Here is a 140,818-nt window from a genome sequence, read left to right on the forward strand (position 1 = left end):
GGTTCACTCCTTTCACTAGAGACCAGGGGCCTATCCCTCTCTCGCCTGTTCATAACCACTACTATGAACTTTCAGTGCTAGTAATACGAGTAGCAGCAACGAACTGGACGTAGGGACATTCTGCCCGACCCAGTATAAACCTCGTGTCCTCTAAGCACACCATCCGAGTCAGACACGCAATATTAGAAATTTACTTGTCTGTGGTGACTCGAAACATCGACAGTTGACATGCCAGGTAGGGGCCTTTTGTGAGTCTCGACATCCACACCAGGCCTCGAATGGCTAGTCACAACGTCAGCTGGGTCTTGGGCGCGCATGTGCGCTTTGGGAACCTGGACTTCATCATCATGATGAAGGGAGAGTTGGTGCGGACTCCCATCATCGTCCAACATCTCCACTTTGTTGGCCTCGACACGATCACCGAGGTGCTTGAGGAACTACAGCTGCACGCACCGGAGGCCCACGCCCCCGGGACCGACCAGCTCCTCGACTTCGACTATGGGAGGTTAGAGTGCCAGCTCGGTGCCTTCCTGGGACCCCAACCATCTTGGGAGAAGCTGCGTCACCTCACCTTCTTGTTCGCTAATGTCATGACATAGCTCATTGGAGGAGAGCCGCTCTCCCCAGAATACCTCATCCAAAACAGGCCGCTCTCCCCAGAACACCTCATCCAAAACACCCCGATAGCGCTCATGTCCGGTCTCCGCAACGCCACAGAAACCGTTGGCCACCTTATGGCGCAACGCATGCCTCCATCCCCTACGAACGATGAGTTCATTGGGATGACCGAATAAGTTGCGGAGACTTTCCACGACCTCCTCGTAGGAGAATCGGAGTCACACTCCAGCTCTGACTCTAATAGGGGGTGCCATCACCCCTCTCGTGAGTGTTTCAAGGTAGGTACCCCCAAGGAACACATCAAAAGCATCCACGAAGAAGAGGCTTCCCTGACAAATGACCTTGACGACGAGGCCGAGAGGGATGCTAGGGCCCCGCCCCGCTTGCGGGTGGAGCAGTTGAAGGCCCGACACCAATAGCTTGAAGAAGCGCGATTCCAGTTTGAGCAGGAATGCGCGGAGCTCGAGCGAGAGATCAAGCGCCATGGAGACGATGGGCATACACGTGCCATTGCCCCTGACATGAACTAGGGGATCTTCGAGGATGATCAAGCGCTCCCACACTTCATCCGGGCAAGCCAGAACATCGCTGCTGCTGTGGCCTTGCTCCAGGGGCTCTCGGGGCCCACGACGCTCGAGGATCGTCAGGCCCATCGCGAGATTCACACGCTACTCGGGCATGCAGTGGCATAGCAGGCCGAGAGCTCGCTATCCCAATGATGTGAGCTCGACGCTAGCCAGTGCATGTCCTTAGAGCGACCCTACAAGGATGTGTTAGTCCACTAGGAGCCACAAGGCGGCAGGCCACGTGGCGCGATCCTGGTACATGAGCGTCTCGGCCGCTACCATGACGTATAGGACACCCTCAACGCCCATAGGCGTACCCATGGCAATGCGAGGGAGGGAGATAGCCATGGCTACCACCCAAGTCATGGTGGACGCTATGACAGTGGCAAGGACTAAAGCCTGAGCCCTGACTTGCCAGGACCTCAGGCCTTCGGCCGATACATCCTCAATGCCGTCTTTCCACTACGATACCGACCACCAACCAACATCCCAAAATACTCTGGAGAAATGAACCTCGGACTATGGCTTGAGGATTATCAGCTTGCTTGCTAAGCTGGTGGAGTGAATAATGACAATTTCATTTTCCGCAACCTTCCATTGTTCCTAGCTAATTCGGCACGAACATGGTTAGATCACTTTTCGCCCAACAGAATCCAAAGTTGGGCAGACCTAAAAGAGATCTTCGTGGGAAACTTCTAGGGCACATCCAAGCATCCTCGAAACCCATGGGATCTCAAAAACTATCGATAGAAGGCCAGAGAAACCCTTGGTGGGTACATTCAGCGCTTCTTCCAGTAGTGCAATGAGCTGCCTGACGTTGCCGACGCTGATGTCATAGGAGCTTTTCTATCCGAGACCACCTGCGAGTCCCTGGTCCATAAGCTAGGACATAAGGGCCTGTGAACCACCAAGGAGCACCTCGACATCGCCACCAGCCATGCCTCGAGCGAGGAGGCGGTCAGAGCGATCTTCGATCACCTCAAAGGCAAGGCAAAGCGGGACAAGGATGTCGATGAACGCGTCTCCAATCATCCTAGCAAGAAGAAAGAAAAAGTAGTGGCATGAGGGCTCGCTCATGGCTGCCGCCGACCGCAAGGGGGTTGAAAGCCCGTAGAGGGTAGCCCGAACCACTTCGAGAAGCTGCTCGAAGGGCCATGCCCAAACCATGCTTTCCCCATCAAAATGCCTATACAAGGACTACATTCTCATGAAACGGTTCTTGTTCAGAGGCTCCAACAAGGGGGAGAACAGGGGGACCCCAACCCGACTATAGAAGACGGTGAGGAGAAGGACGTTGACTTTTCAACACTAGATGGCTGCCTCATGATCTTTGGAGGGTCGGCGGCTTATGACTCCAAGTGTCGCTAGAAGCTTGCGTGCCATGAGGTCTATACGGCCGAGCCAGCTGAGACTACCTTCCTTCGATGGTCGGAGTCCACCATAACCTTCGATCGGACTGACCACCCGGAATGCATCCCGTAGCCAAAACAATATCTACTCATGGTCGACCCAATCATTAGCATGAAGCGACTTACCAAGGTACTGATGGATGGAGGTAGTGGCCTTAACATTATGTATGCAGAAACACTCGATGCCATGGGCATTGACCGACCGCGCATCCAGCCGACCAGGGCACCTTTCCATGACATCATGCCTAGAAAGCAGGCCATGCCACTTGGGCAAATCGATCTGCCCATCACCTTCGGGGATCTATCCAATTATAGGATGGAGACCCTTACCTTCGAGGTGGTTGGATTCCATGGAACCTACCACACCATCCTAGGACGTCCATGCTATGTGAAGATCATGGTCGTCCCCAACTATACCTATCTAAAGCTGAAGATGCTAGGACCGTGTGGGGTCATCACCATTGGCACCTCCTTCCAGCGTGCCTACGAGTGCGAGGTCGAGTGCTGCGAACACACCATGGCAATCGTTGCCTCCAAGGAGCTTGCGGCCGTCATTAAGGAGGTCACCGAAGAAGCACCAGACCCCAAGCGGTCGGCTAGGTCTTTCGAGCCAGTGGAGGGCGCCAAGGAGGTCCTCATAGACCCTAGCGGCTCCAAGAGTAAAGTGGTGCGCATTGGCACCACGCTTTCCTCCAAATAGGAAAGCGCGCTCATCGACTTCCTCCACGCCAATAGAGACATCTTTGCATGGAAACCCTCATACATGCCAGGCATTCTGGGAGAAGTCACCGAGCAAGCCTTAAAGATTAGGCCGGGCTCCAAGCCGGTGAAGCAGCACCTGCATCGCTTCGATGAAGGGAAGCGCAGGGCCATCGGCGAGGAGATTGCGAAGTTTTTGGCGGCCGGATTCATCAGGGAAGTATACCACCCTGAGTGGTTAGCCAATCCCGTTCTTTTATGAAAGAAGAGTGGGAAATAGAGAATGTATGTTGACTACACAGGTCTCAACAAAGTGTGTCCAAAGGATCTATTTCCTTTTCCATGCATAGACCAATTAGTCGACACGACCTCAGGGTGCGAAACCCTTTGCTTCCATAATGCGTACTCCGGGTACCATCAGATCATGATGAAAGAGTCCGACTAGCTTGTGACATCTTTCATCACCCATTCGGATCGTTCTGCTACATCACAATGTCATTCGGTCTAAAAAACATAGGGGCTATGTACCAGTGTTGTATGCTCAAGTGTTTCGGGGACCCCATCGGACGAACCGTTGAGGCCTACATGGATGACATCATGGTCAAGTCTAAATGGGCTGACCAGGTTGTAGCCGATCTTGAGCAGACCTTTGCAAAACTCTAAGCAAATGGCATTAAGCTCAACCCCAAGAAGTGTGTTTTTGGGGTCCCAAGGGGTATGCTACTGGGTTTTATCGTCTCCGAGCATGGCATCGAAGCCAACCCGGAGAAGATCTCAGTCGTCACAAGGATGGGCCTGATTCAGAATATAAAGGGGGTACAGCGTGTTATAGGATGCCTCGTCGTGCTTGGCCACTTTATCTCATGCCTCGGTGAACGAGGTCTCCCCCTCTATTGGATCCTAAAGAAGACTGACCGTTTTGAATGGATGCCCGAGGCCTAGGAGGCACTTGACGCGGTCAAGCAGCTTCTGACAAAGACCCCGATCCTAGTCCCCGATCGACGGGGAACCGCTTCTACTCTATATTGCGGCCACCATGCAAGTGGTCAGTGCCGCCCTAGTGGTAGAGCAAGAAGAATACGGACACGCCCTCAAAGTGCAGCGTCCCATGTACTTCATTAGCGATGTCTTGTCCGACTCTAAGACCCACTATCCCTAGATCCAAAAGCTCATGTACACCATCCTTATCACCAAGAGCAAGTTGTGTCACTACTTAGAGTCATATCCAGTGATGGTCGTGACGTCCTTCCCTCTCGGCAAGGTCATCCAAAACCAGGATGCCATGGGAAGAATCACAAAGTGGGCACTCGAGCTGATGGGTCAAGGCATTTCATAAGCCCCTCGAACGGCCATCAAGTCCCAAGTGCTGGCTGATTTCATTACAGAGTGGACCGAGGTCCAAATGCCACCAGCCGTCGTCGACCAAGAGTATTGGACGATATACTTCGACAGATCACTGATGAAGAAAGGCACCGGTGCAGGACTAGTCTTTGTTTTGCCCCTCAGGGTATGCATGAGGTACATGGTTCGCATCCATTTCCCCTCCTCCAATAATGTGCCGAGTATGAGGCGCTCATCAACGGCCTACGCATTGCCATTGAGTTAGGTATCTGATGCCTAGATGTCCGAGGCGACTCCTAGCTGGTCATCAACCAAGTCATGAAGGAGTCAAGCTGCCGCAACATCAAGATGGCTACATATTGCTGAGAAGTCCGCCAACTGGAGGACAAGTTTGACGGTCTTGAGCTCAATCACATCTTGAGGTCTCTCAATAAGGCAGCAGACGCACTGGCAAACACAACATTCGGCCAAGAGCCAGTGCCAATGGGTGTCTTCATTAGTGATCAGCACAAGCCCTTAGTCCACTATGAGGAGCTAGAACGAGCCGGTGATGAGCCGCCCACCTTGGCCTCCGGGGCTGACCAGCCAGTGGCTCCATCTGACCCCGAAGCCATGGAGCTTGAGGAGGATCTAGTGATAGAGCCCTACCCTCTAGCCAATTGGAGGATGCCCTACCTCGACTACCTCCTCCATGAGGTGCTATCGATGAACAAAATGGGGGCTCGGTGGCTCACACGTCGCGCCAAGTCATTTGCCGTTATCGATGGCGAACTCTATAGGCGAAGCCACACTAGGATCCTACAATGCTGCATCCCCATTGAACAAGGGAAGTAGTTGTTGAGCAATATCCACGGTAGGGTCTGCGATCACCATGCCGTGCCTAGAACCCTGGTCAGAAACACGTTTCGACAAGGCTTCTACTGGCCGACCATAGTAGCCGATGCCAAATAGATCATGCGCACCTATGAAGGGTGTCAATACTACATTCAGCAGACCCACCTGCTGTCCCAAGCACTCTAGAGGATTCCCATCATGTGGTTGTTCATGGTCTAGGGGCTTGATCTAGTTGAACCTCTCAAGAGGACGCCCAGGGGCTATACGCACTTGCTTGTCACTGTAGATAAGTTTATGAAGTGGGTCGAGGCTCGACCGATCTCCGTGATCAAGTCCGAGCAAGCCATGTTGTTCTTCCTTGACATCATCCATCGCTTTGGAGTCCTAAACTCTATTATCATGGGATAATGACACACAGTTCACTGAAAAGAAGTTCCTTCGATTCTACGATAAATACCACATCCACATCAATTGGGCCACCATGGCGCACCCCTGCATGAACGAGCAGGTCGAGCATGCGAATGGCATACAAGGCCTTAAGCCTAGGATCTTCAACCGGTTGAACAAGTTTAGCGGACGATGGGTAGTGGAACTTCCCACGGTGCTCTAGAGCCTAAGGACAACCCCCTACCAGGCCACCGGCTACACACCATTCTTCATGGTCTATGGTTCTGAGGCTATCCTCTTGATCGACCTTTGACTATGGAGTGCCAAGGGTCATGGTGTACGACGAACAGGGAGCCGAGGCATCCCTCAAAGATGCCATGGACTAGCTAGATGAAGCGCGTGACGTCGCCCTCCTTCGCTCAGCCAAATACTAGCAAGCATTACGCCGATACCACAGCCATCGAGTGTGGGGTCGAGCCTTCAACATCGGGGACCTAGTGCTCCGCCTCATCTAGAGCAATAAGAACCGCCACAAGCTCTCTCCGCCATAGGAGGGACCGTACGTCGTCGTAGAGGTGCTCCGACTAGGGCCTACAGGCTCAAGACCATCGACGACATCGTCTTCATTAATGCCTGGAACATCAAGCAGCTATGCCGCTTTTACCCTTAATATACACACACTTTCTCTTATCAGTTTTGCTATCAAACTCCCTGATCTTTAGTGACACCCGCCCCCAGCAACGGTTGGGGGTCGGGCCTCACTTAGGGGCTGATAAGAGCATATCTATCTGGTAGACATTCTCTACGCCTGACCCTTTCAAATGTTAAGACCTAGAAGCGAGGTTTGTGGAAAACAAACGCTGAGTAAAACTGGTTGGACTATGAGAAACCTATGCCGCAGTGGCTATGGCGTCTTTGCTCACCAGCGTGATTAGAGTTTTTTCTGCACCCCAGGCTTTTTGGCCTTAACTACGGAAAGAGTCAGTACATGTCTAAGAGTATATCCACCTAGCAAACTTTCTCCGTTCCCGACCCTCTCTCACATTGAGACCTGGAAGCTAGGGTTGTGGAAACGAACGCTGAGTAAAACTGGTCGGACTACGAGAAACCTATGCCCCAACGGCTATGGCACCTTTGCTCACCAACGTGATCAGAGTATGTCCACCCGCACCCTAGGCTTTACGGCCTTAACGATGGAAGGGTCAAAACGCACTAACCTTTTTATACAAAAAGGGGAGAAGGGCTAAAAATCTGTTAGGCCATAACGAAATTTAAGAGCTTGTCTACTTATTACAAGTTTGCCGCCTGGCGTATCTGCCTAACTAATTTCTTAGGGGGATGATCTCATCCTCTATCTCTGTAGGTAAGTCCTATGTTAACGGGTCACATAAGTCGATCGGACAATTTGGCCGCTGCCGAGAGATGGGTAAGGAGCAGTAGGATGCCCCATGTGGGTTATTCTGACTTCATCACAAACGATAGACCCAGATTCCACTTGAACATACCCGGTCAGAGCTTCCCAAACCTGTCGCTTGTGCCATCGAGGTAAGTCCTACGCCAGCGGGTCACCCTTAATTTATGCACATTTTCTCTCATTAACTTCGCTATCGAGCCCCTGACCCCAGCAATGGCAAGGGGTCGGGCCTCACTCGGGGGCCGGCAAGAGTGTCTATTCGATAGACATTCTCTATGCCTGACCCCTTCTCATGTTAAAAAACTAGAAGCAAGGTGTGCTGAAACAAACTCTAAGTAAAACTGGTCGGACCGTAAGAAACCTACACCCCAGCGGCTACGACACTTTTGCTCACCAGCATGATAATAGTTTTTGTCCCCACACCCCAAGCTTTAGCCTCCGCCTTCCCAAGAAGGGTATGGAGGGGCCCACCTACGAAATCTCCATCAAGGAGAGGCCAGCAGGTCATCCAAGTCAATCAGATGGCTTAGGCCACTATCGAGAGACGGGTAAGGAGTAGGGGGATGCCCTATGTAGGTTACGCCAACTCCGTCATGTATGACGGACCCAGACCCCAAACGGACATATCTAGTAAGAGCTCCCCAAACCCATCACTCGAGCCATCGAGGTAACTTTACCAACCCCCACTTTACTTTTTCAATGTGTGAGCATTCATTGATCCATTCTAATGTATGCATTCATACATTCATTCATACATTCATCCATACATTCATCCCTTACATCCAAGCATCGCATATGCAATTATTGCATCACAACGCTTCGCGTTGCATCACAAAGTGCAATTATTCTCTCCCCCTTTTTTGTTTTGTTTGTTGACCAATGATAGGAAACAGCACACTAGAAACACTAGAAAGATGGAGAGAATCAATCTGATGGATGTCACACAAGGAAAACAAAACCTGACACTAGAAACCAAGAACAAGACCTAGATAGGACGAACAGATGACACGCAAGGGATGACTGTTCAACAAAGCAAACTAAAATTAAAATTATTGCAATAGCACAAAGGGGTTGTAGGCCAAGGAATATGTGGCAGTGTATGTTTTTTTGGCTTTTTTTGGACTTTAGGTAATGCAAAAATAGATTCAATCTAAAGGAGAAAACAAAGGTATACCTAACGGGCAACAAGGTCTCTAATACCACTTGATGTAGACTAGGCCTGATCTTCTGAAAGGTATGATAGCGTCAATTGGTGGAGACTCGATGTTCATGATCTAGGCTTCAAACCAAGACTGATTTGGACCCCCACAACCATTACACCACTACTACGTTGGTTATCAACCACGCGAACGCGATTGACCTCGCCGAGAAGGCTTTCCTAAAAGCGAATCGAGAACACAAGCAAGAACGGAATAAATACAATCTGAAATTGCAAATAAATATGAGGCTTACGATAACGAGAACGAGTTCAAGTCTTTATTTGAAAGGACTAATCGCCACTGGTGAACAAGATCAAGAACTAGGGCTCTGGTTCACCGCAAGCAGCCTTGGCGGCACAGTTACAGCAAAACGATGTCTGTTTCACGAGAAAATCAAGAACTAAACAAAACACAAACCCTAAGGAGAGCGATAGCTTCTAATTATAGAGTCTTGGGCATCACCCCCCTAGATGTGCCCTCTAATGGGGCCAAACACGATACACGGACCAACGGACCAAAAGACGGTGTCGCAGCACCCTGGCAGATTCTGGACGCTGACTTATTTCAATAATTCCTATTGATTCCGAAGAGCTTTTCATGTGAGAATACTTGGATTGGCTTTCTTATCAAATTAGCTTTCCATCCATATGTGGATCATCAAAAATAGAGTCCGGATGCGTCCTGGGTAACCAGTTTAAGGCAGACTGGTCCTGGAACCCGAGATGGGCTCGAACTTGATTTGGGCCTCCACCTTGGTGACTGAAACCGGATGAGCTTCAGACCTCCTTCTCAGTTAGGACACCCTCGCTGATCTCCTCATCCTCTATCTCCAAGCATGGTCGTATGCATGGAGCTCATGTCCTTATCGTCCTCCCTTTCTTGATGAAAAGCCGTCCTTAGCGTTGATTTTGTTTGAAGTCAATCCTGCACAACATGATCACAAACAAGGTTTCCAAAATAATGGGAATGGACAATATTGTGAGAAATAATATGACCACATGTCCAGGTTTATAGCATGTCTTATCCTATAGACATGTAGTCTGCTCGATTGAAATACACACAATCTTTGTCAATACTATCCTACAAAAGATTAGAACTAACAAGAAACATATGCTCCCTTTCTTTGGATTTCACTTGTGTTCGAAAAGCAAAACTAGAGGAATATGGCATAACAATAGTGTTGATTTTACTGTCCTCTAGTTGATCATTACTTTGCACAACAAAAGGAGAATTTAGATTTGTACAAATGTAAACTCGTTGTATCAAATATTGCCCTTGGTTGTTATATTTACCAAAAACATGATATGTATGTCTAGAGAACCGTGGCAAATTACTATATGCATAAAGTTTCTCCTCTAAAGAACTAAGATTACACGGAACATCAAATTCAATGTAACCCAAAGTATTTAAAGAAGACAACAATTTCAGCTCATCAACTTCACTAGCATTATGAATAACAAGTCTATTTTCAACACAAGTGTTCAATTTCAGCACACATATAGCATGATCATTCTTCAATGATTGCATGGGTATAACATAAATATCATCATGCAAGTCATCTTCGTCACAAGCAACATCAAGCAAATCATCTTGTGACAAAGGTAAATCAAGCGAAGACTCCACTAAAATTTACTCTATCATAGCATGATTGGTGAAAAATTTAGCACATCAAGAGAACTCTCACCTTCCATGAGTTTAGCATCATGGGCATTACCTTTGCTCTCATGTTCCGCAGGAGTAATAGTTGATGGTTCTAAATTTTCACAAGAGGCTGTGAGCATCTCATTTTCTATCACGTCATCATTGCTCTTTTGTACATTGTCCTGCAAAAGGTTAGGCATAGTAGGAAGAATAACAAGATATTGATCTAGTTGATGCACCTCATCATTTGAATTAATTACAAGAGATGGATTAACAAAATTTTCTCTCATAAGATCTTTCATATCATTCCATGTGTGAGGTTTATTTGAAAAACTTAAAGACTCCCACCAAGTTGATGCAAATTGTCTCAAAACACTTGTTGCATTTTTAATTTTCCTCCGTTCACACATATAACTTTGTGCAAAAATATTATCTATTTTAGTTTCCCACTCAATGTACTCATCAGCACCAATACCATCATAAGTAGGCGGGGAAGAAAGAATAGATTGACCTGCGGGAGGAGGTGTGGCAGCAATAGTGCATGGCTCATGCATCATTGATGTCTCATATCGGTACGTGTTGTAACCTGTCATTGTTAGCATCAAACAAGAAAATACACAAGTATGTATTTTCCTATCAGCTACTATAGGATATGGTTAAGGAGTAAAGTCACACACTCGCAAGCGTCTTACCACGGTCTTACAAGTGTTCTTACCAAAGCAACAGGCGGTGCAATCGGTCGGTGACTGTGATACCGTTGTAGCTTGAGTGTAACAGTTGCAAGACGAACTTGTACTTGGTTAGAAGAAAGTGGAGCTTGGACAGGCATAATATAGTAGCAAGGAATAGCAATAATTTAATTCAAAAATTGCAAGATTGAAAAGTAGTCCCAAGCTAGTCTATGTCGCCAGCCTAGACTCGTCCTGGACCTAGTTCAACAAGCAACAATATCTCAGCACAAGGACTAAACAGGATGCAAGCACTTCTAAAATTTTTTCACCTTCCTTTTTTTCCTTTCCTTTTTCTTTTGGTGCAGCTTTTTTTGCACCTCTTTGCCATTTGCGTTACCTTGTTTTTATCTTTTTTTATAATAACAGAATGTGCCACAAGACAAGTGCTCATAGATCTTCTACCTTCAATGCACCAAGCAGCAAATCTTCTTTTTTTTAGATGCACAAAACCTCAGCGCTAATCAGTCTAAAACACACATGCATGGCTGACACAAGCTATGGCAAAATCTAGACTTTCCTTTATTGTGGAAAACGAGACTGAGAAGAACACAGGAACAAGCTATCCCAAATATCTAGACTCTCCTTTTCTAAATCAATATCGGCCAAAGAAACAATGGAGATGGAACGTGATCATGCACAAGGATTATAGATTCTGTCTCTCACGTAGAAGGAAATTCTCTCCCCTTTTTATTGTTTTGTTTGTTGACCAACAATAGGAAACAACACACTAGAAAGATGGAGAGAATCAATCTGATGGACGTCACACAAAGAAGAACAAAACCTGACACTAGAAACCAAGAACAAGACCTAGATAGGACGAACAGATGGCAGGCAAGGGACGACTGTTCAACAAAGCAAACTAAAATTAAAATTATTTCAACGGCACAAAGGGGTTGTAGGACAAGGAATATGTAGCGGTGTATTTTTTTGGCTTTTTTTGGACTTTAGGTAATGCAAAAATAGATTCAATCTAAAGGAGAAAACAAAGGTATACCTAACGGGCAACAAGGTCTCTGATATCACTTGATGTAGACTAGGCCCGATCTTCCAAAAGGTATGATAGCGTCGATTGGTGGAGACTCGACGTTCATGATCTAGGCTTCGAAGCAAGACTAGTTCGGACCCCCGCAACTGTTACACCACTGCTCCGTTGGATATCAACCGTGCGAACGCGATTGACCTTGCCGAGAAGGTTTTCCTACAAGCGAATCAAGAACACAAGCAAGAACAGGATAAACGCAATCTGAAATTGCAAATATATATGAGGCTTATGATAACGAGAAGGAGTTCAAGTCTTTATTTGAAAGGACTAATCACCATAGGCGAACAAGATCAAGAACTGGGGCCCTGGTTCACAGCAAGCAGCCTTGGCGGCGCAGTTGTAGTAAAATGATATTTGTTTCATGAGGAAATCAAGAACTAAACAAAACCCAAACCCTAAGGAGAGTGATGGCTGCTAATTATAGAGTCTTGGGCATCACCCCCCTAGACGCACCCTCTAATGGGCCCAAACACGATACACGGTCCAACGGACCAAAAGACGGTGTCGTAGCACCCTAGCAGATTCTAGATGTTGACTTGTTTTGATGATTCCTGTTGATTCTGAAGAGATTTTGATGTGAGACCACTTGGATTGGTTTCCTTATCAAATTATCTTTCCATCCATATATGGATCATCAAAAATGGAGTTCGTATGCATCCTAGGTGACCAGTTTAAGACAAACTGGTCCTAGAACCCAAGATGGGCTCGAACTTGATTTGGGCCTCCACCTTGGTGACTCAAACTGGATGAGCTTCAGACCTCCTTCTCGGTTAGGACACCCTCACTGATCTTCTCGTCCTCTATCTCCAAGCATGGTCGTATGCATGGAGCTCATGTCCGTATCAGATCCCTTCCTCACGTTAAAAAACCTCATGGCAAGGCTTGCGAAAACGAACGACTGAATAAGGCCGGTTGGACTAGAAGAAACCTACGCCCCAGCGGCTACGGCACTCTCACTTACCAACGTGATCAGAGTTTACCTCCTACACCTCGAACTCTATGGTCTTAACAAAAAGAAGGGTCACATTAACCTATTTTCACACATAAAAAGGAAGAAAAAACAAATTCGTTCGCACCGAAACAAAAGAATAGATTTGATCAAACAGAATGACAAGTTTATTTAAACAATATAGAAGGGTTGGAACTTGTCTGCTTGTTACAAGAATGACCGCCCGACCTATCTAACTAACTAGCCCCTTTGAGGGAGAACTATGTCTTCTATCTTGTCTGCCAGGTCCTACGAAAGGGGAGCCACCATCATCTCCATCTCCTCTAGCTTGTGGACATCATAGCTCGGCATGTAGCCGTGGCTCATTGCCTCTAGATCAATGATGTCCCCATAATGAGAATGAGCAATCATGAAGGATTGATTGACCCCAGCATGAAGGGCACTCCTCTCGAGCTGGCGCACCCAACTATGATCTCAATGGCATGAGCCACGAGCGAGCTGGTCCCCTCCGACTACACCACCTAAAGGTCGTCGCATACCACTCCGAGGGTGGCACTTAGGATACCAAGCTCATCACTCTCCGCCTAAAGATTACTTCTCACCTTAGTAGAAATGCTCCTGGCCTTTAGCTTCTAGGTCATCGCGCTTTCGAGCTTGGCCTGGAGTGAGCCAACCTTCTGCTGCGCGCCGTCGCGCTCTTGGCAGGCCTGGTCATGCTCTCGGAAAGCCTGGTCATGCTCCTCGCGAACTGCGCCATGTTCCAAGTAGAGCCTCTCCGTGGTTTGGAGGAGTTCATCCCACTCCTTGTGTAGATGAGTGACCACTATGGCCTCCAGGTTCGCCCTGTTCTCTAGGGTCGTGAGCTTCTCCTCGGCCCCCAGCTTCAGTTCCCTTTCCTTCTCGACCTCAACCAGAAGGTCAAGGTTCCGCTAGCGGGTCTTGGTGTCCTTCTAGAGCAACTCATCCTGCTCCTTTCTGACCCTAGTGGCTTCCTCGTCGTCCTTCCGTAACCTCATTGATAGGGCCTCAAATGCCTTTTCGGCCTCGTTAGCATCCCAACGGGCCTTGGCCACCCACTACCGAAGATTGTCCACCTCCTCGGCAAGGGGAGTCAGCTCGACCACCCTCTACCGGGCGACAACAAGCTAAGCTGTTACCTCCCCACATAGCCGCATCTCCTCGATGAGGCAGACCAAGGCCTCCTTCTGCTGATGAAGGAACTAAGATTTCCCCTGGCTACGAGTTATGAGGGACTGCAGGAAGACAATGGTCAGGATACAGAAAGCATATCAAGGAGAATAAGGGCAAAAAGCAGGACCAAACAATACCCTGCCAAAGGGAACGACTACGTCGCACAATGCGCCCATGGCGTGGTTTAGGGCCTCAGGCATGGACGTGATCCCTATGTTGAGGCTCTCTCACTCCATGCTCTCGGCGGTGTCATCAAGGGTGAAAAGCGTCGATGCCGGATCCTACGGATTCATCCACTAGAGCAGGGGCTCACCCTATGTAGGTGAGCCACTGCCCACTGACGTTAGGGCCCGAGACGACTCTCCGCTAGCTCCAAGCGCCATCGACCCCTCTTGCTGTGAAGTCCCCGTTGGGATGCCCCCCAGCGATGGAGGGGTCAGCAGTGCAGACGCCGACCCCTCTCCCAACACCGTGACTCCCAGGGACTCCTCGGCCGCATCCCCCTCTGTTCGGCATGGTGTCGTCACTTGGGCCGCTGATGGCACAGGTCATGCCAGTGCCTCAGGCGTCGGTGCGGTTGCGCCTAGCTATGACCCATCTATCATGGCCGCCACCACCTCCACCTACGTCAACGGGGTCGTGACTAGCTGTGCCATGCTCACCGCAGTCAGTGCCACAAGCGCGGTTGGCAGCCCCATCTATCTCGCCATCGGTAGTGGTATCGTGGCCATCACCGGCTGCTCTACGACCTCCGAAGGCACCCCTTGAGCCCTCGCGTCCACCCGTCCCACCGAGGGCATGGGCGCCACCGTAGGCAGTGCCTGACCTACTGGTGATGCGGTCACACTGGCGCCGCTCTCGCCCAAAATGGGCGCGACACCAGCTGACGGTTGTCGCCTCAATTGGAGAGTGATGCTCTTCTTCAACGCCAGCACCAAAGGATTACGCTGCTTACTGACGCAGCAAGGGACAAAAAGCATGAGTCATGATGAAATCCAACCAAGATAGAAAAATAGAGAAACTGATAACTCACCTCATCGTCGTCGGGTGGTAGATGCATTTGGGGGTGAAACCCCTGACCTTTGCTCTGCCTCGTCGAAACGAGGCTATTTTGAGCCCGCCCCTCCTCCTAGGCAGAGGGGCTCTCTCCCCTTAGCTCTTGGGGCGCGATGGTGGAGCCGCCTGCCTCCGCTGGCACCTTAGGCGCGATGGTAGAACTGCCCACCCCTATTGACTCCTAGGGCAGGCCAATGGTATGGCCCACCTCCGCCGGCTCCTAGGACTTACCCTCCCCTTCGTGGAACGGGAAGGGTCTCGACGCCTGCAAGGATGAATCGATACATGTCAACGCATCCTTGTTCTCTAGGTTGTCTCACTCGATATCGTTGGATATCTCCTTGTCATCATCATCACTATCAGTGTCCTCCCCTCGTTCCTGCCCCTGTAGCTTCTGCTGCTTCTTCCTCTTCTTGTCCTCCTTCGCCTTCCTCAGCCGCTCACCCTCGGTGCGATTCGCCATCCTCACGACCGAATCCCTCGATAATGGCGTCGGGTGATCCATGATGATGAGGTCCCTCGGCTAGTCCTGCCCCTCTCAAAGTTAGTGTCAAGGGGATAGGAAATCAATTGAAGAGAAGACAAGAGAAGGGGAAACTTATGAAGACGACGTGGCCTGGCTCCAGCTGCATCAGAGGTTGCCTCGGCACTAGGTAAACAAAGTCAAGAATGGCACCCATGTCGTCCCATGAAGGCTCCATCGCCTCCTTGATGCATCGCATGATCTCAGAGTTAGGGAGCATTCCCTCGATGAGCATCGTCCCATCGAATGATGCCTCGGGCGCCATCGCATACGGCGGGAGCACGTGTGTCATCAACGGTGCCACCCTCCTTGCATGGTAGGCCTTGATGACTTCTAACCCCTTTAGGATGTTCTCCTTCAGGATATGGATGGTGGCTATGTGGTCTCAGATCTTCTTCTTGTCCTTCTCTAAGATGCCCCACTTCCTCCATGGCTCCAGGGGCTCTTCGATTAGGTGCCTGGTGAACTCCGGCAGAGGGGTAGTGGCGTCATTCTTGAGGTAGAACCACTACGAGTGCTACCCCTTGTTGGACATTGAGAGCCACATGGATGGGTACTCACCGACCTGGGTGTTCCAAACTTGGATGCCGGCGCACCCCATCGGCACATGCAGCTCTTGCCTGCTGCTTTTCTCCCTCTTCTTCTGAAGGGTGACGGCGAAGAAGTACCTCCACAAGTTGAAGTAGGGGCTAATCCCCAAGAACCCCTCGCACAGGGCGACAAACATCGCCATATGCTGGATCCCATTGGGATTGAGATGTTGTAGCTCGATCTTATAGAAATGCAGCAGCCCCCAAAGAAATCTGAGGGTGGGGGTCGTGAACCCATGCTCGTGGAAGTGGGTGAACAACACCACATAGCCATCGGGCGACGACGGCAAGTCCTCCTCGCCTGGCAGCAGCGACTCCTCGGTTGAGGTCCGTGTGTGGAGAAGACCACGATGGATGAGGCTCTCCATGCGTTGGAAGGTGATGTCGGAATAGCACCACGGATCCATTGGAGGTGGGGCGGATGGATGCGGCCTCAACGACAGTGGAGATACGGAGGTAGGAAACCTAAGCGATTGGCGGTAGAGGTCGTGGCTGCGGAGGCAAGAATGCAAGGTATGAAACCCGGGGGGGCTAACCTTTTAGTTTTATAGGGGCAACGGGTGCGAGGAAACCAATCGCTAGCCTAGATCTCTGCACCTACCACGATCTGCCATCACGTCTCACCGCGGCACGTGCGCACGCAACCTCTGTCCATTCCCATAGAAAACTCACCGAACATTTCACCTCTCTAGATGGGCCACGACCCATCACAGGTAAGAGGAATACAGAGCTAAAATGCTACTATGGCCCGTCTAGGCCTAGGAGTTAGAAGGTTGGCCCACTGACGGGTTTGATAACCATTTCAAGCGCCTTTTAAAGAGAGGGGTGAAAAGGGATGCCCTGCTAGCGGCCAGAACCTAGGCGCACGAGCGCCGCGGGCATCCTAGGCCACATTCGAGTCTTGGCTGGATACGATCCATGGTTTTTTCTCGAAGAAAGGCACAGAGCCCTCGGGGCTGGTTGAACGGACCCGAAAACTATATGGATTGGCCGCTGAGAATCTGGAGTCAGTCACCAAGCTGACCCAAGCGGGATTCCCACGAATAGGATGCCTAGGCCCCACTCGGACTAACCCATTAACAGCTCACTAAGCACCATGATTCGTCCATAGAGGAAAATCATGGCATGGCTCATCCCCTTCGTTTTTATCAGGAAAAACGCTTGTGGGAAGACAATCGTAAAGACAAGCCGATCCTCAACTAGACCCCTACTATGAGCGGGGGGCTCGAGGAAAGTTAGGCTCACAAGGAGACTGGATGCATGGTCGTAGAACGATAGACCCCCATAGGGGTCCAAATCAAGAAAGACCCTTTCCAAACCCACAAAATCTCACGACCATACCCCCGAAGGGTTCGACCTCGACGAAAGGGAATCACCGACCTCAGGTCACGCCGTGGTGAAAGGTCAAGATGGCGGACTAGAGGCGGGGTGAATAGTTCTTTCTAAATTAAATCACGCTGGCTAACCGAAACAAATACGGAATTAAAACAATCAGTCTAGCCAAGACTACACCCTTCTATCAAAGTTCACAAGCACCTTATAAAGATTCTAATTAGCCAATAAAGGTGCCGGGCTCGCTAGAGCTCACCTATCCAATTCTAGGAGCAAGGTCACACAAACCTATACCACTAGTATTTTGCACACCGAGGAGCTCCTACACAATTCTAGTAAGCAAAAGTGCAAAGCTCCTAAGCTCACTAGCAATGCTCAATAACAAGGCAACCAATGCCAAATTAGATAGCATAAATACTTAGCTATACAAACTAGGCAATGTGACTAAGAAGGTTATACAAACCAAATTAGCCACGTAAGGGAGCTACTTCTATGCTACACAAGCAAGAAGGTAACTAGTGAGCTACACAAGCTAACTAATTACAAGAGCAACTACACAAGCACAACGTATATGAAAGTAATTACAAGCTTGTGTAAGGGGATTGCAAACCAACGGGAAGAACAATGTTGACACGGTGATTTTTTTCTCGAGGTTCACGTGCTTGCCAACACGCTACGTCCCCATTGAGACAAGCTCCAAGGTTGCCATCGGTCCTCTTGCTAGTGGTGACCCGCAAGTCACACTCTCCCACATGGAGTGCTTACCACAAGCTCTAGCACTTGACCCGGCCGTACCACTTGTCGCTCTTCGTGTCTCGCTCTACTAAAGTTGCTCTTCACGGCTCCCGCTGGGCGAGCACAATGCCCCTTACAAAGCTCTTCTTCGGAGCACCGCACAAACTTCTTACAGGCTTCAACAGAGACCACCACCAAGCCATCTAGGAGGTGGCAACCTCTAAGAGTAACAAGCACCACCGGCTTACGACTAGATCACCTAGTGCCACTCGTTGCAACCTCATGATATAATCGCACTAGAATCACTCACACACTCGATTGGATGAACACTATCAAGCTCAAGTGAGTTGGAGGGCTCCCAAGCACTACCACACAAGCCACCAAGGCTCCAGTGTGCTCAACCATTGGCCAAAGGCTAACCAACACTTCTATTTATAGCCTCCATGAAAATAGAGCCATTGTACCCCTTCATTGGGCATTGCTCGGGGTGACCGGACGAACCGGTCGTATCGACCGGACGCACCCGGTCTAGCGTCCGGTCAACGGATGCATGCCACGCATCGCCTCTGTTCAACCTCAGTCACTTGATCTCAATGGTCGGCTACCACGCACCAACGGTCAAGTGATGATCGGACGTAGCACAGTGTCAAGACCGGACGCACCTCTGCTGAGTTCGGTCATTTCTAGAGAGGTACCGAGAGAGCCAAACGACGACCAGATGCATCAGTTCGATCATGATCGGATGCAAGAGGGGCAGCATCCGGTCGAGTCCAGAGAGCTCCTAGAGCTGCTCAACTATGAGCAGACACGTCTAGTAGGTCACGATCAGACGCAGCATCAGTGTTCAGTCCTTCTCCTCTTCTCTGCGTCGCCACATCAGCGGGACCGAACGCACCCACTACGTGTCCAGTCATGAAGTGACCCAACATCAGATCGAAGACCGACACCTGTGCCTTCACTGCTGCCACTGATCGAACATGCCGGTCTAGTTGAGGCCAGCGTTCGGTCACTCACAGTGACCTCCTTTCGCCTCCGTTTCTTCACCGAGTTGATCCACATCAACTCCAACTTCTTCTTCTTTGTAAATGTGCCAACACCACCAAGTGTACACCACCATGTGTATGTGTGTTAGCATTTTCACGATCATTTTTCAAAGGATTAGCCACTCAACTTGCCACGCCACTCGATCCTAGCGACGATGCAAAGTTAGATCGCTCGAGTGGCACTAGATGACCGATATGTAAACAAGTTTGTCCCTCTTGATAGTATGGCCATCTATCCTAAACTCGATCATAAACTTCTCTATTCACCTATGACCAGTGAAATGAAATGCCCTAGGTTATACCTTTGCCTTGCGCATTCCATTCCATCTTCTCTAATGTCGATGCAACAAATGCACCAACACTATCAACAATGATATGATCCACTTCATATCATCATATGATCATATTGGTTCATCGATCTTGACTTCACTTGTTTTTCACCATTGCCTTCATCCATCGACGCCAAGTCTTGCTCAAGCTTCACCGCCACGCGGTCCATCATTCCAAAGCCTCCAACTTGCCCTTCACGCTTGCAACCGGTCTATCAAGCCAAGTCATGTCTTGATCTTCTCCACCTTGATCACATGACTCGCCAAAGGGCCTCTAGTCCAACTGGTTAGAGCGTCTCGGTGGCACTTCTCAGGTCCTGGGTTTGACTCCCTGTGGGAGCGAATTTTAGGCTGGGGTTTAAAAAATCCCATCGTCTGTCCCACGCCAAAGCATAGGTCTAAGGACCGGCCCATTCTCATAGAGAGATGGTGCCACTGTGTAAGGGTGGGGTAGGGGTTTAGGGATTTTTTGGGCCTGCATGAGAAGCTCTTCTTCTTAATGCAATGCCTGGGGGTGGTCATACCCTCGCAGGTCGAGTTTTTTATCACATGACTCAATGTCATGTCTCATGTGCAATGAGCTCCTTCATCATCACATGTGTGAGCTTTGCAACATCTTTGAGCCATTTCCACCTGCATGGCATATGTTGCTCACACACATGTACCTGTGGACTAATCACCTGTGTATCTCATATAAACATAATTAGTCCACCTAGATTGTTACTCAATTACCAAAACCAAACAAGGACCTTTCACATTGGGGAAAAAGAAGGCCCTCAGAGTCCTCCCATTCGGAAAAACCTCTGAAGTAGTTTCTACTCCTCCGCAGGCTCGGAGGCTACTATCGAGAACCAATACTAGGGTACCCGAAGAGGAGGAGCTAATGACCATTAATATTGATTCATCCAAGCAGTCAAGAGCATGACTATAGCTCCAATGGACCGCCAGGCACGCAAACTCCACCTCGCCCGACCCTAAGGCCACGGCCTCCACCTCGCCTGGCCTATGGAGGCAGGCTCTGCCTCGCTCGACCTCGGGGCCGCGGCCTCCGCCTCGCCCAACCTCGGGGCCACGGGCTCCGCCTTGCCCAACCTCTAGAGACGGGCTCTGCCTTGCCCGACCTATAGAGGCAGGCCCATGCCTGACCCCAGGGTCGCAAACTCCGCCTCGCCCGACCCCTAGGCCGCGGGCTCCACCTCGCCCGACCTCTAGGGGTCGGCCCTGCCTCGCTCGACCTCTAGGGGCAGGCTCCGCCTCGCCCAACCCCGAGGCCACGAGTTTCGCCTCGCCCAACCTCTGGGGGCAGGCTCCGCCTCGCCCGAACCCTCGGGTATGGGCTCCACCTTGCTCGACGGGGTCCCATACCGCCGCCAACCACTCCGTGTCCAAGCGTATGGACCTGGGTCAAAACTCTAACGCCAAGGAAAAGACCGGCACGCCCCGATGTAACCCGTGGCCACGACGGGCCATACCTGAGGATTCACGTCAAGAACAACGTCGGGCGTACCGATACTGTTCTGCCTAACCGTTGTACGAACACTAACATGCACGTCAGTTCACCACAACATCCACCAGGACGGAGTGGAGCACCATGACCGGTAGACGACGCCTATGCATGGCGCCCGTGACGGACAAGACCGCGCCGTGGCGCCATCCCTATTGACATCTATAGTGTCGGCGGGACCCGCATGAAGAAGAAGGACCCGGCGATCCTGAAGGCCTTCGGTTCTCTCGTTCTCCTCTTTTCCTCCGCTGTAACCCGTGCTTTCCCCTGGCCTATAAAAGGGAAAGCATGACGCTCCATTAAAGGGCATCGGATTGATTCAAGTCAGGTCCGAACAAACCCATCGAACCCCGAATACACGGCTGAGCAGCAACTAAGCTCTCTCAGCACCCGTTCACTCCTTTCACCAGAGACCAGGGACCCGTCCCTCTCTCGCCCGTTTATAACCCCTACTACGAACTTTCAGTGCTAGTAATATGAGCAGCAGCAACGAACTAGACGTAGGGACATTCTGCTCGAACCAGTATAAACCTCGTGTTCTCTAAGCACACCATCTGAGCCAGACGCGTAACATTAGAAATTTACTTGTTGGTGGTGACTCGAAACACCGACAACAGTTATTGCAGATTTGTAGCCCGGCCTTGGCCCTTGTGTGACTAAGGCCTTGTTTAATTTCACGGTGTAAAGTTTTGTGGTGTCACATCGGGTGTCACATGGGGATGTCGCATGGGGTATTCGGATACTAATAAAAAAATAAATTACAGAATTCGTCAGTAAACCGTGAGACGAATTTATTAAGCCTAATTAATCCGTCATTAGCACATGGGTTGTTGTTGCACTTTATTGTCAAATCATAGACTAATTAGGTTTAAAAGATTCGTCTCGCAAAGTAGTCGTAATATGTGCAATTAGTTATTTTTTATTTTATATTTAATACTTTATGCATGTGTCCAAATATTCAATGGGATAGGGTGTAAACTTTTGGGGAGAAACTAGAAGAGAAACTCCTGCAATGTCCTACGACTACGAGAACACATATTGCCCTGTTCGCTTGGCTGATAAGTCATGACTGAAAGTACTGTTAACTGATTTGTTGTGAGAGAAAAATATTGTTTGTTGACTGAAAAAGTACGCACTTATATTGTCACGGTGGATCAGTCATCCAGGCGTCACCATTTTAGATTTTCTTTCCCCACTCGGTAACTTTCAGGGAGAGAAGAAAAAAAAAAGCATCAATGCGTGTTCACACCATTGTGTTTTTTAAGAACATAGTAGCATTTATGCACGCGTACTCGCTCTCGCACGCACAGTAGACCGCTCGGACACATGTGTCGTGCTGGCGTTGGTTGCATTGGTGGCCACAGCGCTTTCCGGTGGGCTTGGCGACCACCGCCCACGAGGGCCGCGAGCGACGTAGCTAGGCTCCGGCCGGATACGATACGAGCCAACAAAAGCTCCAACCACCGGCACATGCGCAGCGTACGCGAGCCGTGTCGACGGGCGGGGTCGACGACGACGACGCGCGACGTGGCAACGCCCGCCCGCGCCCGCTTGTTTACTGTGTCCAGTCAGCACTCAAGCCGCCATGCATGTCGCGAGCACTCACGTGCTTGGTGGTGTGTGAAAAACTGAAAAGACGATCGATCGGTCGATCAGCTGCATGTGAGCTGGTCGTCCGTCCTAGTGCAAATGCGCAAGGCAACCAGTTGTGCCAAACGCGAGCGAGCCCCCCTGGCCCCTTCTGCCCCATGCCGCATGGCAGCTGCAAATCAAATAAAAGCAGCCGTGCGTGGAGGATCGGAGGCCGTCGGCGTCGTCCGCCGTAATCACGGACATGCCATGAGGTCCTGGGGTTGGGTTGGGTTCGTTGGTCCATCAGTTGGTGCGTGCTTCGTACAGTATGGTCGTATGGAGCACGAGCTAATCACGGAATTTGATTGGAAAAATGCAGTCAACGAACTAGGAGAACAGCAACACGACCGCATATCTAGCGTTTAGCAGCGTGCCGGACCGGATAGGTTTGCTCGCGGTTCCCCCTGGGCCTGTCTTCCGGCCCGGATAGGGCGTCCCCAACAAGGGACTCGGAGCTAGCTAGGAGTCCTACGTGGAGGAGAGAGGGCGCAGGAAATCTCGTCGCTAGCGAGTATCATCTCGCTAGGCTCGCACGCACCCAGTAAACTGCAGTGCTTCTGACCGCATGGTCCACCTCCATGACTATCCATAGCTAGTATTTTTTGTCCATTCTTTATTTGTACACTACGCCACGTGAGCTGGCGATTTGTCCTGCTCATTGAGGACGGCCTTATGTAGCACAGTAGCAGATGAGAACGGAATAAGCACGCATGTAGTTTGAAGCATGATTAGAGAGACACACACAGCCCTAGTGTCGCCGGGCGGCGGCGCTAGCTGGTCCATGTCCAAGCAGAGCGAGTGTCGGTGCCCGGGGCCGAGACACACAGCACAAGCAAAGCGAGCACGCCACGAACCGATGGGGGAGGAGCTGAGGACACGAGCCAGCGTATTACGAGACCGTCCATGACCATGAGCGCACGACGTCGCGCGCCCCCGCCTGCGCGTCCGTCCACCCGCATGCACGATGGGCGGCGCGTGGTCCTCCCGCTCGCGCATCATTACGCGATTGACCCCGCCCGGCGCCTGGCCGGTGGCCGCGACAGGGGGAATGTTCTCCTTTTCCTCCCCTGTCACACGCGACGCATGGTCTAGAGCGGCCGGGTCGGTGCGCGGCCCGTACCTCCCCCGCCAGCACCGGCCAGCAGGCACCCGCGCGCCGGGATGGATTGGCAAGGCCGCCGCTCGCTGCGCGCCCCACGCATGCATAACCAACCATCCAGCGGCGGTTGATCGTACGGACGGCCGTTGGGGTTTGGATCCACCCGACCGCTATCTTTCTCAATCCAATCCGCGAGGAGGATGAGGAGAAATTAACGGGGAAGAAAGAAAGTGGTGCGCGCGCCATCATGCATGGAGATGACCGAGAGGCCGGTGCGTAGCCGCATGTTACGGAGCCCAAAACCAACCGGACAGGGGAACATGGCCGTGCCTTCCGGAGGATCGCCCGGACCTCTTTTCAGATACATCATCAGTGGAGCTCCTTTTCCCGTCCTGGGTAGTGAGGGAGGGGAGGGTCAACCTCCACTCCACCCACCAACGGCCGTCTTGTGCCGCAGCCCGATCAACAGGTCATTATGAAACACGACAAGCTTTCTTTGTAAACTTAGCGTCGCGTCTGTGATCGAACTCATATCCTTTCACTTTCGTTTCGAATAAAAAAAAAGCAGACGAAAAGCTGAGTGCAAGTTTTTTTAATACTAAATCAACCCCAGGACATCAAGGGGGAGTACCAGATATTTTGTATGCCGGTCCGTCGGCCCGATAGTGACACTAGCGACTAGCGCGTATGATCCTAGCTACTCTATACAGTAGTACTCCAGATAGGATCCGCGTAAGATAGGCTACCTCCAATTCACCTAGGTGGTGTTTAGTTCCCAAAATTTTGTAAAATTTTTTAAGATGCCTCGTCACATCGAATCTTTGACGCATGCATGAAGTATTAAATATAAATAAAAAATAAAACTAATTACACAGTTTAGACGAAATTCACGAGACGAATCTTTTAAGCCTAATTAAACTATGATTGGACACTAATTATCAAATAACAACGAAAATACGATACCATTTTCCAAAAAATTTCGTCAACTAACCGAGACCTACTTATGGCCCGTCAGGGAATCGAGGGATGTCAATTAGTACTCCTACTTGTTACGACGAGCAGTATTGCCGTCCCGTCGCGATTCAGATAAGGAATAGTATTGCCCTGTTCACATGGCTTAAAAGTCGTACTTTTTTAAACTAACGAATAGTATTTTTCTACCACAATAAATTAGCCAACAATATTTTCAGTTATGGCTTAGGCTGTGTTTAGTTCGCGAAATGAAATTTTTTTAATGTCACATCGGATGTTTCGGGGTGTCGGAAGGGATTTTCGGATACTAATAAAAAAACTAATTATATAGCTCGCATGGAAACTGCGAGACAAATTTATTAAGCCTAATTAATCTATCATTAGTGCATGTTAGTTACTGCAGCACTTATGGCTAATCATGGACTAATTAATCTTAAAACATTAGTCTCGCGATTTCCAACCAAACTGTGCAATTAGTTTTTTTTTACATTTAATACTTTATGCATATGGCGTAAGATTCGATGTGATGGCTACTGTAGTACTTTTTGGGAAAATTTTTTAAAACTAAAAAAAGGCCTAAACCAGGCCTTATTAGCCAAGCGCACAGAGGGCAGACGGTGGCAGTGGGTGCTCTGCCCTCTCCTCTGCTGTCTACGCCAATCTCTACCACCATCATTGCCTTCTCGACAAAACAACAACAGGGGCGTACTGCCACGGACGTGGACACCTTCAGTACCTCACATGCGGAGCACACGCCGCCCGGCCGGCCGCTGCCTCGATTCCGGGCCGGGCGGTCATGCATCTCGACGACAAATCGGTCGAGGTCCGGCCGGCGGTCCACGAACGTACGTAAAAGCCATTGCTAGTAGTGTACTATAAAACATTTCTGGGCTCTCTTTCCACTCTTGTTTAATTTCTTTTTTTTATTTCCTATACTGCACTATAAACAAGGTAATAAATAGTGTATAGCGGGTTGGTAGCGGATTGTGGATAGCGGGCGATATTGCGGACGATAAGTTCCAATAGCGGCACCCGATAGTCCCATATAATTTTAAGTGCATATATCATGAATACTAAGTACAAATAATTTTAAGTGCATATATCATGAATAATTTTAAGTTACATACCCGATGCGTGAGTATTTGAATTTAGGGTGTGAGTCATAGTGGGTTGGACTAATTATTGTTATTTGCTTCCATGCTATTGTGGCATGCTACCTGTAGTTGCGGCCGCAATATCGGCCCGCTATTCATAATTGCGGCCACAAAGTTTTAAGATTCAAAGTTCAGAGCGCTACCTCATAGCGGTAGCGGTAATGTTGCGGGTGAAATTGTGGCCGCCGCCGCTATTTATTACCGACTATAAAACATTCTTTTTATAGTGGCAGAGCCGCCCGGCCCCTGATTTGAGCGGAAAGCTTGGTGCATGTGCGCCGATCGACCACGAGCTAGGCCCTGGGGATTGCTGATTGTGAGTTGCCGGAATTGGTGGGGTTGGCCTCATCCAGTCCATACTCCTGTATCCATGTTCATACTATAACGTGCTTGTTAGTGTAGTAGTAGTTAAATACCCTTATTAAAGACGATTGATACTAAATGTGCATATAGGGACGGATGGATGGCCGACAGAAGCCCCTCGATCGACCGGGAACATGGACATGGTGGCTACCAGAAGACTTCTGGTCAAGTTTGAACATGGCCATGGTAAATCTATAGCAATCAATAAGATTAACATTTTAAAAAAACAAAGTTGAGATCAATAACATTATAAGATATAGGCTGCCACAAGTGCCACCAGAATCTAATCCATGGTTTTAATTAAATGCGTGTTGAAAATACATAGAGGTGTCATGTCAGAAAAAATCAGATAGATATGAAAAACATAAACATCAATTAATTGATAAGTCTATTGTGTTCGAAAATAAATAAAAAGAAAAAAAACGTGTAATTGGATATAAGTAATCTTTATTAGTTAGAAATATTAAAATTAACTATTTTCTTTATCTTTTAAGATTAAGATTCTATACTCGGCGGTGCATCATACCACGGATTGATGGATTAGTGTACTTGTAACTGGTGTACTTGGCAAAGGCGTGTATGGCTGCTCCCAAGTCCTAATTGAGGTTAGGTCTTTGGCTTGCACGCACGTGGGATGTCCCACGTACAATAATAATACTATAGTGGTATAGCCATACAGTAGGATCCAAGTGAGCACCTACTATACGTAGCCACATTGGGTACCAACTTGGGCCGGGCCTATGTACATTGCTCATCTGATACGCACACTGTTGCCTGCTGCCGTACAACCCAAGAAGCGGCGGTTGTATATAGTACTGTAGCTTGGATTCAAAGCGTCGGCCGTGCCGTGCATAAGCAAGCAAGTGTAGCAGTAGGTACAGGAATAGGATGATGCGGCAACATAGTGTACGTACGTGTGGGGTATCTGTGCTCTAGCGCTGTACAGGTTCATAGGTCGTTCGTTTTAAAAAAAAATATATATATATAGTACAAATTATGTACTACTCTCCACGTTATGTAAGCCAGCTAGCTAGGTGTGTAGCGCATACACAAAGCACGTCCAAATTAAACAAAGAACATTAGCTTAATATATAATCTTACTACTGGGCTAAATATATATGCACCTAGCTAGCAGCTGGCTTCATATGTGCACACACGTTACATGTACCCTCAAAGTACCAGCTGGTCCTAATAGCTAGCTAGCATGTGAAATCAAAACAAAGCCGGGCGTTTTGTTGTGGTTCTGGGATTGAATTATTACGCGTGGTTTGAATGAAAAAGCTAGCTAATGAAGGTGGCGAAGGAATCCCGTACTGTGAGAAGCTGCCGAATTAGCGACGCAAACATCCGCATAAAACGAAAGGGTGATGGCGGCACTAACATGGCGCGCATGTGCTTTGCGGCGACATCCCACACCGAATGAGAGGGTATATACGGTCCCGGCCGGCGATCGATTTCAATAACAATCGCGGTGCCGACACTGTCAATCTCATGACGGAACGGATCGAAACACAGAGAATTACTGCCGCGGCGCCGTCATTTTCTAGGCTTCTTCCCAGTGTGCAGGGTCAGGGTGGATGCATGGTCGTCAGTCGTCACCCTGCTGTTTTCAGTTTCACTGCAAGCACACGCGTGCCTCCTCCGGTAGTAGTAGTACTATCGTTGGGCCATTGCAAAGATCGATCGATGGAACACTGTGGTAAGGCTATCTCCAACAAAAACATCTAAAATATAAGACTTATTTAATTTTTGATAGCGTTATAGGTAAAGGATTCAATACATATTCGGCATCTTCTCCAATAACAAGATTCATAAGAGAATTCTTTCTGCAAATGGATTTCCAGAAGAGATGATGCCCATATTTTGGTTGTGCCTCTCAGACAAGCAAAATAGGTCTCCCGTATAGATACTCTGTTAAAGGCTAATTTTAAATATCTAACTACCCATTTTAGATTTGAATGTTCATATAGACAGTCTAAATGCTTCAGCGCGTGTTTAGTTGAACCCCAAATTCCCAAAAAAGTGCTACAGTACCCATTACATCGAATCTTGCGATATGTGTATGGAGCATTAAATGTAGACGAAAAAAACTAATTGCATAGTTTGATTGGAAATTGCGAGACGAATGTTTTGAGCCTAATTAGTCCATGATTGAACACTAATTGCTAAATAAAAACGAAAATGCTACGATAGTCCAAAATCCAAACTTCAATTAACTGAACACGCGCTGATCCGGGAATTTGACTGCTCACCACCACATCTGGGAATTTGAACAGGTACAGAGACAGCTGCGTGCAAGGGCGTGCAGCCGATCCGGGAAGCTTCTGGTGCCAGATTTAGGCCTTGTTTAAACGGTGGATGTAAAGTTCGTGGGTGTCACGTCTAGTATCATATGAGGTGTCGTATGAGTGTTTGGGTAATAATAAAAAAATAAATTACAGAATCCGTCAGTAATCTACGAGATGAATTTATTAAGCCTAGCTAATTAATCTGTCACTACCACATGTATACTGTAGCACCATGTTATCAAATTATAGACTAATTAGTCTTAAAAGATTTGTTTCGTAAATTAATCGTAAACTGGAATGCAGGCTGTAGCAACTATAGTAGACTAGCTAGCGCGACTGTGCTGCACGAGGGCTGGGCCACTGGGACCAGCTTTTGCCTCTAGGAGTAGTAGTGCTCTACAGGCGCCTGCGGCATTGCAGCTTGGCGCTTTGCCGAGGCGGGGCACTGGGGCAGGCACCGCACCGGCACCGGCTGGCGGCAGGTGAGTGTGAGCGAGAGGTCAGAGATCTGCCGCGCCAGTACCTCTGCTTGCACCGCACCGGCCGATCTTGTTCCGTCCCCTCACATAATAAACTCCCATCAACGCCCAGTGGCGTCACGTTGCGTTCCTCATTTACTCCTCCTACCACACTTGCCAACTCCGCCTTGTGATAAGGGAACACACAACTACTTTGTGTACCACGTCTTCTCGCTCCTCTTCCCTATATATACACTTTCGTGGACTACACACTCTCCAGGAGCTTCAGCAGCCCAAGTGTGTCCTCCACTAGCTCGATCAGCAGCCACTGGCCGGTAGCTAGCTATCAGAGCCCCCCGGCCCGAAGCTGAAGCTAGCTAGCAATGGCTGCGGCGACTCCTCCTGGTCGTCGTCCTAGCAGCAGCAGCTGCTGCATTTCACGGCGCGCTGCCACCGCTGTGGTGCCGGCCTTGCTGCTGCTGGCGGCGATGGCTGCGTCCTCCGGCGACGCGCAGCCTTCGCCGGGGTACTACCCGAGCTCGAGGTTCAGGCCGGTGCCGTTCAACCGGGCCTACACCAGCAAGTGGGGCCCGCAGCACCAGACGCTCTCCGGCGACCATTCCGCGCTCACCATCTGGCTCGACAGGACCTGCGGTATGTTACGTTATTATTATTTTATTATTATATTATACTGAATTACTCTGATACGGAGTGGGCGATATCTACAAAAGAAAGAAAGCAAAATTCTTGGTTTTGTTTTGCTACAAGTGTCCCGATATGATGTGGCTGTGGCCGTGCCCAAGCCCAACTGCCCATGCATGTGATCGATGTGGCCCGTTTTTCACGTATTCGGACCTTGCATTGTTTGTTGGTCTCGCTGCTGACAAAGACATCACTGCTCCCGTGCATTGTGATAAGAGAGCACTGCGCACTGGTCTTTTTCAACTGTTTCCCACTAGCTCCCAATACAGCTGTACGTTTTGGACAGTGGAATATAAGTTCCGCTAGCAGTAAACGACTCATCACAACAATAATCATGCATGGTACCTACTGCTGGCTACTGATTTGATCGTGTTCGCCAATAATGCGTGCGTGCAGGGAGTGGTTTCAAGTCGAAGCACGCGTACTGGAACGGCTACTTCTCCACTCGCATCAAGCTCCCCGCCGGCTACACCGCCGGCACCAACACCGCCTTCTACGTAAGCAATCATGCAGCTGACCTCTCACTTGCATTGGGTGCTTGCATTGCGGCATTGGGGCTAACACATGATGCATATCTCTCGCAGCTGTCCAACAACGAGGCGCACCCTGGTTTCCACGACGAGATCGACATGGAGTTCCTGGGCACGATCCCGGGCGAGCCCTACACACTGCAGACGAACGTGTACGTCCGCGGCAGCGGCGACGGCCGCATCGTGGGGCGGGAGATGCGGTTCCACCTGTGGTTCGACCCCACGGCGGCGTACCACACGTACGCCATCCTGTGGAACCCCGACGCCATCACCTTCTTCGTGGACGACGTCCCCGTCCGCCGCTACGAGCGCCGCGCCGAGCTCACGTTCCCCGACCGCCCCATGTGGGTGTACGGCTCCATCTGGGACGCCTCCGACTGGGCCACCGACGACGGCCGCCACCGCGCCGACTACCGCTACCAGCCCTTCGTCGCGCGCCTCGACCGCTTCGTCGTCGCCGGGTGCTCCGTGAACGCGCCGCCGGCGTGCAGGCCCGTGCCGGCGTCGCCTGCCGGGGCTGGGCTCACGGCGCAGCAGTACGCGGCCATGCGGTGGGCGCAGCGGGAGCACATGGTTTACTACTACTGCAACGACTTCCGCAGGGACCACTCGCTCACGCCCGAGTGCTAGCTTAGCTAGCCCGGTTGCTGTTGCTGCGTGCCGCCGGTCGCTTGATTGTTGCATTGTGTTTTGTTTCTTTGCTTTCCATTTGGTCTCGCATGCATGCATCTCATGCGATGCGAGGCGCCCCAAAGGGGCAAGCGTCCATGATTCATGGCATCATGCATGCCCACTGCAATACGGATATATGTACACCACATATATATTATATATATATTTAATACATGTCTCCTGTCGGTGGTTGTTTTTTTTAGAAACAGAATACAGACACTTTACATTGCTGGAGCTGTTGATTTTTTCAGGCTAGACTGCTGTCAACATCGCCGTGGGACCAGGGGAAAAACACAACAAGGCTGCGTTTACGTGCAGACATTGACCATAGCAGTAGCAGTGTCCAGTGGGCCGGGCATGCCGCTTGCCGCATGGCGAACGCCAGCCAGTGCGGCAGTGCCACTAACTGCAGGTCACTCGGGTAGATGCAGGGCCTCAAGGGCTGCCATGATACAACCATGACATCAGAAGAGAAGACAGCTTTTTTTTAGAATCACAAGAGAAGACAACTAAATACAGAAGAGTGACGACTGTACTTGAGCTCTTTGGGCTGAGTAGGAGAATAGATGTCAGGGGGCTCTTACATCTCGGCTTTCATCGGGCCGTTACACTTTTATCCCTAAACCGGTTAACCCACATAAAAGCCCAGTCTACTACTAGATTGGATGCGCTATGCGTGTTTCACTGGGCCTGAACTGGACCTATACCTTTTCCATCTCAAGTGATTTGGGCTGAGAACCTTTTCCAAAATATAATTTGGAAGGAAGGGGTAATATGTAAATCAATTGCTCCACCTCAGAATCCAATATTGTTCGGTTGTTCCATGCAATGTAGATCCACATTTTACACCTCTCCATCTTCTTGGGCACTTGCTTCTTCAAGAAATGACATTATTTTTTGACAAAATACAACTAAAAACTTCCGTGCATGTTTTATTCAGGGGGATTGTATTGGCTATGGTTCTAGACACCGTCGCAACGACTTGAGGATCACCAAGAACTGCATATTTGGCTTGTCAAAAACTCACTATGACATAATCCCTAATCACAGACGGGCACCAATTGTGCTGTCCATCTGTGAGAGGCCGCCGGTGTGGAGAGAGGCCGAGAGGGTGAGAGAAAACGAGTCCATGGCAAGGTCTCCATTGTATAGGAGTACAGGAGGAGTACAATGGCAACATCTCACACGTAGACCTCACCTCAGTACGCAGTCCATGGCTGAAGCAGCAGCCATGCGAGCTGTACGTGCTCGATGGAGGCGCCCGGCGTTAAGGGCCAGGAGGTGCTCCGCCTCCTGTGCGACGACGCTACTAACGAGAAGGACGCCGTCACTGGTCTTATCCGCCGCATTGTAACGGCCGCAGATCCTCCGGTGACGAGCGCGTTCAGCGTGCTAAACCTCAGCAAGGTGGCCGAGCTGTTCGCGGCGTGGCGGCGTGGGCTCAAGGGTGTGCCGCCGTACTACGCCGTCAAGTACGCGCAACCCCAACCCGGCGCTGCTCGGGCCCCTGGCCGCTCTCGGCGCGGGCTTCGACTGCGCCAGCCTCGCCGAGATGGACGCCGTGCTCGCGCTAGGCGTCGCGGCCGACCGCATCGTCTACGCGAACCCATGCAAGCCCGAGTCGCACATCCAGCACGCTGCGAGCGTCGGCGTTGACCTCACCACCTTCTGTAGAAATTTCGTAGGACTCAATCGAGTCAAGTTCATCAGATCGGGTACACAGTAATAAGAATACAGGTACACAGTGAAGTAGGGGTACATGTTCTTAAATCCCAGTAATCAAAGATCCTAATACACGATCTACAGAGAGGCAGAGAGAAGGGGAGTGAGATGTTGCAGACCATCGAAGGCCGTAGTGGTCGAAGCAGTCGGAGTGGTGGAAGCGCCGGTCGGGATCTTGTTCGTTGATGCCATCTGCGCGCCGGCAGCGACGTTTGGTGGAGAGAGGAGTCGGTGCAGTGACGTCCTTGGCGGCGGCGTATGCGTCGGGGTGGCGTTGCCGGCGTCGGTGGTGCTTTCCGTCGTTGACAGCGCCCCTTCTCAAGATCGGGTTAGGGTTAGGATGTCGGTGGGGTGTCTGGCGGCGCGGTAAACCTCGTACCACGAGCCCCGGCTCCCACCTTTCTTTTATAGCGCTGTGCGACAGGGGCCCACCAACCATGTAGGGTTGGACGCCCCCGATCATGGCGCGAGAACAAGGCCCAAAGACCGTTGGGCCTAATGGCGTGGAAGATCAATCCAACATTCTCCCCCTTGATCTCTCATCACTTTCTTCGTTCTTTAATTCTTACTCAAAACTTTCGATTCATATTTTTCTTGCTTCCATCCTATTTCATCACAGATTAGTGCATAGAACTGTCCCATCGTCACAGCAATTAGTGCCGTTAGACTAACAGCCACAATACACTTCTTCATTTTGAAATGTAAACTTTCTTTGGGCCTTCGTATATTCGGGAATCATAGGCTTTCCCTTAAACCCATGCCGGCTACGTGTTCTCTGAACACGTTGGGTGGTAAGCCCTTTGTGAGCGGATCCGCGATCATTTTCTCTATACTTATATGCTCAAGATTTATTATATGATCCCGAACTTTATCTTTCACAACATAGTACTTTATATCAATGTGTTTGGCAGCACCACTTGACCTATTGTTGTGAGCATACTGTACCGCTGGGTTGTTATCACAATACAACCTCAGTGGTTCATTTATATTATCAATCACTTTCAATCCGGGTATGAATTTTTTTAGCCAATTCACCTGCCCCGTTGCCTCATAGCATGCTACAAACTCGGCACTCGGCATACATTGTCGAGGATGTAGTTACGGTTTGTTTGGAGCTTTTCCACGATATAGCCCCTCCTGCGAGAGTAAATACATATCATGACGTGGATTTTCTTTCATCTTCCGCATAATCAGAATCTGAATACCCCTCTATCTGCAGGGTATCAGATCTTCTATACGTAAGCATGAGGCCTTTTGTACCCTGCAAATAACGAAGGACTTTCTTCACTAATTTCCAATGTTCAATTTCTGGATTCTTTTGATATCTGCCAAGTAACCCGGTAACTAAAGCTAAGTCAGGGCGTGTACACACTTGAGCATATTGTAAACTTTCAACAGCTGAAGCATACGGTACCGCTTTCATTCGGTCAATTTCATATTGGTTCTTGGGACACTGATGTTCCCCAAATCTATCGCCCTTGACTATAGGAGCAGGTGAAAGACTGCACGCATGCATACTAAATTTCTTCGGGACCTTTTCTATGTATGTCTTTTGCGATAATCCTAGAACCCCCTTTCTCCTGTCTCGGTGAATCTCTACTCCCAAAATGAATGAGGCCTCACCGAGATCTTTTATATCAAAGTTTGAGGACAAGAATTTCTTTGTTTCCATTAGTAGATTGATATCACTACTACCAAGTAAGATATCATCTACATATAAAATTAGGAATATGTACTTTCCATTCTTGAACTTTGCATAAACGCAATTGTCCTCAACATTTTCTTTAAACCCAAAACCTTTTATCGTTCTATTAAACTTCAAATACCACTGTCTTGAAGCTTGCTTCAATCCGTAGATTGATTTCTTCAGGCGGCATCCCATATTTTCCTTTCCTTTTACGACAAAACCTTTCGGTTGTGCCATATAAACATTTTCTTCCAAATCCCTATTTAGGAAAGCCGTCTTTACATCCATTTGATGTAACTCTAAATCATAGTGGGCTACAAGTGCCATTATAATTTTGAAGGAATCTTTACATGAGACTAGAGAAAATGTCTCATTGTAATCAATCCCTTCTCTTTGTGTGAAGCCTTTCGCCACAAGTCGCGCTTTAAATATTTCTATATTTCCTTGGGAGTCATATTTCGTTTTGTAGACCCATTTATAGCCTACTATTTTGGCTCCTTTAGGAATATTTTCTAAGTCCTAAACTTTATTGGTACTCATTGATTTCAATTCATCTTCCATGGCCTTAAGCCACTTTGATGAGTGGTTGTTTCTCATGGCTTCTTCAAATGAGGTGGGATCATCCCCCATCTGAAATTCTTCTATTTCATAAACTTTATAGTCATCAGTAATAGCTGATCTTCTTATTCTTTGAGACTTTCTAGGTGCCTCTGGCACTTGTTCCACATTGGGCTGTTGTTGTTCTTCCTTATGTGCAACATTTGGTTCTATAGGTTCCTTAAGGATAGGTTCCTCAAGGACAGGTTCCTCATGTTCATTCATTGTCGCCACAGGAGAACTTGCAACAGGTGTTGGCACTACAGTGTCCTGCACTGTCGGTGCAACAGCAGCAGGTAGCGTGAAGAATGGTTCTTCAACCATCGGAGTGGGTACATGTATCTACTTTTCCTGTAGGCTAATTTCTTGTGCTACCATGCTCCCCCTGATCATGTTATCCTCCAAGAACACAGCATGTCTTGTTTCTACAATCTTCGTATGTCTATTAGGACAATAGAAGCGATATCCTTTCGATCTTTCTAAATAGTCAATAAAATGGCAGCTGACTGTCTTGGAGTCTAATTTTCCTATGTTTGGGTTGAAAACTTTTGCCTCGACTGGATAGCCCCACACACGCAAATGGTTGAGTGAGGGTTCCCTTCCTGTCCACAATTCATATGGTGTTTTAGGCACCGACTTGCTTGGTACACGATTAAGTATATGAATGGCGGTTTTCAGCGCCTCCATCCATAAACTAATCGGTAATGTGGAGTAACTTATCATGCTTCTTACCATATCCATTAAGGTACGGTTATGTCTTTCAGCCACTCCATTCTGCTGAGGCTCCCTCGGTGTGGAGTACTAAGCAACTATGCCATTTTCCTGTAGAAACTTTGCAAACGGTCCAGGAATTTGGCCATATGGGGTATGTCGCCCATAGTACTCTCCACCTCGGTCTGATCGTACTATCTTGATTTTCTTATTGTGCTGATTTTCAACTTCATCTTTAAATATTTTGAATTTATCCAATGCTTCCGATCTTTCTTTAATTGAATAAATATTGCCATAACGAGAGTAGTCGTCTGTGAATGTTATAAACGAATCATAACCATCCACACTTTTTCACAGGAAAAGGACCACATATGTCTGTGTGGATTATTTCTAAAATTCCTGTGCTTCGTTTGGCATCTTTCTTAATTTTTTTTGACATACTTTCCTTTGATACAATCAACACATTGTTCTAAATCTAAAAATTCTAAGTGCGGGAGAATTGATTCCTTAACCAATCGTTCTATTCTCGCCCTCAAAATATGGCCCAAGCGACAATGCCATAATTTTGAAGAGACATAATCAATTCTCTTCCGCTTCTTAGTTACATTCACAGATGGGGAATCATTCACATTCTCATCGCATACATTGTTCGCATTCTCAGCAAGAGATAATAAATAAAGCTTGTCTTGTCGGAAGGCAAGACCAACACATTTATTATCAACCAGTATCTTACACTTGCCACCACCAAAGTGGCAATCAATTCCATCATCATCAAGTTTCGAAATGCTTATCAAATTTCTACGCAAACAGGAAACATAAAGTACTTCTTTAAGTCTAAGTACAAAACCATTATTCAATTCTAAAGAAAAAACTCTAATAGCTTCAACATTGGCTTGCACTCCAGTTGCAACTTTAATCGTTCTTTCTCCTCTTTGCAAGGTTCTCATCCCACTTAACCCCTATAAGGAATTTGCAATATGAGTAGTTGCTCCTGAATCAACCCACTAAGTGGATTTATCATAACATAAATACAGGGATTCATCTACAAATGTAATAAATTCATCACCTTTCTTTAGCAGAGATTTCAGGAAGTCTGGACAATCTCTCTTGTAGTGTCCCTTCTTGAAGCAGTGCTTGCACTGATCTTTTTTAGCTCCACCATACTGCTGATTCTCAGAATCCTGGGGTTTCTTTTCCTGTGAATTGGAGGAAGAGGCCTTATCCCACTTGAGTTTCCCTTCTGGTTTAGAATTCTTGCTATTAAAATTCTTTCTTTTGTTATCCTTCACAAAATGAGCGGATTCACCCTGTGAGGACTTTATCCTCTCCTCTTCTTGAGCACACATTGAGATAAGTATTTCTATGCCCCATCTTTTAGGCTACATATCGTAATTCATAATGAAGGTGTCATATTCTTTTGGTAAAGAAGCAAAAATCAAATGAATCAGGAAATCCTCCTCCTTCAAATTCATTTCCTTTAGCTTAGATGCCGTAGTGTTCATCTTCAAAATGTGCTCTCTTATGCTACCACCAGTGAATTTCTCATTCATAAGCTTCTTAATCAGTGAACTTGCTGTGGCCTTGGTAGACCCAGTAAACTGACTCTTGATTTTCTCAAGATATTCTGTGGCAGTAGCACATTCAGGGATTGAGTCCCTTATCTGTTCTTCTATGGTGGCCTTGGTCACCAACAGGCACTTACGGTTGGAGAGAGTCCATTGTCTATGTTCAAGGTCATATTTCATTCTTATTTCAGCATGATCACGCTTTCGAGCAGCGAAATCAGCGTCAGATTCATTTTCACCTCTCACTGGGTCCTCTGGCTCAGTAGGACACGGTGAGGTGATGGCAAAATCGACCTCTCCCAACTCAAGTTCCAATTCATACTTCTCCCGCCACACACAGTGATTGGTCCCATTGAGTGTCGGGATGTTGGCAATGTTCACAATGCATTTGCCTCCTGAAACCATACCAGAGTAAGTAAGAAATATTTATACATAAAATTTCGTGCTTTAACTCAACGTTGGTCAAATTAAAACTTATAATTCATCCATGCAAATATTTTACATCACCGTTGGGCAGAAGTAAAATTAATGCATAATTTCTTATGAATCAAAATTATAATATTGTTATTAACAACGTTGGTCAGAAAATAACAACATCATAATCTCATAAAAAATTATCAGAAATTCATCACTTCTCTTAAAATTAAATTATCCCGTTTGTTCAAATTTAATCAAAGAGAACAATAATTATCATGCACAGCGAAAACTTAATAATCTTTCATATTATTATTTTCCAGAAGCACTAAAAAAATTCACTGTTTTCTGAGCAAAATATCATTGGATAAAAATTATGTCAAAAACTGCTTCTAGAAAAAACAAAAAAAAAATCATCTTCTTCTTCAATTTTGGCCCGAAGGCCCATCTCGCGCCGCGGCCCACGCTCGCTCGCGCGCGCTGCGCAGGCTCCCTACGCACCAGGCCCTAACCTGGGCCTGGGCCGGTATTTGGCGCGCCCGCCTAGGCCATATTGAGCCCAGCAGCCGCGAGCACATCTGGTCCGTTCATCCCGATCGGACGGTTGTTCGTTTCCATCGCGAGATCAAAACTGCGTCGGCTGAGACGTTTCCAAAACCCTAAGTCATTTTCTTTCCTCCCCCCCGTCTCTCTCAGTGGCACAATAGTGGCGGTGCCCATGGCGACCGGCCACCACCGGCAAGGAGGAAGGGCACCCACCGGAGCAGGGTACCAGCCAGAGCAGATCCGACCACCCTGCCACTTCTTCTTCCTCCCTCCCCTTCTCTGTTAGCCACGCGCAGAGCAGCAGCACCTGGCGGCCACCCATGGCGGCCGAAGGAGAGGAAACGGCGGCGCCGCCGTAGAGCTTCTCGCCGGCACGCGCGTTCACCCAAGGCTGAGCACACCGTCGTTGAGTTGCCCTGCGTCGGTGCCCTGACCGGCGGCCGCGTTAGTCGGTCTGGGTTCCAGTCCCGCACGTCGGCGAGGGCCGATGGCTTGTTCTTTGTCCCGCGTGGTGGCGATGCCGCCGGCGGGATGAGGGCCTAGGTAGGACCCCATTCATTCATTCATGTTAGGGTTAGGGTTAGGGTTAGGGTTCGTTCCTGTTCTTTCCGATCTGAAATTGGTTCATTCGTTCGATCTTTCTTTTTTTTCGCCTGATTCGAAATCGAGTGTCTCTATTCTTCTTTCTATTTTCTCGATCCGCATCAGATCGGTCAGTTTCATTTCATTTCTTACCCCGATCTGGTTTCTTCTCTAACCGTGGCTCCAAAACCATTGTAGAAATTTCGTAGGACTCAATCGAGTCAAGTTCATCAGATCGGGTACACAGTAATAGGAATACATGTACACAGTGAAGTAGGGGTACATGTTCTTGAATCCCAGTAATCAAAGATCCTAATACACGATCTACAAAGAGGTAGAGAGAAGGGGAGTGAGAGGTTGCAGACCATCGAAGGCCGTAGTGGTCGAAGCAGTCGGAGTGGTGGAAGCGCCGGTCGGGATCTCGTTCGCTGATGCCATCTACGCGCCGACAGCGACGTTCGGTGGAGAGAGGAGTTGGTGCAGTGACGTCCTTGGCGGCGGCGTCTGCATCGGGGTGACGTTGCCGGCGTCGGTGGTGCTTCCCATCGTTGGCAGCGCCCCTTCTCAAGATCGGGTTAGGGTTAGGATGTCGGTGGGGTATCTGACAGCGCGGTGAACCTCATACCACGAGCCCCGGCCCCCACCTTTCCTTTATAGCGCTGTGCGACGGGGGCCCACCAACCATGTAGCGTTGGGCGTCCCCGATCAGGCCGCGAGAACAAGGCCCAAAGGCCGTTGGGCCTAATGGCATGGGAGATCAATCCAACACCTTGGAGGAGGTGGACCAGCTGAGGCGCTTCCACCCCAGGGGCAGGCTTCTGCTCCGGCTCAAGGTCCCCGACGCCGGAGACGCGCTGCTGGACCTAGGCACCAAGTACGGCGCGCGGCGGGAGGAGGTGGAGCCGCTACTGCGCGCCGCGCAGAGCGCGGGCCCGACGGTCTCGGGCGTCGCGTTCCACGTCGGGAGCGCCGTGTCCCGCATGGGCGTCTATGACGCGGCATGGAGGTGGCCCGCGTGGTGTTCGACGCTGCCGCGGCGCGAGGCATGCCACCCATACCCATGCTGACCTGTGACTTCAATGGCTTCTCCACGTCCGACATGAAAACCTACCTCGCCTTCTCCTCTGTCTAGATTTCGATCTACTAGTACAACCCTTGTTTAGGAACAAAATTCTATGCGACGGGCAACTTTTCATATGGTGCGACACCACCTGTATGCCATTCGATCAAGCGGATGATGGATGGGGTCTGTTGTGATTTTTTTTTATTTTTAACCTTTTTTTATTCAATATTTTAATAATAATCACTTTTTTTTGCGAATCTAACCTTTTGGTCGCGCCGGTGTGGGGCCAAATAACATTGTCACGCCACATGCAATGGCGCGACAACATCCACCACGTTAGACCGCGTTTCCAACTTTGAAAATGGTGTCCGCCACTCCCGCTGGCGTGACAGTACTGTTCTATCGCGCCACCGGGAGTGGTGTGACGAGACAAAACCTTTAAAAAATCATAACTTTTTTATACGATTTCGGATGAAGATGAATTTTATATGAAAATTATAGCTCTCAATGAGATCTACAACTATATTATTTTGAGATTTTTTTTATTTGAGGACATTAACATGCTCAAAAAATAATATAAAATTTCATGAGAATAATAACCGCGTACTAATATTTGTCATATTAGAAAAATAATATTTTTTTTGTATGTTGTGAAATGAAGATACTTTTTACATGAAAGTTGTAGCTCTCAATGAGATATACAACTTTATAGTTTTGAGTTTTAACATTTGAAGTCATTAAAATGCTCCAAAAATAATATAAAATTTTAGGAGCATAATAACCACGTACTAGTACTTGTCGTATTAGAAAAATAATATATTTTTTTGTATGTTGTTAAATGAAGATACTTTTTACACGAAAGTTGTAGCCCTCAATGAGACCTACAACTTTATAATTTTGAGTTTTAATATTTGGAGTCGTTAAGATGCTCAAAAAATAATATAATGTTCAGTAACATAATAATCGCGTACTAGCGCTTGTCGCATTAGAAAAATAATATCGATTTTGTATTGTTTCAAATGAAGATACATTTTATATCAAAATTGGAGCTCTCAATGAGATATACAACTTTCATTTAAAAAGTATTTTTATATGACATCAAATAAGAAATATACGATTTTTCCAAAAGATAAGATTTTATACACGGTTAATATGCTGTTAAAACTTCATATGAGTTATTAGAGTATGTTAACGACTCTAAATATGAAAACTCAAAACTATAAACTTGTAGATCTCACTAAGGACTACAACTTTGATATAAAATGTATCTTCATTTGATACCATACAAAAAGAATATTGATTTTTAAGTGCGGCAAGCACTGGTACGTGATTATTATAGTGCTAAAATTTTATATTATTTTTTTAGCATCTTAACGTTTTCAAATGAAAACTTAAAACTAAAAAGTTGTAGATCTTGTTGAGACCTACAATTTTCATACAAAAATCATCTTCATCCGGTGTCATATCGAAGAGTTATGATTTTTTGAAAATCCAGTCTTATCACTCCACTTTCAGTGACGCGACAATACAATATTGTCACGCCACCGGGACTGACGCGACAAGCTTTTCCACGTCGAAAACTCCGTCGAACATGGCAAATGTTGCCGCGCCACATGCATGGGTCACGCCAGCGGGACTGGTACGACCAAAAGGGTCATATCTATTTTTTTGCAACAGTTATTATTAAAATATTGAATAAAAATGATTAAAAAATAAAAATTCCCCTGGTGGAGATAAAAGCATGGTGCATGTAGATGTGGGCGGTGTCGCACTCGGCACCAGCAGCCTTGGCTCTGTTCGGCTGGTCTATAAATCGTTTGTATTAATTTGTACGACTGATTTGTTGGTAGAGAAAAATACTATACTATGGTTGATAAGCCGGCTTATAATGGCAGCCGAATAGAGCCTTTGTTCGACATCTCGACATCGCCGCATATATATTTTTCCTCTTATTTATACTCGACACCAGCAGCCTTGTTTGGCACCGCCGCATATGTTTTTTTCTCTTATTTATACTCGACACCAGCAGCCTTGGCACCGCCGCATATGTTTTTTTCTCTTATTTATACTCCATCCGTCCTAATGCGTAAAGCGTGTGACATCCATTCCAGTTTCGAATTTAGCTCATTAGCCTATGTGCATAGAGATATTGTGGAGGGTTTAGTTCCACCCTGATTATTAAAGATGGGTAAGACCAATATATAAGGCTTCTAGAGTCCATCTCACCATCCTCGTGTTATTTCTTTTACGCAAAACAAGGATGAAAGTGTAAGTGAGATGGTGATAGGTGCGATTTACTCAACGTGTAGAGTGTACCAGGACAGGACGGAGAAAGTATTATTCTGTTCTAATCTATGTTGTTTTCATCGTGTATGCGCCTACGTTGCATATTGGTCCTTAGAGAACTCCAGCAGAGCCCTCAAACTAAGGCCTCTACTTTTAGTTTGAGGGCTCAATTTCTCTTGTTTTACTAATTAGTCCTTAGAGAACTCTAGCACGAGCCCTCAAACTAAGGACTCAATTTCTTTTGTTCTACTCTAGCAGGAGCCCTTAAATCAGGGCCCTCAAATTAATCCCGATAGAGGGTGACACACAAACCCACTTGTCATCCTCGTTGATTGAGTGACACACGGGACCCACTCAACATCCTTGTCGCTCTAATCGGGTGAGATATGAACTACACAGGAGAGGGGTTGTCGGTGTTTTCGACCGGCGAGTCCTCAACCAACTAGTAAATTTGTACTGCGTGTTCCCAATCTCGGATGGTGATGCAAAGAGACATAAGGTTTATACTGGTTCAGGCAATAGGTGCCATACGTCCAGTCCATGAGATCGATCTTGTATTCCTTGCACCGAGGTGCTCGTAGTAGGGGATTACAAGCAGGGCGAGAGAGGGAGCTAGTCCCAGGTCTCTACGTGGGGTGGTGTGGTTTGCTTGAGATGTTGATCTCAAGCAGCCGGGAAGTGCGCGTGTTTGTCTGAGCGTCTATGCATGAGTTTGTCGTGTGTGCATAGGCCTAATCATGAACGTCCGATTCTCCTCGTCCCTAGAAACGGCCCCGGTCCCCCCTTTTATAGTTGAAGGAGGGACAGGGGTGATACATGTGTTAACTACGCGACGTCGTGCGAACAAAGGCGGCATGTCCGAGCCCTGTAGCCTGTTGCTGTGGCGGCATGGTCGACGATGTAGTTCTGTCCTTGATGCACTCGGGCGATGCGCCGGTCATATCCGATCTTGTGCGACGTGGGAGCTCCAGTGATAGCTTGAAGCAGGGCGTGGCGGTCGACGTGCCGGTCACTGTGTGTTGACCGCGTGATGAGTCGAGGCTTAGTTGATGCCAAGGCTGAGCCGTCGTGGGGGCTCGGCGGGCGCGAATCCCGAGGTTGCCGAGACCCTGAAGTGGATTGCCGAGGCTTGGAGGGAGCAGTTGGGTCCCGTACACTGATTCCGAGGCTCTTGTGACCCGGACTTGACTCCCCACGCCGTGTTGTTCCTTGGGCAGGGGTTAGGTAGCACAGTGTAGTGCGGGCGCTGGTCGTGGGCACAGCACTAGAGCACAGTGGCCGGGAACCCCTGCCCCGTTCTGTCCTGGACGGTATGGTGTTGATGTGACTTTCTGTCTCGTCGGCCGCTCCGCTGTGTCGAGCCGTCGTCCGGCTGACATCGCGGGAGTGGTTGGTCGTATTAATTGGACGCGACGCTCTGTCGGGGAGATCGATTGAGGCAGAGGCGACGGGTCATTGTCGAGCGGTCTCGAGCGAGACGGAGAATCAGCATCTCGTCCGAGGCTTTACGTGCGGGGCCTCGGGCAAGACGGAGAATCGGTCCCCCGTTCGAGGCGTGCGAGGCCTCGAGCGAGGCGGAGATTTGGCAGGCCGTCTGAGGCCTTTCGTGCGAGGCCTCGAGCGAGGCGGAGAGCCGGTGGCCTCGGACAAGGCTAGGGGTTAGCCAAGGGTTCATTTCTTGGCTTTGATTTTGATGGGGTCTAAGCGATTTTTTCGGTATACGCTTAGGGGACCCCGTTTTAAGGTACCCGACAGGGGTCAAGGTTGCGGATCTCGCAGTGTGCGCCATAAGAAGCATGTGCGGGGAGCCATCTTCAAGGTTTCTCACCGTCGGAGGAAGAACCGAGCATTGCTCGTGCGACGCGGAGCCTGATCGAGGAGGCGGCTTCAAGCCGAGCGTACTCGCAGGGGAGGGGATTCGCGCAGGGTGGGAGCTACGCTGGAGCACCAACCACTGGGTCGCAGGGTTGCACCGATCACATCGGCGGTGCTGCCGGATGAAAGAAGATAGAAAGGAAAGAGGAAAAAAAGGAAACTGATGTAAGAGCCCCACGTGCAAGTGTCTCATCTCATTTTTCAACATCTCTCAACTAAACTAGAGCAGGGATGATCCTGTCCCCCTCAACCATACACAATGCAGGGACCATCCCATCCCAAAAACCTGAAATGGATTCATCACATCTCTCTCATCTCAGTACCAACACAGGCATAGCTTTCATGACATCTTAGGCAACTCCATTGTGCGTTCTAAGATCAAGCCCAATAATATAAGACTTGTCTATAAATAAAGCCAAATCACCAATAAACAAGTTTAAAGTCTAATACATACAACAACTAATATCTTTGTCTACTCTAAACACTGTTTTTATTCGTATGGAAAGGAAAGAGAACCGGGTGGGATAACTGGGTAGGCCCCTCAGTTGGAAAAGGAGTCTCGACCTACGTGTTGTGCTGGTTGAGGGAGGCACCAATAAGGTTAGTTTTCTCTCTCCTCAGGTAGCTCATTTGGTGGGTGATTCGCCTTATATCTGTCCTAAGGCTATTTTCAACAACAACACCTAAAATACAAGACATATTTGTCTTTTGGATAGCGTTACAGGCAAAAGGTTCAATACCTATTCGGCATCTTCTCCAACAACAAGACCCAAAATAAAATCATTTCTGCAAATGAGTTTTCAGAAGAGAGGATACTCATATTTAGGTTGTGCCTAAAATAGGTCTTCCGTATAGGTACTCTGTTGGAGACTGATTTTAGACCTCTTGCTACCTATTTTGAATTTAAGTCTCCTTACTGGAGACAGTCTAAGTCATTGCAAAGAGGAGAGAGCAGAAAGCAACCGAGGGCAATACATCAGAGAGCGCACATGCTGGCATAACACCACCTTACACAATGCAAACAGTAGAAACCATTTTTTTCTTCTTTCATCCTTTCACCTTTCTTATTCTCTCACCACTGGTTGCTCATCCACCAACACAGTTTTTTATTTAGTGTAGGGCCCACCTTAGTATGTATGAGGAATTTACACGTTGGAAACTTTCTGGCTAACTAAGGACCTATTGACGTGTCAACCTTTACACTTTGCTAAGAGACAACTCCGTCTGATAAGAAGTCAACACCTTCGACTTTATCCAAAATTTTACAATAAAGTAGTAATATTTATTGGCCAATTCGTTTCGCTGAAATTTAGCTTATGCTAATTTGTTGAAAGAGAAAAACATTGTTCGTCACTTAAAAGTACTGCTGAAGAATAGGGCTATTATATGGAATAAATATCATTAAATAAATTATAAAATATGTTTTTTTATAATAAATCTATTTGAAAATATAATCATTGATATCATTTTCTTAAAATTTAAGAAATTTTAACCTGTCCTAAATCTATAATTATATATGTTTTTGAACAGCGGGAGTACTCGTTTAGTGCCTTGTACTTACCCTTATATGCCTACTTGTTCAAACGCCCACTAGCATCTGCTTTGTGTGAAGATCCATATCCTAATTTTATAATATGATTTATATTAATTAGCAAATAACGATAACCAATGTCGACCACAATATACAAATTTTGTGTAGAAAATCCTTGCAGGAAAAAAAAACCCACAGATGTTTTTAATTTGTGCCTCAAACTCGGCGGCGTGACACCAGATGGAGCGCACCTATCTCCTCTCGGACTCGCACATGTGCACATAGCAAAAAAAAAAAAGCAGGTTGGTAGAGTCTTTGTGTGCACCTAGCAAAATTGGCGCAGCACAAGTTCTCCTCTCCCCCGATTTTCGCCCTGTTCGCTTTGCTTATAAGCCGTACTTTTTCATCCAACGAACAATATTTTTCTCTTAGAACAAATCAGCCAACAATACTTTCAACTATGTCTTATCAGACAAGCGAACAGGGCATTTCATGCAGCAAATGAATTCACTCACCTCCGTTGCATGCTTGCAGGTTGCAGAGACTGCACGGGGTATCTTCCACTGCAAGCCTCCTTTCTCTTCCGTTACCGTGTTACCTTCTCTAAAATGTTTACAACAAAATATGATTGATGCAAGTTTTGATCGAAAGAATCAAATTCGAATCGAGTTAGATTCAAATTGACAAGTTTGGCGAGAAAATGGAGAAAACCGGCCCATGCTGGTGTGGGCTGGGAGTTAGATAAAATCGTCCTAGGCCGGTTTCCAAACCGATCGAACCAGATTTTGACGTGTACTCGTCTGATGCTAGATAAACCCACCCAGGCTGATATTGCCTGTTTAAGTTTTGAGTTTTCTTTGATGAAAACTTGCTCGATTTTATAGGAAACTAATAAGGATACAACTATCACATCTCTCTGTATACATCAGAGGATCACAAATGGTCGAGTGATTCAATTGATCAAAATCAATCTATTACGCTTTTACCCTATTCTTCAATTCAACTACCCCTTGCTATCCATCACGTCTCTCGGTAAGGTTCGTTGCTTTGTAAGTGGCCTTACGAATCATAGGACACTCCAGCTATGCTCCTCCATAATGGGTTCGGAGTTCGATTCGCTTTCTCCGATGAGTTTTTTTTTTATCTTTTTGGCCTCAATAACCTCTTTTCTCACCTATGGCATCTATTTTCACAATCCTCTTGCCCATGCCCCACCTTTTTCCCTCTCTTTGGTGGCTCCCATTGTTAGATTTGTTGCCATATGAATTGTTTTCACAAGAATCGTCTTTTGGACAGCCTGACGTGCCTAAGTGGTCTATCGCCGTAGGCTTCTCTCAAAGCTCACTAGATCCGGGCCGGTCCCTAACCTCAAATCAGCCCAGAGACTCACTTGAGATCATAATATTTGGAGGAAGGAGAGGGGAGAGGAAACAAAGATTGATACAATATATTCTAATTTTTCTTTCCTTTTTCCTTTTCGGAAGCAACTTTTATCCCTTTTTCCCCTTTTTGACACGATGGAAAAGCTTCTCTCACCTACGAACGGACCCCACACATGATGGACAGCAAACCCGCATCTTCTTCTTTCTCTTGCCATGGACATCAAACCCGCCGCAGGTGGCTACGCAAGCCGCACCGGACGGGGCTGGCCACGGCCATCGGGCGGGGCAGACGGCGCCCGCTAGGGCTGCACTCAGACGGGGCTAGCTGCAGAGCAGAGGGCGCTGAGGGCGCCAGACGTGTTGAGCTCGCAACGACGGAGAAGATGTCACCGCATTGCGAACGGGAAAGAAGTCGCAGATTAAAAAGAAGGGAAAAAGAACGAACTGTTATCTACCTAACTAGTGGTGGGTGGGTAATTTTTTTTCCCAAAAGCTAATGAAAGCTAGAGGAGAGGTGCTTTTGGATTCGTACTACGAAAAAAAATGATTTTGGGCACAAGGACATATGGCTTTTTTGGGCCTCTTGGTCATCTTTTGACTCTTGCAAAAACATAACCCCCTTGGCTAAAATCGCCCTGTTCGATTGGGCTTGTTTGGCTGATAAGCCATGGCTGAAAGTACTGTTGGTTGATTTGGTGTAAGAGAAAAATATTATTCGTTGGCTGAAAAAATACGGCTTATAAGCCAAACAGGCCCAAACAAATAGAGTGAATATAGCCGAAAAACTTTAGCTAGCTAGAGCTTTACTTTTAAATTTTAGATACCTACAGCCGGTTTGCATCCAAACACGCCAACTGTGTGATAGTGACGCTGCAATTGCAGAGAGACGGAGCTGGCCGCTGGCGCCTTGGGAGTTGGGACGCGATGGTAGTCCGACGCCGTGGCGCGCCGCCGCCGCCCGCGCCTCGCCGTGCCACACGGTCTCAGAGCCGGGTGGACCGCATCAGCGCACTCCGGGACGACCTCCTCCTCCAGGTCCTCACCCGCCTCCGCTGCGCCCGCACCGCCGCGAGCACAGCCTTTCTCTCCCGGCGGTGGCGCCGGGTCTGGCCTTGCCTCCTGGAGGTCTCCTTCCGCGGGCTCGCGCCCAACGCGATCGCCCGGTTCACCCGCACTTCGTTGGAGGCCATCGACATCCACGTCTGCAGGGGCACGGGACATCGTGTGCTGGACGCGGGCAGCGTCACCTCCTTGCTCCACGCCGCCGCGGGTCGGTCGCCGGTAAAGCTCGCCCTCACCATCCCGGTGTTCCTATACTTCCCGGTCGATCTGCCCCGCTTCGATTTTGCCACATCGATCGAACTGGACGTGTGGGACGTCCGCTTCGCCCTGCCGGCGACGACGGAGTTCCCCAAGCTGGAGACGCTGTCCCTCTCGGGCTGCATCACGGAGCTCGCCGCCTTGGTGCCCCGCTGCCCGCGCCTGCGCGTTCTCAGCGTCACCAGGACTCCGCACGAGGTGGACACGATCACGGTGCACTCGGCGTCGCTCCAGGAGCTCGTCGTGAGCGCGTTCCGGTCCACGTCCACCATCGACATCGTGGCGCCCGCGCTCAGGAAGCTGGCGCTGGCCTCGCACCCAGACAACAGCTTGTCGGTGGTGGCACCAATGGTGGAGGAGGTCACTTGGAGGTGCTTTTACTACTCCATGTATGTTGGGATTGGCAAAATGTGGCGTGTCTTCTCCATCAACATACGGGCGGTGGAGAAGATGGATCTCACCGACGACGACAACGGCGACGACGAGGGTAGCCATCAGCCCCGTCGTGCCCATGTCCTGTCGCTGGACATACTTGACGTTCGTCTCAGTCTCTCGTGCTCATTCATCTCCTAGCTAGCTTCCTGGACTTTTAACTGGCTTCTAAAGTGTTGTCTGCTGCCGATTGTTTTGTAGACCCCTTATCCTTCACAGAGGGATTTTGCAGAAGAATTGGAGAAAATCTCTGTTACCACCTTCTCTGTCCTAGATCTGAAGATCGCAACATGGAGCCATGTTCTTGGACCACTGCTGTTGAACCTGCTTCGGATTTGCACTGCAGTGGAAAGGCTTGACATGGTTCTTGTGGATACCCCGGTACCTATCTACTCTCTTTAAATACGTCTAGTGATTGTGTATTTGCAGTGCAATTAATACATTATATATGGTACATTTTGTTCTAGGTGCAAGTGACAGACTCTTGCGACAAATGGTGCCCTTGTCAGGAGAATAATAGGAAATGGAGAATAATAGGTGCAAGTGACAGACTCTCGATCGATCTCACAGAAGTGCAGATCGAAGGATTCAAAGGTGATGATGATGAAATCGATTTCCTCAAAATGCTCTTCAGATGTGCCCCCATGCTTGAGACGATGACTCTGAAATTGTCTGACGAGGTCACTGATGACTGGTACAATATATTCCTCGACACCGTCCAGGAGTACCCTTATGTGAATTCGAGCGTTTGTATCGGTTGATTAGTATTTAGAATGCTTCAAGCTACAGTAAGAATCGTTGTGGTCAGTCGTTAACTTTTTTATTTAGAGACTAGTCGAAACCCAAACCTTGTGGTTTATCGTTGTTAGCAATGTATGTGCCTGCAGTATCATGCTTAGAAACTTATGCAGTTAAGTTAGTTTCTTCCATGTTGTATGGATTTTTATCATGCGTTGGAAACTGCCACTGCCAGATCCCTACTTTTGTGCTGTGCTGCATTTCTTCTAGTTCCTCGCTCGCCTAAACTGAGTGTTTGGCTGTTGCGCATTGCGCTACTGCTTACAACGACCTGCGTGCTCCTTTGTGCTGATGGCGCGGCTTTTGGACCTTCTGTCTAGGTGGTAGTTCCAAAAATAACGTATCTTGACATACTGTAGCATCCATTATGCTATTATTTTCCAGGCCTCTATAGCTAGCGCTTAATGAGACTGATCTAGCGGTGGTTGTTTAGTCCTTGTGGTTCACTGCTGCCACGCCATCTCATTAAGTATAATTTTTTTTTTACATTTTAAACTTTTGTTAGCGCGTGAGATGTGTTTCTCAAAACTCGAAATTTTTAGGCCCCGATTGGCACCACTCCACTTTACCAGTGAATTAATTTTTTTTTCTTCAGCTCCACGAACAACCCTACGTGTGCAGCTAAAGCTGTTTTGTTAAATTGTTTGGCAAACAACTCCATGTATAGAGCTCCTTGAAACATGCTCTCACAGAATCTCATACAGGGTCCAGCAGAGCGGCGAAGCTACTATTTTTAAGCACAGTTTGGTAGGACTCCTCTCCAGTGCGGAAGAGCCCTACCAAACGATTTAACGGCTCCATCTTCTCCGGAGGAGTTCTACCAAACAAGGGTTTAACTCAATCTCTCATGCATCACTTAGGACATGTTTGGAACTCAAGAATAAATGAATCATATAGGAATTCCATCTACCTGTAAAATGAAAGGTATCATCTGTATAACCGGTAGACAAAAGGTACCTTCCCTCTACCGTGTAGAACGATTAGTTTTTAAAAATCATTTTTTCTAACTAATCGTACTACGGTAGAACAATTTCTTTGCTTTTCGTCCTACGATAAGACAATTAGTGCACCGGGAGACGACTTAGTTATTGGACAAACATCAAGAAAAACAGAATTAAAACTCGCTCGTCTTCTCCATTGCCTTAGAATAGGTCCATAAATTTACTGTTTCATCACATCCAACTAATCATATGATCCTCAAGCATTCAGATACAACATGGTTTTTTCAACACATGATATTAAATCCAGATATAAATATTTGCCAAACAAATTCCAATAACAACATAGTCTAGAGATAGTACGTGGCAGAACCGCTCGAAATAACACGTTTTCAGAGGCGCTCGTCTTCCACTAGATACTAAGCACCTCGAAAGAGAGCTATATCGGACAGTTCCATCGAGCACACCCCAAGGGAGAACTCAAAAATCCACATCTTTCCATCAGGATCATAAATGAGAGAATAAAGTTTACAACATTCTTACGTCATTTCTTACATCACTTTATTACAGTAATAGAATATTACCTCAATTGATTATAACATGGGAATATAACAATATTATTAGAGTTACAGAGGAAGCAAGATTAATTTAATGACATGGTGGAGCATTAACATAGCGGACATTTTTATATAAGAGATGCTAGCAGATTTTACATTTTTTTCTTATAAAAATATTTAGTGAGGGTTATAAATAAACACTACGGTAATAGTGGGAAATAAATCATCTCTGAGCCCATCAGGAGGTTTTCACACACAAGAGTCAGCTCTACGTATCCTCCGGTTACCTGCAACAGGGGGATAAAACCTTGAGTACTCGATGATACTCAGCAAGACTTACCCGACAGGAGGAAAACAAGACTCCAAGAATATACAAGGCTTATTTGGCTCGTGGGTTATTGCATCTGCGGAAGCATTACTAAACGTGCGTCCTTATATTCAATTTTATTAGCAGTCATCATTAGTTCATTAACTAACATTCTATGTAAGCACTTATACTTCTTTCAAGCAGGTGGTAACTAATCAGAACCATTTTACCATCTTTCATATTCCAGTTTTTACTACGTTGCTAGACCATAGCCAAGTCGGTACCGTCTCACAGAAACCGGGTGATTACCTATCACTTGCGAGAGATAGAAAAGTCGAGTGATTACCTGTCTCATAGAATCGCCGTTTCTGTGAGATGGTACCGCTTGGCTACGGTCTAACACCGTAGTAAGAACTGAAATATGAAAGATGGTAAAATAGTTCTGATTGCTTACCACCTGATTGAAAGAAGCATAGGTGAAGGATATGCATAGGCGCACGTTTAGTAATGCTTCCGTAGATGCAATAACCCACAAGCCAAATAAGCCTTGCATATCCTTGGAGTCTTTTCTTTTCCTCCTATCGGGTAAGTCTTGCTGAGTACAATCGAGTACTCAGGGTTTTATTTCCCTTGTTGCAGGTGATTGGAGAATACTTAGAGCTGACTCTTGTGTGTGAAAACCTCCGGTGGGCTTAGAGAGGATTTCTTTCACGCTACAACCGTAGTGTATATTTATAACCCTTACTAAAGGTTTTTATAAGAAAAGATGTAAAATCTTCTAGCATCTCTTGTATATAAATGTCCACTATGTTAATGCTCCATCCACTACACCACAACACTAATATAGCGTCACACGTGTGTCGTTGTAAATATACTAATACCGTTGAACCATCGGTCGGTATAGCTAGCCCACGGACTAAGTGTCGACAAATGTACATTTTACATCGAACGATCGGTCGGTATAGATATTTGTGTGTACCGTCAAACAATCAATCGGGACAGATAAATAAAGAGGATGAACCTTTGGTCGCTGTAGCTCTCAAAAAATAAAGGAGGCCCAGAAAACGTCAAAAAGGCCCATTCGTGGAGAAATCCTAAGGTCCAAATACCACGCTCTCCAAACCCTACCTCTTCGTTGCTCAGTCTCTAGCTTCCCAACTCCGCTGCCTCTGTCACCTACTCCTGCGCCCTCCACCAAATCACCGCTGCCCAAATTCGCCGTCGCTGCCGCCGCCCAACTCTCACCCGTGCTCTTGATGTCCTGCCATCTGCCCCTCTCAGATCCGCTTGTGGCTAGCAGCGCAGCGTGGCTTGACCCGACGGTAGCTCCTGGTGGTTCACACAGCCAGCGGCGCTCCATGGGTAGCTTCCTCTCCCGGTATCGGTTCCCGTCCTCCTCCCCCTCCCAGATCCTACACCATACCTGGATCCATCGTAGGCAGCCCTCATCGTCGCCCACCCTCCATTCTGTGGATCTCGTGCTGCGTCCTCGACCTCGCCATGACCTGGTCCTCCGTTGGTGCTCGGTCCCCTCCAATCTGCCGCCGTTCGCAAGTTTCTGTGCCGACTGCTCCCTCTCTAGGCTGTGACCGTGATGCACGTCTTCCTATCCCTCCCCTCTCAAATCTGTAGGCCTTGTCTACGTCCTCTATCTGGTGAATGATTTTGGTTTGATTGAATAGCTTCTACAAGTAGATAGGCCAATCACTGATGTGTTTAACAGAAAGATTTTGGTCTGTCTAGAGATTGCTTTTCTTCCTTTCATAGTTCATACTACTACAATATCTACTGAAAGCCATGAGAACTATTGAGCAAGTCTATCAATTTGGGAAAAATGATAATGTCTTTGTTTTACTTTGTTTCTTGTAGCAAGTGTCACGTTACAAGTACTAACTGAGTCACCGATACATACCTTGTATTAGATTTATTTTTGTGAACTTAAGTTATCATTAGTGCATATGAATTGATATCATGACAACCTTATGATATGAACATATAGTATGATATTCACTATGCCAAAACTACAAAAAGAGGACACCTAATTCGGTGTATCTAACTGACGCTTGTTCCATGCAGGCATGAGTTACTAGGTTTGTTTCAGAGAACCAATTTGTCAGTTCTTAAATTAGATGGCTGCAGCAGGCTTTGGTTTTATCAGTATTAGCTCTTCAAGCCTTTCAACGCTTTGGATATCAGGTCTTTGTTCTCTTACCAAAGTGGTATGTTAAGATGTTCCTACAATTTATTTGCTATGCAATTCTCTAATCTATTATGAGGACCATATCTATTTCGAATTGAGTTATTCTCAATAAAAAGTCTTGTTCAGTGATGGTCCAACAACTATTTAAACTGTTGGTGTACAAATTGAACTTCTGATGTATCATTGAAGTATTTATAAGAATGTTGAATAGGGAACATATCTGCGCATGTGTTGTTCTTATATAATCTACAAATATGAGGATAACACCAGTTTATTGCATTGGAAAATATCAATTCTCATGTACCAACTACAAGCTAACCTCACAGATCGGAATACAGTCCACCTTAAGTGAAAAAACTAAATTTGAGAGGCTTGCCTTTGGTATTTATTGATTATGATATACTAGCTGTAAATGTGTAGAAATTAGGAATCAAGAAATATTTCAAAAAAAATTACAAAAAAAATTATAGCGTTGTCTCAGCCTTGGTCAAGTTAAACTTGTATGCCTGACTATTTGGTTCAAGTAATCTCCTCTCATTACTCTTGACTGCTGAGCTCAAAGTCCCATGTTTTTGCTAAACAAATTGCTCTCTTGTGTCAGTGTTCTTGGGTCTTGGCTCTAAGTTTCTCTTGAGCTAGCCTCACAGATCGGAATACAGTCCACCTTAAGTGAAAAAACAAAGTTTGAGAGGCTTGCCTTTGGTATTTATTGATTATGACATACTAGCTGCAAATAATACCTGACATAGCTTTCAAATACACTTTATTATCTGCATCCAATTAACTTATTTTCCTTTGAACTTTACAACTATTTCATTTGTTCATAACTTTTTGTTTATTTTTCTATGAAAAGTGTGTCTGGTTGGATTTGTTTGACCTCTTGGTGTTTATATACATGTTAGTAAAGCTGGCCTGTAAAGGCATCAAGTAAAGAGCAGATCACTTCAGGTAATCCAGCATTGGCTAACAACTTGAAGTGTGTAGGATTTCCTTATTATGTAAATCGTCAATCTTGTGTTTGTTTATAGGAGGAGGAAATTAAATTGTATAGATCTTGATCTGAAATGTAGGGCAGCATGTGTTGCCCTATAATTGCTTTACAAAATGGCCAACTAGCAATACAAAATGGCAGCTTATTATGATATATTTGGCTCAAGTAATTGAAACAAATAATTTTAGTAAAATCCACATGTTAGATGATTTAAACCACACAATGCCCTAATTCACATTTGTATATGAATTATGACAATTTTTAGATTTTCATGAACTGCTTTCATCTCTTTAAGTTATGGATTTCCATCTTGACAACCTCCAAATAAATAACAATTTAGGGGTGGCTGCTAAATCCAGTACCTGTATTTGAAATTTTGTCCATGTATGTGTTGTAGACAACCATATCCTCTAATTTTGTTTAACATAATTAACCCGCTTCCATCGACTACTGCAGCACCAGAGTTTTTTATGCATGAGTGATTGACAAGTTTGCTCAGAGATAAAATAGCTTCTAGATCATACTCATATAAAAAACCTCCAGCTAAATCAAACATAGCCTTCCATGCATGTTTCCCTGTCAATACCTGGAGCCTAGCCACTTCAAGTTATAGCATATTCTGTTACTTGTCACATCATTAACTACTAATTATTCTGCGTATATGGGCATTATTCCTAGCTCTGCACCTGACACATATCAAAGTTTGAAGGATATTTTTCTGCACTGTTTGAAGGATATTTTTATTCATTTTTCAGATGTGGAGAAGGGGAAAGAAACATGGACAATCTGTTTATTGCAAGCTGAGGTAAAGTTCAGTATTGTGGTTCTATTAGTGTTTGATCTGCTGCTACCTATGTGTTTGATCTGCTGCTGCCTGCGTGTTTGGTACTGCTGCGTGCTGCTGCTCTCTGCGTGTGTTCATATGAATCATATGATTCTTCCTCTAGTACAAGGCAGGATCTTTGGTACACATACTGCTGCTTGTGTGTTCATATGATTGTTCCTCCTGTATAGCTACACTGTTTGAAAAAACGAGGGTATACATCCTGTGAAACTGCTAGTTATGGTGCTCTCATAAATGTGTATGTTTTTGGCACTGCATATTTAGTATTTACACGCTGATAGTTATTTTATTAGTTATATCAGCATGTATAAGCTATGTTTAATTCATCATCTTATATGTTAACCTCCAGTGCCAGCCCATATACTAAATCTGTATATTGCTTTGAGTTAGGTACTATCACTTTACTTATTTATTTCATTTACAATGGTTTGCGACATTGAACTTTTCTTTTTATGAAATTTGGCTATTAATTTTAGAGAACCTCTTGGAGTTTATATTGGCTGTCTTTCTCCAACTTTGGTAAAAATTGTCGCTAATTGGATATTCATATTGCATTTCAGCCATCCTGCAAGGCCTAGGCAACGTACCTGATGATGTCGACAAGTTAAAGGGGCTCATCGAAGTTGTGTTTTGTTTTGAACATATTAGAGATAAGACTGAGAGCTCACTGTTAGTGAAATTTGAGCAGTGAGCTTTAGGTGTTAGTGAGCTAAGCTTTTGGTTACAAGTGGTGGATGTATGACTTTTGGTCACATGAGGTAGATGTAGTGATGTTGATGGCTTGCTCATGCACAAACTTTATGTTTGCGAGCTTCTAATCTATTTTGTACTTATGATTTTGAATCTGACCGACCTTACATTGGGCTACTCGTATATGAATGGATCAGTTATGGTTAATATATCTTGTAATGAATGTATGTGCATTGATAATAGATTGTTTTCATGTTATTATGTACTGCTGATTAGCAACATATATACTGTCTCTATGTAAATGATTCGCGTTGGACTGTTAGTTGCTAAAAGTATTTATAGCTTCAAACTATGCGTCGGTATATGTAGCCTCTAAGGCGTTAGACCATTGGTCGCTAAAAACTTGTCGGTCGACGTAGGCTATACCGACGCCACTTTCAACGGCTGCAAGTAAGTGTTGGCATAGATCTATACCGACCGACGGAGCGTCGCTATATCGACCTATACTGACCGATGGTACGTCGCTATTCTGGGGCTGTGGTGTAGTGATCATGTCGTTAAATTAATCTTTGCTTCCGATGTAACTCTAATAACATTGTTAGATTCCGCTGTTATAATCAATTGAGGTAATATTCTACTACTGTAATAAAGTGATGTAAGAAATAATGTAAGAATGTTGTAAGCTTTATTCTCTCATTTATGATCCTGATGGAAAAATATGGATTTTTGAATTCTCACTTGGGATGCGCTCGATGAAACCACGTAGTTTAATGTCCTCTCTTGGATACTTAGTGTCTAATGGAAGACAAGTACTCCTGGAGGGCATTAGATTAGGCGGTTCTGCCACAGCAGCGGTTGCACCGGCATCGCGGTCGTGTGCGCGTGAGGCCAGGGCATAGCTCGGCCGGACCGACACGCAGAACGGGCGACGACGAGACCGCCACCGGCAAGGTCACACGCGGTGCACGTGTGCGACGACACGAGCACCCACGCACGACGCCGCACACCCGAACATGGTGATCGTGCACCGTCCGAACGGCTGCCCTAGGTGACGTGCACGCATTTTAAAGCGTGTCTAACAATTAATCTAACACAGTTGAAGCTAAACTACCTCGACCATGCTAACGAGGGTACATCAGTCTACCATAAGAAACAAAAACACGGCGTTGACCTTTAGCTAGATTTTTCAGAATTAATTCGCCAACAAAGCATTGTCACACTGTTTTCAAACTTCAAATTTCTTCCAAGTCTTGAGCTGAATTTGACTTCAAGTTCTATTTTCAAGCCATTAGAAATACTAGCTAGTCATATTATTTTTCTACAGCAAGAGTTGCATTGTCATCTACAAAGTTTGTACTTCAAACTTTATTTAAGTATCGCACACATGTTCTATAGTATTTTTGCTTAATAAAAAATGATTTTCAACCCTACTTGATATACATGAGCTATTGAATCAACATTGATTTAACATTTTTATTGGTTATTTTAGGTTACAAGAAATTTATCAACATCTTCTATCACATGTATTATTACATAAACATGATGCTCATGACATGATTTGATAGTTTGTTTAGGGCGTAACACCGAGAGTGTTACATAGCATAGCCAAATACATTAATACTACACCATATTTGTCGTTAGACAAATTCATGTGAAATGTGGCGGTGCACTAGTAGAGTCTCGGACTCTTGAAGTCTTGATATAGAACTAGATAGCCATTGGAAGTGATGCCAATTGAGAATTTATTTAGGAATTTCAGAAGATGGATGTTGGCTTCTGTCATCACTAGAAATAACCTGGACATGTAGCACCAGTTAAATTATCAAATACTATAATAAGAAAAGACATTAGCTGAGAAGAATGACATACAAAAGAACCATATGCTGCACCCTCCAAAAGAAATTTACTTGTATTACGCAACTATGTTAAGTTTCACTGTTAGAAATAAAGAGACATCATTCAGAAAAGAATGACAAACAGTTTGGCAGCACACTTGGAATGTGAATCTGAACAATCAAGGATGAAAAAAAAAATCACATTTGCAAGACAGATTTGACATAGGGTCATAGAGCCAGGCACTGGCCAAAAAATGATGTCTATTAAAAACTATATGTAGAAATAATGTCTGCAAAAGAATCTAGCAGTCTGCAATAGAGACATTAAGCAATTGTAGCAGACTGCACCAAAATATTTCACATCTAAATTAGTAATAATGCATTGAAACTACACTTAGCATCCAAAGCTGGATGAACTAGACTCAAAACTACAAAGGTTTATTTTTGTGGACTGAATAACTAAATTAGTGATTCATCCATATATATGCAAATGATACGGTTAGGATTTTGTAAGCTAGTCATCATGCAAAGAAGACATTGCTTTTGCAGTAGAAAAGGATTGGATGGAAATAGGATCCATTCATAGGGGTGATCTGAGTGCACGTGCATGTTTGTGAACGTCTGTATGTACTGTGTAATTTGCAAAAAAGAAAAAGCACTAGCATATCTAACCTCTTAGTATAAATAATTTAGCAGTTACAGAATAAGCGTCACCATAAGGTGAAATCAACATTATTAACACACATAGGGCTAATAACTAAATTCGACGGCACTTCTGGGAAAACATCAACAACTAGTGATAACTCATGAAGTTCAGTAATGACTAGATATATAGGAAAAAGTATAATGGCATATATATTTTTACCTGTAGGAGCATCTTTATCAGACTATCTCTAACAACATCACCCAAAATACAAGACTCATTCCATGTCTTCTCCAGTGACAGGACCCAAAAGAGAACCCTTTTTACAAATGAGTCTTCAGGAGAGAGGATACTCATATTTGGGTTGTGCCTCTGATGTAACCCAAAATAGGTCTCGCATATAGGTATTATGTTGGAGACTGATACAGTACCATCCACGACCCATTTTGGGTTTGGGTCTCTATATGGGTCATCCATTGGAGACAGTCTCATTGAAACAAGATTGGGTCACAGTACCCGCGGTAAATATTAAATTTCACCAAGGGGTAAGCATTTAAAATGCTGGGGAGTTCTTTGTACACACTGTAACTTTCTAGTGAAACATCACTAGAGAAGTACAAGTTCACCCTTTGAAGCATAGTTGCGCTTTTGAATATCACTTTCAACAAATCAGCTTCATGATTTTCTCCACCAAACCTCTCAACTTCTAGTTCTTTAAGATTAGGCAACCTGATACTTCGCTCTTTCCAGTTGTTAGGCTGGTCACACAGGCAACTTGCAGAGCACATTTCTCTGCTTCTGGCTTACAGGAAGATGAAGTGTGACACTGTATCATTGATGTTTCACACTAGCACCAATCTCAAGCATATGACCAGAACAATTTGTTCAAAATTAAATGAATATATCAATAAATGAACAGAACAATTACCTGATATAGATCGACTGTCATCTTAAGCCTTTGTATAAAGGTACAAAGCCCAAGGACTTCCAACACCATTGCTCCATAAACATGACCTCCTTGTTTAATATCCAGCTCCAAATTAGAAAAGCTTCTTACTGTAATTTGAGATATATCTTGCCCAAATCTCCGACCAACATTACTCAAAGTCGAATGACGCTGCAACAATTTGAAATTAAGTTTCTCATAAATAAGGAATAAATTTATTAGCCAGAATTCAGGACAAGAAAGAATTCAGCAAGAGAGGAGACATACACTGTTGTGTATTCTCAGTAAGAGCGTATTTCCACAGGAACGGTCGGCCGACTGCAAATATGATTCCTTCCAGTTGCTGGTGAGCTGTGGCTGTTGTGCACGCCACTGAGCCATGGGCGTCCTAAATGTAAGGGCCCAGATGAACCATTTCACACCGAACCAACTTCTGGACCGACAGTTGCACCTCCATGAGAGGTCCTCCAGCAGTGGTGCTGAGAACAACAAGCTGAACTCGTCATTGGTCCCTCGGCGAGCACCAAAAACACACTTGTTGAGAAAAGGGGCCGCAATGTCGATGGTTCGGAGCTCCACTTGAGCATACACGATGAGCTCTTGTAGTGTGGATGAGTGGACCTTAATGGAGTCAAGTGACCAAAAAGTTTCAAGCTTGCGCAAGCTAGGGCAGCGGTTGAGAAGGGCATCAAGGTCAATGTGGCACAAGCTGAGGGAAATGCTCTTAAGCTTGGTGAAATCTCCTATTGGTAGGAGTGTGAAGAATGGAGGAAAACGGAGCTTGATTGAGGTGGTGTGATCAAATCTGGGCAGTTCAATGGCATCAGCAGTACCGGTGGTCTCCATCCACATGCAAATATCAAGCTCGGCTGGCTCAAGTCGCGCAATGGTGGACAACAATGAGGAGATGTGTGCTGGTAATAGCCTGTGGTGCATCCGTGCATGGGAGATCCCGCGGGGTGGGTGACCCGAGCGAGCGCCATTTCAAGCTGGTCCGGCGAGATGCCATGGAAGTCGTGCCTAGGGAGCTGGGTCCAGAGGTGGCGCCACCTGTGAGAGAGCAGGCTCGTGTTTGCGGCAGCACGCACGCAGCCTAGACAAGAGAGGACTTGTAGTAGCAGGTCATCAGGCAAGGTGCTGATGCGGTCTGCTCCGTCAGCGCGGCGGCGGAACCGGCGACCCCGACGAATAAGCCCCACACGGCAGCATGTCGAAGCGAAATTGCTTCGGAGACACTGCCCGCATGCACCCCTGTCCAACTTCTGTATGCACCTCACAGCATCCCGGCAAACCAAGCCGCAGATCTGGTAATAAGGACCTAAAAAGGGGTAAAATATATATTAGAATGAGTTTAAGAGAATTTAATCCATACCTTCAAATCTGATTTACCTGTGCGACTTGTGATCTGATCCCCGTTACGATGCGATCTGAAATTCGTGCCAGATCCGATTTACCTGTCAACCTATGATAGGATTTGTGCTTCGAGCATCGACAATGATTAGATTGATAGCAAGCTACACCTGCACGCAACCGGTGGTGTGGCCTTAGGGCGTGTTTAGTTTCCAAATTTTTTTTTTTTGCCTCTTATAGTAAAAGAGCACGTTTGAATACATGTATGGAATACTAAATGTAGATAAAAAAAACTAATTGCACAGTTCTTAGCAAAATCGCGAGACGAATCTTTTAAGCCTAATTAGTCCATGAAAAGCCTTAAGTGCTACAGTAACCCACATGTGCTAATGGCCGATTAATTAGTATCATTAGATTCGTCTCGCAGTTTTCTGATGAGTTCTGTAATTTGTTTTTTTATTAGTATTCAAAAACCCCTCCCGACATCCTTCTGACACATCCGATTTGACACCAAAAAATTTTCAGCTCCCCAACTAAACACACCTTTAGTTCACCAGATCTGCCAATAGGCGATAAGTACAGTCAGGAATTAGTACTCTATATTGCTAGGGAGACGAGGAAGAATGATTAGTCGGGACAAGAATTTAATCCATACCTCCAAACCTGATTTACTTGTGTGACTTGTGAGTTGATCCGTGGTCCGATGCGATCTGAAATTCGTTCCAAATCTGATTTACTTAAACGATTTTTGTGATGTGATCCGTGCTCCGATGAGATCTAAACTTGTGCTGTTGGGAGGGTGGCTTCGTATTAGTGTGAGCTCATGCGGCATGTGGGGGCAGGTATAGTTTCACCATATCTGGCAATAGGCAATAAGCGCCATATCTGGATGGGGGAGAAGAGGAAGAATGATGTATGTTAGGGACAAAGGAAGGCGATACATATTTATGTCATCATAGGACGATGGAGAAGCAAACATCGGTGAAAACACTAGGCTTCCTATGTGGGCTAGGCGACAAATCAAGGAAGGAAATATGGAGATTTATATTAGTAATGGACCTAAAATGATCCGATACCAAGCCCTTTTAAAAGCTGCAATGATGGCATGGCCGATCCTAGGGAGGTGCACACTACTGGCATAAAACTTAATGGAGGCAGGCCGATCCTGTCGCCGTCGCCAAGGCCGGCAGTCCGTGCGTCACCATCCGCCATCACACCGCAGTTGTCCGTGCCGGCTCCAGACTCCCGCCCGCCGCCGTCGTGCATGCCTGCTACAGATCTGCAAAGGGGAGAGAGGGAAGAGTGAGGGAGATGAAGAGGGGAAGAGAGAGAGAGGGAGATGGGGAGAGTTGTACATGCCCCGCCGTCGTCAACGATGTTGTCCTCCACCAGATCTGGCTGTCCTCCACCGGATTCGCGTGCACCTGCTCCTTGCGTGTGCGACCCGCACCGCCGCAAAACCGTGGCCCACGCGCCGCCTGTCACCGCGGCCCTGCGCAACGCACCACCGTAGCCACGGGAGAGGGAGGCGGTGGAGAGAGGGAGTAGAGAGGGAGGGGCTTGTCCAAGAGAGAGAGAGAGAGAGAGAGAGAGAGAGAGAGAGAGAGAGAGAGAGAGACGGGAGCCTTGTGCGGCGCGTAGACGGGAGCGAGGGAGGGGCTTGTGCGGCGGCTGAGTGGGTGGTGGGCTTCTATGAGAGAGGTGAAGTGAGGGGCGTATATATATGCTAGGGTTTCAAGCGGGCTGATGAGTGGGCCTCAGGCCTTTTAACCTAAACGGGCCTCCTAAGAGGCCCGCCTCCGTTAATTGAATTTAGGAGGGTGTCATTTTCCGTAAATCGATTTACCGAGACGGTTAATCGTGACCGCCTTGGTAAATAAAATACCCGCCTCCGTAAATGAATTTTGCATGACGGTTAATTGCGATCGCCTCCGTAGATAAAAACGACAGCCTCCAAAAATCTCCAGGTATTTTACAAGACGGTTGGATTTTGTGACCGCCTCAGTTAATAAAAATACACTACCTCGCAAAATAATTTATGTAGTAGTGGCACCAGGTGCGATCAAGTAGGATTGAGCAAAGGTATTAGAACCGGACCGGTGGTTTAACCCGTAAAAGATAGAATCGGAGACTATAACGTTTCGGTTCACTTTAAAGATCGTCCCTGCAATTGAGCCGGTAAAAATCGGATGAACTGACCGTTTTTTAAGGAACCAGTGAACCAACCGGTTGCATATGAACTGTCCGGGTCAGGGCTGGCGACGCGCGTGAGTGCTGCTGGCGTGGCGGTGCACCTGTGGTCTCCTACTGTTGGTGGGTCCTGCCTGGCTGCTGCTTTTTGACGTACATGCGCGGCTCGTTAGGGTAAGCAGTCTTGTCTCGTAGGTATCTCGTGTAGCGGCACGTAATTTTAAGACGACTTAATAGACAACTTGTATAATGGTTATTTTTTAAATTATCTCGTAGTAAGCTACAATTCCTTAATTTATACATAGAATAAAAATAAAGTTGTGAGTTGCATGGTAACAATAACTAATACAATAGTAGGATAGTTGTCTCATAGTCCTAAATTTTAGCTTATGAAGTGGTTGTTTCACGAAACAACCTCTTTCTCTCTCTCCCCATTCTTTTTCGTCCACATCACCAAAAATCCTATATGGCATTGCCTGAAACGGCATATGAGACCGCTGACGTGTAGCAATATACCAGCGCTAGACGCCGCTGCTTTTGTACGTTGGTGCATGTGATGGTGCGTGACTTTTTCTATGTTGACTTTTGGGGGTATTTTTAATTTCAAAACTTTTCATACGAGCTCAAAATTAGTCAAATAATATATCCATTTTGACTATCTCAACGAAGTCTTGCAATGATGCACTCTACTTCAGCATTGGAGATTATTTTGCAACAGTGGATATTTGAATTACTATTAAGTCCTTTTTGCACCCATTTGTAACTATTCCATATATTATCTTTTCATGTACATTTTTGGCATATCACATATGCTGATTTTGGAGTACCTATTGTGGACTTGTGACTAGATTAGTTGAAAGCTGGTTATAAAATTGTTTTTATCGGCTTATTTGTATATATTATTAATTATATGCTGCTAGTTATCTATTGTATATCACTATATTACACCGGTACAAAGTATCTATGGGCAGTTCAATTCATCCGGTCCAAAACTATCGAACCGACAGTTCAACCAATTCTTAATGGTTGAACTAGTGAACCGGCGAAGCAATGGCCTTGGCGGTTAGATGTTCGGTCTGGTTCTAATAACTATGGGACTGAGATGACGGAGGAGCCCAACCTAGATATGCAACCTGAAAGCATCTAGGCTCTTAGTTGGGTTTCGGTGATTAATGACAATACGTGATTACTGTGACTAACGTGTGTTTTGCAGAAGCAATTAAGTTAGGTCACGGTAATGGAGATCGATTGGGCTATCATGGTGGTCATGCCCCTACGATGGAATTCGTTTCGGTTTTCAAAAGATGGACGACAAGGTTAAGGATGGACTAGTTCTAAGTGTCGTTTGGAGTTGAAGAGACACTAAGAGTAGTTTATGACTTTATTTTTCCTTTGGCCGTACTATTAAGGGGGGTATGGACGGGTAGCTTGACCTAGGTGAGTCTACTGAGTTAGGTGTGGTGCACACTTGCTAAATCTAGCACTATGTAGCTCCTGAAAAGCCCTTAGATCTATTGGAGCAAACTTTATTCACGTATGATTGAGAGTTGAAAGTGAATGGAGGGTCAAATACTGATCGGACGCTGGTTCTGGTGTGACCGGACGCTGGCGTAGAGTTCGGTCAGTTCATTTGATCAAGGTGAAGTCGTCTGGACGCGACCGGACGCTGAGAGGTGAGTGACCGGACGCTGGGTGCCAACGTCCGGTCGACTCCAGTAAGGTTCTAGAGAGGGAAAATCGTGACCAGACGCTGTCCAGCGTCCGGTCACAACTTAAACACTGGAGTTCGGGGAGAACTGACCGGAGCGCCCGGTCACCCCGTAGAGGCACATAACGGTTCATTTTGAACACGGGTGTATAAATACTTCCTCCATTCGTGTGAGGGGGTACTTTTGCTCATTCCAACAGCTGAGAAACACCCTTGAGAGTGCTAAGAAGAGCAAGGTCCTAGTGAGATGATTGAGATTTGAGAATCCAAGAGTGAGACCTCATTAATGAAAGCAAGAGTAGCAAAGTGTGCATCCACCCTTCTCATTAGGCTTGTCGTGGTCAAGTGAGAGTTCGTGCTTGTTACTCTTGGTGATCGCCATCACCTAGACGGCTTGGTGATGATTGGGAGCTTGGTGATCATCCGGTGGAGCTTGTGGATGACCCAACTCAAGCTATGAGTGGTTGTGGGTGATTCACTGCGACGGAGTGTCAAAGAATCAACCCGTAGAGAGCACTTGATCCTTGCGCGGATCAAGGGGAAGCTACACCCTTGTGCGGGTGCTCCAACGAGGACTAGTGGGGAGTGGCGACTCTTCGATACCTCGGTAAAACATCGCCGCGTTCCTCCTTCTCTCTTTACTTTGAGCAATTCAATTCTTGTCATTTTACATTCATATAATTGCCATGCTAGAGTAGGATTGGAACATAGGTTGCTAAACTTTTATGCGGTAGATCAATAGAAACACTTTCTAGGCACAAGTGGTCAATTAGGCTAACCGTAGGATTTAATTATTGCAAAGAATTTTAGAATTAGCCAAATTCACCCTCCCTTTTGGGCATCTTGATCCTTTCACAACCCAAGCCCCCTTAGTCAATATGGGCTAGCTGAGAGCCTAAGTTGAAGCCAAACATCTAAAGTGAACTGTCTATCCATCCATATCCCAAGTCCTGATTCCCGATTAGTTGATGATCACTCATTATACATTTTGTCTCCTGAGTACTGTACTCCCATGATGAAAGATTCGTTTGGGTTTTGGTAACTGAGTGATAATTTATGTGGACTAATGGTTTCATATGTAAGATAAAAAGCTAGGTTGAGCCACATGGAGCCATGGAGTGGAGATGGCAAGAACCACTGGGGTGTAAGGCTCAACAAGTGAAGGTTGAAGATGATGGATGGAGATGAAAGCAAAGCCAGAAAAAGGTATACGATAGGTTTTTTTATTTCACTGGCCATAGGTAATTAGAGAAGTTGAATGACCGGGCTTAAGATACATAGATATACTATAAAGTTGAGAAGTTCATTGCAAATACAGTTATCTAGTGTCACCATGTCATGCTAGGGGCTGTTCCTAGCCTATTTAACATGAAGCCGTAAGCTGAGAAGGCATCACGTTACACCAAACTTCACAACGGTAACCGCTAAATACAAAACCATGGTATGCGTCCATCATTCTTGTATTTTTGCAATATACACACGATCGCTGCGCCAGCGGAATGAGGAAAATCCGTCCCTGGCCTGCAAAAAGAAACAGGGACGAATAGATCACAAATTTTATAGAAAAAAAGTATGTGCACGCCTAAAGGGTCGTACCATACAGTGCTGCACTAGTGTGAATTCACCATAAATCAGATTCATTACCAGTTGCAATTTAACATGCTCATTTTTTTAAATAAGGAACCTGATCCATTTAGAATGTAAATGCACAAGACAGAGATGTGAAGCATGACGAATTGATGCGACAAAAAGCGTTGCACTGACAGAGCGGGCAGCCACCACTGCAGACGCCCTCTTTGCCGAGTGCTGGGGGCACTCGGCAAAGCCAGCCAAGCACTCGGCAAAGGCTTTGCCGAGTGCCGCACTCGGCAAAGGTCTCTCGGCAAAGATTTTATCGGCAAAAATTTCTTTGCCGAGTGCCAAAAATCAATACTCGGCAAAGTCTTTGCCGAGTGTCAAGCCCGCACGGCAAAAAAATAACTACCGTCAACATTTGACGCCGGCTTTACTGAGTGCCTAGGGACTGGCACTCGGCAAAATTTGAATTTTTGCCGAGAGCCAGGGCTCAGCACTCGGCAAAGAAACCATTTTTTTAAAAAAAATCTTTTTAAAAATAGTCTTTGCCGAGTGGTACCACTGGCACTCGGCAAAATTGACCTCTTTGCCGAGTGCCAGGCTGTGGCACTCGGCAAAACTGGGGAAGTGGCTATTTTTGCAGCATTTTTTTCTAGCTTTGCCGAGTGCCACACCCCTGGCACTCGGCAAAGACTTCTTTGCCCAGTGTTGGCACTCGGCAAAGCTGGGAAATTTGCTATTTTTTTGTTTGTTGCTTTCCTTCGAAAGCAAACACGCAAAACTCATATATAATACATGAGACAACACACAGGCATTTAGCATCACACAAAACGCATACATAATCCATCACATACATCCATAATACATCACAAGCACATCCAACATCTATCACAAGCACATCCTCCTGCATAATCCATCACACGCACATCCAATGTGCAAATCCATGACAACATCTAAGAAGTCTTCATCCAACACAAGTCCTAGATCAAGAAAAGTCAATGAAACATGAAGGGGCACCACCTACTGCCACTGATCCCAATGGGAGCCTGAAGGGGCACCTCCGTGCGGTGGTGGACCTGTCCAGCCAGGGTGTGTGTGCTGAGGCGAAGGAGTCGGGTTCGAACCCGACGACCGTTGCTGCACAAAGGAGAATTGAATTCATTAGTATCTACACAAGCTAAAGGACTTGATCAACCATATATATATACTCACCGGAGTGCCTAGAGCCAGAGGAGTAGGAGGCACAACTAGAGCGAGCAGCGACTGGGGCACCCCCACACCCGGGAGAGCGGTGCCGAGGCTCGACATGAATGAGAACATGTCCTGCATCCTCTGTGCCTCGGCCACCCTCTAGTCCCTCAGGACCAACCACTCGGCCCTCTCGGCCTCCCTCTAGGCCCTCTCCCTCTCCCTCTCGACCCTCTCGGCCTCCCTCTCGGCCTCCATCCTCTCCACAGTGGCCTGCAATATTCAATCACCAAAGTTTAAACAATGCAAATGCAAGGTACATGTGTAAAAGTAATGAACGGCGAATGAAATAGAACTAACCTGGAGTGCCGCCATCTGCTGCAGTGTGCTCGCCTGCCGAGGTCGAATGGGGACGGAGGAGCTCATGCTATGTGCTCGGATCTGGGCGAGGTTGGGCACAGAGGTCGAGTCGACCATGTTGGAGGCCATCCAGTACCGGCCGTGCTGCTTCCCTCCTCTGAGCCTCATCACGAGGTCGATATCAAGGGGCTAGGTGGCGGGGTCGAAGTCCTCCCCATGCCGCTCGCGGGCCGCCGAGGCGTAGTCGGTGAGCTTGCTGTGGACGCTCATGTTGCTGTACGCCTCGGGCCCGTCCTCCGGGTTGTAGACGGTGTCCGGGGCTGTCGCCTTGCCCTTGTGTGCCATGGCGTACACCATGAACTCGTTGCATTCCTGGCCATCATGCGACTGGGACTGCGAGGAAAACACAAAGACGATTAGAAGTAATGAGAATTGAGCGTTAGAACAAATAAATAAATAAGTGCGTAGCGTGTACCCAGGCCTGAGCGTACGAACTGAGGGGCCGGTTGCCTTGGTGGTGCGCCGGCCCACCCATCTGCAGGCGGCACTCCCGACAGAGGGCGTGCCTCTCCCTCCACTCATCGGAGACCCACTTGTCCACGATGGCCGCCCAACAGTCTCTGTGGGTGGCGCACCAAGAAGGACACATCTACATGCCATCAAGTATTAGAAATGTTAGAATATAAAATGAAGGCTACCTATTCTTCATGGAATGAGTCAGTAACAATGTTTTATAACTTACTGTGGGGTACTACTCCCTGGTGAGTGTCATGGTCCTGGCCTCGCTCTTCCCTGGGTACCGACCAAGGACGTCGCATGAGTGGTTGATGCGGCACTACAGCCTCGCCTCGTAGTACAGGTCCGTGACTCAGCCCCTGCATGCCCTGTCCTACACCTTCGTCACCCAGGTGGGGTCATGCCCCTCCTCCAACGTGAAGAAGTCCTGCATACAGACATCATGTGTCCTTTCATTATTTCAAGAATGTCTAATGAATTCATAGTATTGAGCAATGTAGTGTGATGTAGACTCACCCAGAACTCACGCCTGATCCGCTCCTGTACGGTGCCGTACACGGCGTCCACGGCAGAGTTGAAGTGGTCCCACGTCCAAGGAGGCGACTCAACCTGGGCGTGGGTGACCAAACCAGGGTAGTGCAGGCGGATCAGGCCGCCGATGATCCCATTGCACTGCCGATGATCGCCCTCGGACACAAGTTCCTAGTTCCTACAGGAGTCAGTAAGAAGAATTGTTAGTCCGCAGTTCGGTTTTCAGCATATGAACAAGAAGAGATGCAAAATGAACGGATACTTACTTGTCGCCCTTGGGACAAATCACCGGCCTCCTCTGAAACGGGATCGGCCGTGCTAGGAGCTGCGAGGACCCGCGCAAGTACGGTACCGATGAGGTGCTCGAAGTGGAACCCCCCGCCACCCCCCAGATGAAGTGTCACCCCCCGCCACCCCCCTAGAGGAAGTGTCACCCCCTCCTGTCTGGGGGGCCAGCTGCTGGTCCTCGTCGTCAGTGGTCGTCGTCCGGTCCTCCTCGGGCCGGGGGACGACAGACGACTGCACCGCCCTCCTCGGACAGCCACGGGGGCGGCGGGCCGGACAGCTCCTCGCCTCCGCCTCCGCCTCCTGAGTCGTCCTCGCGTAGAGCGAGTTGCAGGTCCGGGTCCGCCTTCCGCCCGGCATTTTGTCGAGTGCCTGCAAATACAAAGAGTAAACCAGTTAGCACAATATAGACAAATATAGAGATGCAAAATGAACGAAACATAACTAGAAAATAATAATAATATAGTATTACATGAATTAGAAATAATCTTTAGGATCGGTAGCGGCCGGATCATAAGTGTCGTCATCACTATCAATATTGTCTAACATTTCCGCCTCATCTCCATCGTTGTCATCAATGGCAACGCCAAACCGTAATCGCTCAAGCAGTGCTAAGTCTTTGGCATTTTGCACCTCTTCTCCATCGTCCTCATCTCCATCGTCCTCATCAATGTCATTATCTACTTCCATGCCCATCAGCGAAAACATGTCTATGTCAAACGTGCCATCTAGCCCCTCGGGTTGATAGAACTCCCCTGTATATGTGTTTGGGTCAAAGTTGTAATCCTCATCGTTTGGGACAGGCACTTTGCCATGTGGTGATACCAACTGCGCAAGGTACCAACCCTCAAGAGTGGGATCTTTTTGGCACGCCCATGGAAGATAATAAACTTGCGTGGCCTATTGAGCCACAATATAGACATCGTCTCCTTGATAGAGGGAATCTTGTCGAATTTCAACTTGTCCAATCTCAGGGGCTCTTCTCGTGACATTGGGATCGAACCAATAGCATTTGAATACGACTGGCTTATGACCTCCGCGAAGCTCAAAGTTGAGCTTGTATATTTCTTCGACTATGCCGTAGTAGTCGCGGTCATCGATGCCGGGCGTACAAACTCCAGTATTTGTGGTTTTTCGATTGGGCCGACTGAGCTCGTGGCTTCTTGTGTGGAAGCGATAGCCATTCACATCATATACGGTGAATGACTTGACCCTATAGGGGAAGCCTTTGACAACCTATTTCAACTCTTCATCCATTTCCACATCCGTGCGTGCCTGTAAGGTGAGGGCGGATAGATCATTACTCGCTCGTAGGAGCAAAGTGGGATGTCACAGATGGAACGATGTAAATTGGATGGTACCTTCTTTTTGAACCATGAAATGAAATCGGGCACACCATCTTTGAGAAGACTATCTTGTTCTTGAGGGGAAGGATCCCTATTTCCTGTCCAGTATGTATTCAGAAATTCCCTAAAAAAGCAAGAGACAAGGGGGTTGGATAGATAGACGATAGTGGCGGCGTATGTAACAAGCTCATTGAGAACTTACTACACATAAGGGTTCACTTCATCAAGGTTCAACAACACATACAACATGATAGTGCGCCACTCATCATTCCGCAAGGTCTTGGTGCTCGAAGCGCTTGCCCTGCCAAGTTGACCTTTGAAAAGGCTGAGATTTGATGACCTCTCGTCGGTGTTGTAACAAGGGATTGGATTGTGCACGCTAGGAAGGCTATCCTTATAGTATGATGTTGTGAAGTTTGACACCTCCTCAAGAATGAATGCCTCTGCCATGGATGCCTCAATTCTGGCTTTATTTCTACACTTTTTCCGAAGAACATTTAGACATCTCTCGATTGGATAGCACCAATGGGCTTGCACGAGCCCCCCCATTCGTGCCTTGTGAGGTAGGTGCAAAATCAGATGCTGCATTGAGAGGAAGAAGCCGGGTGGGAAGATCTTCTCCATCTTATAGAGCAACACAGGTGCCACTTTCTCTAAGTCATCAATCTCGGCCCGAGATAGCTCCTTGGCACAAAGCTGGCGGAAGAAATAGCTCAACTCTGCCAGGACGCGCCACACATGCTCGGGGACGAAACCTCTGGTCATCGCTAGAAGGAGCCGCTCAATCCATATGTGGAAGTCATGACTCTTCATCCCTAACACTCGGCAAGTGGACACGTTCACTCCCCTCCTCAAATTCGCTGCATACCCATCAGGGAACATTAACGACTGAACCCACTGACATACTTCCCTCCTTTGGTCCTTCTTCAAAACGAAATCGACCGAAGTCCTTTTCCATTTCTTCCCAGGCGCGGGAGTCTTCATCACTTGCTTTGGTCTATCGCACAGTGCTGCCAGGTCCACTCTTGCCTTAACATTGTCCTTTGACTTTTCTGTGTCCATGAGTGTTCCCCAAAGCGCCTCAGCGATATTCTTCTCTATGTGCATTAAATCAATGTTGTGTGGAAGAAGAAGATCGTTGAAATAGGGAAGCCTAGTCAAGCCCGATTTATGAGTCCACATGTGGTACTGACCATATCCATCAAAACGACCTTTCTCTTTATCAACTTTGAGAGCCTCTATCTCAGCGTGGATCTCGGCAGCGGTCATCATCTGAGGTGCAGGATCTGTGACTTCAACACCTTTCATGAAGTTCTTGATGTCTCGTCTGAATGGATGGTCAAGGGGGAGGAACTGACGATGTTGGTTGAACGAAGAAAACTTGCCACCACTCTTCAGCCAAGTGAACCTCACACCTGCCTTGCATATTGGGCATGGGAACTTCCCGTGAACACACCACCCGCAGAATAGGCCATACGCCAGGAAGTCATGCAGGGAGTAGTGGTACCACACATGCATTGTGAAGTTTCTCTTTGTAGCTCGGTCGTATGTCAGTACCCCTTTTCCCAAGCATCGATCAAATCATCGAACACAGGCTCCATGAACATACCCATATTATTCCCCGGATGTCCAGGAATTATCAGCGACAAAAATACGTTCTTGGGTTGAAAGATGACACTGGGGGAGATTTAGGGGTATCACGAACATAGGCCAACAAGTGTATGGGGCCATGGACAATCCATACAGGTTGAACCCATCTATTGCCAACGCTACACGTACATTACGAGCCTCCTCAGCTTTAACATGATGTATGCCATCGAAATGGGTCCAGGCATCACCATCCGATGGGTGTACCATCTTGTCTAGATTGTACCTTTTGTCATTTTTATGCCATGTCATCTGTTTCGCGGACTCCTCTGTCATGTACCGTAGGACCTTCGTAGGGATACTCAGCTGTTCCTTCTTGCCATCACTAGTGTCGACCTCCAGGTACCTAGAGGATTTGCACTTTGGACAGTGCGTTGCTCCCTCGTGATCTTTCCTAAAAAGGACGCATCCATTCGGACAAGCATGGATCTGCTCATACGGCATCTTAAGTGCACAAAGAAGTTTCTGTGACTCGTACAAGTTCTTCGACAGGATGTGATCCTCCGGAAGTAGGGATCCAAAAACTGCCAACATACCATCGAAGTTGTCCCGACTCATGCTAAACTGCGACTTCAACCCCATGATGCGTCCAATTGCATCCAACTGCGATACCGTTGTCTTTTCGTGCAAGGGCTTCTGCGCTGAAGACAGCATATCATAGAACACCTTTGCGCTTTCCTCTAGCTTCTCCTCCAATCCTTCACCAAACCGTGCCTGCTGAATGTCATCCATCCAGTCTGCTACCCCGCCATCTCCATCATAATCCTCGAGACGCTGTCTCACCACCTCCTCTCTAATATGATCGGCTTCACCATGATGGATCCAGCGGGTATAGTTTGCCATGAATCCATACTTGATAAGATCTTCCCCCATGAGCCTCTTAATTTTTCTTTTCTTGTTGCCACATCTGCTGCACGGACACGGCATCCGGGCTGACCCTTTAGCAGCCTCGCCAAATGCATGCTCCAGGAAAGCATTGGTCTTGGTCATCCATTCTAGGGTCATACTTGCGTGGCCCGTATACATCCACTCACGGTTATCCATCCTCTGGCACATGCATATGTAAGCGAGTAATAAAAACTGTAGGTAAATCCACAAGGCGTTCCTACTATACATCTAATAGGTGAAGGATAGGTCCTAATCCCACCCGAGGATGCGTAGATGAGGTTGGCTTCCATGGTCCGCTCCTATCCAAGACAGAATTTCGGCAGCACCTCCCCGCTGTTCTCCCGATACACGTCCTGGCAGGGAGATTGTGTATCAGGAGAACAACGAGGAGGTGGTGCCGAAACTCTGTCTCGGACAGGAGCGGGCCACGGAAACCAACCCATCTCCGCATCCACGGGCTGTCCAAAAAACATGGACAATCCGAAACAGGTACAGAATTTGGTATGCAAAGATATACATACCAACGACCGTATCTCTTTCGGACGGGAGACGCCTAACTGGGGTTACACGAGATACAAGTATGGAAGATGGGTTATACCTAGGGTGTCGGTGAGGTCAGGCTAGTGGGGCGGTGGCGAGTCGCTGCAGTGGCGAGGCGACGCGGTGCAGGCAGAACCGCAACACCGACGAAGACGATCGGGGTCACCGAGTGCCTCCCAACGGTCCTCGTCCTGCAAAGAAAAGGCAAATGGTTAGACTCCATTGAAAATTTCGGCAACACCTCCCCTGCACGGAGAGGTTCCCAAAACTTGCAGAAAACATTAGCACGAAGGCCAACAATCACATGTATACCAAACATAGGCACGAAGGCCATCAACCACATACATACAACAATAACTACTACTAACACTAAAACTATGAACAATAACTACAACTACTACTGTCACTACGACTTACTAACTAATATTAACACTACTAATTAACTACTACTACTAACACTACTACTTACTAACTAATACTAACATTAGGGCATACCTTGCCAGCGAGAATGCGAAGACCGAGGGCCGGCGACGACAACGGGGACGACTGCTATGGCGTGAGGGTCAACGAACCGAGGCGGCACCTTTCTTCTCCTCTCTTCTCCTCTTCTCCCCTTCTCCTTCTCTCCTCCCCTCCTCCTCTCTTCTCCCCTGCCTCCTTCTCCTCCCTTCTCCTTCCTCTCCTCCTCCTCCCTTCTCTTTTTCTTCTTCTTCCTCCTCCCCTTCTCCTTCCTCCTTTCCTTCCTCCTCTTCCTCCTATCTCCTCCTCCTTCCTACTGCGGGCGCGCGGGCGCGGCGGGCGCGGGGCCAAGGTTCGTGGGCGCGCGGGCCGGGAGCCGGGCGCGCGGGGAGCCAGCGGCGGCGGCGCGGCGGCTCCGGCGGTGGCGGCGCAGCGGCTACGGCACGGCGGCGGGACAGGCGCACGCGCGTGTGTGCGCGTGTGTGGTGTGTGCGTGGTGTGTGTGCGTGTGTCCGTTTTTTTATATTTCAAACCTCTTTGCCAAGTGCCAGATCCGGGGCACTCGGCAAAGAAAGTATTTTGCCGAGTGCCCCCGATCTGGCACTCGGCGAAATAAAAAATTAAAAAAAAATCCTGTCCTGGCTTTGCCGAGTGCCTAGGGCTAGCACTCGGCAAAATATTCACTTTGCCGAGTGTCAAGCCTTGGCACTCGGTAAAATATTGTTTTTGTTTTTTGCCACCAACTTTTTTTCTTAGATTTGTATTTGTACCATGAACAACATGTTTAAATTTGGCACAATTTCATTACTGTTTGCTATATTTCTTCACTTTATTTCGTTTTCTTGCAATTTTCCGGAAAATGTAGGTTTGAACTGCAGGTGCATCGAATAATAGTTTTGATCCATTCCAAAAATGTTATTCTTGTTTGTTAGTGTCACTTTATGCTAAATCTAGGAACTGTCTCCAAATTTCGATCAACGTGCTCACGGGACAACGTCGCGAACTTGCGTGCGAGTGGTTATTTAATTCTATAAAATTCAAACGAATCCCGAAAATCATGAAACTTGACGAGATGTCGTGATATCACATGCATATGCGGTGGTAAAAATTTGAAAACATTTGGAGGACGTCATCACGTATGGTGTTCACAAACCAGGACATCATCACATGACGTCATCACGTATGGTGTTCATAAACCAGGACATCATCACATGATATCATGTGATGATGTCCTGGTTTGTGAACACCATACGTGGTGACGTCCTCCAAACATTTTCAAATTTTTACCACTGCATATGCATGTGATATCACGACATCTCGCCAAGTTTCATGATTTTCGGGATTCGTTTGAATTTTATAGAATTAAATAATCACTTGCACGCAAGTTTGCGATGTTGCCCCGTGAGCACGTTGATCGAAATTTGGAGACAGTTCCTAGATTTAGCATAAAATGACACTAACAAACAAGAATAACATTTTTGGAATGGATCAAAACTATTATTCGATGCACCTGCAGTTCAAACCTACATTTTCCAGAAAATTGCAAGAAAACGAAATAAAGTGAAGAAATATAGCAAACAGCAATGAAATTGTGCCAAATTTGAACATGTTGTTCATGGTACAAATACAAATCTAAGAAAAAAAGTTGGTGGCAAAAAACAAAAAAAAAATTTTGCCGAGTGCCAAGGTTTGGCACTCGGCAAAGTGAATATTTTGCCGAGTGCTAACCCTAGGCACTCGGCAAAGCCAATATTTTGCCGAGTGCCAAACAGAAGGCACTCGTCAAAGAGGACAGCGTTGGGTACCGTTATCCCCAGGCGCCTCTTTGCCGAGTGCCCAACTTTGCCGAGTGTCTGGCACTGGGCAAAGTTTGGCTTTGCCGAGTGCCTTATTTTGCCGAGTGCCAGACACTCGGCAAAGCCCTATTTGCCGAGTGCCAAGTTTCGTCGAGTGCGGTACTCGGCAAAGGTGGCCTTTGCCGAGTGCCTGATATTTGGCACTCGGCAAAGATTTGAGCACTGGGCAAAGTCCCGGTTTTCTGTAGTGAGCGTCAGCCGATGAGTCCGGACAAACAAACCGGCTGCTCAACAATTCAGCCGAGTGTGCCCATCAACGATTCGCCATATTCATGCGCGACGGCTACAAAATCATATTCATGCGACGGCTACAAAATGGTATGGCATCAACGACAGAACCAGCCAACCAAAAGTTGCGTGTGGGGGGCATCGGTGCATCATGCTCCAGCCCTCCTGCAGTCCAGCAGCGAATTCATATTGACAAATGACACCCCTACTATAGTTACTACCTGTAACTTTCTCGTGTGCATGAGCTTTGCCAGCAAAGGCACCCATCATCTCCAAAGATACAAGAGCCACTGCCTCTCTCCAAAGCACAAATAAGGAACATAAACAACACCTTTTGGAAAGTACCTAACTTTTCAGCCAATGATACCGATTACCAAATACAGATAGCATCATACTCCAAGAACGCACCCAAAGAAACTTATATTCGTTAATTAATTAGAAACGAGTTCCTCTCAAAAGCTGAAAAGCTTGGTTTCTCCTTCTTGATATATAAATGAACCGTTAAATAGTACTACCTCCGTTCCCAAATAGAATGATGCTCTACTTATTTGTCCTAAGCCAGATTATTTTAGGTTTGACTAATAGTATGTTTATATAAAATACTTTTAACATTTATGACACCACATAGGTACACCATCGTGATGAATCTAATAACACTTAATTAGTTACTTAAATATTGATATTCTTTTGTATACACTTAGTCAAATCTAAGATAGTTTGATTTAGAACAAAACTATAGTATCATTCTTTTTGGGATGGAGTACGATCCAAGAATAGCTCAAGCTCAAACGATGACATACAACTGAGGCCAACTTAATTCCATGATGAACCATCTGAGAACCGTAAATACCAAGTACAGAAGTAGCTACGAGATACTGTAGACCACAAACCAACTGCACGAAATAGGATTACACCGGTGCGAAAGTAGTTTGCAGAACTTGACTAAGCTTCACAAGTCGCAACCAAACAAAGCAAAATCAGGGTCACAACTTTGCTTTACTAAAAAAATATCATAGTTGGATTGCAACTGGCCCTAAATCAACTGAGCAAATAAAGGTAAAATAAGGTGTATTAAACAATGCCTCAAAAAAGAAGATTCATTCAACAAAGTCATTGAAAACATATATTGAACTATATTCAATTTGGTTTGTGAGTTGTCACCTAGGTGCTGAGGCGTACCCTAGACGCCACAGGATGCCACAGCACCTCAAGAACCAGGATGGCAACTACAGCAGTAGAGTCTCACGTAATCTGCATAACTAGGGGCGTGTTTGGCTCCCGCCACACATGCACGTCACCACAGCTGCAGCCACGCCGCGAGTGCGGCGGACAAATCGTCCGACACACATTTGGCAAGCTGAGGCATCAAAAATGAACTGGAGGCTGTGGCGGCTGCCAAACCTTCGGCAAGTTGCGGCATGGGTGTTTGGCCGGCATGCCACACTTGCGGCGCGCTGTGGACGCGAGCCAAACGCCCTACTTCCCTTACTAAGCATATAAGGTTAATCTAATATAATAGCATAGCTCTATTGCAGCAATGTACTAAATGCAAACATGGCTTCGTCATACAGATTGTCTTCTGATCCACAAAGAAACCCTTGCATAAAAAGGCAGGTGGAAGAACACTCTACCATAATAAAGAAATGTCGATTCTAGAGCAAAGCAAAGCATGCACATTCTAGAACATGCTGACTGATTACAAATCACAGAGGGGGAGAGGTTTTCATACAGCACAATATAGATGACCCTTATATTGACTAAACTGTTGACAATGTAAAGTTGGTGAGAGCTACATATGCCATTCTACTCACAAAGGACAGATTATTTAGGTTGCATTATGTTGAGATGTCATGGAGGTCAAGTTAATAGACCAGAAAGGCAGAAAGTGAGGTTGTTCCAGATATATGTATGTAAATTCTTGTCTTATTTAGGCCATGTAGTTTAATGTCTTGCTGTAAATCTTCTATTCAGAAAAATAATGGCAGTTGCCCTAGTCCCTTTATATTGCATAAATGTAAGCAGTGAGAACTGTTCAATATCCAGACAATAAGAAGAGTAGGAGCTCACGGCAACAGAGACTGTCCCTAGAAATATTTTCAGTAACGCCTACCTTCCTGAGCAGGAAAAAGGATGAGCTAAACTGATTACTCCATAAGTAGATGGCACAATTAGGAAGGTGCTCATCTTTGAAACAGAAAAATGAAGCTGCTTTTGATATAGAGAAGGAACCGACACAAGCATGATCGACCCCATTATGCTAGACCACCACAAGATATCATGCAATACAACTATCACCATGCTGTGTGCAATCAGTACAAACAACCCTCGTAGAACTAATAACAGTCTAATTCAGCAACTTTTAAGCATCAACTATGATAAAAGCACGCATTATAGGTTCAACAAGATTAAGCATACCTACTTACCTTTAGGAGCATTCTAATCATCCAAACAAGACCTGATCACCACACCAGCTATAAATATTGAATTTTACTGAAGGGTGTGCCTTTAAAAGGCTAGGGAGTTCCATGTATGCACTGCAACTTCGTCTTCGTGAGACATTTCTAGACAAGTTCAAAGTCACGCTTTGAAGCAGTGCAGCACATCTCAATAATACTTTCAATAAGCCAACTTCGTGATCTTCTCCATTGAAGCCATCGATTTTTACTTCTTTAAGAACAGTCAGTGATATAATTTGATCTTTCCAGTTGTTGGGCTGATCACAATGCCAATTTACATGGCATGCTTTTCTCTGCTTAGAAAAAGAAAATCAAGTTCAATGCATTATTGATTTTTGACACTAAGTTGCAATGTGAAGCAAGCAACCAGTACAAATTTAATAAATCAATAAAGAATGTGAGTAACTACCTGATATCGATTTAATTCCACCTTAAGTTTTTGCACAGAGGTACAGAATCGAAGTAGATCCAGCACCATTGCTCCATAAACATGCCCTCTTGGTACAATTTTCAGTTCTAAAACAGAGAGGTTTCTCACCTGACTTTGGGAAATCTCTTGCTCAAAGGTCACGGCCATACCATCCGAAAAATTCTGTGGCAATTTGGAAGCGAGCCTTCAAATATGATATAAAATCAACTATAGTCAGGACAGAAAGGAATTAAACAGGAAGAGACGCACTTGCTCTGCCCCTATGCGCAGCAAGAGGGTGTTGCCGTGAGCGCGGTGCTGTGGCTGCAAACAAGTATCTTCCCTGCTGTCGGTCTGTTGTGTCTGCACAAAGTGCCCCAGCGTCTTTAATTGCAGGCTCCACACGCGCCATATCCCTCCAAACGTGGACCAAGATCCGAAATACCATGAGTGATCATCCACCAGTGGTGCTGACAACGATAAGCTGAACTCATCGCTGATACCCTGAATGGAGCTAAATGTCAATTTCTTAAGTACAAGGGCCACGATGTCGACCCGCCGAAGGCCGAAGGTGTGCGGGGGCAGAGACATATAGCTCCTAGAGTGACGTCGAGTGGACTTGATAGAGTCGTACTGCCAACTGGAAAGACGAAGCTTGCGTAGGCAGGGGCAACGGGGCAGCAGGTCACCCAGGGCCATGTGGCAGGAACCGAAGGAGAGGCTCTCAAGCGCTGTTAAATCTCCAGCCGGTGGCAGCCTCAAACGTGGATCAAAATGCAGACTTAACGAAGCTGTGCGGTCGAAGCAAGGCAGGTCTACGGCATCCGCGTCGCTGCAGCCGTCCGCATGGATGTCGACAGAAAGCTCTGCCGGCGCAAGCGGCGCCGCGGCGCCGAGCAACGAGGAAATGCGATCCGGTGTGAGCATGTGGTGGACGGGGATAGAGATGCGGAGAGAACCCGCTGGGCGGGCGATCTGGCCGAGCGCTGCGTGGAGCTGTTCAGGCGTGATCTCGTGGAAGATGAGCTGAGGGGAGCGGGTCCAGAGACCGCGCCACCGGCGAGAGAGGAGGCTCGTGTTGGCTGCGGCGCGGGCGCAGCCGAGGCCTGCGAGGATCTGGAGCAGGAGGTCGTCGGGGAGGGCGCTGATGTGGTCGGCGTCGTCGGCACGGCGCCGGAGCCGCCGGGTGCTGCGACGGAGAAGCCCCACGCGGCAGCAATCGCGATCCAACTGCCATTTGCGGCACTCGCCGCACGCACCCCGCGCGGCCATCTCCGAGCAGATCGGGTGGCGGCGGCGGTACCCTCGATGCTCACGTGGTGAGCGGTGACGGGCATTGGTTTTTTAGGCTTTTACATGGCATTAAGGTGATCCTAGATAGGTGCCACTGCTTTATTTATTTATTTATTTATTTATGGTCTTACACGTCATTTTTGTTTGTTTTTCGCTGTTATAGGTGGGACTGGCCTGTGAAATTGTCTATATTGCCTTTAAATGGTAGAGATCGACTACGATTCACCGCCACGTTAGTTTTCTTGTCTCTCGGTCTCTTCTGCTCATCCTCCTCTAGCCGCGGCATAAAGACGAGGGGCGTTACGGCGCCGCGCCTCCGCCTACTGGGCCCGGCGGCCGCGCCCCGGGAGGAGAGCGTAGAGGAGGCCCTGACGGCGAGGATGGCGAGCGCGGCGAGCTCCTCACGGCAAAACCCGCGGCGACGCACCACCGGCTCCACCATCTGACGCCCCTCCGCTGCTTGGATCTGGCGCGCTGCCATCAAGTTTCTGAAAGTGGGGTTTTGTTCACTTTGCATTTCTAATTTTTCTACAAAGGGTCTGTAGGTAATTCATATGACTTATAGTTACTCTGGATACTTACAACATAAACTGAAATATGTCATTTCTTCAAAAACGTATCAAGATACGGTCTGACAAATTGTATAAGAAATACTGAGCATGAATTTATTCATCATCTTTTTTTTGCCTTCATAAAAATGATACTGCAATTGTCAACAACAACAATAAAAGTGTTAATTGTCGCATAAATTAATTAATCAGGATAACTACTAAATTGCTAATGAAGTTCTAATCCTCTTTTACAACCCCACATGAAAGTCCGTGTGAGGACTCCACTGACTGGTTCCAGAAAAGTTTGGTGCTTAAGGGAGATAATTGAACTGTGTTATTTGCCAAGCACTCGTGCTATATTGTTATTAGTTTTTTTTTACATTGGTTTTTCTTATTGGTATATACTATTCAAAACCATTCAGGTTATACATTGGAGGGTTCATAAAGAAGAATGTAAAAGGTTTGCAGAACAAATGAGGCGCATCGATGTGCTGAGCCAGTTTCCTTTCACCTTCTTGGAACCTCCTGCTCTGGTACTTCTCTGTACCCATTGTTTTCCTTCCAGCTAAGATTTCCTGGGTTGCTATTATCTCCCTGGAAATGACATGGTGGAACCTACTATAAATTTCAGTGCCTTGCGTCCAAAACTACACTTTACCCACATGAACTGTCTAATTTTTTTCTATTTTTATTGTATATAAGTTAATTATTATATCAATTTTGATACAGATAAAAGACTTGTGCATTTATGCTTAATTATTCTCTAGTTCTCTCACAAGTTCTTCCTTTTTTTAGAACCATGAATTATCAAGTGCAAGGTGCTTATTTTTGCAATCAATCAAACTTCACCAGAAAGGACTCTGGAAATCAGAATGTATATGTGGCCGAGATGTTGCTCCTGTGAAGGACTTAAGGTTTTCTTTTTGTTGAAATCCTATCACTTCCTTGTTTTCAGTATAAAAGCAACGATTTGCAATGCTGTTGTGGAGGTTTTCCTCCTTATTTTGATTGAAAGTCCTCTGTAGATATCTTAATTTCAATTCCACACTCACAGCTTGTCTCCTTTTATGTCATCAAATTTGAACTAGAAACATGGTGCATTTTGCTTTGGCACCAGAAACATAGGCATATTCTTGTTTTCTACCTCAATTTTTTTAATCATTTTGCTAGTTTTGGCTCTGTATGAATCGATCTGAATAATCTTGATTCATGGCTACATGTTTGCTCTCTTCTTCACTTCATAGGATTTGCATATAATTTTTTTCTCGTTTATGTTAAGATCTCACTGTGTAGTGGAATCCTAAGCCAGGATAGTAACATGAAGAGAGGCAGAGGAAGACCAGAGTTGACTTGGGTAGAGGCAATATAAGGAGACTTGAAAGGATGGAATATACCCAAAGACTTAGCCTTAGATAGGAGTGCTTGGAAAACAGCTATTCACGTGCCTGAACCTTGATTGCTTCTGCTGGGTTTCAACTCTAGCCTATCCCAACTTGTTTGGGACTTAAAGGCTTTGTTGTTGTTGTTGTTGTTGTATGTTAAGATCTCACTGTCTGTTTGAGAGAAAAAAGTCTCACTGTCTGATTGTTCATGAAACAAACTATGGCATGGTTTTAGTTTATCTCTTATTTTAGTCTCAGCAAATCTTGTAATTCCTTTTGCTCTTTCTGCTATTATACAGCATAGAAGCTGAATGGAACTTGCAAAGCTCCCTCTGCCCTTGTACAGGTGCATCTCTAGCTTTGCTGTGGTGACTCGCAGTATGTTTATCTCATTGCATTATCCCGTTTTTGTAAATATCAGAGCCTAGAAATCCTGTGCCTTCAGTCCTGGCAAGCTGGGAAGACTATTATGAGTGGAGATCCCTTCCCCTGCATTCACCTGTTGCTGTTTTACTTCATTGGGTATGTACATTGCAACATGTTATGGACATAGCTTTTAACTCTATAGTTGCCTGAGGTTCAATTTTGCAGCCACTTAGTCTATATCATTGCATTCAACTCTCTCGGCAAACTCCAAGAGATGGTGGCCAGGACACCCTGTGCATTCACTATTTAGGTAACACCATTTCATCTTTTATGTCGGGGAACTCGTGTTTTTCAGCATCAGTGGATGACTCTTCTCCTTTTTCTTGTGTATTGCTATTAATGGTAGGAAAAATACTCTCAAACTGACCTGGAGGAAAATAGGTGATATCTAACAAAAAAGGAAAATGCAAATCCAGATGTAGCCTATTTGTCAGGAACTTATAGGATTTTTGCTCTATGGTAGGACTGGTTATGGATGCTTACTGTTCTTCCACAGTTTTGAAGTGCAATTACAGTTGTACACATCATTTTCTGCATTTTTTTAGACAACCATTCGAAAAGTCAAACTTCTTCGTCCCTGCTGAATTCCACTGGAGAAACAAGCCTCTGTTGTGGCCACAATTGATTAGCAAGTGGTGAAGCTTGTATTTTTATTGCTTATTAGGCACAAGGGTGATCTGTATGCACTTAACAACAAATCATGTGTTAGTCATGGCACCGTTGACCAGTTTTACTGTAAACCATCACAGGAGATAGTCAAATTTATCCAGTGAAATATCCTTTTCTGATTACTTTGATTTGAAGCTAGTTGATTATGATAGCATCTACTGATTTTTGCTATCTTCATTTCCACTTGCAACTTAAATGTCTAAAAGGGCCTGAGAAGGAGCTACTTCAGCTTGTAGCGTTTGGGGAACTACGTGCATTATTTCCAGGTGTCCAGATTCACATTGAGCTTGTGGGACCAGAAGTTCCCCAGTCTAGGTAAGCAACACAAGCCGGTTTTTGTTTTGGTCCTATACTCCTATGATATAGGAGAAGCTTAGTGTGCAATTTGGTGTTTCCTTTTATTTGTCTGACATTCTTAGTTTGGTATTTGCCTTACAATTTGATGACAATACCTTTCCCATTTTATATCTTTGAATTAAAATATTTTTTTAAAGTAATTTGTATCTTGATAAGCTGAGTAGTGTTTTTTTACCAAACACGCAGGAGAGCTGTGTATCATTATATTAAGAAGAAAAAGGGGAAGAACCCTTACAAACCACACACTCACATTCCCACAAAATGTTCTTTATCTCATCTTCTTATTTGTTTGTTGTGTGCTTTATTCAACAAGATCTACATTTTAAATTAGCTACTATATGCTCCTCAGTGATATATTGGTTTGAGTTTATGTTCTTTTCCCTGGTTCTGTAACTGGTATGGTACCTGTTCACAGGGATGGTGAGGTTGCAAACATTTCCAGATATGCATGTTGTTCTGATGAGAGCTGCTGTTGTAAATCTTCTATTGGTTCCAAAGACTTGAGCTGCACTGCAGTGACACTCAAACTGTGGAAAGGTTTCTATCATGAGAGATGCAGTGATATAATGAAGGTTCTCTCTACAACTACTCCTATTTTCTGAAATGATGTGAAGTTACCCCACCATATTATAGACCCAAGCATGCCATTGATTGTAAAGTTTAGAAACAATGATAATACTGACAAGCTTTCACATGCATCGCACACAGTTCTGTATTGACTGGTGCTGTGCATAGTTTTAGATCCAGTTAATTCTAGAAGTACTAAGTTATTTGCAGTCTTTTTCTTTTGTTGTATCTTGTATGTTCATTGTTCAACTCTCCAATAATCACTGGAATGTGTAGAACTCATTTCCTAGCAGGTCTATTTCTGATTTTCTTCTAATTTACAAACTAAAGTAAGAAAAGAAAAGAGCACCACTCACCCATGAGCCTGCCGCCGCTGCTTGCTGGTCCTACCAGAGCTACAGCTGGCTTGTGCGCTGAACCATAGACCCAGTGGCAGAGCATAGTGGAGGCGAAGCTGGGCTTCAGCCCCCCTTTGCCTGGCGTTGTCACACTCACATCTGCTACTTCTGCAGGCGGACAGCCACTATTGAAGTAGAAACATACGTCACATGACATGACCATTATTGAAGTAGAAAGTTTTTTAAATGTCACACATCAAAGCTAGCTAGTCCATGCATGAGTAAAGAAACCAGCAGTCCCTAGGTAGCTATGTCAGAAGCAACAGGAATTAGCCCCCGCCCCCTCCCCCTGTTCAAGGCCATGCTCTGCCACTGCATAGACCTAACTGCTATTCTTGCCAACGGATCTGGAGCGTGTTCTCCCATTTGTGACATGAGGATGTCTCTTGTTTGAAACTGATAAAAAATGATTCACTCACCAGATAATTTCAGTTGGCAGCTACTCTTTGAAATATTTTCCTCTTAATGCGGAAATACTACCTGCTAATACTTTTCCTCTTGGTAGGACTCAATTCCTCATCTTATTTTTGCCCCAAATGCTGGTGTGGCTGCATACCCTAGTTGGATGCCAACTATTGTGAGTATCTCTATTAGACATGTATATACTCGCTTACATTAACAACCTCATGTTTTCCTACAACAACTTCCTGTTGCGGTGAAAATGTTAGTGCCTGTGAGACGACATATGACACTGTTTGTTCCTACTTTACTAATATTATTTAACTAGTCAATTTGATTCTGAGGCATGCATGCAGAACATAAATTTGCACAATGGATTGAAATCTTTTGCATCTGTATTCTGTAACCCAGCAATTTCCGTCAACCATATTACTCATATTTTATTGAAGCACAATTTCTGAGGCATGCATGCAGAACATATTGTTACATTGACATTATATTGAGAATTCATTATGCTGCTGCATCGTACCAGATCATATCATCTATTATTTTGCCTTAGCCTGCAATCAGCTTTACTTTTTGGTGCTCATTATCATTCGTATTTCATTTGACTTTAAGGAAATAATACGTCGGACTGGGATTCCTGCAATCTTTACGGACTTCTGTGAAGAAGCTGCACATTTAGCATCCTGCTGCATAAGCTCCATAACTGGTCAACCCCTTAAAATCCCAGTATGTGTTATACTTTGTCATTCTCGTTTCTTTCCAATTGTAGGCATTGAGAAAATCAAATACATCATCATGATCTATCATATCTTTTCCAGATCCAGGTCAATCCTTTCAGGCAGCCAGTTGCAGCAGATAACAGTGCATTATACCTACCATGTTATTCAAATTGCTTTGTTTTGGGGATGTAAAATTTCCCTGTGTCACCAGGAATTATTCAGAGATTGATTTGTTGATAAATGGCAATGCAACTTTCCAAAGAAGACAAGGGTGCCATTCCTAGAAGATGGGAGAAGGGGGGGGGGGGGGGGGGTTTCTTTTCTGAGAGATGATGGAATGGGGATTTGAATTTTGATTTATGTTGGGACATATGGAATTTGAGAAGACAAGCTGCACAAATCACGAGGAACATCGGAAGGGCTAGGAACACATCAACTGATTCTTGAAATATACTATTTTCGTAATTGGAAGATGCAGTACATGTTTTCTTTGGTGGAGCTGCACATTATCTAATTTTGTTGCTCACAGCAAAAGACGTAGACCAGTGTTCCGTGTCCATACCAGAATCATTCCAAAGTTAAAGGAAGTAAAATGCTTATTGTGTAGATTATGGAGAATATGTTCCATTTAATAGCAACAGAATCAAACTGCAAGTTTCTGGTCGCAACCCTTTCTCTCATCCATTTCCATTATTATCTACATGTAATCAAGCTATCATACATCATTATATCTACCACACAGCCCTATCTCAAACAAATGGGCAAGCACACACCACTCCAGAAAAAGTTAATGAGGCAAACCACAAATAATTCTATGCAACATAATGTATGTATTTGTATGTGTTTGCTATGTTCAGCGTTGGGGTGAAATCTGGCTGAACACCTGCTTCTGCATCCTGGTTTTGTGCCCTTTTCTCGCATTTTCATCGGCAATGAGAATATCATCTATCCATGACACTATATTATGAGCCAAACTTTCCAGCACCCTTGAGTAGCTCTCCAGTATTGCTTGTCCATTGTCCTGTGAGAAGGTAAGATGCAAGAATGTTACTTATATTGCATCACCGTTCTTGAACGCAAAATCTGTCTATTTTGGTTCTGATCTAATGTGATTATCAAAACAGTTAGTACATTTAATTCTTTTTGCGTAAGCATCAACTAGTATGCTTATATATTTCATGGTGAACAAGTTTTCTGGTAACAGGGGAAATGCAGATAAACATGGAATAACTTGAAATTTTCCTGTTTCTTTTATATTAACCATTACCTTGTTGTACTGAATCTTGCTTGTATCCAGGGTAGTCTGCGACAGGCCTGGGAACCTCTGCTTCAAGCACAGGAGTAAGCTTCTGGCCCTACTGGCAAGGATCAGATTCTTGTCTCCATCAGCATTCAGCTCGGTAACATTCTCCCATTTGGACACCACATGTGTTGTGCTTGCTTTTCTTCGCCACACGTACATAGCGGCTTCAACACGGTCTGCAATCTCAAGTGACTCATGTTCTGAGCTCAAATTGAGGAAGTTGAGGAGATGCTCTGGAGAGAACTGATCCCCTGAAGACATATACCGGTAGATGGCATCGCCTACACCCGCCCTCCCACTCTGTGGGGTAACATAACATGTATCAAAAGGAAGTCTTTGGCTGGGAGGATCAGATTAAGCAACTGACATACCTTTGGAAGTGTCTCTAAGTATGATAACGGAACCTGCATTTCAGAGAGGATACTGCTGTTGATTTCCATGGCCATCTTGTGGATCTGGCTTGCTTGGTCTCTCTTCTGCTGCAGTTCACGGTGCATGCGATCAGATAGCCCAGAGTCTGGGACACATGGCTCAGGTAACCACCATTTGTCCTCACTTCGCTGGAATGATTTCTTGCTTTCATTGAAGGATTGGTTTCTCTGGTCTGCATACCAGAACTCTGGCTTGTGAAAGCTGTCCAATATACCCTACAGAAAGAAATTCAGTCATACATTACGGTACCAGAATGGATTGTTTGGAGAGGGTTATGTGAATCAAGACTCACGAGGAGCATGGTTTCTAGCTTTTCAAGCGCAGGAAGGTTCATCAGGATGTCTGATCTTGGTGAGGTTGCCATCACCTGTTGAAATCAAAAAATTGAATCTCAATCATGATGCCATGAGGATCGATGAAACACATCAAGATTTGAGATGAGTGATGATCTGATGGCATTACATCATGCGTGCTTCCATCAGGCATGGTCTGGACAGTGGGTGAGAATTCGACAATGTATTCACAAATGGAGAGGAGGCAATCCATCTCCCTGTTCCACACTGATCTCTTCTCAGGGGACAGTGGCTCCAACCTGTGGCAGGTCCCGAACACTGTTGCTGCAGTTAGAACAAGAAGAGAATTTGTTTCAAAAAAAAAAAAAAGAACAAGAAGAGAAGCCTGCATTATATCAAAGTGAGTTTAAAGGATGAATGCATGAGGAATTTCCATGGTTAGATACCATATAGGTTGGTGATGGAATTGGATATGGCCACAGCAGTGCAGACACCTTTGCCGCTCCCTGACATGTCCTCCCCAAGCAGCAACTTCGCGTACTTCTCCTTCATCAGCTCCATCTCTGAAAGAGAAGAGAAGCCATCATCAAGAACCAGAAAACACCACAAGGAACATCAACTAAACAGGTCTGCCATCCGTTACCTTCCTCCTCCATTGACTTCTCATCAATAACTTGCTGCATTTTCTTCATGCTCGGCCTGCTCACCGACGGCGAGAGGCGTGACGGTGCTACTGCCTTTGAAGACGCTGTACGGCTCGTGCTATGGCTGCGCACCTGTGGTGACGACACATGATTCTCCTGCTCGTCTCCACTGTCGGAGAAGGAGGCAACACGGAACAACGGGCGCGCATGGTCCCGGTCGTAGCTGTGGCTGTGGAAGCCCGGGAACCCTGAACCATCGCTCATTGCTGCTCTTGATCTTGCTGCTCGTCCAGGCCTGGTTCAGATGACCTGGAGGAGAGATGAACAGGACGAGAATGGTGATGAAAAGGGCCAAGAACAGAAGGGCTTGTATGTTGTCCTCTTGGTGATTTGGGTGAGTGAACTCCACGGTGCAACAATAATGCCTGCCTGGTGGCTTGCATAGACACAGGGCGTTTCAAGGATGTTAAGTATATGGCATGTGAGCCATTTGCCCCCACAATAAGGACATTTTGATTGCGTTGGTGGTTGGAGTGTGGTCGTGCAAGTTCATGGCTGATGTCGTCAACAGTGAGGAAGGTACACGAAAATGGTAAGGCTTGGTGGTAAAATTAGCACTGACTTTATTACATTCCCACCGAAATTTCAGTTGCAACTTTACATGACTCGCTGATATGTGCTCTGGCCGTTGGTCGACACAAGGATATGCACACCACACATTCTCTCTGCGTCTCAGGTAAAATAAAATACAGTTAGCAGAATAAAAATAAAATAAAATCCAGTCAGATACAGTATCTTTTTTCCTTTCGAAATGTCTACTAGTTAAAATTGCATGGAATTTCATCCCATGGTGGCATGGTGGACCGATGTACGGTTGGAGGGAGGTGCATGCATTCATTCGCTCCTGCTTGGGCACTTAACAGATTTTGTAGGTAGGTGATCATTTAGTCTTCACCCCCCCCCCCCCCCCCCCCCCCCCCCCACTCTTAATTTCCTCGTTTCCAGCTCATGAAGGCCGTGACACTGTCTAATCAGCATGCCTACCCTTCAATATTTTTCCTTCTCTGCATTTCACTAGCTACTAATCATGCAATCAAAAGATAGCGTATCATGTTTCCATCTTCTATATTAGTAGTACTAGTTCTTCGGGCGCGCCCATGCGCGCGGGCCAAAAGATATAATCAAAGTTTGCCTGTAGGTTGATTTGAGAAAAATCCGAGGAGGTTTTCGCAAAAAATGATGAGAGGGTTTGTGGAGCGTGGGTTGATTTTCGACAAAGATAAGGTTTTTTTTGAAAAAAAAACCTGGAGGCTATCTGTTCTGGACCGCGGGTTGATTTCAAAATAATCTGAGGTGTTTTTTGCAAAATATCCTTAGAGGGACTCTGGAGCGCGGGTTGATTTCCGGAAAAAAAAGAAGAGTTTTTTTGAAAAATGACCGCGGCTCATCCGATATAGGCCGTCCGCGCGGCCGATCGAACGGCCACGAAAAGCAGACAACGTGGCACGCTGGGTGGCCGGCTACTCTTTACGCTTTCTTGTCTTTAGATGTCTTTTTGAAACCTATTGTATCTCTCATTATTATGTAACCGATGCTTAGACTATAGTAGGCCAGCTTAATGAATATTAGCTTGTGGGGCGGGCGAACGGTCCTGTTAAACATGTTTAGGAACAGGAAGGGAAAGGTGATGCAATCCATACTGCCAGGTTCATTAGTTCAGACTTCTACGCAAAGCGACGTACAGTATTATATAACTTCGTGCCTGCCATGATCGTGCACCTCGAAGAACTTTCTTTACAAAATTAGGCCACGGAGAACTTTGGAGAATATGGAAGTGGCTGGCCAGTACGAGGCGACTAGCTGTAGAAGCTGTAGCACTCTCTATTGGGCCATGGAGACCGGAGATGATTATCCACGTCAACCATACTGTGTAATTAAAAAAAAAGATAAGGATGGCAATGGCATATGCTGAGGTAACTCATTTCCTCTTTGTTATTCCCTCTTTTTCACTATGTTCGTGTATGACCTTGACATAATACCTATGTTGCGGAATCTCCAGTCTCTATGTCTATTTTTTTATATTATAAGTGTTTTATATTATTGTATACTATATATAGTAAGAAAAAGAGAAAAAAACGTATGTTCAGGCTTTTGTTTGGAAAATGCATCTCGGCCCGGCCGAACCCATGTGGAGGGGCCAGGAATCGGCCCATTAAGAACAGGCCCTTATATGGATGGTATTAGACCATGACCGGACTCATATTGGACCCTGAGAGAGCCGTGAAGTGGGCCCATTACATCTTTTAGCCTGGCCCGCCTTTGGCTACCGCACACGGCACACCGCAGTCCGCAGTACCGCGTGTTCGCCATCTGTTGTTGATACATCTTCGCTGCATTCAGCCATGTGGTGACTTCTGTCCCATCTACTGTGACTTCTGAGACTCCATATCCATCTCGGCCATCCAGTAATCACAATATATATACTTAAGCTAAACCTCACTAGATGATTTTTTCCTTCATGCAAGGTGTCCACATCATTCCCCACTAAATAACTCCACTAAATATTCTATCTCTTCATGTAAGGTGTCCACGTCATTTTCCACTAAGTCCATGCCACCCCTTATTAACTACAAAAAATATTCATGTCATGTCTATCATGTGCAATACTTTTAATCTTTAGTCTATTAACATACAAGTCATCTACATATGCTATTTGTTTTATCACATATTCCTCAGTAATATAATCAAATATTCTATTGGTTTTTCTTCTATTAGCTTACCTGTTTTTTTACCAAATCAGATACAATAAAATGAAATGCAAGTTAAATTCATATATATACACAATATACATAATACTATATAGTAATATTATGTATATAACAGATTTATTTCTAAGAAAAACCCACGACAACATGTGGAGTATGCTTCTATTTTTCTTTTATCTATGTTTCTCCTTTTATTACCGTCATTCATTCTCCTTTCTCCTTTTGCCGTCATTCATTTGTCAACAAGTATCATGAATAGGTTGTCAACAAGTCTGCTGGAACTATGCACAAAGTTTCCTTCATTTTATTTACTTCTCCATCCTAAAATAAATGCATATACCATATTTCAAGAAGTCAATTAATTTTAAATTTATTAAATTTATAGAAAATAATACCGATATTTATATTTCTAAATAAGTTTATATTATAAAAATGTATGACATGATTAACAACCTAATGATACTTATTTAGTATCATAAATATATTTTTAACTTAAGATTGATTGATTCATCAAAAAGCGAGGTATACATGGACTGAAAAGGCCATTGTATCAACCCTAGTCATATAATTGTACTAAGAGCGTCTTCAACAATATAAGCTAACACTAGCTCTAGTCTGATAAATATGAATGAGAGAAATACTACAACATGCAGTCCTGAACATCATTCACGCTCTGTGAAATGGATGTATCATGAAATGTGCGAGACTATCTAGTTTATTTTGTTTTTTTGCACTATTTAGTAACTAAAAAATTAATTCAGCTAGCTCTAAGCTAGATCAAAGAAGATGTCTAAGAGCATCTCTAATAGTTTTCCAAAAAAAAATAATTGGTAATCAATGCGTTTTAGAAGTGGCTAAAAAAGTTCGGAACATATTTGTTGGGTTCTTTCAATCGTTTCAAAAACCTAGCTTCTAAAATATAGAAGATAATTTTGCATCAGAAATTCCAAACTATTTCTTCTAAAATATAGAAGACATCATGTTGTGTGAGATGGATGTATTGTGAAATGTGTAAGACTATCTCTTAAGTTTATGTTAGTATTTTAATTTTTTATACTATTTAATGACAAAAAAATGACTCAGTTAGCTCTAGATATCATTGAAGACGTCTAACAGTGGGAGTGTAGAGAGTAGAAAGACGTGAAGTTGAACGGTGGGCAGCAAACACAGGTACGCACAGCCACGTGGCGGTCCGGCAGGACGCAGGACCGACCCTCCTAACCTACCCTTCCCACCGTCCTCTTGAGTTTCGACTCGTAGTAGTAGTTGCAGCCACTGGTCTTGCGAGCTGCCACCTATTTACCTTGACGCGAAGAAAAGTACGGAGTACCTGGAAAGCTGGGAGACAGGGAGCTCTGCGGGGCTTGCCGCCGCGACTATCCCCTGCCTCGCCTCGCCTCGCCTCGCCACGCCTGCACCTATTTCCCTCTTCCCGTGATCCCGTCTCATCAGATGCCTCCCTTCCTGCAGCTTCAATTTCAGGGTGGTGAGATTCTCCTTCCCCTCGCTCCATTTCCGCCGGTTGATTACTGTCTTCGGCTGTTTAATCGACTTGCTTGATGTCCCATGCTTCGGGACTTGGGAATCGGGAGGTAAAAGTTCTACTCCAGTAATTCGTTGCTGAGGGGCGGAACAGGGGTGTCGCTTGGTCAAGGAGTACGGTGCCTGCAAGAGCCCGTCTTCTTTTTTCCCCTCAGCAAAATTAGTATCAGTTCTTGGTCTTGACTCTTTTCAGGTAGCTGCCTGCTAGTGCTACGTGCTAGGCTCCCCTTTGCTTTGCAGGTGCCTCAAGGGACAAAACACATAGATTAATTACTGAGATACTTTCCTTCCAAAAGCTCATTCCAATCGTTTAGAAGTACCCTTGAATTGATTGACCTGTCAGGCAGTCCATTGCTACACTACATTCGTCATTTTCTTGTTTCTGTGATTTCCTCTTAATTGTTTCTGTGATACCGAGAATATTCAGCCTTCCCTTCTACACTGTTATGGACTTATGGTTATGGTATTCCGTATTCTGCCTCAACTAGTTTACCTGACCTTCAATGAAATCCACAAACACAATCTTCTCACTGCTCCACAATGGCAACAAAACGTTTCTTTGAAATCTGTCTGAATAACACAAACCCTTTTTTTTTTCTTTTCCTTCTGTGTTTTCAGCTTATCCGATAGTCAGTACCGCAACAGCGATTTCTGAAGGTCGACTAATGTGATGTCAATCGCGTGCTGCTTGCCTGTCGTCGAGTGCGTGTACTGCCTGGCGTGTGCGCGGTGGGTGTGGCAGCGCTGCCTCCACTACGGAGGCTACGACAGTGAGACCTGGGGTGTTGCAACGGCTGAAGAGTTTGAGCCTGTGCCACGGTTGTGTCGGATCATCCTCTCGGTCTATGAGGATGACCTTGAGAACCCCCAATGGGCTCCTCCAGGTGGTTATGGCATGGAGCCACGTTGGGTGGTGCACCGGAGGACGTATGAAGACACTCATGGTCATGCACCAACGTACCTTCTGTATGTTGATCACCAACATTCAGATGTCGTGCTTGCTGTTCGGGGAATGGACATGATGAAGGAGAGTGACTATGCTGTCCTTCTGGATAACAAGCTTGGGCAGAGGAGGTTCGATGGTGGCTACGTGCACAATGGCTTGCTTAAGGCTGCCGAGTGGGTTTTCGATGCTGAGTGTGATGTTCTAAAGGACCTTCTGGAGAGGAATCCTGGTTATACGCTCACATTTGCTGGGCATTCTCTTGGCTCTGGTGTGGTGTCAATGCTAGCTTTGCTGGCAGTGCACAATAGGGAGCTGCTCGGTGGTATAGACAGGAAGAGGATACGTTGTTTTGCAATGGCACCAGCCCGATGTATGTCACTCAATTTGGCTGTCCGTTATGCGGATGTCATCAATGCAGTTATTCTTCAGGTAAGGTTCCATCACTAGTTAATTACCAAAACAGTGTCATTATGTTACTAGTTTTACAAGTGTTTGGCCATTAAATTGGTAATCACTTGTAATTCAGTTATGCTGTTGCCACTTCAGAGCCTAAATTAATTCCCCTTTCATTCAATTTCAAATTTCTTCACAACCAATGATGCTTATATCAAAGCTATATGATGATCTTTCGTGGAGCACTGGCAACACAGTGTTATTGGCAATTTCCTCTATCATTACTTGGATCAAGAATCCAGCTGAAATATGCTGTTAAATCTTTCTGATGGTCCTATCTGGTGAACCAGGATGATTTTTTGCCTCGCACAGACATTCCTTTGGAAGACATCTTCAAGTCACTCTTCTGGTAATGTAACTTAACTCTAATGTATCACCAACATGATAATGCATATCTGTAGGGATTTATGGTCTCTGATTATTTTCAGGGTACCTGATGTAGTCCTCTTTGTACAGCTTACCATGCCTTCTATGTGGAAGGTGCCTAATAGACACCTGTATACCTGAAAGTGTGATGTTGAGAGATCCAAGGCGCCTCTATGCACCTGGTAGGCTTTACCACATTGTTGACAGGAAACCTTTCAGGTATGAATTTGCCTTTATATTTTTTTTCCTGAAAAAAGCATTTAAGTAATGCTTGCTATTTCAACAGAACTGGATGCTATGGTCAAAATAATAAAATATGGAGATCTGCCATTGTTAATCTGTAGCTATGTCGTTGTGACTTGTGATGATCCATTTGATAGTTCACCAATTTGTTGTGTGCAGATTTTCATGCTAATGCAAAGTAGGTTTCAATTCATTTTTGTAACTCACATAATGCAATGAGCAATATCTACAGGATAAACTTCTTGAAAAAAATAGTTATTTCGCTTTTCATCTTTGATACATAGTTCAGAAATTTTATTGAAACAATTCCTGATTGCTGCAGATGTGGAAGATACCCCCCTCTTGTGAGAACAGCAGTTCCGGTGGATGGGAGATTTGAACGCATTGTTCTCTCTTGCAACGCAACATCTGATCATGCTATTATATGGATCGAAAGAGAGACCCAAAGGGCATTAGATGTAAGTTTGCATTTTGTCATCGAAATTGACTTGTTTCCCTTTGAAATGCTTGTTAGTATCATTCGCCTATGGTAATGAACTACAAGTCTGTAACACCTGCCTAAAACTGCTTCACAAATCACAATAGTCCAGGTGAGAAGTTTTTAGACCTTTCCTTTTTCACTCTCAAACTACGGAGGATTTTTTTTCCTTTTTTGGCTGTGACACTTTCCGCATCAGCCTGTTTGGTGAGTAAAAGTGCATAAACGGGATGCAAATTAACAGCTCTTATCATTTCAGTTATTGCTGGAGAGTGAGAAAACCATGCAAGCACCTGAGGTTCAAAGGATGGGCGATGAGATCACTGCTACAAGAGATCACGACGAGGAGCAGCAGGAGGCGCTGAGACGTGCGATCACACTAGGTGTTGCTGATGTAAAAATGCCATCAGCATATGGTACGTTCGATGAGAATCCTACTTCTGAAGCAACTGAGGCCCCACTGCTATCAGACAGCGGAAGGCGCAGGGCAGTATGGGAGGAGTGGATCGCAAGGATCTTCGAGAAGGATGAATCTGGGCAAATAGTTCCACGGAGATGATCATGGCGACAGCTCAAGGCATGCTTGATGCGTTGCTAAAAAAAAAAAGCATGCTTGATGCGTCGGTTTCTTGATGCTGTTTTCCACTCTGTTTCAAGCCTTATTTTGAAACTTTGAAACGGTGATGGAAGGGGAAGTAGGAGTTAGGGATTAGAGGAGCAGGTATTTTAGGGGTGAAGTAGTGTATAGCAATGAATAATTTGCCCTCTCGCTAATAAAAATGTGGCTGCCTATTGTACTTCCACATCAATAATTTGGTAGTCTTACACTGACAAATATGGATTTGCAGAGTTGTAACTAGTATATATCATTGGATAAGATAGTGTACAATCTTGGGCATACTTAGGCCATGTTTAGTTCTCCAAATTCCAGAATTTGGCACTATGCAAAAAGAAGATTCTTCATCACATTAAATTTGCGATACATGCATGGAGTACTAAATGTTGACGAAATCAAAAACTAATTACACAGTTTGGTTGTACTTTACGGGACGAACGTTTTGAGTCTAATTAGTCAACGATGGGACAATTACTACTAAATAAAAACAAAATGCTACAGTACTCAACAGTGCCGCTACAGTACCTGGGATTCTGGCGGCCCCGAATCCGGGGCCGAACTAAACGCGGCCTCACATACAAATTCGGCTCGTTCGAGATACATGCCCTGTGAAAACCAATGTCTGAAACACCAACCTTTTGCTAACCAGTGTATGTAGCATTACGAAGAAAGCAACAAACTAGTAGCTTGCTGTGTCAGCTTGCATTGCTTGGCCGTCCCGGCTTTGATTTGCTTGGGCAATTATATATTTTACGATTCCTGAGCTGAGTACCGTGTATAAATGAAGTTCTTTTGCAATTTGCATGGTCTTCCAACTACATATTCAGACAAGTCCCCGGTCAAAAGAGGACGAGCCGTAGCTCAGTTGGCTTGCTCGCGGTGGTTCAAGCGGCCGGTCCTGGGTTCGATTCCTGGAATCAGCCCAGGAGCCGAGCCGAGCCTCGGAGATTTATTCTCCGTTTATAGTTTCAGGTGATCTTCTGCGTCTGTGCGTGTGTGTGTGGAGATGTGTGTCTCGAAACAGATACTACCTCTGTACATAGAGAGGCTTAAAAAAAAAGTCCCCGGTCAAAAATCGGTAACAGTTCAAATTGCAGCTATTCTCTATAGCTCAGTTTTTTCTATTGGTGCAACAATTGGACGAATGGTCCAAAGCAGCCAGTCAGGATTGCCAGAAGTTTTCTAATCAACTGTTATTAATCACTAATTTAGTTGATTAATTAATCAACGTGGCATCCACCTGGTTACGTTAATCACGATGTGCTAGCCAGCCAGGAGTATGAGCAAGCTGCGTTGCTTGCGTCAGATGACGTCGCCCACGATCATCCCCCGGTGTCTCAAGTTGCCGCGCGTTGACCTTACCACAGTGGTCGCCAGAGCTTCTCCTTCCCTCCGAGGCGCTGCCGTGCCGACGTCGCCGCAGCCATGATGATCGCAACCGCGGCGCTGCCGTCCGCGTCCCGTTCGGTGGCGGCGCTCCTCGCGGGCGAAGGCGGGGTCCCCGCAGACGAGCTGCGGCGGCTGGAGCGGAAGCTCGACAGGGCGCGGGGCCTGGCAGCGGACGCCGAGGCGAAGGAGGGCCGCGACGCCGGCGCCAGGGCTTGGCTGCGCGATCTGCGGGACGCGCTCTACGTGCTCGGAGACTCTGTCGACGACTTCCGCCGCGCCGCCGCCCGGCGCCACCAGCAGGGCCGGAGATCGGTACGAGCGCTCTCCCTGCCTTCTCTTGGATCTCGTGATGCCGAGCAAATTTGGAACTTTTTTCAAAGTTTTTTATATATTAATTTGTTAGTCTTTTCTCAAAGTATTTTTGTGGGTTACTAATATCATCTACAATCTTCATGTGGACAGTTACGCCATTGGTTTACATTACCATCAAACATGGACAGAAACCAGTACAAGACTTTCAAAACCAGTATCAGTAGCCTCAATAAACAAATGGATGGTATTCTACAGAAAGGTTCCGAATTGGGACTTCAAGCAATCAACCAGGAAGGCCAAGGTGGGGGCTCTGAATTTTCTTGTGGGGTGGTGCTCGATGATGATACTCTGGGTGACATTCAAAATGTGAAAAATAAATTGATTGACGTATTGACAGAGAGGAAGAGTCCAAACAAAGTCATGATAATTGTTGGGGATAGTGGAATCGGAAAAACTACACTGGCAAGGAAAATTCATGACGATCATCGCACCAGAAATGCATTCACTATTGTTGTATGGGTGAGTGTTTTCAACGACTTGGATGGTATTGGATTACTCTCTGCGATTGTGAAGGCTGCTGGTGGAAATCCCAGTGGAGAAGAAAATAGGGTACAACTTGAGGCCATGTTGGCAGCCATTCTTAAAGGAAAGAGATTCTTTATGGTGCTTGATGATGTCCGCAGCCATCAAATTTATGAGAATTCCCTAGATGCTCACTTGCATGTCTGTGGTCATGGAAGCCGGATTTTGATCACCACTCGTGATGAGAGTATTTCGACACAGATGAAGGATGCTTACATCTACTGGGTTAAGAAATTGACTTTTCAGGATTGTTGGTCCTTGCTTTGCCGGGCTTCTTGTCTAGATGAGAGCCTACATGGCGACATTTTAAGGAATATCGGAATAGCGATTATCCAAAAATGTAACAAGCTTCCAATGGCTGTCAAGATTATAGGGTCTGTCCTAAGAACAAAAGAACCGACCCGTGAGGCCTGGCAGAGAGTGTATGAAAGCGAAGGATGGTCCTTCAGGGAGCTTCGAGACCATGTCCATGGCTTAACTGGGGCCATCTATTTGGGCTACCATGATTTGCCCTTGCATCTGAAGCAATGCTTTATTTATTTATCACTGTTCCCTGAAGGCTTTGTCATCAGGCAGCAGTTTGTCAGTCAACTGTGGATTTCGGAGGGTTTAAATGATGAAAGAGACAACTGTAGTCCTGAAAAGACTGCAGAGGAGTATTATAGAGAGTTGTTATCAAGGAACCTTCTGCAGCCTGAAATTGGGAATGATGACATAACAAGATGCACAATGCATGATCAAATTAGATCCTTTTTGCAGTTCTTTGTCAATGATAAAATTTTTACTGGCGAACTGAAGACTAACATCAATGGAAATTCCAGCGAAGGACTGCGACATGTGTGGATTAGAAGCAACCTACTAAAAACTACTGTGGAAGACATAGGAGCAGTGGAAAGCTTGAAGACAGTTATTCTATACAAAAACCCATTGGGGAATCGCAGCTTAGACAAGCTGTTTAAGGGGCTCAAATATTTGCAGGTGTTGGACCTTGGTGGTACTGAAATTAAGTATATTCCAAGGACATTAGAATCTCTATATCACCTTAGACTGCTAAATCTTTCACTAACTCGAATTACAGAGCTTCCAGAGTCCATCGAGTGCCTAACAAATCTACAGTTCTTGGGTCTTCGATACTGCAATTGGCTACATAATCTTCCAAATGGAATTGGTAAACTGCAATATTTGCGATATCTTGATCTTCGAGGAACCAACTTGTATCAGGTCCTACCAAGTTTGGTAAATCTGAAGCAGCTCTCCACGCTACATGGCTTCGTAGTAAACCGTAAATCCAAGCGTGAGGATGATCCAACTGGGTGGCCTTTGGAAGACCTAAAATCTCTAGATGCATTGAGAAGCCTGCAGATTCTGAGGTTGGAAAGAGTCTCAGATCCTTTGAGGGTGCAAGAAGCCATGCTGGAGAAGAAGTCACACCTCAAGGAACTTGAACTATGTTGTAGCAATGATGATAGACAGTCTGAAGTACAAGAAGAAGATGCTAAAACACTTAAGGACGTATTTGATTGCCTTTCTCCTCCACACTGCTTGAAATCTCTCAAAATAGTGAGCTATTATGGAAAAGTTTTCCCTGATTGGCTACCTAATCTCTCAAACCTCCAGCGCCTTGTTCTTACTGATTGCAAATTCTGTGAGCATCTTCCCAACCTGGGCCAGCTAACCGAACTCAAGTTCCTGACTATAACAGCCTGTTCCAAGTTAGTTACCATTAAGCAAGAGCAAACAGGTACCGGTCAGGCGTTTCCAAGGCTAGAGCAGTTGCACCTTCGAGACATGCCCAATCTTGAATCATGGATAGGATTTTCATCTGCTGATATGCCTTCCCTTGTGAAATTCCGTCTGGAGAATTGTCCTAAGCTGTGTAACCTGCCATCTGGAATCAAGAACTCGAAAGTCTTGACAAGCATGCAACTGCACCATATTGATAGCCTGCAAATCATTGAGGACTTGCCTGTGCTCAAAGAATTGGTTATCCAAGCCTGCAATGAACTTCAAAAAATCTCAAATATTCCATTACTTGAAGTTCTGATAGTCCTTGGTTGCTCTCGGTTGAAGGATGTCACTGAAGTCCACCTTAGTCATGTCCGCATTGTAGATAGAGAGATAAGAGAACTTCCAGATTGGGTTGCTACTAATGCATCCAAGCTGCAGACATTCACTATAGTTGGCAGAGCAGAATTGCTTGAAAGATTACTTCCCAATCATGAAGACTGGGAAATCATCCGTCACATAAGCAAAGTTTATGCAAACCTACCTGATGAATCTCCATTCTTCACCTACACAAAAAGCTCTGCTGATTTCCATGTCGATCAAAGAATCGGTGAACGAGGAAACCCATCTGCCCTGTTAGCAGCTGAGATTCCACACGAAGCGCTGAACATTTCACTTGATAATTCTGTTGTGAGAACCTCTCGAGTTGGTGTGCCCAGAGTACCACTCAGACGGATTTCCACGCTGAAGAGGGCCATAAGACACTACCTCGTTCCGTATCTTATTATGGCTGCCATTCTTATGCAAGTTCTGTCCTATTTGCTGCAGAATAGGACAAGCAGAGAGATTCGGCTTGTTCAGACCCTCTTCATTTTCTTCACAACAGTGTTCTTGCTGTTGCTTGTATTTCTTGAGTGAGGGGTCTCTCATATCAAACTGTGATCAGATGAAAAAGAAACCATAAATAAATTTCGAAATTGTAACATTCTTGGCAGAAGTGCATGTCCACTTTACGCAATTCTCAGCAGAATTGCACATCCACAAATAGTTTTTGAAACTGTATCATTCTCGGCAGAATTCTAAAGTTGCTGCTGCAGAGTGCTTAGGAGAAGACACATTTGTCAAGGTTCTAAAAACTAAGTGTGCTGTAATTCTAAAAAAAATGGATGTGCTGCATCAATGAAAGAAAAGAATATGTAAACATCATTTATTTTTTGCAAAATTCCCAGAACATAAGTTACTCAGCTTGATCGTCAGTTTGTTGCTTCAGTCTGCCGGTAATTTATGTGTATGTATATTTGCTGCAAAGATAAAGATAAATTGGTATTTGCACGTCTAGGAATGTTCAGAAAAGTTGCAGTCTGAATACTGAAGCTGTTGCCTGCAAATGAAGTAATGAATCATGAAAGCATGTTCTGCCAATGACGTGGTTTTGCCTTTCGTTCTGCTTGAGTTAGTTTGAATTGTATGATGCATTGATAGTTTATATGCACATCTCAATTTTAATGTTCCAGTGTATGAGACCTGACTTTGTATAAGGCATTATAAGTGTGAGTTACACTTGTATTAAATTACATCACAAATTTCCAGAAGCCGCATCTCGATCTCAAAAATGAAAATTGAGATCTTTATATCTTATATGTAAATTGAATTTAAAATTACGCATCCATGATACTGAATTAGATAATACAACTCATAACCTTTTGTTTGTTTATAAGCTGTGTATTAACCAAGTGCACATATTAAGAATTTTTATCACGTCACTAGAGAAATGATTAGCATCACGTCCAATTTCATACACCAACGAGCTAATATAAAGTTAATGAGAGTTATAGGCAATACAGTGATTACACTCATATTACATCGATGCCGTTCGACATGGATCCACAGTTTTTCTTTCAAAATTTGGAGCCACTTAGCTCTGATGTTTATGTTGAGTTTCATGTATCTACCAGTTTAAACTGAAGCTAAATTCATACTTCAAGGTGTATTTTTAGATGGGGACAGGCCGGGTGCTGGTGACATTTGTTGTAGGTTTCCAAAGTTAGAGTACAAGCTCATCATTGCATGAATAGCAACAAAAGGAGACAATTGAAATTAAAATTCATTTTTGGTTTACTATTTGAAAAGGAAATATGGGGAAAAGAATGCTAATGTGTACAAGCAATATCAAAGAATATATAAATACAGAGGACTCCGAACAATTCAAGAATATCATTTATGAGGAAGTCCAGTCTAATGACTATATAAAAAACTCGACGGGTAAGACCACCCCCGGGCATTGCTATGAAAGAAAAAGACCTTCTCACACAAGTCGAGAAACCCCCCGAACTCCTACCCCACCCTGACACAGGGGCATTGTTGCCTTGTGAGAACCGGGCTGAGCCTTTTTGACCTGCACTTTGGCCATGGGACAGACGAGGGGATTTTTTTTAACCAAAACCTAAAATTCGCTCCCACGGGGAGTCGAACCCAAGACCACTGAGGCGCTCTAACCAGATGGACTAGAGGCTCGTTGGCAGTCTAATGATTACATAACTCACTTAAGCCTTGATGAATACACAGAATAATATAAAATGGTTCAAGAAAGATGCACTAAATGAATTTTGTGACCCAACAAACAGGGCACATCTGAATTCAGAACGGCAATTGCATAACATTTAAGGTGCCCAAACACAGAACTCATCCGTGATCAATATTCGCTTGACAATGAAAAGATATGGGCAGCAACAAAGAGGAGAACTGTGAAAAGTATCCTCATCCATGACTGACTTGAGGATTGGCCAGTTGGCTCACTGATGTTTCTGATTTCATCCGTCGAAACAACTTCTTCAGCTTGTGGAGGAATCGGCACAATGAAGCTAGCTGAGCTCAGTAAAGAGGACCGTGCAAGGTTCCTTGCGCTTTTGTGGAAGTAGCTACTGCTTTTGGCATATGAGAAGTAGAAGGAGCCATCTGGCAGATTAGCATATACATGATCAGCATTTTGGATGATAGGCCAGTATGGGGCAGTTGCAGAGGAGCAGCTATCAAGTAGCTCCTCAGTTCCAACAATTTCCAATCTCCTGAGCATGAAAGGTTTTTCTGGCTGTAGCCACAGCGGAAGCTTGGTTGAATTCTTTTCATTTGAATGCACGGTGCGCAATGAGGGGACATCTTGCACAACATCCAAAAGCAAGCAAGCCACTACTTTCAGATCTTCAAGTCTTCCAAGGTTCGAGATCACCTTCAGCTTGCTGTTCTCACAAACTTCAAGTTCTTTAAGTGCAGGTATGTTCTCAATTGCTTCCAGGTTATCAGCATGATCTATATGCAAGCTTCTCAATGCCATACAATGCTTGAGCCAGGAAGGAAGTGAATCCAGCTTGGGGCATCCAATGATCATGAAATTCATGAGCGAAGGCATATCTCTTTTTTCGAGGCCCTGCCATGACTTCAAGTTGCTCATCTTGCTGATAACCAGCTGCTCCAGCTTCGGAAATGCCACCCCATCATCTGGTGTCCCACGAATTTCATGGCCAATGTAAGTTAACAAATTGGAACCATTTATTGCTAGGAATTTTAGATTCTTCATCTGACCCAGAGATGGGAGATATTGGCAATGCAAACAGCCATCAAGGGTCAACTGCTTTAGTTCTCGGAGATGGAATGGGTCTAGCCAAGATGGGAATCCGTGGCCATAATAGTTTTCTAGCTTGAGAGAGACAATAGAAGGTCCTGGCTTGAGTGCTTCAAACACATCTTTAATTTTTGCTGCTCTACTAATTTCTGTCGTTCCATCATCAGTGCTGCAGCATAGCTCAAGCTCTTTGAGATGATGTTTTGCCTCGAGTGCTGATTGTACTGCATCTTCCACGGTTAATGTTCTCTCTAGCCTAAGAATCTTGAGGCTTGTCAGCTTATATAAGGACCCCAGCTCTTGAAATGACCAACCGTTTCTATTTTCTGAACCTCTTGAGCTTACAAGAAAACCCTGTAGGCATTTGAGTTCTTTCATCATGGAGAATCCAAATTTCACTTGATTTAGTCCAGATCCTGAGATGTCAAGTGTCCTCAAGTTTGTTAGGCGGCCAAGGGATTCTGGGAGAGCATTCAGACGAGTGCAATTTTTGAGAATTAAGAACTGCAGCATCCTAAGATTCTCAATGGAAGATGGAATCTCTCTAACTTGGGTGTTTGCAAAGCTAAGATATCTAAGGTGCATCATGGATCCCAAACTCCTTGCAACACACTCAATCTGTGTATCTCCAAGATCTAGAACCCTTAGATGTGTGCACTTCTGAAAAATATCACCCAGGATCGTGTCATTTAATGGGCTCCCACACAGGATTATTGTCCTCGAGGTCTTCAACTTTCTAATACCATTTCTGATCGCTTCTGCACCTCCAGTTGTAATAGTTAAGCGGCATGGCCTCAAAGTATCACCTATGTCTTGAGGATTGCCAATAAAGTATTCATCTTGTGACTGGAGAAGTGCAAATGATCTGAAGAGATGAGGCATCTTCGATCTCTCTGCACCATAAGTTTGATTTTCGGGCAAAAGAAGGCCCCTACCTAACAATTCCTCATAGCATTTTTTAGCTTCCTCTTCAACAGCTGTGTTCTGCTGGGTCACAATAAACCCCTCCGCAATCCACTGCTGAGTGATACACTGCCGATCAATCACAGACCCCTCTGGATATAATGAGCAATAAAGAAAGCACCTTTTCAGATAATATGGCAACTCAAGGTAGCTAGTATTGATAGCGTTTCTTATCCTCGAAGAAAGGCCACAGAAATCACTGGAGTAGATTCTCTCCCAGTCATCTTCTTTAAGGTCCACTTCCCTTAGATGGCATCCAATTCTCCTTATTGCCATTGGAAGGCCATTGCACTTTTGCACAATTCGCCTACCAATATCTTGCATGTTTCCAGTGCTCTCATCAAGGAAAGCCCTTGTACGAAGTAGCCACCAACCATCATCCTCATTCAAGCCCTTCACATGGTGAAGATGAACTGCCCCCATCCTCCTCGCAACACGCTCATTCCGGGTTGTTATAAGGACTCTACTGCCAGGGCTGCCATGCTGTGCTTGTATCTCTAGCAGCCCATCCCAAACATTCTCTCCCCAGACATCATCGATGACCAGCAGAAACTTGTTACCTTGTAACCATGTGCGCAGCTCTGCCTGTAGTCGTGCAGTATCTCCTTTACTGAATCTCTCACCTGACCACATTGTCATATGCTGCAAGTCTTTGGAGACATGAACCCATACCCTAGGCTCAAAAAAAGTTTCTGTCTTGTGGTATACCTTTCTAGCAAGAGTAGTCTTGCCAACTCCAATTGTTCCTATAATAGCCAACAAAGGACGATTGGGACGACTAGGAATATCATCTCTCTTTATTAGTAGTTCAATGAGATTTTCACAGTCGTTTTCCACCTCTCTGCCCACAATATCAGGCTCTAGATCTGGAGCAAAGTCAAGATCTGATCTTGTTTGATCTGATCTTATTTGATCCTCAATCGCTGGCTCTATATGCAGCCTCTCACCCTCTTCAATGATGCTGTCAAGTTTCTGATTCAGTTCATGTATATCACTTGTGACTATGTAGTCAATACCAACATCTCTGCAGCACTTAAAGACAGATGAAGGATTGCATTCCTGTACAGAAAGGAAACAATTTAATTCCTGACTCGGATAGCCAAATTTGGATGAAATATGTGAATGCATTTGATAAATGAGCCTTCTTAATGAAATAATATGCAGCTCTCCTGCGGGTTTGAGGAAAAAAGCGAATGCAAGGCATATTTTGTTTTGGCTCAGTCTTTATGTTAAACTGTTTGCTTATAGAATAAATCATATATTACTATAAACCTAATATAATGTGAATCTTTTTAAAAAAAAATATGAATACAGTTGTGTAATTTGAAAAGTGTTGATCACAACATGCAAAATTTAACTCTTTCCAAAACATATGCCTTGTATTTTTAAACTGAGGGAGTATCAGTTGGCTTGTAGTGTATGATGCTTAGAACAGCTCAATCAATCCTTCTTAAATTCCTAGTCAGTACCCAAATAATGTTCTAAGCACACAAGCATGTACAACCAATGAGACTGTGATCCACTTAGCATGCTGTGAATCTTGCGAACATTTATAGACTTGAGACAATTTTGAGAAACTGAGCAGCCAGACCCAGAAATAATCACTACATTGTGCTGTCTATAAAAAGGAAAACAGACGGTAAATAACATCTGTTGTTTCAACTTTCCACGTGTTGTTGCAGCTGGTTGGAAATTCCTGTAAGGATTGACATCTTTTGAAGGATATCACCTAGCCTCAGCCACATCTCTGAGCTGAGGCTCTAAAAATATGTGAAGATGTCAGAGGATGGCAATGACCACTAGGTGAACTCTCAAAGCCAAGGAGATTCAGTTGTAGACTATGCAAGAACACTGGACAAGCATTGGGACTTTAGCAAAACATTTTAGTCTCGGCTCTTGGGAGTCAAGACTTCTAAGCGAATACTGAATACCAAAACTATAATGCAAACATGCAACCCTGAATGTACAAAAGTAAAATCAAGGAAGATTCAAGACATTTCCTGACCTGTGGCTCTGATGTTTGGAACCTCTCCTTTTCAATCCTACATCGGTCAATTATGTTTTCAGCCTCATAAATAACTTCTCGTGACCTCTTCAGCCAATCCCTAGTAGTTTCATTTTGCACAACTGTCTGCTCTGCATCTGTAATGATAGCTCTCATACTCTCAAGTTTTCTCGACAGTTTGCTAATCTCATTTCTGACGCACAAAACTTTGGCTATTTCATTACTGGCTAAATTGCCAAGTGAGATGATAACTTGTTTTGTGAACTCAGATAGAATCATCTCCATCATAACTCACTTGGAAGTGTTCAAATAATATCTTCTCTGCAAGGAACCAAACTTGTTATGTTAGAAAAATAAAAATGGCATCCCCTCTTGCTGCTCACCATCATTGAGAACCATGCATAGTTTTATCAAATATTGTTAACGACCAACCTATATGAATGTTATGGCTTGCGACCTGTACATATTTATGAAGCAAGGGATCTCTGAAGACATAAAAACTATATATGTTTTTCCATGTTACAACTTGCTGGAGGCCCCCCAAAAATTTTTTGCCTCAAAAGTTTATTTCCCTATTTGTTATTTTACCTCAAAAAAAATTAAAAAGGGAGTTTGTGAAGGTAATGGCAGATGTCCACTGTGGCCCAGCCACGTTATTGTTATTGATGTACAGAAGAAAGGAACAAGTCAATGTTCCTTCGTGCCGGTGGGTTTCAATAAATTATGCACCAGATTCTCGACTTCCGAATAGTACTACATCATTGTTCATTTGCCCCTAGCACTTAATATGCACAATAACTTATTTTCACAATGACTGAAAGACCTCTATTAGCTTAATAGCACATCTGAAGACATGTTTCCTGAATCTACCACCCTCCAAGCATTCCTTCCTTTGGATTAACCAACAATTTGCATGATCCTGCCTACCTCTTGGCCTCTTGGGCTCCTACACTGCAAAATGGCCCAAATCACCCAACAACATGATGATAGAACTGATAGGACCTCTAGGTGCAGATCTAGTGGGTAAAACTTGACTTAGATGGGAGACTTGGTGATGTACCCCGCCATGCGCAGTCACGGCCACGGCGCCACCGCGACATGGCCACTGGAGTTGTAGTAGGGGAAGCCGTGCAGGCGCCCGCTAGGTCGTCGAACGCAGCAGCAGTGCAGGTGCGGTGCTGTGGCAGCGGCGAAGGCGATGGCGCTTCCCGTCGCTCACAATGCCCCTCTCGATCGGTTTAGGGTTAGGAACTTCGGTGGGGCGCTGGCGGCTACAGTGAACCTCGTGTCTTGTGCCACAGCCCCCACCATCCTTTTACGGCGCTACACGACGGGGGCCATCAGCCAGGAGAACCAGCTGAGCGCCCCCGATCAGGGCGCGGATCAAGGGCCCAATTGACCGTTGGACCAACTGATGGAGATCATCCTAACACATGAATCATGAATGCACCTCAATTGCTACTGAGCTCCCTCCAGGATGCTACTAAACACGCAACATTGCACTCAGAACCCTCCATTAAACAACAAATTAGATCCAGCATAAAACAAGGTCGCATCAAAGACTGCACCTCTTGGGCAGTTTGCCAGGATGCTACCATCCTAATACTGTACTCGCAAATACTGCAGCAGACCAACAGTGTACTCGCAATCCAGAATTCCCGGAACAAACAAGATGGAATACGATACTCAATAGCATAAAAAAGATGCATTTTCACACCTTCAGGGATCTTGAAGGCAGCAGCAGTGCTTGCCCACCCCACCCGAACCTTGAGCTTGGGCGATGCCGCCAAAGAAAGGCGGAAGCTGTGAGCCGTCGACGGCACCAAGCTTCCTGAGAGCCTGAAGGGCGCCTTGCGCGGAGCAGATCTTGGGACTACCGCCGCTGCGCAATGCGGCGAATTAGAGGGGCGTCGTCTTCGCTGCAGCTTCCATATGATCAGATCGCCCCGCGGCATCGCCTGAGTTTTTAATGCTCCAGTCCTCGCTCCAGGAGGGCTGGCCGGCGAAGATGCTAGTGCTAGCTGTCACGAAATTCACTAGTTGACCCATTATTATCAAAATTCGCAGTCAACACCCCGTACTTGATACTTATTACTTTTAGTGATATAAAAAAAGAAAAACGAAATGAAATGGACCATAATTTGCTGATAAGAAATCTTAAACATTATGTTTGGCAACTGGCTCCTGCAGCCAAAAGCCGCCGCTGCTACAGTGATTATAGAGAAAGCTACAGCTACAGCCGTGGTTCAGCAGAAGGGAACAACCCCTAAATAATGTTTGGTTGAAGACCAAGCCAAAGCTATATGTGCAGCCTTCTGCTTCCACAGGTTATCAAACAGATTGACAAGTATATGAAACACTGTCTTTGGAGTGGTGGGGATATCAACAGAAAGGGGTCCTGCTTAGCTGCTCGGGAACCTGCTTGTAGGCCGAAAAATGAAGGAGGTCTTGGTATTATTGATCTAAAAACCCAGAACAAAGCTCTCCTACTGAAATATCTTGATAAATTTTACAATCATGCTGAAATTCCTTGAGTTTAATTAACTTGGGAAAAACTCTATGCCAACACCAGCAGTCCCCCACATGCGAGATCCCCTGTTGACTCCTTCTGGTGAAAGGATATACTCAAACTCTATCATGATTTTAGTACTATAACAATTTGCAAGCCAAATATGGGTAATTCTATTCTTATTTGGAAGGACAGCCGGCTGAACCCTAGTCCTAGTGACAGATTTCCTCATTTGTTTTCTTTTGCCAAGAAGCAGAAATGCTCCTTAAAATTCTTCATGGAGAGTGATGCTAGCAGAAATTTCACACTCCCCTTATCAGTTCAAGCTTAAGAGGAGTTGGCAACTCTTCAAGACTTTCTGCAACAAGGGTGATGAACAGGTTTGGGATACTTGTTCCTACAAGTGGAATTCTCTGAATTTTAGCTCCAAGAAAGCATACAAACTCCTGCAAGGAACTCAAGACTCCTAATGTGGTAGAACCACCCAAAATAACCAACTTACGAAGGCGCTTGTCTTCCACTGACACTAAGCACCCCGAGAGCGAACTACATCGGGCGGGTTCCGTCGGGCACACCTCAAGAGAGAGCCCAAAAAGTCCATATTTTTTTCCAAGGATCCAATAATGAGAACGAGTTACAATACTTAGTCCATTTCATACATCCAGAGTTCTTTAAAATTATATGGTTACAGTACCAAATTCAGAGTACGGAATATTAAACAGCGAAATAAAAATAAAACTCAAATAAACATCTATCGATAATAAACAATGATCCATCTGTGCCCACCAGAAGAATCCTTCTGTAACACATTCGGTGTTACACTGTACAATCTTTTGCTAAAACACTGCATGAGCATCATACTTATGTGTAAATGTATGAAATATAATGTGTAAATAAATTCATGTGACTTGAAACGTTTATCGAAAATGCGAAACGAATGTTATATTTTATGTCGTGTTATATCGCTTAGAGTTCTAAACGATTTTTTATTGAACGAAAATGCTATAGAGCGCATACCCGACACTTTAATAAAGTTTGTAGTGCAAACTTCATAGGTGGCGATGAAATACTTGCGGTCGAGAACGGGATTCGCTGGATAGCTTACTTAATAGCTTGAAAATCGAAGTTGACGCGAATCCGAACAAAAACTTGTCATTTTCTGAAGTCGGAAAATGGGTCGACGAAGCTAAGTTTGGGAATTTTTATAGGAGAATCGGTTTAAGTAGTAGCATGGTTTTATGGTTCATTTTAGTAGCTTGTGTAAGGTCGAGATGACGGACTAGAGGAGGGGTGAATAGTCCTTTCTAAAATTAATCGTGTCGGCTAACCGAAACAAGTGCGGAATTAAAACTATCGGTCTAGTCAAGACTACACCCATGTATCTATGTTCTCTAGCACCTTCCAAAGATACTAATTAAGCAGCAAAGGTGTCGGGCTAGCTAGAGCTCACCTAACCAATTCAAGAAGCAAGGTCACACAAACCTATGCCACTAGTACTTTAAGCAACAAGGGAGCTCCTACACATGCTAGTAAGCAAAAGCACAAAGCCACATAATGCTTACTAACAATGCTCAATAACAAAGCAACCAATGCCAAATTAGAAAGCGCAATTACTTAGCTACACAAACTAAGCAATATGACTAACAAGGTCACACAAACCAAATTAGCCACGCAAGGGAGCTACTTCTATGCTACACAAGCAAGAAGGTAACTAGTAAGCTACATAAGCTAACTAATTATAAGAGCAACTATACAAGCATAATGTATGCAAAAGTAATTACAAGCTTATGTAATGAGGATGCAAACCAACGGAAAGAACAAGGTTGACACGGTGATTTTTCTCCCGAGGTTCACGTGTTTGCCAACACGCTAGTCCCCGTTGTGTCGACCGCTCACTTGATGGTTCGGCGACTAAATGGCATCACCCGCCAAGCCCGCACGTCGAGCACCGTAAGAACCTACCCCAAAAGTAAGGGTAGCTCAATGACACGCTCAACTAGAGTTGCTCTTCGCGGCTCTCGCGGGGCGAGCACAATGCCCCTCACAAAGCTCTTCTCCGGAGCACCACACAAGCTTCTTACGGGCTTCGACGGAGATCACCACCAAGCCATCTAGGAGGTGGCAACTTCCAAGAGTAACAAGCACCACCGGCTTGTAACTCGATCACCTAGTGCCACTCAATGCAACCTCACGATGCAATCGCACTAGAATCGCTCTCTCATATAATCGAATAATCACTATCAAGTATATGTGAGATGGTGGGCTCCCAAGCACTCACAAGCATGGACACAAAGTCCCCCGAGGTGCTCAGCACCAGCCATGGCCGAGGCCACCTTCTATTTATAGCCCCACGGGCTAAACTAGCCGTTACCCCTACACTGGGAAAACTCGGGACGACCGGACGCTCCGGTCGTATCGACCGGACGTAGGACCTCAGTGTCCGGTCCATAGATGCTCGCCACATGTTGTCTCCATTCAACTTTAGTCACTTGATCTCAATGGTCAAGTGATGACCGGACACAGCTGCTCAAACTGACCGGATGAAGCAACCCTAGTGTCCGGTCATTTCCAGTAAGGTACCAGTCACGATCGGACGCAGCGTCAGCGTCCGGTCCTTCTCCAACTTTTCTGTGTCGCCTACGTCACCGTACGTCAGCCTGACCGGACGCACCCTGCCAGGGTCTAGTCACTTCCAGCGCCAGCGTCTGGTCGAAGACCGACGCCTGCACGCTCTTTGCCGCCACTGACCGGACGTAGGACCCCAGCGTCCGGTCACCATGTGACTAGCATCCAGTCCACTCTGAGAGACCCTGTCTTTTCTGTATAGGGCGCCGGTGGAGTTTCAAACCCTTCTCGCCTCTGTTTTATCGCCGAGTTGATCCACATCAACTCCAACTTCATCTCCTTTGTAAATGTGCCAACACCACCAAGTATACACCATCATGTGTATGTGTGTTAGCATTTTCACAATTATTTTCCAAAGGATTAGCCACTCAACTTGCCACGCCACTCAATCCTAGCAACGATGCAAAGTTAGATCACTCGAGTGGCACTAGATGACCGATATGCAAACAAGTTTGCCTCTCTTGATAGTACGGCTATCTATCCTAAACCCGGTCATCAACTTCTCTACACACCTATGACCGGTGAAATGAAATGCCCTAGGTTATACCTTTGCCTTGCGTATTCCATTCCATCTCCTCCAATGTCGATGCAACACATGCACCAACATGATCAACAATGATATGACCCACTTCATATCATCATGTGATCATATTGGTTCATCGATCTTGACTTCACTTGCTTTTCACTGTTGCCTTCGTCCATCGGCGCCAAGTCTTGCTTAAGCTTCAACGCCACGCGGTCCATCGCTCCAAAGCCTCCAACTTACCCTTCACGCTTGCAACCGGTCCATCAAGCCAAGTCATGTCTTGATCTTCTCCTCCTTGATCACATGACTCAATGTCATGTCTCATTTGTAATGAGCTCCTTCATCATCACATGTGTGAGCTTTGCAACATCTCTAAGCCATTTTCACCTTCATGGCATATGTTGCTCACACATATGTACCTGTGGACTAATCACCTGTGTATCTCACATAAACATAATTAGTCCACCTAGATTGTCACTCAATTACCAAAACCACACAAGGACCTTTCAGCTTGACATCCCATCTTGAGCGTTAAATAGTTGGTTTAGCAATTGGATCATCGGGTTGGATTTTTAAGCAGCTTTAAAAAGCGTGCAAGTCACATTTTTGAACGGTGCCAGCGCCTAGGCGCGGTCACCCTGCCCAGCTCTCGGCGTTGCCGCACCGGCTACCGATGCGCTTGCACACGCACACCCATGCACGTGGCTCCACGCTACTGGCCATGGCCTCCTGCTACCGTGCTCTAGTGCACGACTCATGTGCACGCTGGGGTCCAGCGAGCCTGGCCACTCTGCTCGTCGTCGCGTCCGCCTGAGCTTTTTGCTCGCCATCATCGTCGTGTCGAGTAGCGTCCATGGTCACTGTTGTCGCTGACCTTCACGGCTGCACGCGCGTGGGTTTGCCCTGCCTGCCTTCACCATCACATCCGCGCTCATGTGTCGCCACGCTGCTACCTCCTCAGACCGACGTCAGTCATTGTGGCGCATAGTGCCGAGCCACCATCGTCTTGTGGGTCATGGCGCTGTGGTCGCACGTCGTCATGCTAGACTCGTACACGCACATGGAGCCTTCGTAGTCGTGTTGTTGTCCTTCCCCAATTAGTGGTTGTGCCACGCCAAGCTCCCCGTCACGTTGCCTTGATTGCCGTCGCGTCGGCCGGGCGAGCTGTGCCAAGGCAAACCCGCAGAGCTGGCCCATCTCCGAAATTGTGCACGTCTGGAGGTCGAGTTGGAGCCTAGCTTCGTGCTAAGCTTGCCACTGTTGCAGCCATATGTTGTCGGGGCTTCAATTGGAGTTTTCCCCCGCCGTCAACCCCTTAAGTCCGAACGCTGTCGTCCATCAAATTAGCTTGGCGTAATCCACCTCTTTCCAATTAACTGTGCACCTAGCTAGCCCTGTTAATTAGCCAGTGAATTAGAGTCGTCTCGGCGAGCTTCCATCCTATAGTGAGGTAATGTGGAGCATTCCCCTCGCGGTGGTCTGCCATGGCCATCGAGGCGGGTGCTCGGCTAGGGCGGTGCTCCATGGTCCATTGTTTCAATTGAGCGGTTCCCTTGTGTCATGTTGACTTGGTTGCCTCGCCCATGTAACAGTTTTGCCAGTGGAGCAACAGGTCACCGGGGACGTCGTCGCCGCGCTTGCCGTGAACCAGAGTCACCCCGCGTTCATGGCCAACCACCTTGCCAAGCCCCATGACTTTGTCCAGTCTACCCTACATGTCTCTGGTGAGGCCTTCTTGCTCCGAGGGTAGGTGGTTGAACTATTTGCGGTCTAGGTCACCCGGGACACGTTCGCTACCACCGACGAACTGTGTTGGAGGCCATTCCCATGGCCGATGCACTTGAGTGTAGTAGCGATTCAAATAGGACTTCTACATTGTTGCCCACAGTCTGTAGATGGTTAAAGAGTAGCGGTAGAGGTGTTAGGATAGGTAAATTCACCGGTGCTAGTGTTGCCGTGGCTAGACCCCACACGCAGCGCATGGCCACACCTACATGCTGCATGGTTTTTAGTGCTTGAGACCTCAATCGATTGCGCTTCACTCGTAGAGTGCTAGGGAGGTGTTGGTTGAGGCCGAGGAGGCCCATGCTTGTCGATGGTTGGCCAGAGATGCCGCGGCCTCTGTTGAGTTCCAGCCAAGGACTTTATAACGCGAATTCGAAGTGAACCGGGGGGGTTAAGTGCGAGCGTCAGTTAGAGAGGGGAATAGTGGAAAGGAATGTGGGTTCATTTAGTTGAAAGCCGGGGGCTCTTTAGCAAAAGCGCCAGCTCACACGTAGGCTCCGCCATGGGTCGCGTCCGCGTGCCGCGCGCGTGGGCCACACTAGTGGCTCGCGTTTGTGCGCTACAGGAGTGGGCCGAGCCGCGAGTAGTGGTCTACGCGGTAAAGTTTAGTTTCTTTCTTTTCCAGTGAATTAACAAATATTTATTCAATTTAGTTTTACGCTAATCTTGGTAAATTATAGTAAATTCTATAGGTATCCAAAAATAGTGAAATAAAATTTGTTAGGTTCATAAAAATATTATCTATCTATTAGTGTAGTTAGTTTATAGTTAGCTGTGATAATGATAGGGTCATAAATTCAAATTAGAAAGCTTGGTATTATGTAGTTTAATATTTGTTGGAATTTTTGTGTCAAATTGATGGTAGGTTTAGCCATGAAATTTTTACAGTTGGTTCATTAGATTATTATGTATGCACTGTAATTTTTGTAGCCCTAGAGTAGATGGATAAATAGAGTAGCTAGTACTCCTTGTTTTAGCATATATAGAGTAAATCAGTATTAAGAGTAAGAATACCTTTAGTTGTGAAGATAGTATATGTCATGATTCATACTTGTTAATGGTAACTTAGCACCTTAGTCGGTAGACTCGCTTAGTAGCTTGCTAGATGTATTTTTATTTTAAGAGTTGTTGGTGCCGTATTACTAAGTGTTGCATCATCATTTCATGCATGTAGATCACGAGTTGGTAGAGTTCGTGCCTGCGGACAAACAGGACTACGAAGAGGTCATTGAGGAGTACGAGGAGGAGATCCTCGTGCCGAAGGGAGCCCCAGAGCCTTTTGGTGCTGACTTTGTTGACCCACCGCCTGCCCAAGGCAAGCCCCGGTGCATAACCCATATTTTTAATAATCACTGAATATATATGATGTGCATTTATGTTATAGACATTTTATAGAAACTACATGCATAAATATATCTACTTATGAGTCCTACTAGTATAGATCGAGTAGCTGCTATGCTCAGGATTTCGGTAGCGTGAGTAACATGTAGTTACTCACAACAGGTAATGCTTGAGGAGTATCATTGTGTGGAGGATTTTTTTGGTGGGTACAGACGGATCCTTGTTCATTATTGTTAGATGTTTATTTTTAATTCCGCTATTTAATATTCCACACTCTAACTTTGGAAATGTAATAATGTAATTTTAAAACTCTGGATGTATGTAATGGATTAAGTATTGTAACTCATTCTCATTATTGGATCCTTGGGGGAAAACGTGGATCTTTTGGGTTCTCCCTTAGGGTGTGCCCGACGGAAACCGTCCGCTATAGCTTGCTTACGGGGTGCTTAGTGTCTGGTGGAAGACGAGCACCTCCGTAAGTGTGTTATTTCGGGTAGTTCTACCACAGTTGGTAACAGAGCCAATGATGAGTTTATGAGTTTCATCACTCTTTTCCAAAACTTAAAAATTTGACCAACAAAAGTTTTGCGAAAAGTACGATGTGCTGAAGTTATGTAAATAAGTATATGGCCTAGCAATATGGTCTATCTAGGATAGCGGCATTGGTTTTATCTAATTAATTTTCTGCTGGCACACTGACTTATGTTGCGTAAGAAATCGCTTAGCATACGAAAAGTGAGTGTGCGATGTGCCAAAATTTTACGAATGCCGCTATATTCCGGCTTGAGTGAACCTATAGGCCGATGCATGCATCATGATAATAGAATCTTGCTTAAACTAAAGTCCCCCTACACGTATAATTTGGATTAGTAAATTAACAGGATAACTGAAAGAATGCTTTAATAAATATCTTGTCATTTCTCTAATTCCTTGCTTCTGATCTAGAAGGTTGTCCTAAGTGGTTGGTTCCTATCTCTTATAGATGAATCTGAGGTCCGGACAGGGGAGCACCAGTGTCGGTGCGGGCCACGGTCTTGGCGAAGGACAAGGTGAAAGTGGTCGGGGCAATGATCATGGCAGGGAGAGCCATGAGGCTCCACTTCTAGCTCCGCCTCCTCTGCCACCTCCACCTCTGATGACTCATGTGGAGATGATGGTGAAAATGTTGGCTGCTCATCGTGAGACAGCTCATGCCATGCAGCTCCTGGCACAGGCTATCGGTGGCTTTGCCCGTGGTGATCATGGAGGCAATAGCGAGAACAGGGGTGGTGCCTGCGGTCCTGAGGGACCCTGCTCTTACTAGGATTTCCTCAAGACGCACCTGCCCATGTTCACACCATCGACTGAACCCCTGGATGTAGAGTATTGGCTTCGTATTCTGGAGCAAAAGTTCCTGTTGCTCAACGTGACTGATGAGCAGAAGGTGCACTTTGCAGCGCAACAGTTGTTGGGGTTCATGAGTGCATGGTGGGATACCTTCAATGCCATGCTGTAGCCAGATCACCGGGTGACCTAGCAGGAGTTCACTGTAGCATTTAGATAATTTTATATTCATGTTGGTGTCCTCAACAAGAAGCTGGCTAAGTTCCTAGACCTTTGGCAAGGGAGTATGACAGTGATGGACTACGTCAATAGGTTCAATCACTTGTCCTAGTTTTCTGAAACTCATGTGGACACAGATGAGAAGAAGAGGGATCGCTTCTATCGTGGCCTCTCTTGTAGCCTTTAGGAGAAATTATATACTAGGAACTATCAGACCTTTGGGGCATTGATGAATGCTGCCATCGCCATGGAGGGCTTGCAGCATGATTCCCAGGTGGAATGGAAGCGAAATCAGGTGGCTACGGGGTCTTCTAGCCACCCCCATACTCAGAAAGTATAGGTTGTTCGACGGGTGCCCTATCAATCATTAGGCGGGCATTCATTTTGATAGCCCCAGCATACTTCTCAGGCTTCTTCCACGCAGTATCGTGCACCCACTTAGTAGGTGCAATCTTAGTAGCCTCAAGGACAATAGGCCCCACCTCATCTGGGATAGGGAAACAAGCTGGGTGCTTGTTTCAAATGTGGCAAGGATGGCCACTATGCCCAAGAGTGTTCCCAAAACCAGTCAGCCTAGTCTGCTCAACCATCGGCTAACTCCAGACTAGTCAAGCGGACAATGATTAAGAGTAAAGTGCTAGTTAGCCGATCTGGATAGGTGAATTTCACGGATGCTGAGCAGATATTGCAATAGGAACCGGTGATGGCTGGTATGTTCACCATTGATTCCCATCCAGTTTATGTGTTATTTGATTCTGGTGCATCACATTCATTCATGAGCATGTGATTTATAGACCACCACAATATACCTCTTATGGCTATACCGTATGCCTATAGAATCCATACTCCAGGTGCGTAGATGTGCATCAATACTCGTACGGACACAATAATCTTGGTATTAGCCACTCACACTTACCATCTCTAATTCATGGTGCTGCCTAGGCAAGGCATTGATGTAATTTTGGGAATGAACTGGTTACGTGTATATGGAGTAGTCTTGGATTTGAAGCAGAGAATTGTCGAGTTACGGCTTCCTTCTTTTGAGGATAGGATGTTTCTTCTTGTACCCTCAGATCTAGTCTTACCTGTTGCTGCTCATGCTGAAGTTTCCCCTAATTTTGCCTCTATTCTGGTAGTATATGAGTTCCTAGATGTTTTTCCTAAAGATCTACCTGAGTTGCCACCAGACAGAGAGGTGGAGTTCTCCATTGAGCTAGAGCCTGGTACTGCTCCTATCTCTCGACGCCCGTACCGCATGGCTCCAAAGGAATTGGCTAAAATAAAGAAGCAGTTGGAAGAATTGTTGGAAAAAGGCTTCATCCGTCCTAGCTCTTCACCATGGGGTTGTCTAGCCCTTTTTGTGAAGAAGGATGGCACTCTATGGATGTGTGTGGATTACTGTTCTCTTAATGCGGTAACCATTAAGAACAAGTATCATTTGCCCCGCATAGATACTTTGTTTGATCAACTAGCTGGGCCAAGGTGTTCTCCAAGATTGACCTCCATTCAGGCTATCATCAGATCAAGATTAGACCACATGATATACCAAAGACAACTTTTCTACTAGGTATGGGCTGTATGAGTACCTAGTAATGTCGTTTGGTCTCACCAATGCTCCTGCATTCTTCATGTACCTAATGAACTCAGTTTTCATGCCAGAGTTGGACAAGTTTATGGTGGTATTCATTGATGATATCCTGATATATTTTAAGAACAATGAAGAGCATGCCCAACACCTTCGAATAGTACTGGCTCGATTGAGGGAACGCAAGTTGTATGCTAAATTCAGCTAGTGTGAGTTCTGGTTAGATCGAGTGCAGTTTTTTGGGCATGTGTTGACACCTAATGGCATTTCTATAGATCCCAGCAAGGTGTAGGATGTGTTGAATTAGAAGTCTCCCAAGTCTATGCACCAGATTCATTAGTTCCTTAGTCTAGCTGGGTACTATCGACATTTTATTTTAGACTTCTCCAAGATAGCTCAACCAATGACAAAGTTACTCTAAAAAGAAGCCAAGTTTGATTGGAACCCAGCCTATAAAGAAGCCTTCTAAGCTTTGAAGACATTTTTGACCACTGCTCCTGTGTTGGCCCAACCAGATATTGACAGGCCTTTTGATGTATATTGTGATACCTCAAAGACGGGGTTGGGATGTGTGCTTATGCAGGATGGGTGTGTGATAGCTTATGCTTTGCGCCAACTAAAAAAGCACGAAGTGAATTACCCCACTCATGATTTAGAGCTGGCTACGGTGGTCCACACTCTAAAAATTTGGAGGCATTACTTGTTGGGCAACAAAGTACATATTTTTACAAATCGTAAGAGCCTCAAATATATTTTTACTCAGTCTGAGCTAAATATGAGGCAAAGGAGATGGTTGGAATTGATCAAGGATTATAACTTGGAGGTATATTACCACCTAGAAAAAGCCAATGTTGTAGCTGATGCTTTGAGCCGAAAGTCATATCAGGTTGAAGAAACACCTTTGTCTCTCAACCATGTAGAGGTGCTGGCTCACATTGCCTTGACCTCAGAGTTGCTTGAGCAGATTATTCTAGAGCAAAGACAAGACACTGAAGAAATTCCTCACATCAGGAAATTAATTGCCAAAGGGTGTGGCCCTCACTTTAGCATTGATGAGCAAGATGTAGTAAGTACAAGGATAGATTGGTGGTTCCATCAAATGAGGAGCTAGAAAGAAAGATTTTAAATGAAGCCCATCATTCAAAGCTGTCTATCTATCCTGGCAGCAACAAGATGTATCATGATTTACGCCACTTGTACTGGTGGTCCAACATAAAGCAGGACATCACCCAATACGTCATGAAGTGCGACACTTGTGGGAGAGTTAAAGCAGATCATATGCGTACTTCGAGATATTTGCAGCCCTTGTCCATTCCTGTTTGGAAATAGGAAGATATCTCCATGGACTTTGTGGTGGGTTTGCCCCGCACATCCAAGGGCTATGATTCTATTTGGGTCATTGTGGACCGTCTCACTAAGTCTGCTCATTTTATCCTAGTGGACACTAAATATACAGCCAAGAAGTATGCTGAGATATATTTTGATTGGATTGTGACCCTACACGAAGTTCCCCTTACAATCATCTCTGATAGATGGTCAGTTTTTGTCTCTCATTTCTGGGAGCAACTGCAGCACTGTCTTGGTACTCGCCTCCTCAGAAGCTCAGCATATCATCCATAAACTGATGGTCAAACTAAAAGGGTGAACCAGGTGCTCGAGGATATGTTGAGAGCTTGTGCCATTTCTTTTCCTGAGAAGTGGGATGGATGCCTGAAGTTAGCTGAATTTTCTTACAATAATAGCTACTAAGAGAGCATTCGCATGGCATCATTTGAAGCTCTATATGGAAAGAAATGCAGGATGCCACTTAATTGGGTTGAAGTGGAAGACCATGGATATTTTGGGCCTGATTTCATCAAAGAGGGTCGAGAGCAAGTCATCATTATTCAGAGTCATTTGAAGGCAGCTCAGAGCCGATAGAAAGCCTATACGAACAAGCGAAGAAGGCCCTTGTAGTTTGCAGTTGGGGATTATGTGTACCTCAAGGTGTCTCCCATGAGAGGGGTGCATCGGTTTGGTATCCATGCCAAGCTAGCTCCCCGATACGTGGGTCCTTACAAAATTTTAAAGCAGTGTGGCCTAGTTGCTTACCGTCTCCACCTTCCCAATATTTTATCGGTGGTACATGATGTGTTTCATGTCTCATAGTTGAAAATTTTTTTATGGGTACCTAATGAAGCTATAGAAATTTAAGGACTTCCACTCTAGCCTGATTTGACTTATATTGAGCACCCTATTAAAATCCTGGATGAAAAGGAAAGAGTAACAAGGAACAATGTGGTGAAGTTCTACAAGGTGTAGTGGCAAAAACACTCTGAGGATGAGGCCACGTGGGAACAAGAGAGCTATATCTTAAAGCATTACCCCTACCTTCTCTCTGGTTCTGATAGGTAGTTGCTACGTTGAAATGTATTTCCTATCTCCTTTCCCACATTAGGCATATGAAATCTCGGGTCGAGATTTTGTTTTAGGGGGTAGACTTGTAACACCCTTGGTGTTATACTGTACAATCTTTTGCTAAAACACTACATGAGCATCATACTTATGTGTAAATGTATGAAATATAATGTGTAAATAAATTCCTATGACTTGAAACATTTATCAAAAACACGAAATGAATGTTATATTTTATGTCGCGTTATATCGCTTAGAGTTCTAAACAAATTTTTATTGAACGAAAATGCTATAGAACGCATACTCGGCACTTTAATAAAGTTTGTAGTGCAAACTTTGTAGGTGGCGATGAAATACTTGTGGCTAAGAATGGGATTCGCTAGATAGCTTACTTAATAGATTGGAAATAGAAGTTGACATGAATTCGAACAAAACTTAGTCATTTTATTAAGTCAGAAAATGGGTCGACGAAACTAAGTTTGGGAATTTTTATAGGAGAATTGGTTTAAGTAGTAGCATGGATTTAGGGTTTGTCTTAGTAGCTTGGCATCCTATCTCGAGCATTAAATAGTTGGTTTAGCGATTGGATCCTCGGGTTGGATTTTTAAGCAGCTTTAAAAAGCATGCAAGTCACGTTTTCAAACGGTGCCAGCGCCTGGGCCAGGTCACCTTACCTAGCTCTCGATGTTGCCGTGCCGGCTACCAATGTGCTTGTGCTTGCACACCCAAGCGCATGGCTCCACGCTGCTAGCCATGGCCTCCTGCTACCGCGCTCTGGCGCACGACTCACGCGCACACTGGGGTCTAGTGAGCATGGCCGCTCTGCCTGTCGTCGCGTCCGCCTGAGCTTTTTGCTCGCCATCGCCGTCGTGTCGATCGATGTCCATGGTCACTACTACCGCTGACCTTCACGGTGGCATGCACATGGGTTTGCCCTGCCTGCCTTCGCCATCATGTCCGCATTCATGCGTCGCCGCGCTGCTGCCTCCTTGGACCGACATCAGTCACTACGGCGCGCAGTGCCGAGCCGCTGTTGTCTTGCGGGTCATAGCGCTGTGGTCGCACATTGTTGTGCCGGACTCATATGCGCACATGGAGCCTTCATAATTGCGCTACCATCCTTCCCCAATTAGTGGCTACGCCACGCCAAGCTCCCCGTCACATTGCCTTGAATGCCGTCGCGCCGGCCGGCCGAGCCGCGCCAAGGCAAACCCATAGAGCTGGCCCATCTTTGTAATTGCGCATGTCTAGAGGTCGAGTTGGAGCCTAGCTTCATGCCAAGCTTGCCACTATTGCTGTCGTACGGTGTCGGGGCTTCAATTGGAGTTTTCCCCCATCGTCGACCCCTTAAATCCGAACGTCGTTGGCCATCGAATTAGCTTGGCATAGTCCACCTCTTTCTAATTAACTATGCACCCAGCTAGCCCTATTAGTTAGCCAATGATTGGAGTCATCTCGATGAGCTTCCATCCTACAATGAGGTAATGCGGAGCATTCCCCACGCGGCGGTCCGCCATGGCCGTCGAGGTGGGTGCTCGGCCAGGACAGCGCTCCATGCTCCATTGTTTCAAAAGAGTTGTTCCCTTGCGTCGTGTTGACTTGGTTGCCTCGCCCGTGTAACAGTTTCATCGGTGGAGCAGCAGGTTGCCGGGGACGTCATCGTCGCGCTTGCCGTGAACCAGAGTCACCCCACGCCATGGCCAACCACCTTGCCGAGCCCCACTATTTCATCTAGTCTGCCCTACACGTCTCTGGTGAGGCCCTCTTGCTCCTAGGGTAGGTGGTTGAATAGTTTGGGGTCTCGGTCACCCAGGACACGTTCGTTGTCACCGACAAACTATGTTGGAGGCTGTTCCCATGGCCGACGCGCTTGAGTGTAGTAGCGATTCAAATAGGACTTCTACATTATTGCCCGTAGTCTATAGATGGTTAAAGAGTAGCGGTAGAGGCGTTGGGCTAGGTAAATTCACCGGTGCCGGTGTTGCCACGGCTAGCCCTCGTCGCGGTGCATGGCCACAGCTACACGCTGCACGGTTTTTAGTGCTTGAGACCTCGATCGATTGCACTTCGCTCATAGAGTGCTAGGGAGGTGTTGGTTGAGGCCGAGGAGGCCGTGCTCGCCGGCGGTTGGCCAGAGATGCCGCGGCCTCTGTTGAGTTCCGGACAAGGACTTTGTAACGCGAATTTGAAGTGAACCGGGGGGGGTTAAGTGCGAGCGTCAGTGAGAGAGGGGAATAGTGGAAAGGACTGTAGGTTCATTTAGTTGAAAGTCGAGGGCTCTTTAGTAAAAGCGCCAGCTCACGCGCGGGCTCCGCCATGGGCCGCGTTGCGTGTGCCGTGTCCGCGCGCCGTGCACATGGGTCGCGCCGGTGGCTCTTGTTTGTGCGCTGCGGAAGTGGGCTGAGCCACGAGTAGTGGGCTGCATGGTAAAGTTTAGTTTCTTTCTTTTCTAGTGAATTAACAAATATTTATTCAATTTAGTTTTGCGTGGATCTTGGTAAAATTATAGTAAATTCTGTAGGTATCCAAAAATAGTGAAACAAAATTTGTTTGGTTCACAAAAATGCTATCTATCTGTTGATGTAGTTAGTTTATAGTTAGCTATGATAATGATAGGGTCATAAATTCAAATTAAAAAGATTGGTATTATGTAGTTTAATATTTGTAGAAATTTTTGTGGCAAATTGATGGTAGGTTTAGCCATGAATTTTTTACAGTAGGTGCATTGGACACTAGGCAAGTCACAACCTTATTATCCTGAGCACATACTTGGGTATGGGCGTAGGGAAGACTTGTTGCTCTCTTGTCGTGGGTTCCGACTCTTTCTGGACCGACTGACTAAAGGCGGGGATGGTGGAGGTCCTTGCACCACACTAAGTCTAGGACGTAGTAGCGGGGGCTTGGAGTCCAAGTTTGGACGGGGACCTGGACCCCATGATAGGAGGGTGATGGGTTGGTCCTACTTGTGCCTGGGGTACAAGCGGGGCATGTGTTTTTGGGGTACCCAGCTGGGGGCATTGATTTGTGAACCGCCAGGAAATCCGGTACGGCTTGTCTAAACTCTAGCACCGTAGTAAGAACTGAAAGATGAAAGGTGATGAAATGGAACTGATTGCTCAACTCTTGCTTGAAAGTAGAACATGTGCTTACATAGAATGGCTAGATAATCAATTAATCATGGCTACTAATGATAACATAAATAAAGACTCACTATTAGTATTGCTTTCTGCAAAAAAGAATCCAGCAAACCATAAACCATCCGCACGACGATGACCCACGACGGGAAGGCCCGCGCGCTATGGCTATTTTGCGAAAACATCCTTGACCTGCCGGTGAATCACCCTAAGACCCATGGCACTATTCCTACAGTCAACTACTTCATAGATAAGCCCTCGGAACAATCTGTCTTCACAATGGCGATACCCTCGGGCACCCACACGTGCACTAGCGTGGCGGCGCTGGCACAAGGTGGTCAAGCTGGCCAGACCAACCCCTCTCCACCCCTAATAGTGAGCCAATGCTCACCTAGGTGCAATCTCAAAGCGTTGGGCAGCGAAGCGGTGAATGGAGATGCTATCCCAAGCTCCCTCCACGGTGGCGGACTCCTCCCTACGATGACGGCCATGTTCCCATGAGCCAAGGCATAGACGACGTGAACGATCTAAATAATGGGCGTCAGCGATTCACCCAAAACCTACCAGATGTGGTGGATTGATCGAAAACAAAGCAGGTGCGTTTGGCCACATGCGCACGACAAGGTTCGCAACGGCGGCGGTGGCGCGACCGTGTCCATGGTGCTGTGAAAGCAGTAGCACTGGAAATGGGGTGCGCATAGTATGGAGGGGAACAGGGTGAAGACACAGTGCCGAGCAATTGAAGGGAGGTGGACGATGCTAGGCGAATTGGACAGGCGCTACCATGGGGTGTTAAGATGGCCGATGGCGAAGGAAGCTTCAAATTGGGCCTCGGCAAGGTACGGTGGCAATAGTGGCCGAGCCCGGCACGTAGCTAGGATCCCACTCAACTATCAGGCGCACTCAATTGCATGGATTTGACTGGCGCTGTGAGCTGGCCCCCGGCGTGGCTCGGTGAGGCCGGCGCGACGCCCTTAAAGGCGGAGGTGACCGAGGCATAGAGAGGTGCATGCCACTCAAACAAAACAGACAAGGGCACACAGGGAAGGACACACGTGCACGTACGAGTTGGCATGGCTCGTGCGGCCGCAGCACCTTAACTTGCAAGCCGATGGCGACACGGCCATGTGCCGGTGCAGCGACTTAGGCGGACGCGACGCAAGCAGTGCGAGCACACGCGGCGACTCAGCACTCGTAGCCATAGCTAGCAGCAGCGCGGTGATGAAATGCAACGCAGGCAGCGACATGGTGAAGCGGGCGATAGTGGACTGGCCAGGGCAGCGGGCCCGCGAAGACGGAGGTGGTGGTAGAGCGGCTAGACCCGTCGGGCGCGGCGTGCGCTTGCGTGCGTGAGTCACGTGCCAGGGCGCGGCAACAGCGGTGCGGGTGTGCGTGCTTGGGCAAGCCAGTGCTGCGACGTCGAGCGAAACCGAGGCATGGTGACCGCGTCCAGACGTTGAAGCTAGTCGGGAACGTGCCTTGCATGCTTTTTAAAGCGCCCAAAAATCTAACTCGATGCTTCAATTGCTAAACCACCTATTTTACACTCGAGATGGCATGTTAGGCTACTAAAACAAGCCCTAAGACCATACCACTACTTAACCCGATTCTTCTATAAAAATTGACGAACTTAGCTTCGTCAAAGCGTTTTCCGACTTAAGAAAATTGACTAAGTCTTGATCGGTTTCGTGTCAAATTAGATTTCCAAGCTATTAAGTAAGCTAGCTAGTGAATCCCGTTCTCGACCGCAAGTATTTCACCGCCACCAACGAAGCTTATACTACAAACTTTATTAAAGTGCCGTATATGCATTCTATAGTATTTTCGTTCAATAAAAATTCGTTTAAAACCCTAAGTGATATAACGCGACATTGAAAGTATCTTTCGTTCCGCATTTCCGATGATCGTTTTAAGTTATGTACATTGCTTTACACCCTATATTACACACAAATATGATGCTCATACAGTGTTTTAGCAAAAGACTGTATAGTGTAACACCGAGGGTGTTACACCTAACCCTTGTTCATATGGATGTGGACTGCAGGCAGCTTAGGCAAGCATAATTTTTTCTTCTGGCTCGTACTGAAGGATAGATTGAACACCAGAAACCTGCTGAGAAGAAAGAATAAATATTTAGAGGACTACTCCTGCCCCATTTGCAGCTGTGGACTAGAAGAAACTTGTATGCATCTTTTCTTTGAGTGTACTTTCAGTCAGGATTGCTGGGCTTATCTGGGTATCTTTTTGGAACCTGAACCTCCCACCTTTAAATATGATGATTGAAGCTAGAACAGCTTTTGGGAATGCCATCTTCAGAGAAATTGTCAGCTTGTTGGATCATATGGACCTCAAGGAACAGACTGATTTTCGACAGCGTACCTTGCAACATGGACAACTGGAAAGCGCGGTTTAAGGAAGAAATTGGTCTGATTTGTATCAAGGTCAAACCAAACCTTGTAGGTTCCCTGAATATGTATATAGAGAATTTAGCCTAATGTTTGCAGTAGTTTTCTTCCTTGAGCTTGCAAGCTCACTTTTGCTGCACACCTTGTGCACCTGTAATTTACTACTCTGTTCCTGTACTTTCTTGTTATTTTTAATATAATATAAAAAATAGGTGGGGGAATTCCCCCCCTGAGCCTTAAAAAAAACCAAGCCAGAGTTGGGACAATGCAAAAATTTAGGTTAGAAGGGGTCGTTTTATGGTAACCGTGCTTTTTTTTAAACCAACCTTTTTTTTGTCAAAACCAAGATGACATTGGGGCCTACACGCGGTAAGTTTTTTTAATCAAAAGATATGAAAATGGATCTTATTTTATCATAAATTAACCACAAGGAATAACTTCAAATAAATTTACAATTCGATATTTGGTTTAGCAAATTTTGGGATTTGAACATTAGTAATGCAACAAGCAACATATAGCAACTACTACAATGATACGTTAGTTTTATGGTTGTCTATGCAGTCAAGTTAAAATGTGGCACACAAATCAGCCACCCTATTTCACATCTCACTTTACATAGACTATACATCGTTCGGCTAATGGTTTTTGTGGCTGATTCTGACTAATTCAATAGTGTTCTGTGAGAAAGAAATAAGTTGCAGCTGATAAGCCGCTGAAAAGGGCTGAAATAATCAAGGACCAAAATTGGCTTGACAAACGTTAGCCAAATAATCAAGGACCAAAATTGGCTTGACATCTGCCAACCAAAACAAAACTTTATTAGGATGTTTGTTTGAGAAACTAATCTATCATCTTTTTACTCCTCACTTTTTTATTTGATCAGTGGAATAGAATAAATCGATGTATTCACATTCCTCATAAGCTAATAATGAGTACTAATGTGAGGAATGGGACCATTTCACCAAATTTGAGCAATGGTATCTAGCCCCTCATCTAAACACATCCTATATGTATTTACCAATCATTTCCTCATAATAATAAGATAATAGCTACTCCCTCTGTCCCAAATTATAAGTTGTCGGGTTCATAAACCCAGGGTCCCCAATGAACCCGCTTTCCTGCAAAAACTCGGCTTAGCAGGACGGCGTAGCAACAATGCGCACTTCCTGGGCCGACCCAGTTACGTAATGGCAGGCCGGGGCAACGATCCGGTCTCCGGTCGAAAGACCTGACCAAGGTGGGGACACAGTCCGACTCCGACCTCCTTTTTCGACCGGAGATACGCCGGGCCTCTGCTCACGACCCTTCCCCGACCGACACGGTCGGGGCCGACTGGGAACGACCGACCGGGAACGCCCGCTCGGTGAGGGCCCAGGGATCAGACGGAGCAGATAAGATAAGGCGTTCAAGTCAAACGTCATACTGAGGACCGTACCCTGCCATACCCTGCGCACTTTCAGGACAGTATCACCAGGCCATGCCAAACGGGCACTATATAACTTTCCAGGCGTGTTAGAGCACAAATAGTATTGTAAGCGCCAACGTTCACCGTACCAGGCGAACACGGTAGAGCCTGCCACCTGCGTCTGACATAAACAGTATTGTGAGCGCCGATGACCGTCTTATACCCGATAGCGTGGGCAACAAGACTAGGTAGCACAGGTATCTATTCTCTCTTTCTCTGACTTGTAAGGCCATCCCCTTCAACTATAAAAGGAGATGAACTCTCTCCTCTCTGGAAAAAAAAACGACATCCTCTCGGCACTGGATGTTCTCTCAGCTCTCAAAAGAAAAGAGGCAGGACGCTCTCTCTAGCTCTCCTCCGAAAAGAGCAGCTAGACGATTCGAACACCTGTCACTCTAGCCGCTTGGTTTAGAGTCCGACCGGGCTTCTAACACCCCCGTCTCATTCCTGTTTGTTTGTAACCCCACAACAAACTTTGAGCACCTGGGCTCAGGAATAAAGTCATCGACCGACTGAAACTGGACGTAGGGCACGTTGCCTGAACCAGTATAAATCCCTATATCATTGAGTGCTAGGCCATATCCGATCACAACACATGGCAAAACTACAAATATTTACTTGTTGGTCACTTTTCGCACCGACATAAGTCGTTCCAACTTTCTTTGAGAGCCAAAACGTCTCGAGTTTGACCAAAATTATAGCGAGAATTATAAAGATTTATGACATCAAATAGGTATATCATAAAAATATAACTAATGAAAAATCTAATGATACTCTCCGTATTTGGCATCATAAATGTTATTATTGTATTATATAAATTTGATCAAACTTGAGATGCTTTGACTCTTAAAAAAATTAGAATGACTCATAATTTAGGACAGAGGAAGTACTCTTACTCTCTATGTTCTAACTTGTCGTTTTATTTTTTTTAATACATGTTCGCTAGAACGATATACGATTTATAACAGGTGAGTAGTATCTTTTACTGAACAATCCACTACTCCTTTCGTCCTAAAATAAGTATGTTTTTTATTTTCAGACATCTTGTTCGACCATTCGTCTTATTCAAAAATTTTCTTAGACGAACGTTATGTCTGAAAGTAAAAAACGTCACCTATTATTTTGGGATGGAGGGAGTATCTTTAATCGCATATCTGTTTAAAATCAAGTTATGTAAATGTCCTCGGTCTCAATTAAAAAAAAACTCAATAACCAGCTAACCCACCGTGTTACGTGCCATTTCATCAGGGAAGAAATGGAATCAAATTCCATGTCAGCCTCCATCCGGCACCTAACATGTTAAGACACGCCACATTACATACACTACTAGTATATTGCCCGTGCTGACACCACGACTTCATTTTAAGGATGTACATAAAAACAACCAAACGACAATATTTTTTCCATAGTTCAACTTTCACACAATTGTATATGACCATGTATATAATCCAAAAAACACTTATGCATAACAAGGCATAACAAAGTTATGTCTCATCTTAACCATCTAATTTACAATCTGCCTAAGACCTTAAGTAGGCATGGCGCTGTTGAAGTAAACAGGGATATTGCGGCGCCGTTGAAGTAAACAGGGCAAGGTCCATGAACAAAATAAACAATGCCTAATCATTCGATAGCAGTCACATGTTCTAAACACCGTATTCTTATACCACGAAAGATTTTTCCAAAGATAGTGCACCTGGTTGGTCCGGTGCGTTTGAAAGTGCACTTGATTCAGGCTTTCGCCGAGCATGATACTCACGCTGCCTCTTATTCCTCTCTTCCCTTTCCTCGTTGGTTTCTTGAGCCCTTATCCTGGCGCGGTACTTACGTTGTTTCCTATTCGTTTCCTCTCTCGCGTTGTTCTTCACTTCAAGCTGTTGACATGGTGGTGTTTATATACATGGTGTTGTATATATATCTTGTGGCAATATATGTGTATGCATGTACCTGGAGTATGTATGTTTATTACAATGCTGAGCGCAGTCCGTCCCTCTCCTGACGTCTCCATTTTTTCGTCGAGGGCTGGTAATTCATAGAATAGGCACCGGTGAAACAAAATTCTGAATTCTGAGTTAGGCATCAAAATTACCAAACTTCAAAACTCTCACTGCGATTTTTAGAGCTAGCAAGGCTCTTGTTCTGCATATACTCTCTTCAGAACATTGCCTAGCTGTGCTACAACTAATCAAGATTCCAGGGTGCAAGAGATAGAGGCAAATTGCACATGTATCATTTATTGATCCCAAGGTCTAAAAGTTAGAGTAAGGCCAATAAGCTTGGCTATAAGCCAAGTCCATGTCATCTTGAGACAACACAAGAGACAAGTGATATAACAGCTTGGCTATTAGTTTGGCTGTACAATATATTTAAGTCATTGCAGTTCATCTGGACCAGGGGATCAACACTAAACACATCTATGTAGCCACTTGTGTTGCATGGACATATTCACAAGTAAATCAAACAGGTTGAGTAAGCAATAATATTGTTCACTGGAAAATATAATGGCACTTACAACCAAATTCGTGGCATCAGACCAAGGACGACACAAACTTAAAAGTTTAAGGAACAAAATATGGTCTGCAGTGCAACTGAAACTTGATCAACAAAAGAAGGCTACTACCATGAGCAGCTATTACACTAATGACCTAGAAATAAATCTAGCATCCACTGTTTATCAATTTATTTAGCCATATCTCTTGATGACCAGCAGCCGTCGATGATACTCATGTCTTCAGGAAGAACCCCCAACATGAACCTATAAAAAATTAACAAGTATATTAATGGACTGTACGACAAACAATAATAAACCTAGTGAACTGTTATATCTTACATGTAAAAGAAAGAGGATACTGCATGCATAGCTAATTATTTCTCCTATTGGCAAACTTTTGCCAAATATGCTTAATTAAGTCTTGTTTCAATTGTTTATGTGTTGGTTGATGATGGATATTTGCTCTTCTACGTAAAATTTTAGAGAAAATTGGGCCTCCACCCTTTTGTACTTCTAGAGGTAGAGCAATTGATGATCCACCTTGCTCATTTAAGTCAATAGGAAATTTCACCATCTCTTTCTCATCTTCGACTATCATATTATGGAGTATGACACAAGCTTTCATTATTCTCCCAATACTCCTCCTTTTCCACAGACGTGATGGATGACGCACGATATTAAAACGTGACTGCAAAACTCCAAAAGCACGCTCAATATCTTTCCTGCACCCTTCTTGGTTCAATGCATACAGCTTGTGTTTCTCCATCTGAGGTGCTTTTATCGACTTCACAAAGACTGCCCATTCTGGGTATATTCCATCAGCAAGGTAGTAGCCTGTGTTATATTGCCTCCCATTAACAGAAAACTGAACTTGAGGTGCTTGACCTTTCAATGCTTCAATGAATAATGGGGACTGGTTCAGCACATTAATGTCATTATTAGAACCAGGCACACCAAAGAAAGCATGCCATATTCTGAGATCCTATGAAGCAACTGCTTCTAGGATGATCGTTGGGACTCCATAGTCGCCACGGGTAAATTGCCCCTTCCAAGCCATAGGACAATTTTCCCACCTCCAATGCATACAATCGATGCTTCCCAACATGCTAGGAAAGCCACGAGACTCATTGACCTGAAGTAGACGCTGCACATCTTCAACTATGGGAGCACGCATATACTCCCCTGAGAACACCTCGATCACACCTTGTGCAAACTTGTCTAAATTATAGTACATTAGCATATACGATATTAGGACGACGGCATTGCATTGCATTTTCATAAAAAATTATAGCATAACAAACCAAGAATACTGCAGTGTACTAGAATGAATGAACAAGTACAACAGTAGCAACATCTCCCCAATACTGCAATTCGGAAGCAGAGGAGGTGCTGTAGCTCGCGAATCCGGCCGTTGGGGAGCTTGCCGGCGGCGGTGGAGCTGTGGGGGAGTACCAGGAGGCTAGCGCGCACCCGTGGCGAGGCTCAGCACGGCCAGGGCTTGCCCATGGTGGCCCAGCCACAAGCGCCCCGCAGCTGTCACGGCGGCGGCCTAAAGCCGAGCTGCTCTGGCGGCGGTGGGCCATGGAGGAAGGGCACGGAAGCTGCGATGCTGCAAGGGGAAGATGATGCGGTAGCTGGTTGGGGTGGAGGAAGAGGAACAGCGTGGCACCACGGAGGCAGGGAGCTCGGCCGGCCCGGCTATACTAGTAACGAGAGGATCTCCAAAATAAAGATGCAAAGATGTGCGTAGGAGGTACTTGCCATTCCTTTGGATCAGAGTCAATGTCATCTTTCTGGATTGGTTGGGAAGACGACGCAGCGGCGCCACCACCACAGCTAGGCGCAGGCCACCACGACATAGTTTGCTGGGGCAGCGGCGGCCCGCACCACCAAGGGCCGGGAGCTGCAGACCCCATCGTGGTGTTCATGGAAGCCGGTGGCGCAAGGAAACACCTAGGTTCGGAGGACCCTGGTGGTGCCGCGGGCGGCATGGGGACGGACGAAGAGGAACATGGAAAGGGCTGAGGCGGCAGCGCCATCTCTCTCTTCGACCGGCGAGACATCCGATTCCAAGGCTAGGGTTCCGACAGATGGAAAATCATAGAACAAATTTTTGGGAGAACTTAAATCGTCACTTGAAGAAGACGATTTGGCGCTGGGTTGAGAGGATTTGGTGCCGGGTTGAGAGGATTTGGCGCGAAGGGGAAATCGCCGTGGGAGAGAGCGCGCTCGGGGAAAATCGCGGCGGGAGGGAGAAAGCAGGCGACGCGCACGGGATCGAGAAAGAAGAAAAGGGGCCCACAAATAGCCTCCGTAATCGACGAGTTCGGCGCTTGATCGGCTCTGTGGCATCGTTTCTCGCGCTGGCGCTCGGCGCAAGCTGTGACGCCAAGCTCGTTCTCTCTCCTCTTTTCTCTTTCATCCACCTAGGATTTTGCTGAGCTGTCTTGACTATAAGCCAAGCTGACATGGCTTATTGTACCTGCTCTTAGGCCTCAAATTAACTTGCAACACACATGAGAAGCATAACTGTATGATCTATCTATCTTATATATAAATAATATAATCTGAAAACTTTTATAATGCCTCGGCCCAAATGCTAAAGTGATCTGTAAAGAAATAATGAGTTCGAAAATCTGACAACCGAAGGAAACCACAACTAAATAATAAGTTCGAAAAAAAGCTATAAGAACCATCTATATTCTAATGACTCCTCCTTTTAAAATTACTCAAGACACTGAATAGCTAATAGTCAAAATAATGAGAATTACTATTACATAGTACAAGCCCCGTCGCAGGCAATTAGCTGTGTAGAAATGACTTCCAGGAATCTAGTTGCAGACATGTATTACAACAGAGTACAGATTCAGAGATCAGAGAAGTATGTTTATTTGATTTGATAGCGTTGCCGTTGCAAAGCTTGCAAAGTCATCATGTCTGCATCCTTTTTCATATATAGTGCATGAGCGTGTAAAGATGAGATATATTTAAAATTCACATAAAAACGAACAGAGTTATGGATGTCAACACAGGTTTCTTTTGAAATGCATTTCACACGAAACATTTTAAAGAGTAAAACAGGAAGGTATCTTATTTCTAAGGTTGAAGAAAAAAGTTTCATCTAACTTGATTCTGTAATTGCTTATTAATTTAGTTGGACTTGGGATCGAACCTATGCTGCTGGAGATCAAACTTGATGTACCTAGGTGACCTCTGCTTTTTTGCAGTCAAAAAGCAAACATTAAAACAGAGAAAAGGGCTAACCAATTTGTGTCTTTAATACAAAAGATTTTTTTTTTTCAAAAAATTGACATCAGATATGACAGTGTGTCATTTCACTTGCTACTATCAGTGTCAACGCAACATAGACTATACCTTGTTCGGCTAATAATTTTTGTACTGATTCCGGCTAATTCAGTAGTGTTTTGTGAGAGAGAAATAAGCTGCAGTACGGCTGGTAAGCCGTCGAAAAGGTCTGAAATAATCAAGGATCAAAATTGGCTTGACAAACGTTAGCCAAATAATCAAGGACCCTGAACCAAACGTTAGCCAACTAATCAAGGACCAAAATTGGCTTGACATCCACGAACCAAACAAAACTTTATTAGGATGTTTGAGAAACTAGTCTATCATCTTTTCACTCGTCACTTTTTTATTTGGTTTGTGGAATAGAATAAATCGATGTATTCACATTCCTCGTAAGCTAATAATGAGTACTAATATGAGGAATGTGACCATTTCACCAAATTTGAGCAATGGTATCTAGCCCCTCATCTAAACACACCTATATGTATTTACCAATCATTTCCTCATAATAATAAGATAATAGCTACTCCCTCTATCCCAAATTATAAGTCGTTCCAACTTTCTTTGAGAGCCAAAACATCTCGAGTTTGACCAAAATTATAGCGAGAATTATAAAGATTTATGACATCAAACAGGTATACCATGAAAATATAATTAATGAAGAATCTAATGATACCCTCCGTATTTGGTATCATAAATGTTATTATTTTATTAAATAAATTTGGTCAAACTTGAGATATTCTGACTCTTAAAAATTTAGAATGACTCGTAATTTGGGACGGAGGAAGTACTCTTACTCTCTATGTTCTAACTTGTCGTTTTATTTTTTTAATATCATGTTCACTAGAACGACATACGATTTATAACAGGTGAGTAGTACCTTTTACTGAACAATCCACTACTCCGTTCGTCCCAAAATAAGTGACGTTTTTTTTTACTTTTAGACATCTTGTTTGATCTTTCGTCTTATTCTAATTTTTTGTATAGACGAACGTTATGTCTAGAAGTAAAAAACGTCACTTATTATTTTTGGACGGAGGGAGTATCTTTAATCGCATATCTGTTTAAAATCAAGTTCTGTAAATGTCCTCGGTCTCAATTAAAAAAAAACTCAATAACCAGCTAACCCACCGTGTTACGTATCAAATTCCATGTCAGGCTCCATCCGGCACCTGGCAGGTTAAGACACGTCACATTACATACATTCAGGCTCCAACTCCTTTCCGTTCCACGGCACAGTAATCCCAACCGGACAGGACAACGCGATGGAACCCGCCGCGGCCGCCGGAGAGTCCCGTGATCCGCCGCCGTCACCGCCCCCGGAGGATCTCTCCACTGTGGAGCCTTCACCCTCCTCCTCTTCCTCCTCCTTCGCCACGGCTGTTGTTGCCCCGGGAACGCAGGCGCCGGCGCCGGCGCCGGCGCCTCCGGGGGCGCGGGAGGTCGCGGCGGCGATGGAGGCGGTGGAGCGGGACGCGGCTGCCATCGCCGAGAGCTACGCCTCCCTCTTCGCCTCCCTCCGCGTCGCCCTCTCAAACGTACGAACTCTCTCTCTTTAGGTTCCAACACAGGGCGAGCCTTTCGAGCTCTGCTGCTAGTACCGTTACCGTTCACTGATAGATTACGATGCATCTTACTGTTTCGACGCGCGGAACCGAAGGTCACCTCGACGTCCGCAGAGAACATGGAGTGCTTGGGGGACGTCGTCGGCCGCTTACAGGAATCCGGTGAGGCCGCGAGACTGTTGACGTGTATTAGGCTTTATGTTCGGGTGGGGGGAAACTAAATCTCTGATGTTGGAAGTGTGAGCCTTTAAAGGTCGCATAATTTACCGTAGCAGCATTGATTGCATGGTTTCCGTGGTTGCTGTGTGGATTTCTGTAAGATGTTGTGTTTGGGGTTGTATCACATATGATTTCATTTCATTACACTGAAATGTCTAAACATCGATTGCTTTGTTGGTGCTCCAGTTTATGATTATTACCTCTACTATATTATGTTTTGCAGCACTTGAAGCATCTTCGAAAGGAAATAAATACATCAATTCGTGCTTGAGGTGATCAGCTTGACCAAAATGTTCTTCACCTTTCATCTTGGCATGCTTTAGTGTGCTAGTACAGTATGTTAGACAGCTTATATTCTAGCACTGAATAGTAATAATTCTGGAATTAACAGCGAACTGTCAATATTGTCTAAAATCCTTCCTGATTACATGATTACTGTGATTCTTAAAAGTAAAAGAAGATGTATGAAAAATGTGTATTTCTTTATCAGAATAATGTTCTTTTTATATATTTGCAGTGGTTAGCCCATTTTGTGTTTTTTGATTCTTGCTACCATTCTCTGATAACATAGGGGCAATTTCTTATTTTCCATTGCAAAATTTTGCAATCTCTTATTATCCAGCACTGACACAAGGAGCCTGCCTGTCACTGACTATGACAAATAAGGGACTGGGAAAAGTCTATGGTAGGGAAGAAATTTATTCAATATATTTTTGCAGGTTGAATGAAGAAATGAGAGGCTTGGAAAGCTTAGCTATGCAACTGTATCCTTTTGTTAGTTGCTGACAAATTTAGTTCTATTATATGCTGTGGAATTGTTGAGTGGCCATCTTAATATGATTCTCCAATTTGTGTACTTTCCGTAGCTAGCTTAATGCTGTTCATTTCGGAGTTACTTGTTAAATCTTAATATTTTGAAAGGAAGATTCTACGGAAGAATGTTGATTCATTAGATTTGGCTGTCAGTCAATTGCTTCGCCTTCCCTAGTCAATGGATACTATCAGTACCTCATACAAGGTAACTACCACTGGAAATCTGTGGCGTGCTTTTTGGGTTACTATGAGTAGGCTTTGGTGAATGGACACCTCACTGTACAGGTGCAGGTGCATCTGTCGGTAGGCCCATTTATGTTATGTTTTTATATATACCATCACCAACTAATTTGAAATGTAGGAAGGTACTCAATACTTCACTCTAAGATAATACCTGATGGCTTATTATCCACCTTTGTTGAATGCTCGTCGAATGTTTACTTTTGACATCAATACAGACTACTAGTTCGTCATGTGTTTACTTTTGATTTGACGTGAATACAGAGTTATAGACTACTGGTTATTTTCCCGCTGTGGTGCACATGTACTGATTCTTCTATACTGCTTCAGGTTCTAAGGAAATTCATACACCAAATATATGTCATGCATTTTAGTTCCAAGGCAACCAACTGCTGGAAATATGAAGTGGCTTATAGCAACAAAGGAGGACCGGAGGACTTCCCCTTTTCATGGCATGACAAAACACTACTAATTATTGATTTGATTTACGTTTCCATCTTATCTGTATTTGTAAACAATAATATACATTTATTGAAAACATCTTTATCTTCTTGTGATGCGTGCATGAAGTTTGTATGTAAAATGGGTCATTCAGCTCATGGACTGTCTGTGTAAATTGGAGGGAAATGGCAACAGAGGTTTTCCTGTTATATATCTTTGCTCTACCATTTCTTATCTTTGTTTTCTCTCTTGAATTTGTGATAATGAACCCACTTGTGTAAATTGTACGGTATTTAGATTCATACTTGAGCTTAACATGAAAATGGTAATTTTCTAACTGCCTTTTTTTAGGCACTTCAAAAATTGTGATCCCAAATGTTCCAAATACCTTTGCTACTTTGGTCCTACATTAGGACTGCACACAACTTTCTTGTCCTTGATGGTGTCAGGGTTAGAAAAACTGAATTCAAAAAGATTGCTGGGCCCTGGGTGGTATCTGTTTAGCCTTATTACCAGTCATCTCTCGATTTTTATGTATTTTCTGGAATTTGTAGCATCACAAAACATATAATGTGTACTCATTAAAATCAATAAGAAAATAGATCAAAAAACATTTTGCTACTAGTAGTTGCAGCACTACATGTAGTCTAGTACCCATAGGTAACACTGGAACAAATGCACTTCTTAGTGTGGAGCTGATGTTGGAGGGCTGCATGTACTTCAAAATTTGTCCTGAGATGATACTTGATAAGGAGACCTAAGTATGTTGGAAATGCTTTCTGGATTTGTTCTTCAAATCTTCAGTATTAAATATTGTTGCTTTATGTTTTGCCTACTTGCCTTTTTATGTTCTTCAGGTCCTAGAATGATAAGGTGGCTTCTTCAAAGGAAGCAAAGAATGACTTTCCAGTCCTACTGGTGCTGTTACCTGTTCTCAGATACAGTAAGGTTCTGATTCTCATCTTTATAATACATCAAAGTTTTGATGCTCAGACATGGAAAATATACTCTAGAATGGGTGTTTATTTCATTTAATTTATTTACGTATTCCCATCCAGATGATATTCAAATCTCAGCTTTATAACGGAAGTGTATCTCTAGTACCTACCAAAGTCAGTAATCTTTTACCATGACAAACTTGACTAATTGGAGAAACTGTTGTTGAAGCAGGCATCTTACATACATTTTCATGCCATACAGAAGTTGGAATGTGAAGGGCGGGCCTGGTGCAAGCGGTAGAGTCTTACCGCCTGTGATCGGAAGGTCCTGGGTTCGAGTCGCAGTCTCCTTGCATTGCACAGGCGAGGGTAAGGCTTGCCACTGACACCCTTCCCCAGACCCCGCACAGAGCGGGAGCTCTCTGCACTGGGTATGCCATTTTTTTTCCAGAAGTTGGAATGTCTTAACTAATAAAAGCAGGAAAATCATCTAATGACATTAACTTATTTTGTTCTCTCACATGAAGTGGCAATTATATGTCTCAATTAAGGCTATTATACAACAATATATGGGTAACAAAAACAGGTACAAAGAGGTACATTAGACATCGTTGACAGCTGCTCTCCAAGGAACTTTACAGCAAAGAATCTGTCTTTGCAGGTAGCCTCCTGAAGAAGTTTGCTGGTGCTGACGGCACCTTGTGGCGAAACCGAGGATGCCTCATCCAGAAGAACCCAAGGCAGAGTGCAATCACTTGGAATGGTGTCACATATAGTATAATCGCAGTAATCAGGCAAAATACTAGGAACATAGCTGTTGCCCTTGGGTCCCTCCAGCTCAGCAGTGACTGTAATCTCTCTCCCTGAGTGGCAATGTCCCCAACAACTGTCTGTATCCTCCCAGCAACATGTCGTAACCTATCATACCTCATCCTAATGAGATCTGGGCTCCTTGAGGTTGGGAATGTGTCAAATTCTTCATCAAGCTCATCTGGATGTGCAACATCAGCACAAGATATTCTTGTGTTCATGTGTGGTGGGAAGCGTGTCCGGAACCGGTAATTCCACAACCCTATCAAGAACATGTAGAGGAAGATTGTTGGCAGGATAAGGTCTGGATAGAACACAAGCATGATAAAGAGCACATGAACCAACACTGTGGTGACCGGGTTTTTCCACTGACAAACATCACCGAACCACTTCCCTGCAGCAATGACTCCTGAGAAGACTTGCATAAGACGGAAAAAGTTAGCTTTGCTCCGTCGCATGCTCCACAGATGAGAGCGAGCATCTGACATAAACTCAACAACTTCCCTGCGAACTGGTGGCTCCATGCGCCCCAGGCGCTGCGCAACAAGCTGCACAGCCTGGTGGCGGAGTATTTCCTGCTGAACTATTGACAGGGGCTGCGCATAATGCATCTTGGGCAAGAGGGGCCTAGAGTATGTAAGGAGCACATTGATAAGGGATGATGTTGTGAACCGAATGGCAAGATGTAGTTCACCCATCTTTTTAACTCCTGATGGGCTGAGGACGAGCAATGGATATGAGTGTGTGTACACACGCGACGTCTCAAGTGTTGAAAGCCGAATTCTCACTTTGCCGATGGGTTTATCCATGTGGCCTGAGGAACCGTGGTTGTTATCTCCACTTACGTGGCAGTTGTCAAATAGACCAATTGTGAGTACAGTTCCATGATCAAAGACTTCCCATGTGTACTGCTCATTGAATCGAGGGCTCAAGTTGTCAACTATTGTGCGCGTCCGGACCCATTTTAAACCATACTTGGCAACACAATATGCATCACACGACCCACGGTCATTTCTGGTTTTTGTTGGATTGAGACCATTTGCACTTAAAATGCCAACTTCAAGCATGCCAATTGGTGGCTTCCACAACTGCTTCATTGTTGGACGGAGATCACTGCAATATTGTGTGGACTCATCAAGCACATGATAACCACCTTCAAGGCAAACACGAAGGTTTACCTTTGCATAGAACTTGTCTTCCTTTAGCTGGTTCACATCAATTATTCCTGGCCTTCTTAGATCAAACCATGCTGGCCGTACCGGCTTGTGATCAGCCCGCCTTGGAAGCCTTGCGACTGGTATGATAGCTTCACCAATCACCTCATCTTTGTTTTGTGCTACACGGTCTTCTACTGATATGATCAAGTCATCCTCAAAAGGCTCTGCTGCGACAAACATCAGCTCCTCATTCCACAAGAAGTTTCTGGTTGGTGAGCGAACTTGCCTTGTCTTCAACAATTGATGGCCCAGCCTCACTTTTACCAGTACATCAGGTATGCGGTTCTCCATTGGGTATATATCATGTGCCTCAATTACATTGACTCTCACATACCACATTCTTGGCGCAGGGTAGACCTTCCCACGGATATAATTGTGAAGATGGGATTCAACTGGTGTTGATCCTGCATGAATGGCGCTTGGGAAGCATTCATCTGCTTGAGTACCATACCAGACTGCAAGCATCAACTCCCCTCTGTCCCTCATGCCATCCTTGCCCATAAGACGATACCACTCTGGTGCCAATGGACTGTCTGGAGGGACCCTTAGAGGGACCTCATTCAGGTCAATACTCACTCGACCAACATAGTCATCCCGAAGGACATCCTTGTCCTTCACAACAACTTCAAGCATCGTTGACTGCATGACTTCCTTAGGGAATGCGAACACCTCATCCCACTCGGGCCTCTGATTCTTCTCAAAGTACTTTGTTTTCATTTTGTAGTTCCCAAGGTGCACCTCCACATAAGGATCAAGACTTCCAGTGATGTCCATGTTGGGCAGGTCGCGGGCCTTGACCACACGCACAAAGAGGTACTGCATCTTCTCAACAAGGTCGTATGCCCCAGCCTTCTCACCAGGGTACACCCGGCCACCAATAACACGGCCACCACCAAGCGTTGGGCTTGTTTCCTTTAGTTGGAAATCTATAGGTTGTTGTGGACCTGGAGCATACATCCTTGATACCTGAACCTGAGGCTGAGGAGCTGCAGCTTTATTCCCAACTGCAGAAAAGCTTCTCTGTTGC

At 45.5% G+C, this 140,818-nt stretch overlaps 12 protein-coding genes, 1 long non-coding RNA gene and 1 pseudogene across 17 annotated transcripts in view; 7 read left to right on the forward strand and 7 right to left on the reverse strand.

Annotated features, from left to right (window-relative positions):
* Positions 1-29,362: 29,362 nt before the first annotated feature.
* Positions 29,363-31,177, forward strand: LOC136546765 (xyloglucan endotransglucosylase/hydrolase protein 31-like). Its single transcript, XM_066538736.1, has 3 exons — positions 29,363-29,753; positions 30,198-30,298; positions 30,386-31,177. Exons 1-3 carry the CDS (start codon positions 29,483-29,485, stop codon positions 30,959-30,961), a joined length of 948 nt encoding a protein of 315 aa, XP_066394833.1. The 5' UTR covers positions 29,363-29,482; the 3' UTR covers positions 30,962-31,177.
* A 1,039-nt stretch (positions 31,178-32,216) lies between these two features.
* Positions 32,217-39,959, forward strand: LOC136544337 (ornithine decarboxylase-like; annotated as a pseudogene).
* A 7,891-nt stretch (positions 39,960-47,850) lies between these two features.
* Positions 47,851-49,655, forward strand: LOC136546766 (uncharacterized). Its single transcript, XM_066538737.1, has 3 exons — positions 47,851-48,821; positions 48,918-49,097; positions 49,184-49,655. Exons 1-3 carry the CDS (start codon positions 47,889-47,891, stop codon positions 49,475-49,477), a joined length of 1,407 nt encoding a protein of 468 aa, XP_066394834.1. The 5' UTR covers positions 47,851-47,888; the 3' UTR covers positions 49,478-49,655.
* A 17,517-nt stretch (positions 49,656-67,172) lies between these two features.
* On the reverse strand, positions 67,173-69,248 carry LOC136546767 (uncharacterized). The gene is made up of 7 exons (XM_066538738.1): positions 69,150-69,248; positions 68,869-69,061; positions 68,579-68,779; positions 68,312-68,485; positions 67,837-68,229; positions 67,501-67,749; positions 67,173-67,425 (listed from the first exon to the last, which is right to left on the reverse strand). Exons 4-5 carry the CDS (start codon positions 68,483-68,485, stop codon positions 68,026-68,028), a joined length of 378 nt encoding a protein of 125 aa, XP_066394835.1. The 5' UTR covers positions 68,579-68,779; positions 68,869-69,061; positions 69,150-69,248; the 3' UTR covers positions 67,173-67,425; positions 67,501-67,749; positions 67,837-68,025.
* Positions 69,249-69,353: 105 nt separating this feature from the next.
* LOC136546768 (uncharacterized) lies at positions 69,354-74,187 on the reverse strand. Its single transcript, XR_010781426.1, has 3 exons — positions 74,085-74,187; positions 73,648-73,780; positions 69,354-69,540 (listed from the first exon to the last, which is right to left on the reverse strand). It is a non-coding gene; the product is annotated as an uncharacterized lncRNA (long non-coding RNA).
* LOC136547621 (uncharacterized) lies at positions 72,492-73,205 on the reverse strand (the record flags this gene model as incomplete). Its single annotated transcript, XM_066539574.1, has 1 exon — positions 72,492-73,205. A coding segment is annotated over exon 1 (714 nt), but the record flags the coding sequence as incomplete, so codon positions are not given.
* A 4,344-nt stretch (positions 74,188-78,531) lies between the features above and the next one.
* LOC136542314 (uncharacterized) lies at positions 78,532-80,269 on the reverse strand. Its single transcript, XM_066534687.1, has 3 exons — positions 79,268-80,269; positions 78,998-79,180; positions 78,532-78,881 (listed from the first exon to the last, which is right to left on the reverse strand). The coding sequence occupies exons 1-3, from the start codon at positions 80,267-80,269 to the stop codon at positions 78,573-78,575; spliced, it is 1,494 nt and encodes a 497-aa protein (XP_066390784.1). The 3' UTR covers positions 78,532-78,572.
* LOC136542318 (uncharacterized) lies at positions 79,831-86,066 on the forward strand. 2 transcript variants are annotated; one of them, XM_066534693.1, is made up of 12 exons: positions 79,831-80,364; positions 80,454-80,784; positions 81,264-81,374; positions 81,637-81,755; positions 82,523-82,569; positions 82,645-82,745; positions 82,815-82,899; positions 83,525-83,633; positions 84,091-84,247; positions 85,146-85,217; positions 85,658-85,771; positions 85,864-86,066. In XM_066534693.1, exons 3-12 carry the CDS (start codon positions 81,315-81,317, stop codon positions 85,954-85,956), a joined length of 957 nt encoding a protein of 318 aa, XP_066390790.1. In that variant the 5' UTR covers positions 79,831-80,364; positions 80,454-80,784; positions 81,264-81,314; the 3' UTR covers positions 85,957-86,066. The 2 variants fall into 2 exon arrangements, with proteins under 2 accessions (XP_066390790.1, XP_066390791.1); XM_066534694.1 differs by having other exon boundaries at positions 80,207-80,316.
* A 549-nt stretch (positions 86,067-86,615) lies between these two features.
* LOC136542315 (rop guanine nucleotide exchange factor 3-like) lies at positions 86,616-89,329 on the reverse strand. Of its 2 annotated transcripts, XM_066534689.1 has the most exons (7): positions 88,436-89,329; positions 88,239-88,355; positions 87,962-88,116; positions 87,792-87,866; positions 87,439-87,714; positions 87,032-87,367; positions 86,616-86,785 (listed from the first exon to the last, which is right to left on the reverse strand). In XM_066534689.1, exons 1-7 carry the CDS (start codon positions 88,698-88,700, stop codon positions 86,618-86,620), a joined length of 1,392 nt encoding a protein of 463 aa, XP_066390786.1. In that variant the 5' UTR covers positions 88,701-89,329; the 3' UTR covers positions 86,616-86,617. The 2 variants fall into 2 exon arrangements, with proteins under 2 accessions (XP_066390786.1, XP_066390785.1); XM_066534688.1 differs by lacking the exon at positions 86,616-86,785 and having other exon boundaries at positions 86,802-87,367; positions 88,436-88,710.
* A 945-nt stretch (positions 89,330-90,274) lies between these two features.
* LOC136542316 (uncharacterized) lies at positions 90,275-96,127 on the forward strand. 3 transcript variants are annotated; one of them, XM_066534691.1, is made up of 6 exons: positions 90,275-90,409; positions 93,362-94,118; positions 94,433-94,491; positions 94,599-94,727; positions 95,074-95,209; positions 95,489-96,127. In XM_066534691.1, exons 2-6 carry the CDS (start codon positions 93,414-93,416, stop codon positions 95,786-95,788), a joined length of 1,329 nt encoding a protein of 442 aa, XP_066390788.1. In that variant the 5' UTR covers positions 90,275-90,409; positions 93,362-93,413; the 3' UTR covers positions 95,789-96,127. The 3 variants fall into 3 exon arrangements, with proteins under 3 accessions (XP_066390788.1, XP_066390789.1, XP_066390787.1); XM_066534692.1 differs by lacking the exon at positions 90,275-90,409 and adding an exon at positions 92,460-92,793; XM_066534690.1 differs by lacking the exon at positions 90,275-90,409 and adding an exon at positions 92,463-92,687.
* Positions 96,128-97,110: 983 nt separating this feature from the next.
* On the forward strand, positions 97,111-101,269 carry LOC136542313 (putative disease resistance protein RGA3). Its single transcript, XM_066534686.1, has 2 exons — positions 97,111-97,546; positions 97,697-101,269. The coding sequence occupies exons 1-2, from the start codon at positions 97,271-97,273 to the stop codon at positions 100,769-100,771; spliced, it is 3,351 nt and encodes a 1,116-aa protein (XP_066390783.1). The 5' UTR covers positions 97,111-97,270; the 3' UTR covers positions 100,772-101,269.
* A 785-nt stretch (positions 101,270-102,054) lies between these two features.
* Positions 102,055-108,448, reverse strand: LOC136546769 (putative disease resistance protein RGA3). Its single transcript, XM_066538739.1, has 3 exons — positions 108,158-108,448; positions 106,441-106,761; positions 102,055-105,494 (listed from the first exon to the last, which is right to left on the reverse strand). Exons 2-3 carry the CDS (start codon positions 106,726-106,728, stop codon positions 102,546-102,548), a joined length of 3,237 nt encoding a protein of 1,078 aa, XP_066394836.1. The 5' UTR covers positions 106,729-106,761; positions 108,158-108,448; the 3' UTR covers positions 102,055-102,545.
* A 26,171-nt stretch (positions 108,449-134,619) lies between these two features.
* On the forward strand, positions 134,620-136,937 carry LOC136542320 (fasciclin-like arabinogalactan protein 8). The gene is made up of 6 exons (XM_066534697.1): positions 134,620-135,086; positions 135,209-135,275; positions 135,556-135,604; positions 136,052-136,096; positions 136,254-136,350; positions 136,716-136,937. Exons 1-5 carry the CDS (start codon positions 134,814-134,816, stop codon positions 136,318-136,320), a joined length of 501 nt encoding a protein of 166 aa, XP_066390794.1. The 5' UTR covers positions 134,620-134,813; the 3' UTR covers positions 136,321-136,350; positions 136,716-136,937.
* Positions 136,938-137,969: 1,032 nt separating this feature from the next.
* The window catches only part of LOC136542319 (FT-interacting protein 3-like), a 5,720-nt gene continuing 2,871 nt past the window's right edge, over positions 137,970-140,818 (reverse strand). Inside the window, exon 2 of the mRNA XM_066534695.1 lies at positions 137,970-140,818. This exon is cut by the window's right edge and continues 649 nt beyond it. Coding sequence (XP_066390792.1) covers positions 138,400-140,818 — 2,419 coding nt within the window. The 3' untranslated portion in view covers positions 137,970-138,399.

The sequence above is a fragment of the Miscanthus floridulus genome, chromosome 3 (assembly GCF_019320115.1).
Source record: "Miscanthus floridulus cultivar M001 chromosome 3, ASM1932011v1, whole genome shotgun sequence".
In the NCBI taxonomy this organism is placed as follows: Eukaryota; Viridiplantae; Streptophyta; class Magnoliopsida; order Poales; family Poaceae; genus Miscanthus; species Miscanthus floridulus.

What these genes read in the sequence shown, in the direction of transcription:
- LOC136546767 (XM_066538738.1), bottom strand. Translation starts at nt 68,485, where the DNA reads ATGTGTCCTTCTTGGTGCGCCACCCACAGAGACTGTTGGGCGGCCATC. An exon ending in GTTCGTACGCTCAGGCCTGG is followed by an intron (nt 68,230 to 68,311) that starts GTACACGCTACG and finishes TTTTCCTCGCAG; the next exon opens with TCCCAGTCGCATGATGGCCA.
- LOC136542320 (XM_066534697.1), top strand. Translation starts at nt 134,814, where the DNA reads ATGGAACCCGCCGCGGCCGCCGGAGAGTCCCGTGATCCGCCGCCGTCA. An exon ending in CGGCCGCTTACAGGAATCCG is followed by an intron (nt 135,276 to 135,555) that starts GTGAGGCCGCGA and finishes TATGTTTTGCAG; the next exon opens with CACTTGAAGCATCTTCGAAA. An exon ending in TACATCAATTCGTGCTTGAG is followed by an intron (nt 135,605 to 136,051) that starts GTGATCAGCTTG and finishes ATATTTTTGCAG; the next exon opens with GTTGAATGAAGAAATGAGAG.
- LOC136546766 (XM_066538737.1), top strand. Translation starts at nt 47,889, where the DNA reads ATGGTAGTCCGACGCCGTGGCGCGCCGCCGCCGCCCGCGCCTCGCCGT. An exon ending in TGTCGCTGGACATACTTGAC is followed by an intron (nt 48,822 to 48,917) that starts GTTCGTCTCAGT and finishes ATTGTTTTGTAG; the next exon opens with ACCCCTTATCCTTCACAGAG. An exon ending in TGGTTCTTGTGGATACCCCG is followed by an intron (nt 49,098 to 49,183) that starts GTACCTATCTAC and finishes ATTTTGTTCTAG; the next exon opens with GTGCAAGTGACAGACTCTTG.
- LOC136542315 (XM_066534688.1), bottom strand. Translation starts at nt 88,700, where the DNA reads ATGAGCGATGGTTCAGGGTTCCCGGGCTTCCACAGCCACAGCTACGAC. An exon ending in GAAGTCAATGGAGGAGGAAG is followed by an intron (nt 88,356 to 88,435) that starts GTAACGGATGGC and finishes CTTCTCTTTCAG; the next exon opens with AGATGGAGCTGATGAAGGAG. An exon ending in AGCTAGAAACCATGCTCCTC is followed by an intron (nt 87,715 to 87,791) that starts GTGAGTCTTGAT and finishes TTCTTTCTGTAG; the next exon opens with GGTATATTGGACAGCTTTCA.
- LOC136542314 (XM_066534687.1), bottom strand. Translation starts at nt 80,269, where the DNA reads ATGGCCGCGCGGGGTGCGTGCGGCGAGTGCCGCAAATGGCAGTTGGAT. An exon ending in TGCGCATAGGGGCAGAGCAA is followed by an intron (nt 79,181 to 79,267) that starts GTGCGTCTCTTC and finishes AAATTGCCACAG; the next exon opens with AATTTTTCGGATGGTATGGC. An exon ending in TGGAATTAAATCGATATCAG is followed by an intron (nt 78,882 to 78,997) that starts GTAGTTACTCAC and finishes TTTTCTAAGCAG; the next exon opens with AGAAAAGCATGCCATGTAAA.
- LOC136546765 (XM_066538736.1), top strand. Translation starts at nt 29,483, where the DNA reads ATGGCTGCGGCGACTCCTCCTGGTCGTCGTCCTAGCAGCAGCAGCTGC. An exon ending in CTGGCTCGACAGGACCTGCG is followed by an intron (nt 29,754 to 30,197) that starts GTATGTTACGTT and finishes GCGTGCGTGCAG; the next exon opens with GGAGTGGTTTCAAGTCGAAG. An exon ending in GCACCAACACCGCCTTCTAC is followed by an intron (nt 30,299 to 30,385) that starts GTAAGCAATCAT and finishes TATCTCTCGCAG; the next exon opens with CTGTCCAACAACGAGGCGCA.
- LOC136542318 (XM_066534693.1), top strand. Translation starts at nt 81,315, where the DNA reads ATGAGGCGCATCGATGTGCTGAGCCAGTTTCCTTTCACCTTCTTGGAA. An exon ending in CTAGTTGGATGCCAACTATT is followed by an intron (nt 85,218 to 85,657) that starts GTGAGTATCTCT and finishes TTTGACTTTAAG; the next exon opens with GAAATAATACGTCGGACTGG. An exon ending in GTCAACCCCTTAAAATCCCA is followed by an intron (nt 85,772 to 85,863) that starts GTATGTGTTATA and finishes TATCTTTTCCAG; the next exon opens with ATCCAGGTCAATCCTTTCAG.
- LOC136542313 (XM_066534686.1), top strand. Translation starts at nt 97,271, where the DNA reads ATGATGATCGCAACCGCGGCGCTGCCGTCCGCGTCCCGTTCGGTGGCG. An exon ending in ACCAGCAGGGCCGGAGATCG is followed by an intron (nt 97,547 to 97,696) that starts GTACGAGCGCTC and finishes TCATGTGGACAG; the next exon opens with TTACGCCATTGGTTTACATT.
- LOC136546769 (XM_066538739.1), bottom strand. Translation starts at nt 106,728, where the DNA reads ATGATGGAGATGATTCTATCTGAGTTCACAAAACAAGTTATCATCTCA. An exon ending in TCCAAACATCAGAGCCACAG is followed by an intron (nt 105,495 to 106,440) that starts GTCAGGAAATGT and finishes CTTTCTGTACAG; the next exon opens with GAATGCAATCCTTCATCTGT.
- LOC136542316 (XM_066534691.1), top strand. Translation starts at nt 93,414, where the DNA reads ATGTCAATCGCGTGCTGCTTGCCTGTCGTCGAGTGCGTGTACTGCCTG. An exon ending in TCAATGCAGTTATTCTTCAG is followed by an intron (nt 94,119 to 94,432) that starts GTAAGGTTCCAT and finishes CTGGTGAACCAG; the next exon opens with GATGATTTTTTGCCTCGCAC. An exon ending in ATCTTCAAGTCACTCTTCTG is followed by an intron (nt 94,492 to 94,598) that starts GTAATGTAACTT and finishes CTCTTTGTACAG; the next exon opens with CTTACCATGCCTTCTATGTG.